Raw genomic sequence first — 144179 nt, forward strand, 5'->3', positions numbered from 1 at the left:
TTTACTTGTCAGGAGTACAAGGTTTTGACTATTTGTCCCACTAATCATACAAACACAAGTTTTACTTGTCAGGAGTACAAGGTTTTGACTATTTGTCCCACTAATCATACAAACACAAGTTTTACTTGTCAGGAGTACAAGGTTTTGACTATTTGTCCCACTAATCATACAAACACAAGTTTTACTTGTCAGGAGTACAAGGTTTTGACTATTTGTCCCACTAATCATACAAACACAAGTTTTACTTGTCAGGAGTACAAGGTTTTGACTATTTGTCCCACTAATCATACAAACACAAGTTTTACTTGTCAGGAGTACAAGGTTTTGACTATTTGTCCCACTAATCATACAAACACAAGTTTTACTTGTCAGGAGTACAAGGTTTTGACTATTTGTCCCACTAATCATACAAACACAAGTTTTACTTGTCAGGAGTACAAGGTTTTGACTATTTGTCCCACTAATCATACAAACACAAGTTTTACTTGTCAGGAGTACAAGGTTTTTGACTATTTGTCCCACTAATCATACAAACACAAGTTTTACTTGTCAGGAGTACAAGGTTTTTGACTATTTGTCCCACTAATCATACAAACACAAGTTTTACTTGTCAGGAGTACAAGGTTTTTGACTATTTGTCCCACTAATCATACAAACACAAGTTTTACTTGTCAGGAGTACAAGGTTTTGACTATTTGTCCCACTAATCATACAAACACAAGTTTTACTTGTCAGGAGTACAAGGTTTTGACTATTTGTCCCACTAATCATACAAACACAAGTTTTACTTGTCAGGAGTACAAGGTTTTGACTATTTGTCCCACTAATCATACAAACACAAGTTTTACTTGTCAGGAGTACAAGGTTTTGACTATTTGTCCCACTAATCATACAAACACAAGTTTTACTTGTCAGGAGTACAAGGTTTTTGACTATTTGTCCCACTAATCATACAAACACAAGTTTTACTTGTCAGGAGTACAAGGTTTTTGACTATTTGTCCCACTAATCATACAAACACAAGTTTTACTTGTCAGGAGTACAAGGTTTTTGACTATTTGTCCCACTAATCATACAAACACAAGTTTTACTTGTCAGGAGTACAAGGTTTTTGACTATTTGTCCCACTAATCATACAAACACAAGTTTTACTTGTCAGGAGTACAAGGTTTTGACTATTTGTCCCACTAATCATACAAACACAAGTTTTACTTGTCAGGAGTACAAGGTTTTTGACTATTTGTCCCACTAATCATACAAACACAAGTTTTACTTGTCAGGAGTACAAGGTTTTGACTATTTGTCCCACTAATCATACAAACACAAGTTTTACTTGTCAGGAGTACAAGGTTTTGACTATTTGTCCCACTAATCATACAAACACAAGTTTTACTTGTCAGGAGTACAAGGTTTTGACTATTTGTCCCACTAATCATACAAACACAAGTTTTACTTGTCAGGAGTACAAGGTTTTTGACTATTTGTCCCACTAATCATACAAACACAAGTTTTACTTGTCAGGAGTACAAGGTTTTTGACTATTTGTCCCACTAATCATACAAACACAAGTTTTACTTGTCAGGAGTACAAGGTTTTTGACTATTTGTCCCACTAATCATACAAACACAAGTTTTACTTGTCAGGAGTACAAGGTTTTGACTATTTGTCCCACTAATCATACAAACACAAGTTTTACTTGTCAGGAGTACAAGGTTTTGACTATTTGTCCCACTAATCATACAAACACAAGTTTTACTTGTCAGGAGTACAAGGTTTTTGACTATTTGTCCCACTAATCATACAAACACAAGTTTTACTTGTCAGGAGTACAAGGTTTTTGACTATTTGTCCCACTAATCATACAAACACAAGTTTTACTTGTCAGGAGTACAAGGTTTTGACTATTTGTCCCACTAATCATACAAACACAAGTTTTACTTGTCAGGAGTACAAGGTTTTGACTATTTGTCCCACTAATCATACAAACACAAGTTTTACTTGTCAGGAGTACAAGGTTTTGACTATTTGTCCCACTAATCATACAAACACAAGTTTTACTTGTCAGGAGTACAAGGTTTTTGACTATTTGTCCCACTAATCATACAAACACAAGTTTTACTTGTCAGGAGTACAAGGTTTTTGACTATTTGTCCCACTAATCATACAAACACAAGTTTTACTTGTCAGGAGTACAAGGTTTTTGACTATTTGTCCCACTAATCATACAAACACAAGTTTTACTTGTCAGGAGTACAAGGTTTTTGACTATTTGTCCCACTAATCATACAAACACAAGTTTTACTTGTCAGGAGTACAAGGTTTTGACTATTTGTCCCACTAATCATACAAACACAAGTTTTACTTGTCAGGAGTACAAGGTTTTGACTATTTGTCCCACTAATCATACAAACACAAGTTTTACTTGTCAGGAGTACAAGGTTTTGACTATTTGTCCCACTAATCATACAAACACAAGTTTTACTTGTCAGGAGTACAAGGTTTTGACTATTTGTCCCACTAATCATACAAACACAAGTTTTACTTGTCAGGAGTACAAGGTTTTTGACTATTTGTCCCACTAATCATACAAACACAAGTTTTACTTGTCAGGAGTACAAGGTTTTGACTATTTGTCCCACTAATCATACAAACACAAGTTTTACTTGTCAGGAGTACAAGGTTTTGACTATTTGTCCCACTAATCATACAAACACAAGTTTTACTTGTCAGGAGTACAAGGTTTTTGACTATTTGTCCCACTAATCATACAAACACAAGTTTTACTTGTCAGGAGTACAAGGTTTTGACTATTTGTCCCACTAATCATACAAACACAAGTTTTACTTGTCAGGAGTACAAGGTTTTGACTATTTGTCCCACTAATCATACAAACACAAGTTTTACTTGTCAGGAGTACAAGGTTTTTGACTATTTGTCCCACTAATCATACAAACACAAGTTTTACTTGTCAGGAGTACAAGGTTTTTGACTATTTGTCCCACTAATCATACAAACACAAGTTTTACTTGTCAGGAGTACAAGGTTTTGACTATTTGTCCCACTAATCATACAAACACAAGTTTTACTTGTCAGGAGTACAAGGTTTTGACTATTTGTCCCACTAATCATACAAACACAAGTTTTACTTGTCAGGAGTACAAGGTTTTTGACTATTTGTCCCACTAATCATACAAACACAAGTTTTACTTGTCAGGAGTACAAGGTTTTTGACTATTTGTCCCACTAATCATACAAACACAAGTTTTACTTGTCAGGAGTACAAGGTTTTGACTATTTGTCCCACTAATCATACAAACACAAGTTTTACTTGTCAGGAGTACAAGGTTTTTGACTATTTGTCCCACTAATCATACAAACACAAGTTTTACTTGTCAGGAGTACAAGGTTTTTGACTATTTGTCCCACTAATCATACAAACACAAGTTTTACTTGTCAGGAGTACAAGGTTTTTGACTATTTGTCCCACTAATCATACAAACACAAGTTTTACTTGTCAGGAGTACAAGGTTTTGACTATTTGTCCCACTAATCATACAAACACAAGTTTTACTTGTCAGGAGTACAAGGTTTTGACTATTTGTCCCACTAATCATACAAACACAAGTTTTACTTGTCAGGAGTACAAGGTTTTTGACTATTTGTCCCACTAATCATACAAACACAAGTTTTACTTGTCAGGAGTACAAGGTTTTTGACTATTTGTCCCACTAATCATACAAACACAAGTTTTACTTGTCAGGAGTACAAGGTTTTTGACTATTTGTCCCACTAATCATACAAACACAAGTTTTACTTGTCAGGAGTACAAGGTTTTGACTATTTGTCCCACTAATCATACAAACACAAGTTTTACTTGTCAGGAGTACAAGGTTTTTGACTATTTGTCCCACTAATCATACAAACACAAGTTTTACTTGTCAGGAGTACAAGGTTTTGACTATTTGTCCCACTAATCATACAAACACAAGTTTTACTTGTCAGGAGTACAAGGTTTTGACTATTTGTCCCACTAATCATACAAACACAAGTTTTACTTGTCAGGAGTACAAGGTTTTTGACTATTTGTCCCACTAATCATACAAACACAAGTTTTACTTGTCAGGAGTACAAGGTTTTTGACTATTTGTCCCACTAATCATACAAACACAAGTTTTACTTGTCAGGAGTACAAGGTTTTTGACTATTTGTCCCACTAATCATACAAACACAAGTTTTACTTGTCAGGAGTACAAGGTTTTTGACTATTTGTCCCACTAATCATACAAACACAAGTTTTACTTGTCAGGAGTACAAGGTTTTGACTATTTGTCCCACTAATCATACAAACACAAGTTTTACTTGTCAGGAGTACAAGGTTTTGACTATTTGTCCCACTAATCATACAAACACAAGTTTTACTTGTCAGGAGTACAAGGTTTTGACTATTTGTCCCACTAATCATACAAACACAAGTTTTACTTGTCAGGAGTACAAGGTTTTGACTATTTGTCCCACTAATCATACAAACACAAGTTTTACTTGTCAGGAGTACAAGGTTTTTGACTATTTGTCCCACTAATCATACAAACACAAGTTTTACTTGTCAGGAGTACAAGGTTTTTGACTATTTGTCCCACTAATCATACAAACACAAGTTTTACTTGTCAGGAGTACAAGGTTTTTGACTATTTGTCCCACTAATCATACAAACACAAGTTTTACTTGTCAGGAGTACAAGGTTTTGACTATTTGTCCCACTAATCATACAAACACAAGTTTTACTTGTCAGGAGTACAAGGTTTTGACTATTTGTCCCACTAATCATACAAACACAAGTTTTACTTGTCAGGAGTACAAGGTTTTTGACTATTTGTCCCACTAATCATACAAACACAAGTTTTACTTGTCAGGAGTACAAGGTTTTTGACTATTTGTCCCACTAATCATACAAACACAAGTTTTACTTGTCAGAGTACAAGGTTTTGACTATTTGTCCCACTAATCATACAAACACAAGTTTTACTTGTCAGGAGTACAAGGTTTTGACTATTTGTCCCACTAATCATACAAACACAAGTTTTACTTGTCAGGAGTACAAGGTTTTGACTATTTGTCCCACTAATCATACAAACACAAGTTTTACTTGTCAGGAGTACAAGGTTTTGACTATTTGTCCCACTAATCATACAAACACAAGTTTTACTTGTCAGGAGTACAAGGTTTTTGACTATTTGTCCCACTAATCATACAAACACAAGTTTTACTTGTCAGGAGTACAAGGTTTTGACTATTTGTCCCACTAATCATACAAACACAAGTTTTACTTGTCAGGAGTACAAGGTTTTGACTATTTGTCCCACTAATCATACAAACACAAGTTTTACTTGTCAGGAGTACAAGGTTTTGACTATTTGTCCCACTAATCATACAAACACAAGTTTTACTTGTCAGGAGTACAAGGTTTTGACTATTTGTCCCACTAATCATACAAACACAAGTTTTACTTGTCAGGAGTACAAGGTTTTGACTATTTGTCCCACTAATCATACAAACACAAGTTTTACTTGTCAGGAGTACAAGGTTTTGACTATTTGTCCCACTAATCATACAAACACAAGTTTTACTTGTCAGGAGTACAAGGTTTTTGACTATTTGTCCCACTAATCATACAAACACAAGTTTTACTTGTCAGGAGTACAAGGTTTTTGACTATTTGTCCCACTAATCATACAAACACAAGTTTTACTTGTCAGGAGTACAAGGTTTTGACTATTTGTCCCACTAATCATACAAACACAAGTTTTACTTGTCAGGAGTACAAGGTTTTTGACTATTTGTCCCACTAATCATACAAACACAAGTTTTACTTGTCAGGAGTACAAGGTTTTTGACTATTTGTCCCACTAATCATACAAACACAAGTTTTACTTGTCAGGAGTACAAGGTTTTGACTATTTGTCCCACTAATCATACAAACACAAGTTTTACTTGTCAGGAGTACAAGGTTTTGACTATTTGTCCCACTAATCATACAAACACAAGTTTTACTTGTCAGGAGTACAAGGTTTTTGACTATTTGTCCCACTAATCATACAAACACAAGTTTTACTTGTCAGGAGTACAAGGTTTTGACTATTTGTCCCACTAATCATACAAACACAAGTTTTACTTGTCAGGAGTACAAGGTTTTTGACTATTTGTCCCACTAATCATACAAACACAAGTTTTACTTGTCAGGAGTACAAGGTTTTTGACTATTTGTCCCACTAATCATACAAACACAAGTTTTACTTGTCAGGAGTACAAGGTTTTTGACTATTTGTCCCACTAATCATACAAACACAAGTTTTACTTGTCAGGAGTACAAGGTTTTTGACTATTTGTCCCACTAATCATACAAACACAAGTTTTACTTGTCAGGAGTACAAGGTTTTTGACTATTTGTCCCACTAATCATACAAACACAAGTTTTACTTGTCAGGAGTACAAGGTTTTGACTATTTGTCCCACTAATCATACAAACACAAGTTTTACTTGTCAGGAGTACAAGGTTTTGACTATTTGTCCCACTAATCATACAAACACAAGTTTTACTTGTCAGGAGTACAAGGTTTTGACTATTTGTCCCACTAATCATACAAACACAAGTTTTACTTGTCAGGAGTACAAGGTTTTTGACTATTTGTCCCACTAATCATACAAACACAAGTTTTACTTGTCAGGAGTACAAGGTTTTTGACTATTTGTCCCACTAATCATACAAACACAAGTTTTACTTGTCAGGAGTACAAGGTTTTGACTATTTGTCCCACTAATCATACAAACACAAGTTTTACTTGTCAGGAGTACAAGGTTTTGACTATTTGTCCCACTAATCATACAAACACAAGTTTTACTTGTCAGGAGTACAAGGTTTTGACTATTTGTCCCACTAATCATACAAACACAAGTTTTACTTGTCAGGAGTACAAGGTTTTGACTATTTGTCCCACTAATCATACAAACACAAGTTTTACTTGTCAGGAGTACAAGGTTTTGACTATTTGTCCCACTAATCATACAAACACAAGTTTTACTTGTCAGGAGTACAAGGTTTTGACTATTTGTCCCACTAATCATACAAACACAAGTTTTACTTGTCAGGAGTACAAGGTTTTTGACTATTTGTCCCACTAATCATACAAACACAAGTTTTACTTGTCAGGAGTACAAGGTTTTTGACTATTTGTCCCACTAATCATACAAACACAAGTTTTACTTGTCAGGAGTACAAGGTTTTGACTATTTGTCCCACTAATCATACAAACACAAGTTTTACTTGTCAGGAGTACAAGGTTTTTGACTATTTGTCCCACTAATCATACAAACACAAGTTTTACTTGTCAGGAGTACAAGGTTTTTGACTATTTGTCCCACTAATCATACAAACACAAGTTTTACTTGTCAGGAGTACAAGGTTTTGACTATTTGTCCCACTAATCATACAAACACAAGTTTTACTTGTCAGGAGTACAAGGTTTTGACTATTTGTCCCACTAATCATACAAACACAAGTTTTACTTGTCAGGAGTACAAGGTTTTGACTATTTGTCCCACTAATCATACAAACACAAGTTTTACTTGTCAGGAGTACAAGGTTTTTGACTATTTGTCCCACTAATCATACAAACACAAGTTTTACTTGTCAGGAGTACAAGGTTTTGACTATTTGTCCCACTAATCATACAAACACAAGTTTTACTTGTCAGGAGTACAAGGTTTTGACTATTTGTCCCACTAATCATACAAACACAAGTTTTACTTGTCAGGAGTACAAGGTTTTGACTATTTGTCCCACTAATCATACAAACACAAGTTTTACTTGTCAGGAGTACAAGGTTTTGACTATTTGTCCCACTAATCATACAAACACAAGTTTTACTTGTCAGGAGTACAAGGTTTTGACTATTTGTCCCACTAATCATACAAACACAAGTTTTACTTGTCAGGAGTACAAGGTTTTGACTATTTGTCCCACTAATCATACAAACACAAGTTTTACTTGTCAGGAGTACAAGGTTTTTGACTATTTGTCCCACTAATCATACAAACACAAGTTTTACTTGTCAGGAGTACAAGGTTTTTGACTATTTGTCCCACTAATCATACAAACACAAGTTTTACTTGTCAGGAGTACAAGGTTTTGACTATTTGTCCCACTAATCATACAAACACAAGTTTTACTTGTCAGGAGTACAAGGTTTTGACTATTTGTCCCACTAATCATACAAACACAAGTTTTACTTGTCAGGAGTACAAGGTTTTTGACTATTTGTCCCACTAATCATACAAACACAAGTTTTACTTGTCAGGAGTACAAGGTTTTTGACTATTTGTCCCACTAATCATACAAACACAAGTTTTACTTGTCAGGAGTACAAGGTTTTGACTATTTGTCCCACTAATCATACAAACACAAGTTTTACTTGTCAGGAGTACAAGGTTTTGACTATTTGTCCCACTAATCATACAAACACAAGTTTTACTTGTCAGGAGTACAAGGTTTTTGACTATTTGTCCCACTAATCATACAAACACAAGTTTTACTTGTCAGGAGTACAAGGTTTTTGACTATTTGTCCCACTAATCATACAAACACAAGTTTTACTTGTCAGGAGTACAAGGTTTTTGACTATTTGTCCCACTAATCATACAAACACAAGTTTTACTTGTCAGGAGTACAAGGTTTTTGACTATTTGTCCCACTAATCATACAAACACAAGTTTTACTTGTCAGGAGTACAAGGTTTTGACTATTTGTCCCACTAATCATACAAACACAAGTTTTACTTGTCAGGAGTACAAGGTTTTTGACTATTTGTCCCACTAATCATACAAACACAAGTTTTACTTGTCAGGAGTACAAGGTTTTTGACTATTTGTCCCACTAATCATACAAACACAAGTTTTACTTGTCAGGAGTACAAGGTTTTGACTATTTGTCCCACTAATCATACAAACACAAGTTTTACTTGTCAGGAGTACAAGGTTTTGACTATTTGTCCCACTAATCATACAAACACAAGTTTTACTTGTCAGGAGTACAAGGTTTTGACTATTTGTACAAGGTTTTACTTGACTTTTGATTTTGTCCCACTAATCATACAAACACAAGTTTTACTTGTCAGGAGTACAAGGTTTTTGACTATTTGTCCCACTAATCATACAAACACAAGTTTTACTTGTCAGGAGTACAAGGTTTTGACTATTTGTCCCACTATTTGTCCAAGGTTTTGACTATTTGTCCCACTAATCATACAAACACAAGTTTTACTTGTCAGGAGTACAAGGTTTTTGACTATTTGTCCCACTAATCATACAAACACAAGTTTTACTTGTCAGGAGTACAAGGTTTTGACTATTTGTCCCACTAATCATACAAACACAAGTTTTACTTGTCAGGAGTACAAGGTTTTTGACTATTTGTCCCACTAATCATACAAACACAAGTTTTACTTGTCAGGAGTACAAGGTTTTTGACTATTTGTCCCACTAATCATACAAACACAAGTTTTACTTGTCAGGAGTACAAGGTTTTTGACTATTTGTCCCACTAATCATACAAACACAAGTTTTACTTGTCAGGAGTACAAGGTTTTTGACTATTTGTCCCACTAATCATACAAACACAAGTTTTACTTGTCAGGAGTACAAGGTTTTGACTATTTGTCCCACTAATCATACAAACACAAGTTTTACTTGTCAGGAGTACAAGGTTTTTGACTATTTGTCCCACTAATCATACAAACACAAGTTTTACTTGTCAGGAGTACAAGGTTTTTGACTATTTGTCCCACTAATCATACAAACACAAGTTTTACTTGTCAGGAGTACAAGGTTTTTGACTATTTGTCCCACTAATCATACAAACACAAGTTTTACTTGTCAGGAGTACAAGGTTTTGACTATTTGTCCCACTAATCATACAAACACAAGTTTTACTTGTCAGGAGTACAAGGTTTTGACTATTTGTCCCACTAATCATACAAACACAAGTTTTACTTGTCAGGAGTACAAGGTTTTTGACTATTTGTCCCACTAATCATACAAACACAAGTTTTACTTGTCAGGAGTACAAGGTTTTTGACTATTTGTCCCACTAATCATACAAACACAAGTTTTACTTGTCAGGAGTACAAGGTTTTTGACTATTTGTCCCACTAATCATACAAACACAAGTTTTACTTGTCAGGAGTACAAGGTTTTGACTATTTGTCCCACTAATCATACAAACACAAGTTTTACTTGTCAGGAGTACAAGGTTTTTGACTATTTGTCCCACTAATCATACAAACACAAGTTTTACTTGTCAGGAGTACAAGGTTTTTGACTATTTGTCCCACTAATCATACAAACACAAGTTTTACTTGTCAGGAGTACAAGGTTTTGACTATTTGTCCCACTAATCATACAAACACAAGTTTTACTTGTCAGGAGTACAAGGTTTTGACTATTTGTCCCACTAATCATACAAACACAAGTTTTACTTGTCAGGAGTACAAGGTTTTTGACTATTTGTCCCACTAATCATACAAACACAAGTTTTACTTGTCAGGAGTACAAGGTTTTGACTATTTGTCCCACTAATCATACAAACACAAGTTTTACTTGTCAGGAGTACAAGGTTTTTGACTATTTGTCCCACTAATCATACAAACACAAGTTTTACTTGTCAGGAGTACAAGGTTTTTGACTATTTGTCCCACTAATCATACAAACACAAGTTTTACTTGTCAGGAGTACAAGGTTTTTGACTATTTGTCCCACTAATCATACAAACACAAGTTTTACTTGTCAGGAGTACAAGGTTTTGACTATTTGTCCCACTAATCATACAAACACAAGTTTTACTTGTCAGGAGTACAAGGTTTTTGACTATTTGTCCCACTAATCATACAAACACAAGTTTTACTTGTCAGGAGTACAAGGTTTTGACTATTTGTCCCACTAATCATACAAACACAAGTTTTACTTGTCAGGAGTACAAGGTTTTTGACTATTTGTCCCACTAATCATACAAACACAAGTTTTACTTGTCAGGAGTACAAGGTTTTGACTATTTGTCCCACTAATCATACAAACACAAGTTTTACTTGTCAGGAGTACAAGGTTTTTGACTATTTGTCCCACTAATCATACAAACACAAGTTTTACTTGTCAGGAGTACAAGGTTTTGACTATTTGTCCCACTAATCATACAAACACAAGTTTTACTTGTCAGGAGTACAAGGTTTTGACTATTTGTCCCACTAATCATACAAACACAAGTTTTACTTGTCAGGAGTACAAGGTTTTGACTATTTGTCCCACTAATCATACAAACACAAGTTTTACTTGTCAGGAGTACAAGGTTTTTTGACTATTTGTCCCACTAATCATACAAACACAAGTTTTACTTGTCAGGAGTACAAGGTTTTGACTATTTGTCCCACTAATCATACAAACACAAGTTTTACTTGTCAGGAGTACAAGGTTTTGACTATTTGTCCCACTAATCATACAAACACAAGTTTTACTTGTCAGGAGTACAAGGTTTTTGACTATTTGTCCCACTAATCATACAAACACAAGTTTTACTTGTCAGGAGTACAAGGTTTTTGACTATTTGTCCCACTAATCATACAAACACAAGTTTTACTTGTCAGGAGTACAAGGTTTTTGACTATTTGTCCCACTAATCATACAAACACAAGTTTTACTTGTCAGGAGTACAAGGTTTTGACTATTTGTCCCACTAATCATACAAACACAAGTTTTACTTGTCAGGAGTACAAGGTTTTTGACTATTTGTCCCACTAATCATACAAACACAAGTTTTACTTGTCAGGAGTACAAGGTTTTTGACTATTTGTCCCACTAATCATACAAACACAAGTTTTACTTGTCAGGAGTACAAGGTTTTTGACTATTTGTCCCACTAATCATACAAACACAAGTTTTACTTGTCAGGAGTACAAGGTTTTTGACTATTTGTCCCACTAATCATACAAACACAAGTTTTACTTGTCAGGAGTACAAGGTTTTTGACTATTTGTCCCACTAATCATACAAACACAAGTTTTACTTGTCAGGAGTACAAGGTTTTGACTATTTGTCCCACTAATCATACAAACACAAGTTTTACTTGTCAGGAGTACAAGGTTTTGACTATTTGTCCCACTAATCATACAAACACAAGTTTTACTTGTCAGGAGTACAAGGTTTTGACTATTTGTCCCACTAATCATACAAACACAAGTTTTACTTGTCAGGAGTACAAGGTTTTTGACTATTTGTCCCACTAATCATACAAACACAAGTTTTACTTGTCAGGAGTACAAGGTTTTTGACTATTTGTCCCACTAATCATACAAACACAAGTTTTACTTGTCAGGAGTACAAGGTTTTGACTATTTGTCCCACTAATCATACAAACACAAGTTTTACTTGTCAGGAGTACAAGGTTTTGACTATTTGTCCCACTAATCATACAAACACAAGTTTTACTTGTCAGGAGTACAAGGTTTTGACTATTTGTCCCACTAATCATACAAACACAAGTTTTACTTGTCAGGAGTACAAGGTTTTTGACTATTTGTCCCACTAATCATACAAACACAAGTTTTACTTGTCAGGAGTACAAGGTTTTTGACTATTTGTCCCACTAATCATACAAACACAAGTTTTACTTGTCAGGAGTACAAGGTTTTGACTATTTGTCCCACTAATCATACAAACACAAGTTTTACTTGTCAGGAGTACAAGGTTTTGACTATTTGTCCCACTAATCATACAAACACAAGTTTTACTTGTCAGGAGTACAAGGTTTTTGACTATTTGTCCCACTAATCATACAAACACAAGTTTTACTTGTCAGGAGTACAAGGTTTTTGACTATTTGTCCCACTAATCATACAAACACAAGTTTTACTTGTCAGGAGTACAAGGTTTTTGACTATTTGTCCCACTAATCATACAAACACAAGTTTTACTTGTCAGGAGTACAAGGTTTTGTCTATTTGTCCCACTAATCATACAAACACAAGTTTTACTTGTCAGGAGTACAAGGTTTTTGACTATTTGTCCCACTAATCATACAAACACAAGTTTTACTTGTCAGGAGTACAAGGTTTTTGACTATTTGTCCCACTAATCATACAAACACAAGTTTTACTTGTCAGGAGTACAAGGTTTTTGACTATTTGTCCCACTAATCATACAAACACAAGTTTTACTTGTCAGGAGTACAAGGTTTTTGACTATTTGTCCCATTATTCATACAAACACAAGTTTTACTTGCCAGGAGTACAAGGTTTTTGACTATTTGTCCCATTATTCATACAAACACAAGTTTTACTTGTCAGGAGTACAAGGTTTTTGACTATTTGTCCCACTAATCATACAAACACAAGTTTTACTTGTCAGGAGTACAAGGTTTTTGACTATTTGTCCCACTATTCATACAAACACAAGTTTTACTTGTCAGGAGTACAAGGTTTTGACTATTTGTCCCACTAATCATACAAACACAAGTTTTACTTGTCAGGAGTACAAGGTTTTGACTATTTGTCCCACTAATCATACAAACACAAGTTTTACTTGTCAGGAGTACAAGGTTTTTGACTATTTGTCCCACTAATCATACAAACACAAGTTTTACTTGTCAGGAGTACAAGGTTTTTGACTATTTGTCCCACTAATCATACAAACACAAGTTTTACTTGTCAGGAGTACAAGGTTTTTGACTATTTGTCCCACTAATCACACAAACACAAGTTTTACTTGTCAGGAGTACAAGGTTTTTGACTATTTGTCCCACTAATCATACAAACACAAGTTTTACTTGTCAGGAGTACAAGGTTTTTGACTATTTGTCCCACTAATCATACAAACACAAGTTTTACTTGTCAGGAGTACAAGGTTTTGACTATTTGTCCCACTAATCATACAAACACAAGTTTTACTTGTCAGGAGTACAAGGTTTTTTACTATTTGTCCCACTAATCATACAAACACAAGTTTTACTTGTCAGGAGTACAAGGTTTTTGACTATTTGTCCCACTAATCATACAAACACAAGTTTTACTTGTCAGGAGTACAAGGTTTTGACTATTTGTCCCACTAATCATACAAACACAAGTTTTACTTGTCAGGAGTACAAGGTTTTTGACTATTTGTCCCACTAATCATACAAACACAAGTTTTACTTGCCAGGAGTACAAGGTTTTTGACTATTTGTCCCACTATTCATACAAACACAAGTTTTACTTGTCAGGAGTACAAGGTTTTTGACTATTTGTCCCATTAATCATACAAACACAAGTTTTACTTGTCAGGAGTACAAGGTTTTTGACTATTTGTCCCACTAATCATACAAACACAAGTTTTACTTGTCAGGAGTACAAGGTTTTTGACTATTTGTCCCACTAATCATACAAACACAAGTTTTACTTGTCAGGAGTACAAGGTTTTTGACTATTTGTCCCACTAATCATACAAACACAAGTTTTACTTGTCAGGAGTACAAGGTTTTGACTATTTGTCCCACTAATCATACAAACACAAGTTTTACTTGTCAGGAGTACAAGGTTTTGACTATTTGTCCCACTAATCATACAAACACAAGTTTTACTTGTCAGGAGTACAAGGTTTTTGACTATTTGTCCCACTAATCATACAAACACAAGTTTTACTTGTCAGGAGTACAAGGTTTTTGACTATTTGTCCCACTAATCATACAAACACAAGTTTTACTTGTCAGGAGTACAAGGTTTTTGACTATTTGTCCCACTAATCATACAAACACAAGTTTTACTTGCCATGAGTACAAGGTTTTTATTTAATTATATAAAATTGTCTGCCAATGTCATTCAGTTTTTTTTACTGACCAAAATTATAAATGACTTATTTCCAGATGCTGCAGCTAATTTTATTCGTAAAGAACTTGGAGAAGTTGGAATGCGACTAATGAGTTCATATGGAGAATGTTTTCAAGAGTAAGTTGTTAGTTCTACATGATGAAAAGAGTTTGCATTTACAACATTCTGGTATCCCTACATTTATATCATTGTAATAATAAAGTGCCAATAATAAACTTGTTCATAGATCAGTAAAATGCATGTTCTTAAATTACTTTTGTTGTTGAAAAAATATTCAGCTTTATAGTTGGCCTTAAATCATTTATAACATGTATATTAAAAATAACTACTTCTTAATTCGACACAAAATAAATAAAGATGAAAAAATTAAAAAAAAAAGATCGGAAAATGACAGTGCATGGATGACTCTGCTGCACAGTTAACATTGCAGTTAGATTCTGTACCTCAATTTGTAATTATCCATTCCTTATACAAAATATCCTTAGGGTAGAGATTTCTCTCTTTTTATGCAAAGGGAATTAGAGGGGCTTACTGGCTACCCCAAATCAGTGAAGAAGTAATGCTTTGGAGACATCTTGGTGGAAACATCTTCACCACAATATACCAAACTCCTTTTGAAATTGAAGTCCATTGGGATATACCCATCGAGGTAACTCACCATGCAACATTGAAACCTTCCAGAGGAGTTACTTGTTTGTTTTGAGAGCTATCTGTGCTAGCTGTCCCTAATTTAGCAGTGTAAGACTAGAGGGAAGGCAACTAGTCATCACTACCCACTGCTAACTGTTGGGCTATTCTTTTATCAATGAATAGTGGGATTGACCTTCACATTATAATGCCCCCATGGCTGAAAGGGCTGGTGCGACTAGGATTCGAACCCTCGACCCTCAGATTACGAGTCAAATCCCTTAACCTATCTGGCCATACCAGGCTGTCCAGAGGAGTTATATATAAGAGGGATTTATAGAATTTTTCCTGAGTCAGAGATCCTTGTTGATTTCTCCATCCAAGGTGTTTCTGCAGTGTGCTGAATCTCCACTTCCAAAGATAGAATTACGATGCTGAGTAATGTTCTGATACTTATATTTTCATCACCATGTCCTGCCACAGTCAAAGCAGGTTATCTGAACTGTAAGGTGCAGCCAAACATTCTCAGTCCCTCTCAGATGTTTCCAGTGTCAGCAGTTTCATTGCTCAAAATCATCAGTTCATGGTTCTTTAACATGTACCTGTTGTGGTGGCAAAGACTGTGACATTGCCAAGTGAAAACTAGAGCCATGCAGTATTAACTGTAGTGGTCCACACCCATCTTACTCTATTTTTGTGCCCTAAATGGGTGAAGGAGAAAGAGGTATAATGCTTGAAGACTATAAATAATATCACTTACTCAGAGTTTCAGAAATTGTTTCCTTCTCCTCTCTGACATATGATGCTGCACTCCATTCTACTGTTACAGTAGGAGTGCAGATAGATATCTCCGTGCCTTCAGCAGAGTTGTTTACAAAACATCTGAAGAATCTTATTTTCTTCAATGATTTTTAAAAGAGTTGACAAATCTAAGTCTACCCCCATCTCAGTCCCTGTCACTTCCTCCAGTGACTGCCCAGTTCCACTTCCTTTCTCTTTGGGTTCGGGTCCATCCTTTTCTGCAGCCCTGAGAAATAAAATGACCATTTGTTAACGACCTCATTTGCTAGAATCTTTCTCCACAGACAAAGACCTGCCTACTCAACTCAGAGGAGGATCCATGGAGGTCAATAGACCTTTGTCCAATAAAGAGAAAAAAAGTGGTTGAAAACAGAAGGGTTACCAGCCATGTTTTTCTCCATGTAAATAAAAGTGGCCATTCTGATTCAGTGGAACTGTAGGGGTTTTCTTTCAAATATAAATTACATTAAGGATTTGATTGACTCTTACCATCCCTTGTATCTCTCCTTACAGGAAATATTTCTGAAACGTGCCGATACAATCACCCTTTGGCAATTTTCTTTGTACAGAAGTGACAGGTTGTGTGATGGACTAGTGCATGGTGGAGTGGCACTACTGGTTGATCAGTATATGCTTACCTTGTCTTTGCCACTTGATACACCCTTGGAGGCTGTAGTCATCCATACTTCCTTGGGTCATAATATCACTATTTGTTCATTTTACCTGGCTCCTGAAGGGACCTATGATCAGTCAGACCTTAATGCTCTTATTGAGCAGTTACCATCTCCCTTTTTAATCCTGGTGGGTTTTAATGGACATTATCCCCTCTGGGGTGGTGCTCTGGTATCACACCCTATTTCTCTTCAACACTGGTATTCCTTCTGGGGTGGTGCTCTGGTATCACACCCTATTTCTCTTCAACACTGGTATTCCTTCTGGGGTGGTGCTCTGGTATCACACCCTATTTCTCTTCAACACTGGTATTCCTTCTGGGGTGGTGCTATAGTATCACAACCTATTTCTCTTCAATACTGGTATTCCTTCTGGGGTGGTGCTATAGTATCATAACCTATTTCTCTTCAATACTGGTATTCCTTCTGGGGTGGTGCTCTAGTATCACAACCTATTTCTCTTCAATACTGATATTCCTTCTATTGTGGTGCTCTTGTATCACAATCTATTTCTCTTCAATACTTGTATTCCCTCTGGGGTGGTGCTCTTGTATCACAACCTTTCTCTCTTCAGTTGTGGTTTGTATACTTGTTTTCATGCACCTAGTCAGTCATTTACTGCTGTTGATCTTTCTGTCTGTTCCCCTTCACTTTTCTTGGAGGGTGACAGTAATCCACGAGGCAGTGATCATTTTACTGTCATGTTGAGAAAGACTGGTCATGGTCGATACCACCCGACCCACGTGCCTCGATGGATGCTGTTTCTTTTCAATATGTGACCTAATTTTGAGTGTAATGGTTTGTATAAAACTCCTGACAGACATTTAAACTGTTGTTTGTTGTGATTTAATCTTGATTTCTGACTAATTGGGCTGTAAGTATGTTGGGTTGTAAATGATTTATAAGGACAAAGAATTGACAAACCTTATTTTTGTGTTTGTAATAGACTATTAAAAGAAGCATCATTGGTTAAAGAATATTGTGAAACATAAATTTTAAATAATTTGTTAAGGAATTTGTAAGTCGAAGAAGAGGGTAATTTTGTTATTTGCTTGATGTTAATGCACCTGGTTACAGTAATGAGTGTAGCTCATGGTTGTATACAGAGATAATTAAAACAGTACTGGGTGCACTTTGTAACAAATTATAATGGAGATAATTGAAATAGGACCAAGTGGTTCTTACCTATTGTAGCTCTTATTGTATTAATGTGTTACAGATAACACTTTGGTCCACTCCTCCACAAAATAAGACTAAATGTAACATGTGAGAGTAATGATCTTTCTTTTCCTAGTTTTTTTTATCACATTTGTTCTTGTTGTTAACATGTGTTGCCTGTTTTAAATAAGACAACACAAGTAATTTGAGAGCAAAGTAAACTGTACTTGTAAACAAAACAATATCTTGTTTTTGAAGTCAAGTAAATATTACTGTTTGTAGAAGATGAACTAAGATTGAAGTAGTAAGTTCTGTATAAGGAAATGGACAATCCTGACACAAACATGACAGTTGAAACAACAAACCTTACGTTTTGTGTTTTAATGTATGTAAATCACCGATATGTGAACCTATGTTCATATGTTAACAGGAACATGTGGCAATATTAAAACAATAGGTAGTGGGTTACTTTTGTAAATTAAAAGTAAGTATATTGCTCTAATTTATGTTCTTAATTTAGATGCTTTTAGAGATTTTTTTATCTTGTTTGGCATGGGGGAGGTTTGATGCAGCACAGTGGATATGACTTATTGACTAGAACCATTTTCAAAGATGAGGAAACAGTTTGACTCCTATAAAAATGCCCCCAGTGCCACACCAGTTTGTCTGTGGTCTTACAATGCTAGAAACCAGGTTTTGATACCCCTGATGGGCAGAGCACAGATTGCCCATTGTATAGCTTTGTTCTTTATTACAAACAAACAAACTTACAAATGTAGTGAAACTCGATTTATTACTTGTTCCACCTGTAAATGAAATCAATAATCTGAGGTTTTGCTTTAAAACAATATTTTTACTCTTGTTATTAGATGTAGTAAAAGTTACTTTCTTCAATTTATTATAGTTCTGGAGTAAATAGTCGATCAGAACTTGAAGATCAAATGAGGATACATTACAGGTATTTTGAGTTGTTGTCAAAAAGAGTCGAATGTTGTAAGAATGGTTGTTAAATGTTTTGGGGTGTAGTTACCATTAAGGATTGTATAGTTTCATAGTTGTTTTTAAATGTTATGTTTAAACCTTTCTTGTTTAGTAGTAACAGTGAGTTTCCAAGATCAAAAGAATATAATTAAAATATTTAATTATATTTTTAGCAATAAAGTACAGAATACAAAGAAACCAAGTAAACTTTAAAGAGATGTTAAAATGTTAACTTACTGAAAGGATTTTCTGAGTTTGTTTCAGTATCCACACAGAGGAAATTTTCATCATTGTAAAGAATTATAACTACTGAATCATAGTTAGTAATGTAAACCTTTGTATGAGATAGGATCTCTTACAGTATATTTCAAAGTGTTGATATCAAGTTATAAATTGTATATTGTATGATTGTCATCACAGATCTAGTGTAGTGTATCTGTGGTAGTTCTAACTTGTATAGTGTATGACCTAGTGTAGTGTATTGGTGGTAGTTCTGACTTGTATGACCTAGTGTAGTGTATTGGTGGTAGTTCTGACTTGTATGACATAGTGTTGTGTATCTGTGGTAGTTCTGACTTGTATGACCTAGTGTAGTGTATTGGTGGTAGTTCTGACTTGTACGACCTAGTGTAGGGTATTGGTGGTAGTTCTGACTTGTACGACCTAGTGTAGTGTATCTGTGGTAGTTCTGACTTGTACGACCTAGTGTAGTGTATCTGTGGTAGTTCTGACATGTATAACATACTGTAGTGTGTCTGTGGTAGTTCTGACATGTATGACCTACTGTAGTGTATCTGTGGTAGTTCTGACTTGTATGACCTAGTGTAGTGTATCTGTGGTAGTTCTGACTTGTATGACCTAGTGTAGTGTATCTGTGGTAGTTCTGACTTGTACGACCTAGTGTAGTATATTGGTGGTACTTCTAACTTGCATAATTTAGTGTAGTGAATCTGTGGTACTTCTGACTTGTACCACCTAGTGTAGTGTATCTGTGGTAGTTCTGAGTTGCACGACATACTGTAGTGTATCTGTGGTAGTTCTGACTTGTATGACCTAGTGTAGTGTATCTGTGGTAGTTTTGACTTGTATGACCTACTGTAGTGTATCTGTGGTAGTTCTGACTTGTATGACCTACTGTAGTGTATCTGTGGTAGTTCTGACTTGTATGACCTACTGTAGTGTATCTTTGGTAGTTCTGACTTGTATGACCTACTGTAGTGTATCTTTGGTAGTTCTGACTTGTACGACCTAGTGTAGTGTATCTGTGGTAGTTCTGACTTGTACGACCTAGTGTAGTGTATCTGTGGTAGTTCTGACTTGTATGGACTACTGTAGTGTATCTGTGGTAGTTCTGACTTGTATGAACTACTGTAGTGTATCTGTGGTAGTTCTGACTTGTACAACCTAGTGTAGTGTATCTGTGGTATTTCTGACTTGTATGACCTACTGTAGTGTATCTTTGGTAGTTCTGACTTGTGTGACCTACTGTAGTGTATCTTTGGTAGTTCTGACTTGTATGAACTACTGTAGTGTATCTGTGGTAGTTCTGACTTGTATGAACTACTGTAGTGTATCTGTGGTAGTTCTGACTTGTATGAACTACTGTAGTGTATCTGTGGTAGTTCTGACTTGTATGACCTACTGTAGTGTATCTGTGGTAGTTCTGACTTGTACAACCTAGTGCAGTGTATCTGTGGTATTTCTGACTTGTACAACCTAGTGCAGTGTATCTGTGGTATTTCTGACTTGTACGACCTAGTGTAGTGTATCTGTGATATTTCTGACTTGTACGACCTAGTGTAGTGTATCTGTGGTATTTCTGACTTGTACCACCTAGTGTAGTGTATCTGTGGTATTTCTGACTTGTACGACCTAGTGTAGTGTATCTGTGGTATTTCTGACTTGTACGACCTAGTGTAGTGTATCTGTGGTATTTCTGACTTGTACGACCTAGTGTAGTGTATCTGTGGTATTTCTGACTTGTACGACCTAGTGTAGTGTATCTGTGGTAGTTCTGACTTGTACGACCTAGTGTAGTGTATCTGTGGTAGTTCTGACTTGTATGACCTAGTGTAGTGTATCTGTGGTAGTTCTGACTTGTACGACGGTGTTGTGTATCTGTGGTAGTTCGGACTTGTATGCGGCGGTGTTGTGTATCTGTGGTAGTTCTGACTTGTACGACGGTGTTGTGTATCTGTGGTAGTTCTAACTTGTATGACCTAGTGTAGTGTATCTGTGGTAGTTCTGACATGTATGACCTAGTGTAGTGTATCTGTGGTAGTTCTGACTTGTACGACCTTGTGTAGTGTATCTATGGTAGTTCTGACTTGTATGACCTTGTGTAGTGTATCTATGGTAGTTCTGACTTGTATGACCTACTGTAGTGTATCTGTGGTAGTTCTGACTTATATGACCTACTGTAGTGTATCTGTGGTAGTTCTGACTTGTATGATCTACTGTAGTGTATCTGTGGTACTTCTGACTTGTACAACCTAGTGCAGTGTATCTGTGGTATTTCTGACTTGTACAACCTAGTGCAGTGTATCTGTGGTATTTCTGACTTGTACGACCTAGTGTAGTGTATCTGTGATATTTCTGACTTGTACGACCTAGTGTAGTGTATCTGTGGTATTTCTGACTTGTACGACCTAGTGTAGTGTATCTGTGGTATTTCTGACTTGTACGACCTAGTGTAGTGTATCTGTGGTATTTCTGACTTGTACGACCTAGTGTAGTGTATCTGTGGTATTTCTGACTTGTACGACCTAGTGTAGTGTATCTGTGGTATTTCTGACTTGTACGACCTAGTGTAGTGTATCTGTGGTAGTTCTGACTTGTACGACCTAGTGTAGTGTATCTGTGGTAGTTCTGACTTGTATGACCTAGTGTAGTGTATCTGTGGTAGTTCGGACTTGTACGACGGTGTTGTGTATCTGTGGTAGTTCGGACTTGTACGACGGTGTTGTGTATCTGTGGTAGTTCTGACTTGTACGACGGTGTTGTGTATCTGTGGTAGTTCTAACTTGTATGACCTAGTGTAGTGTATCTGTGGTAGTTCTGACATGTATGACCTAGTGTAGTGTATCTGTGGTAGTTCTGACTTGTACGACCTTGTGTAGTGTATCTATGGTAGTTCTGACTTGTATGACCTTGTGTAGTGTATCTATGGTAGTTCTGACTTGTATGACCTACTGTAGTGTATCTGTGGTAGTTCTGACTTATATGACCTACTGTAGTGTATCTGTGGTAGTTCTGACTTGTATGATCTACTGTAGTGTATCTGTGGTACTTCTGACTTGTATGACCTACTGTAGTGTATCTGTGGTAGTTCTGATTTGTATGACCTACTGTAGTGTATCTGTGGTAGTTCTGACTTGTATGACATAGTGTTGTGTATCTGTTGTAGTTCTAACTTTTCTGATAATATGTTACAGGAATGAAGACATAAGAGATGCTTTTGAATCTCTAGAAGACCTGGAGGTGAGTGAAAACAAACTTGATGAATATTACTTTTAAGGAGACATGGAGGTGAGTGAAAACAAGAAACTTGATGAATATTACTTTTAAGGAGACATGGAGGTGAGTGAAAACAAGAAACTTGATGAATATTACTTTAAAGGAGACCTGGTGGTGAGTGAAAACAAACTTGATGAATATTACTTTAAAGGAGACATGGAGGTGTGTGAAAACAAGAAACTTGATGAATATTACTTTAAAGGAGACCTGGAGGTGAGTGAAAACAAGAAACTTGATGAATATTACTTTAAAGGAGACCTGGAGGTGAGTGAAAACAAACTTGATGAATATTACTTTAAAGGAGACATGGTGGTGAGTGAAAACAAGAAACTTGATGAATATTACTTTAAAGGAGACATGGAGGTGAGTGAAAACAAGAAACTTGATGAATATTACTTTAAAGGAGACCTGGAGGTGAGTGAAAACAAGAAACTTGATGAATATTACTTTAAAGGAGACCTGGAGGTGAGTGAAAACAAGAAACTTGATGAATATTACTTTAAAGGAGACCTGGTGGTGAGTGAAAAAAAGAAACTTGATGAATATTACTTTAAAGGAGACCTGGAGGTGAGTGAAAACAAGAAACTTGATGAATATTACTTTAAAGGAGACCTGGAGGTGAGTGAAAACAAGAAACTTGATGAATATTACTTTAAAGGAGACCTGGAGGTGAGTGAAAACAAGAAACTTGATGAATATTACTTTAAAGGAGACCTGGAGGTGAGTGAAAACAAGAAACTTGATGAATATTACTTTAAAGGAGACCTGGAGGTGAGTGAAAACAAACTTGATGAATATTACTTTAAAGATGACATGGAAGTGAGTGAAAACAAGAAACTTGATGAATATTACTTTAAAGGAGACCTGGAGGTGAGTGAAAACAAGAAACTTGATGAATATTACTTTAAAGGAGACCTGGAGGTGAGTGAAAACAAGAAACTTGATGAATATTACTTTAAAGATGACATGGAGGTGAGTGAAAACAAGAAACTTGATGAATCTTACTTTAAAGGACGATTTGCCTTTCATAATAATTCCAAGAACATTAAAGTAGTGTTGAATAATATTTAGTGATATCGGTTAGTGAGCCAATGATTGTTTAGTGTATGACTGCTTTAGGTGGTTATAATTGTATACCTCCATTTTTAGTTAATGTTTTCTATAATATGTGTAGAATTTTGTCTTTGTTTCAATAATACTAAAAATTTAATTAGCTTTTAATACTTCACTAGTCTATAAATTGAAGTTTCATTCCTTTTGTATGTACCTACAGAAAAATGTAGAGAGAGAAAACTGTATTTTTTGGCCTAAAGCCAGTTTAACTGCAACAAAATTAAACTGTGCACCTGAATACAGTGAAGATGAATTGTATCTGTTACTTCTGCATATAGTTATCAAACTTTTATTTGTAAAACACATATTAAAGAATATAGTATGTGATAGTCATAGATATTTCTGTAACTGGAAAACCAACTCAGGTGAGATTGTTAGTCATAGTGTTTGTAGTATGTTAAATAAAATTATATTCAACTTCTTCTGTAAAATGAAAACAAGATTGATATAGGTTGTAAAGTGTGTTGAACAACTCTATTTTCATGTTTTCAGGGAAAGTGGAACACTTGTTTGACCAAACTAGATTCTTTTACCAACCAACATCGTTTTGGAACTGTCAATGAAACGGTGTCATCATTATCCTTGTTTAATTTGGATGTTGTTAAAGCTGATACAGGAGAAGTGAGAAACCTACAACAGTACGTTGACCAAGGCTTCTCCTCTTTGTTGCTGATTCTCCTTCGGCACTTTGCTTGACTACCCTGACGTGATCATGTGACACTGTTGCAACAGCAGAAGGTAAGAGATCCACTTTAAGATTAATAAAATTATTTTTACTTCCACAATTCAATAAGGTGAAGACTCGATGCTTTGGTCAGTAACATATAGTTTTATGTTTCATTTCATGTTACAGTTGTAGAACAGTAACAAATAGTTTTATGTTTTATTCCATGTCACATTTACAGGACAGTAACAAATAATTTTCCTGTATGTGATCAGAGTACCTCCCATGAAAGGTTCTGTTTTCTTAGCTTACCTCCTCTGGGATCTAAACATCCCAGTGCTTTCTGCACTTCCCCAGTTCAGAACTTATACATAGTCTCATGAACCTTCTTTGCACCTCGCCGTTTGCAGCTGTTTTTACTATATGCTTCAAAACTTTGTTCCTTATCAAAGCATCCCACCTGAGGTTGTGTTTTCCTTCCTTGATGGACCAGCTTTTTCAGACCAGACGGTCTGCCATTGCTCCTTTTGGCCTTCGATTCCAGATGCAGTTAGATGAATTGGGTCTGTCCTTGGATAACATTACTGTATCCACTGGCCAGCCCATCCCACCATGGCTTCTTACAATCCCCAATTGTGACCTATCTTTAAGTCATCTGAGAAAAGTAGACACTCCTGATTGGAAATACTGTCTGCTATTTGCTGAACAACTTTTGAACCATCCTTCCATTCCTATTTATACAGATGATTCCAAATCAGATGACTCTGTTGGCTCTGCCATGGTTTGTTGTGGTTCTGTGGTTGCATGCAGAATCCTCTCTACAGCCTCTCTGTTCACTGCTGAACTGTATGCCATTTCTCTTGCCATGGATCACATAGAAGCTAAGCAGTACCCGAACTGCACAATTTATACTGACTCGCTTAGCTCTCTACTGGCCCTGTAACCGCTTCACGTTGGTTCACACCCTGTTCTTGCCAATATTCAAAACCGACTGTCCCATTTCTCTTTAACATCTACTTCTATCCAGTTTTTCTGGATACCGGGCCACATTGGTATTCACGGGAATGAGTATACCAATTTAGCTGACACTGCAGCTAAATCTATCTGCTCTGGTACTATCACTGCTGTGCCTGTTCCATGCATGGACTATAGTCCTGTATTCAAGGCTCAGCTCCATGCCAGCTGACAGTCGACTTGGAGTGAGCAACGTGAAAACAAGCTTTTCCAAATAAAACCCTATATTGGTCTTTGGCCGTCTTGTTTTCATAAGGATCGGAAAGAGGAAGTTGTTCTAACTAGACTGTATCTTGGTTATAGTTTTTTAACTCATTGTTTTCTTTTATCTGGAACTAATGCACCAGTGTGTACTTTGTGTAACACTTGGATCACAATAAGCCATATTTTACTTTTTTGTCATCTTTATGATTCACAATGACAGCCCTGTTTTAAGCATGTTCTGTCCCAAGGTTTGTCCATAACATTAGACAGTGTTATTGGTGATGGTGACACTGTCCACCTTAGAAATGTTTTTAGTTTTTTTAAAGGCCATTAATCTTTTAATGCAATTTAAGTATTTTAATATATACATTAAACCTTTTTAATGTGGTTCCCTTTAAAAATCACAGTTTATCTAGTTCAATTTGAAATTAGAAACTGACCGTAACATTAAGTAACTCAAAACCAGGACTGGAAAGGTCATCTTCAGGTGACTGATGGTGGTTTTGTACTTACCTGTTAGTCTTCCTGGCAAGTTATAATGGTCACGCTACAGAAAGTCCTTTACAACTTGAATTACAGTAGTTTTTTTAACTGTTTTGTTTTACCTTAATTTCCTTGTATGAATTTTACTGGATGTTTGGTGCAGGTAGCCAAGCTGCTTTGTGTCATAAAACACTAAATCAACCAACCAACTAGTTTAACCTTTTCACCTGTAAAAAGCTGTATAGCACAAATATTAACTAATGTTTTTTCCTGTCATCTCAGGAAGTTTTCAGGAAAGCAGGTTGTGATGTGTTGGTGATCACTTGTGGTACACTTCAGAATGCTCGGCTCTGGTTACAAGATGTTGAATGTACACTGGATATTTTAGTTGATTCTGAAAGAAAGGTATGGAAAATTTTTATTTGAAGATAAACTAAGTATCATTGGTAGTCATGTTACTTAAGATATTGAACACCACATCATGTAGTGCTTGGAACGTAAGATAATAAAGTACCTTGATAAACTAAGTATCATTGGTAGTCATGTTACTTAAGGTATTGAACACCACATCATGTAGTGCTTGGAACGTAAGATAATAAAGTACCTTGAATGACATTCCATAACTTAACATATCACTATCTGTATGCTGACAAGATAGCAGTCTGGAGCATGACTAGGAATCTGCTCCTAGCAATCACCTGCAAAAATCATTGAATTTATTTCTTAACTGTGGTACTAAATCCCACTGAAACATAAGCAATAGCCTTCAAAAATTAACAAACATACAAGAAGTTTCAAGGAGATCAAATATACATTAGGAAACACACAAATAAAAATGAGAACATCAGATTCCTTTATTACTTTTGATTCTCACAAAACAGGCTCTTTCAGTTTGATTGACCATGTGACCTCTTTGTACTCATTTAAAGTCTTTATAGATTTAACCATTCTAACTTTCAATATTGTGTATGTATATCTTCACAAAATTTGGTAGTCTTTCAGTTAACATTAAAGTTTTTCACATATAAAAAAAAATCATATTTTTTAGTGAATTATTTTTAATAAATTAAAAGTAAGATTTGTCCATTAACGTACTGAGTATTTGTTTTGAATAGTCCGTGTGTGAAGCAGTTTTCATGTTAAGATTAAAATATTTTTCTTCATTTCAAAAATTTAAATTTCAAATGTTTCTTTTAAGTGAAACTATTTTATGTTACTTTTGTCTACTGTATCTCAAGATGAGATCAGTCAGTCTTATTTACTTGTTAACCACCAAATAGAATGACTTCAGATTGTAACATGAAACTACATTAGTTTGTTCTTAGAAGGTTTCTGTAATTATGTTTTGTTGTTTAATTTTAGAAGCTTTCTGTAATTATGTTTTGTTGTTTAATTTTAGAAGCTTTCTGTAATTATGTTTTATTGTTTCATCTTTAGAAGCTTTCTGTAATTATGTTTTGTTGTTTAATTTTAGAAGCTTTCTGTAATTATGTTTTGTTGTTTCATCTTTAGAAGCTTTTTGTAATTATGTTTTATTGTTTTATTTTTAGAAGCTTTCTGTAATTATGTTTTATTGTTTCATCTTTAGAAGCTTTCTGTTATTATGTTTTATTGTTTTATTTTTAGAAGGTTTCTGTAATTATGTTTTGTTTTATTTTTAGAAGCTTTCTGTAATTATGTTTTATTGTTTTATTTTTAGAAGCTTTCTGTAATTATGTTTTATTGTTTTATTTTCAGAAGCTTTCTGTAATTATGTTTTATTGTTTTATTTTTAGAAGTTATCTGTAATTATGTTTTATTGTTTCATCTTTAGAAGCTTTCTGTAATTATGTTTTATTGTTTTATTTTTAGAAGCTTTCTGTAATTGTTTTATTGTTTTATTTTTAGAAGCTTTCTGTGATTATGTTTTATTGTTTCATCTTTAGAAGCTTTCTGTAATTATGTTTTATTGTTTCATCTTTAGAAGCTTTCTGTAATTATGTTTTATTGTTTTATTTTTAGAAGCTTTCTGTAATTATGTTTTGTTGTTTCATCTTTAGAAGCTTTCTGTAATCATGTTTTGTTGTTTCATTGCCCATTGAATCAGGTCTAGTTATTATCTGTGTCATTGTAACTTGTGAACCACTGAGAGTACCTGCATCTCATGTTGCACATTTTAATTACATTACTAATGAGCTGCTCACATGCACCTTACAATACATTTTTAGTATTATTTATTTCAACTAATCTAAAAAGATCCATATTTCTATATATTAGTCACTTTTTAATAATAATAAAGAATAAACATGAACAGTAAATAAATTACTTATCCAATCTTTTTTATTGCTGTTGATTGTCGTGGACACTTAAGCCTACTTTTATAATAATAATGGTAATGTAGTAAATTTTTATTTAAATAATGTACCAAAGAACATAAACTAATAATATGCAAAAAGTGGACAATTTCCCATATCTATCAAAGTGATTCTGTTTTTATTACTGTGCAACAAGAACCATTACAAATTAAGCAAGCTGTTAACTTTCCCAAGTGAATGAAATTTGTACTCTGAGTGAAATTGGTGCTTAACTGTTTAGAAAACAACTTTATACAATACATCATTTGATAGATGACAACCTGGACTTTCTACTGGTTATATATATATATATAATTGAACATAAGGGAGAACAGTTAATAGAAACTGTTAACTGAAATTGGATGTGATGTGAACAGAGGGATCTTATTTTTTATTTGATAGTTTTCTAACCATATAAAACTGCAAGCTATAAAAATTATGGTTTGCCTGAACTATGATGATTTTGTGTTTACTTTTGTACTTTTTGAAGGGGGTGGTAGATAAAATGTAGAAGACAAGATGCTGAGAGAAAATGTTGTGTCACACCAGGGAAATTCAAGAGTTTTTTAAATATAGTTTTATAGAATTAAGAACTTAAAATATACATACTATTAAAATAAGGAATATTAACTGAGATTTTATGCTATACCAACATAAACAAAAAGTAGGTTTGACAAGTTTGAATGCAAGACACTAAAACTGTCTCATGGTCATTAAAGGATATTCGCTGTGAGAGAGTTAACACCCATATAATATGGAACAAATACATTCTGGATATGCAAACTTCATTTAAGAAACATATGAACTACACAAAATTTGTTGCAGGCACACACACCTGCAACATCTGAAAGTATATGAAACATTTGTACGCCCACTTATGAAATACAGGTGTCAAATAACCTATAACATGTCAGAAAATAACCTTAAAAACTAAAAATACAACAAAGTAGAGAAATATGATTAATCCTAAGGCTTCCAGTATATATACCCCAGTAAATTACATACATAAAAATAGACTAAATACAGAAATAATAAACTGACAGCTCTGCTTATGTGAACTTATAAGCAGCCTTACTAAACGTGTTTCTTGATACAGTCTGTTGCAAAGAATAAAGCACCATCATGTTTTATAAGACAGGGACAAATAGATTATTAAGTGTCTAACCATTGAGATTTGGTTTTATCCAGGCACTCTTGTTACCCTCCCAACAAAATTGGACCAGATGGGTCTCCCTTCCTGAAGAAAAGGCTTTCAAATCAGTTTTTTTCTATAAAATCTACTCCAATAAAGTTTTATTTAAAAATAAAATTAGTTTCTAAATTTATAAGGTTAGAAACGGATATTAGAATTATTCCACTGTCTTACCTGTAGACAGCTCAGTTCAAATTTAATATTTTGAATTCGTGTTTGGATATCTCATCTGTTGATTCTTCACCTCAATAAATCATTGACAACCTCTCTTTATAACTCTCAGAAACTTTCCATGAGTGTTACCAAACACAATCATAATAATTGTAGTTTTCTTATTCTCACACATGGGGCCTACTGTTTCTGGTCATGTCACACATGGGGCCTACTGTTTCTGATCATCTTGCACATGGGGCCTACTGTTTCTGGTCATGTCACACATGGGGTCTACTGTTTCTGGTCATCTCACACGTGAGGCCTACTGTTTCTGGTCATCTCACACGTGAGGCCTACTGTTTCTGATCATCTCACACGTGAGGCCTACTGTTTCTGATCATCTCACACGTGAGGCCTACTGTTTCTGATCATCGCACACGTGAGGCCTACTGTTTCTGATCATCACACACGTGAGGCCTACTGTTTCTGATCATCACACACGTGAGGCCTACTGTTTCTGATCATCACACACGTGAGGCCTACTGTTTCTGATCATCTCACACATGGGGCCTACTGTTTCTGATCACAACTGTCACATTGTTTTCTCTTCCTTCAAACTAAATTCCCACCATCATTAGTTTTGTTTGTTTATTTTTTCGTACAGATTTATCACTGGTTTGGACTAGGTCGGTCAGTGTCCCGAGTTTGGAACAGCCAAACAATACAGTATTATGCTGAAGTTTTTCTCTCTGGAAGGATGCCTGTGGCACCATACAAAATGATGATGTACTTCAGGTAATATTCGTCAATATGTAAGTCTAACTAACAACACCTGTATTGTTTATTATGGTGAAACAACACGCAGTGTTTGGGGGATACTTATTAATCTGTAAAAGGGGTTATCTCTTACAATAGTGGCAAGTATGTGGAATTTATCATCCATTTCTTGTTTTGTAAATTGGTAAGGATTTAAAATAGTTTATTAATAAACTTTTCTGTTCATTTAAAAGTGTGTGAGCAAGAATTAAATTATCATATTTCTGATGAAAACAACAAAGTTTTCCTGTTTAATTTGGTAGCAGCATGTGTTCTTGTTGAGAAAAGAAGGTTAGTGATGTACCTTGGTTTAATTAGTGTAATAAAATAATTAATCTTATGTGTGTTTATGGCAACAATTGTTACAGATGAGAGAGTTGTAAGCCTAAACTTGATATTTTTAAAGAACATCTCACTTGTAAGATTTGATGCTGTTTAAATATGTAATTGATATTTATTGAAAGGTAATTATTTGATACAGTTCAATAGTTTCAATGATTACTAAAGCTATTTGATATACTAAAACAAGTGTATATAAAAGTTAGCTGTTGTGTGTCAAACATTACCAACACACAGTTCACATCATTTGTGCTGTTAGACTTTGAGTTAAAATCACTTGATGTTAAAATAGTTCACTTTTAATTCACGTCATCTGATGGTATCAGAATGTTCATAAACTGTTCGTTCATTATCAGTTAGCTGGAGACTTCATTGTGGACAACAAGGGTCATGTTATCCTTTCTCATCCTAGCCAGACACCTACAGATAGACCTTCTGTTGACTCTCTACTTACAGTTGCAAAGACTGTTTCTTCAAAACTCTAGAAAACAACTTTTGGTAAGTAATGTAATACTGTTTTTAATATGAGTCAAAAGTAAAATTTTTTATATTTATGAGAAAATTGCACATTGATTTTCAGAATATACAACAGACGTTTTTTTAAAAATATAAAACATGCTGTCGAACCTTCAGAAGTAATGTGTATTAAAATTCATCAAAAATGGTGGGACAAAGTTCTGTAGAAAAAAACGAGAATCCTTTATTTAGCAAGCTTTGTTTACTGTAGAAAACTATAAACATACATTGAGAAAATAAAAATTTCAAGTTACCTTTTAAAAAAATTACAAATGAGTTAATTTAAAAATTGCTTATAAGCCTGGACTTTACAGAAAATAACTGGCTTTTATATCGATTTTAACCAGAGGAAGCAAGAGTGGTATTATATTAAAGTTCCAATTCTTTATAGCACACATAAGAAGTCTGTCACAAAGTTTTAAAATTTGATATTAATTACAGTACTTCATGCTTGAACAGTCACCTGTTTAAATTGGCATATTTTTAGAATATAAATACAACAGAATTTGTTTGTCAACGTTTGTTTGTTTGTGTGTATCTTTCCAGTTGTACAACTACCTAAGTGACAAGACAGAAGACAGATCATCAGCTGAGGAAGATTAGATATTCAAAATTGTATTATTTCAGTTAGTGGACAGAAAGCAGTGCATGCGTTATCTAGTTATGATGGAAGTGATGGAAAAAGGAAGATATCCTTCATCTCTTTCTGATGAAGATTAGGATATGCAGAATCTGCTGGCTACTGACTGTACAATCATAATTAACTAGTGATCACTGTAAGATAGTACTGTTTAATTGGATAATGTTGTACTTGTGATTTCCATTTCTTGACATGCATATTTTCTATGGAAATAAAAAAAATATATTAAATTTATATCTTTATAACTTGTAGGATATTGTCTAACATTTTAATAGTTTTGATTGTGTATTTTGAAACCTGTGTTTGTTTACAGAATTAGAGCTATATTTGTTATAGAAATGAATATTAACGAAGTTTTAAATCAGATCACTACATCTGAAAGTTTCACAAGTCTAACCTACCAACATCAGAAACACAAAAATATCCCTGAACACAGTAAAAATACTTATTTTGCTACTGTTTGTCATCGATAGTTGACCCTCAACCCATTTGTGGCTTCCAGAGTAATTGTTTAAAGAGGATATGGGTTTCTATGGCAACAACAGAATTGGAGGTTGAAGTACAGAGAAGGGGATGGCACTAGCTGATTGAAGGACATGTTTATCATAAGTCAAGAATTTGATATTATCTAGCAAATGTCCAGATTGAAGATGTGAGTTCAGATAAATTCCAGTTGATCAGAAGATCACCAAAGTTGTAAATGTACAATTTGAACCACGCCATCTTCTAAAAAGTGTCTTTAGTGACAGAGTAATTACTTAGTTCATTATCTTGTACAGTTTGAACTGTATCTTCATCTAAAAGGTGTCTTTAGTGACAGAGTAATTAATTAGTTCATTATCTTTTACAGTTTGAACTGTATTTTCTTTTAAAAAGTGTCTTTAGTGACAGAGTAATTAATTGGTTCATTATCTTGTACAGTTTGAACTGTGCCTTCGTCTAAAAATTGTCTTTAGAGACGGAGTAATTAATTAGTTCATTATCTTCTACAGTTTGAACTGTATCTTCGTCTAAAAAGTGTCTTTAGTGACAGAGTAATTAATTAGTTCATTATCTTCTACAGTTTGAACTGTATCTTCGTCTAAAAAGTGTCTTTAGTGACAGAGTAATTAATTAGTTCATTATCTTGTACAGTTTGAACTGTATCTTCATTTAAAAAGTGTCTTTAGTGACAGAGTAATTAATTAGTTCATTATCTTGTACAGTTTGAACTGTATCTTTGTCTAAAAAGTGTCTTTAGTGACAGAGTAATTTAGTTCATTATCTTGTACAGTTTGAACTGTATCTTCATTTAAAAAGTGTCTTTAGTGACAGAGTAATTAATTAGTTCATTATCTTGTACAGTTTGAACTGTATCTTCATTTAAAAAGTGTCTTTAGTGACAGAGTAATTAATTAGTTCATTATCTTGTACAGTTTGAACTGTATCTTCGTCTAAAATGTGTTTTTAGAGACAGAATAATTAATTAGTTCATTATCTTGTACAGTTTGAACTGTATCTCGTCTATAAATTGTTTTAGTGACAGAGTAATTAATTAGTTCATTATCTTGTACAGTTTGAACTGTATCTTCGTCTAAAAAGTGTCTTTAGTGACAGAGTAATTAATTAGTTCATTATCTTCTACAGTTTGAACTGTATCTTCGTCTAAAAAGTGTCTTTAGTGACAGAGTAATTAATTAGTTCATTATCTTCTACAGTTTGAACTGTATCTTCGTCTAAAGTGTGTCTTTAGAGACAGAGTAATTAATTAATCACGTTGTACAGTTTGAATTGTGCCTTATTCTATAAAACTGTCTTTAAAAGACAGAGTAATTAATTAATTACCTTGTATAGTTTGAACTGTGCCTTGCTCTATAAAACTGTCTTTAGAGACAAAGTAATTAATTAATTACCTCGTACAGATGGAAACGTGCCTTCTAAAAATCTGCGTTTAGAAGTTTATATGCTCTTGTCCGGTGTTCTTGTACGAAGGTGGATCTACGTTTTTACATAACAAATAGGACACCAGCACATCATGTTTCTCCAGACTTTATCACCAATAACTATTGCTCTGCTGCTCTTGTCATCATTTCTGTGATAATGATCAAAAAGTAGTTACACCGAAATGATACCAGCCTATGCTTCTAACTTTTATAAACTGGTAATTAAAAATACGTGGTGATTTGGGTTGTCAGACACAACCTGTATTTCAATTAGAAAATAGTTACTACTGTAATGGATTTACCATTGTATGTTTATTTTAATACTTAAGTTTGATTGAGTTTAATGCAAGTGAAGTATATCGTTAGATGTGTGTTGTGCAAGTCCTGCCTGTTCTCTAACTTGATAGAATATTCTTGAAAGTAAGGATCAACAATGTGTTTTACAAAAAACCACCAGCATGTTTTGAGACATTGTTGAACGTTAAAGAATCTTGTCTTAAACTACATAAACCAACATGCCAAGGGACAGAATATTGTTTGTCAGCTGCAGTCAGTATACCATAAGCCTCAGAAGCTATAATTGTAATTAATGCCAATTAGATGGAAAAGTACAGAATTTGACCAGAATCTCGTCTATTTTGAACATTCTAAACCATTTGACTTCAGACATTAATATTTCTACAAAGACGTTAAACATTTTTATCGGAAAATTTCATCCAAGAAAAGACAGTGCTAGCTTAAACGGGGTATAACAGCATCAACCCAGAACTAGTTTGCTCATAGTGGTCCTGGTTCATTGATAAAATATTCAGTTCTAGACCAAATAGAAGACTCAGTATAGTTTGTAAATTTATAAAACTCTTGTATATAAAACCAATATAAAGTAAAGTAAAATATAATTTTGTTAAGAAAGTCGTGTGTATCAACATTGTTGGCAAATATAAATTTGATACATATTAGCATATAGTTAACTTCTTAATTAAAATTCACAAGTGTTTGAAATCTTATGTTACATACGTAACACTATAAATTGGAGATAAATTATAATACGTAATATAGTACTATACACGTGGGTTAATAAACACCAGACTGTTCTGTCTGCTAGAAACTAAAACTGATTCATAAATTGATTCTTATCTAATATATCCAGTCATACTGTCTGTTCAAGATAGTGGAAAGGTTATAGTATTAGTTATCACACTCACATGTATAAAATAAATACAGAATTTGGATTACCTTCTTTCTAATAATCAGTACTGAAACCAACCATGCACTGGCTGAAGCTATATGATTCTGTTCTTTAATGCGCATGGTACCTCAGCACTTGCTAACTCACTAGTGCTCCAGGAAAACGTGTAATGGTGGTTTAATCAGCCACGTTATCCCCTGTAACCATGTGATGTTGTATGAATATGTGTTATTAATGCGTTATTCACTTCCGGATGTGAAACTTGGGTAGAAACCCAGAATTATTGCTAGTTTCAGTTACGTTTTACTCATTGTGCTACTGACTATTTTAGTGTGAAGCTGGATAATCAGTCATTCATGGATGTGGAACTGCATCCTTTCTCGGATAAATAACTGAATAATCTAATGCTACTTGCTTTCTGGCAGAATACAGATGTTTTACAACAAAGTTATATGAGACTGATCCACAGTTACCTTAGTAATATACTTTGCTCTCGTAATGGTTCTCCATTGCCATATAAGGTGGATTTCTGTATTTGATGAGGGGACCACCCAATGAAGGTTTTGTTTTCATTTTACCTCATCTGGGATTTGAACATCACCTATGTGTTAGCCGTGGTGACTCGTATGGTTGAGGAGAGAATCTTGGTGGTTCAGTGGTGTCTGGGGCACTGCAACACACCACTTTGGTCTTGAATTCCTGCAGACGGAAACCCCTCACGGTGATCTCCAGGGTCAATCATCTGATCCTGTTTGGATAGATTCAACTGAGTACCAAAGTTTTCTGTTCTCAACGGGTGTTGTCATCTGCTAGTGGCACGAAGCCTTGACAATACTGTAGTATCCTTTTACATTGTAGTGCATCTTCTTATTTGACATCATGATAGGTGTGGTCAATGGATGCTGAATCCTTTTATTATGGATTCCTGAATTCTCAAAGAAATAAAATCGTCTTAAAAACAGCTACTAAGTAAATAACCACATACAGATGACTGTTACACAGTCACTACCTAATGTTAGCTGTTGTAACTCGATTTCTAATTCTTCTTTTTGTCTCACAAATCCTTAAGGTAAATGTCCCCCTTTTCCAATCACAAGGATTAAAAGGGCTTACTAGCTTTCCCAAGTCAGTGAGAAAGTTGGATTCTGGAGACATCTTGGTAGAAGCCTCTACACCTACACATAACAAAGCCATTTGTAATATGCTGATTGAAGTTATTCCTCGTGTACTTTGAACTTTTCCCAAGGAATTGATCACTGAGAGGGGTTTGAAGAACGTCACCAAGTCGGGGATTCTCGTTGGTTTCTCCATTCAAGGAGTTTCTGCTGTGCACCATATGCATTTGTTATGCTGTCAACCACTGTTCTAATTTTGATGCTTAAATTGCCACGTTCACCTGCATCTGTCAAAACAGGTTATCTCAACTGTAAAGTATGGCTATATATTCTTCATGTTCTCAGATGTTTCCAGTGTCAATGGGATGGACACTCAAAGGCATCTTGTCTTCGTTCTTTGATGTGTTCTCATTGTAGTGGCAAAGATCACGATGCTTATGGGTGTCAACTGAACCCTCACTATGTCAGTTGAGATGGTTCCTATCCTTATTTTCGATCTTGCTCTGAGTGGGTATAGAAGAAAGTGATATAACCTTTACATGCTGTAAACAACAATTTTTATCCAGAAGCTTGGAAGTTGTCTTCCACTTCATCTCGAATGTGTGTTGCTGCAGTACATTGCTACAATGGGAATGTAGGCTGAACTTTCCATGCCTCCAACAGAGTCTTTCGCATCTCACGTGAAGAGTCTTTGGCTCTTTATGGATAAAGGTGTAGACAAGTTAATATCTAGTTCTGTTGTTGTACTCAGTGTCTGTTTAAGCTCATCTTCTTTGGCTTCAATTTCTAGTGGCTGCTTGGGTCCATCTTCTTTGGCACTGAGATGCAGAACAATTATTCTTTCTCACCCTGTGTCACTGAAATCTGCTTCTACTGACAGAGATTTGCCTAATCGACCCAGAGTAGGTTCCATGGAGGTCAAAAGACCTCTTTCTACAGAAGAAAAAGAGGCTTGGTCGTAAACAGAATGGTCCTGTGCCCAGTGTTCCTCCATTGAAAAAATAACCATTTTGATATAGTGGAACTGTCGAGGTTAGGGTCTTAATTGATTCCTATCAAACTGTGAGTCTCTACTTACAGGAAACATTCTGAAACCAGCTGATGCTATCGCCTTTCAATAGTTTTCTTTATACCAAAATGATGGGTTGTGTGATGGACGAGTTCATGGAAGGGTGGCATTGCTGGTTGACCAGCATGAACCCACCTTGTCTGTACCACTTAGAACATCATTGCATGCTGTAACCATCCATATCTCCCTGGGTTGTATCACCTCTGTTATATTTACTTGTCTCGTGGAGAGATTTATAATTAGTCAGACCTTGATGTTTTTAGAGATCAGTTGCTGCTTTCCTTTTTCTTCTTTGGATATTTTATTCGATACAATATCCTTTAAGGTGCTGCTGATATTGATGAGTGTGTAATTCCATGGAGTGTATGCTCTTAGATCACAACCTGTCTCTCTTCAATAGTGTTTCGCTTACCTATTTTCGTGCAGTCAGTCTTTTACTGCAGTTGATCTATTTATCTTTTCACCTTCACATTTCTCACATCTGTTTTAGAGGGTTGACAGTGACCTACAAGGTAGTGATAATTCTTCTATCATTTTGAGGGAGATTGTTGCCGTGATCGATGCCACCTGATTTGAGTGCCGCAGCTCTATCTCTCAGAACTTGATCTTGTTGTCATTAGTCTCTCTTCTATAAAAAATTGTGTGGAGGCATTAACTGATTATATCATTCAATCAGCTGTTTGCTATATGCTCAAAATATCGATGTTTCCCACATATCCTAATCCATAGTGTTCTCCCATCTGTCAGCATGCACAGAAACGAGCCTGGAATACCTTTCATAGGTAACTCACTCTTTTTAACTGCATTGCTTTCCAGTGGTCCCATGTTCGGGGGTCGGATGTCAAAACCTAAAATAATCTTGGATTACGTTTGCAACCAACATGTCTTTTACCACTAGTTCTAGTTTTATATGGGACAAGATTCGGAAATTCAATGGTTTGGTATACTTCCCATCCCATTTTTATCTTACTCTCAATGCTAGAAAGTTGATATATCCGTGAATGCTCTGCCTATCTTTCTGTTTCTTCACTGCCTTCTTGGTCATCAAGTCTCAGGCAGGGTGATCGCTTTTTCCTTTTGGACTGATCATCTCTATAATTATAATTAGCTTCTATACACTGGTTCAACTTAGTCACTTTTCATCAGCTGAACTCGATAATTCTCACTATGAGATGCTTTATCTCTCTCTTGCTCTTCTTCTGGGTGTTCTTAACTGGATACAGCAAGTTAACGTTTCTTCTGGTGCTTTGCACAAGATCATTATTTTATCTTTTTCTAATTTTGGAAAAGATCCCAAGATTTTCTCTAATTATCGTCTAACTCTTTTGAGTATCTGTCTCTTTAAGGTCTTGGAGAGGATGGTTAATTTTTGTCTTGTTTGGTTTCTTGAATCCACCAACCTTCTCTTGACCATCCAGTGGAGGTTCTGTTGACAGTGCTCTACTATGGACAACCTCATTCAACTAGAAACGTCAATCAGGGAAGCCTTTCTCAAGCGACAAGATCTTGTTTCTGTCTTCGTCTATCTTGAGAAGTAATAAGGCTCTACTTCAGGGTATGGCATTTTGTGGAACATTTATTCATGTTGGTTGTATAACCACTTGAGAATTTCTATGTTTTTACATGTCAGTATCTTGCATCCCACACTTTTCTGTCTAAAAATCATTGCTATTACTCGACAATTTCCTCCTACTGTTGCAAATGACCTGTCTCGACAATTTCCATAGCTCATGTCAGTTATTAAACTGTTATTGAGTGGCAGGTCAAACTGCCCTTAACTGCTTGTTGAAGTGGACCACAGCAAACAGTTTTATTTTTCTTTCTCCAAAACCGTTTACATGCACTTTTGCTATGAATGGGTTTATACCCCAATCCCTAGCTCTGTGTCAGTGATGTTCTTCCAATGGTCTCTGAAGTAAAGTTCTTGGGTCTTATCTATGACTACAAGCCTTTTTCCATTTCTCACATGAATAAGCAATAAGTCAAATGTACAAGATCACTGAACATCTTCCATCTCCTCTCTTCCTCCTGTTGGGAAGTGGATCAATGTTCTATGCTCAGGATCTATTGCACCCTCATATAGTCTAAACTGGACTATGGGTCTTTGTTCTATGTTCTCTCATGGCCTCTTGCTTGAAGATGTTGGACTTCACCCACCATGTGGGGCTTCAACTCATTATTGGGCTTTCTGCACTTCTTCAGTCCAGGAATGAACACCTAGTGCCACGAACCTCCTCTTCACCTTTTCTATTTGCAAATTTCTTTGCAATATTACCAAGCCTTAGTCCTTACCACAGCATCCATCAGGGGTTGTATCTTTCTTCCTTGATGAGCTCTGCTCTTTCAGAATAGATAGTCAACAATTTCTCCTTTTGACCTTCGTTTCCAGCTGTAGTTGGCTGAATTGGATGAAACTGATGTCTCTAATAATCAGCCTGTCTCACTTTAGTTAGTTACTATTCCCAATTGTATGTCCAGGTACTCCCAATTGAAAATATTTTTTGTTTGCTGAACATCTTTTAAACCATTCTTCAATCATCTTTTTTATATAGATAGTGTGAAATCAGGTGATTCTTCTGCTCTGCCATTATTTGTTATTATTTGGTGGTTACTTACAGGATCCTCTCCATAGTTTCTCTGTTCACTGCCAAGTTATTTGCCATTTCTTACATGTAAGGTATGCAGTGCATTGACTGTACAATTTACACTGACTCTCTTAGCTCTTTCCTGACCCTGGAATCACTTAATGTTACTTATAACCCTGATTTCTTTCATATTCAACAGCAACTGACCCTTTTTTCCATATCTTCCGTTATTATACAATTTGTGTGGATATCTGGGCGTATCGATATTCGCAGGAACGAGCTTGTTGACACTGGAACTATGTCCATCTACTCTGGTATTCTTAAAGCCGTGCCTATCCCACATATAAGCCATGGTTTTGTATTCCAGGCTTGGCTTCTCGCCAGTTGGCAGTCAACTTGTAATAAACAATGTCATTATAAGCTTCTCCAGATCAAACCTTCTGTTGCTCTTTAGCCATCTTGTTTCCATAAGGACCAGAAACAAGTTGTTATGGCTAGGCTACGCTTTCTCACTGTTTTAACTCATTTTTTCTTTTATCTTAGACTGATCCTCCAATGTGTGGCCTTTGTGACACTCAAGTCGCAATAGCCTACGTTTTACTATTTTGCCGTCGTTACGACCATGAACGGAAGCACGATTTTAGACATGTATTTATTATAGGTTTACTTTTGATATTGGACAATGTCACTGACGATGGTGACACTGTCCAATTCGATTGCGTTTTTAAATTTTCATTAGGTATTGTTCTTTTAAATTGTCTTCGATCTTTCAATTTTGGGTAGTTTAATTCTTTAACTCGATATATTTTTACATTTTAAGGTTTTTAACTGGTTATTTGGCACAAATAACCTAGGTGCATTGTGCCAAACAACCACCCAATCTCTTTCATTATTTGTTGTACACCACCTGACCTGCTAGTGAGGTAACTCCTCTGTCTAGACAATTTTCTAAAGATACCTCCAGTCTCTTCTTGGTATCCTTGGATATCTTTTTACCAGAGCTGAGGTTGGATTGTTCTGGCAGGTAAAGATCTGGAAGTCCTATAAAAGTCATTGCACTTACATTAGATTCGCCAGTTGCCACCATAAAATTTTCTCATTTGCCTAAGCTTTCCTAATACTGAGATTGATTTTCAAAAGCAGAGCTCAGGTAACTGTTCTGACTACACCGGAAAATAGCAGTTCTTCTCCATGAATTGACAGTTGCAACAAAATTGAAGTCAAGGACTTTCAGAGCAGAACACCAAATATCTAGGAAAAGACCTTATGACCTTTTCATCTGACTATCATTGAAAACTAATTCTTCCTCTTTGTCTTAGGACCTTCGAGTTGTAATAAATGTATTTTCATAATAATAAAACAAAATAGAAGGAGTAATGGGCATTATACATGAAACAGAAAGTTTCGCAATAAAACAAACTGAAAATAATAATAAATATTCCTCATAACAACACAATGTGTGAACTTGCTTAACTGACAGATTGGTTACTTTTTAATGGATCTGATATCTCGTGATCAGTGATATCCGATATCTGCCCATCTTCCTTAAGAGTATATCCCAGGCTAAGTCTAACCTAACACTCTTAACTTAACAAATAATGACTGATTCATCCAGACTGACTAGTACTACCTACCTGATGACTGATTCATCCACACTGACTAGTACTACCTACCTGATGACTGATTCATCCAGACTGACCAGCACTACCTACCTGACTGAACTTTTTCAGTCAAACGTAAAATAAGTTTTTTGCTTTAATTGACCTGCCATTGGAGAATACAACTCATGCAGCAATACAGTCATGATCTACGTTAACAGAACGAGTGTTACCTCGAGATAATACAGGGTGTTAGGAAAGTCACTGTGCAGTTTTGTAATCATATTTTATTCAGTCTATTTCAAGCCAGCAACTGATAGCGGTGTTTAGAAACAAAATAAGAAGGATCCAGGCCTGTATTGATGCCAACGGGGGTCACTTTCAACATTGTTTATAATTGTCATTCATATTTACCTCGTTTATTCTATATTGAAACATGTCTGTTAATAAATGTACAAGTGCACAGTGATTTTCCGAACACCCTGTATATATGGAGAAAGGCAAGTAGAATGAAATCTGTATAATGGCCTTCTTGATTTTGCGCAAACTCTCTCTGTTAACCTGAAGATGATCTAAGAAGGTAAAACGTTGTTCTCTGCTTTATTAGTATTAATGTTAATACCTATACCAGCCGTCCTAAGATATATAAATTTTATTGGGTTATAAGATCTTATGAAACCTAAATTTATCATTCAATGCATGAGACTATTCAACTATACAAAATCATTTCGTGAATTATTATTTTTACGTTGTAAGGATGTTGGCAGAATATATAATCCTTTATGTTTTGTAACATTTTGCGAGATTGTAGTGGTTTGTCAATATGAAACAAAAGAGATCATTTTTAAGCACAAATAAAAACTTGATTTGTAGGAAAATATCATATGCATGGAGAACTACTGTGTTGATAGTTGTTAAAATAACAAGTAGGGTATATCTAAACATAGTAAGCTATACCTGTAACTGTTTAAAAAGGTAAACACACAGTCTTCAAAACACTGGTTAGAATTCCCTTCATATTCGACATGCTTGTCCTTTCAACCATTATAATGCTAAGTTCAATCCTTCCCTTCCATTGTAAAAAGTAGGCCAAGATTTAGGGGTGGGTGGAATTGACCAACTGTCTTCCTTCTTGTCTGTCACTGCTAACTTCGGCATAACGAGTACTGACTCTCTCTAAAGTTTATTTTTACGTTAATTGTTGTACAATTATAATGATATTCCTGTTTGAGTGTTATTTGGCCTACAAGTGTTTTTGTTTGTTAGTTTATATTAAGAGCAGAGCTACACAATGGAGAGTCTATGCCATGACCTGGTATCAACGTTCTAAATCCACGAACTTACCATTAAACCCAAGAGGGCATTCTAAAGTTGCAACAGTTTACAAACTTATAGAAACAGTACAGAATAAATAAACTAGTGTACTATAATTAAGTGGACTGAACATAACCTTATTTTCGCTAAATGATTTAAAATAACCAACCTAACGATTGGTTGTTTGGCGTTTATTGGCGCAAAGCAACTTGACTATCTGCGCCAAACAACCGGTAAAAAAAGTAAAAATAGAAATAAACTTATTAACATACGCAAAAGGAAATCATGTTAAAACAAGACGAAGTCAAATATTTGAATTAAAACTAAAATAAAGACAAAAGGCCAAAGGTCCTTATAAATTTTAAAACAAAACTGAGGTGGACAGTGTCACCATCGCCAATAACACTGTCCAACGTCAAGAATTAATCCATGGTAAAAATATGTCTAAAATGTGCCGTCGCTCACAGTGGAACGACAGCACGACATAAAATGTTGGCTATTGTGACTTAAGAGTCACACATTGGTGTATTAGTCTCGGATAAAATAAAACAGTGATAATAAAAAACTGTGACCAATGCACAGCCTAGCTGGAAAAACTTCCTCCTTCCAAACCTTATGGAAACAAAAAGGGCAAAAAACAAAGATAGTTTGATCTGGGAAAGTTTGTTATCATGTTGCTCACTCCAAGTCGACTGCCAACTAGCGCAGACCCGAGCCTTGAATACAGGACCATAGTCCATATACAAGACAGGCACAGCGGTGATGGCATCAGAGCATACATACTTAGCTGTCATTTCAGTATGCTCGTTCCCTGCTATCCAGTTGTTCAACGAGAACATGAAGCAATTCCAGAGCCAGTAGAGAGCTAAGCGAGTCGGTATAAATTGTATAGTACATGTACTGCATTGCTTCTATGTGATCCAGGGCAAGAGAAATGGCGTAAAGTTCAGCAGTGAACACAGAAACTGTAGAAGGAATTCTGTGTGCAACCACCAAACCATAACATATCATGGCAGAGTCTACAAAGTTACCTGATTTTGAACCATCCATATAAATTTGAATGGAAGGATGGTTTGAAAGGTGTTCAGGAAACAAAAATCAGTACTTCCAATCGGAAGTATCCGCCTTCTTCGTATGATTAAAAAAAATGTCACAGTTGGGGATGGTAATAATTCATGGTTGAATGGGCTGACCAGAGGATACAGCAATGCTGTCCAAAGACAGGGCCAATTCATCCAACTGCACTTGGATACAAAGACTAAAACAAACAATGGCAAACTGCGTAATTTGATAAAGCATGGTTCATTGAGGAAGAAAACACAACCCTATGTGGGATGACATGGTGAGGATCGAAGTTTTGAAATATGCAAATGGCAGAGGTGTAGAGGATGCTCATGAGACTCAGTGTACAAACTCTGGACTGGAAAGGTGCATAAGACCTCTGTACAGAGCCAAAGCCCCTGATGGTGAACAAGGTTAAACATCTCAAAGGTCGAGGTCCTTGCAGAGCCATAGATTAGAAGCCCATAGTCCAGTTTCAATCAAAGGAGAGCATGATAGATTTTTAGCATAGTACATCATTCTGCTTCCCAAGAGGTGGGAGAGAGCACATGAAGAATGTTCAGTGCCCTTGTATATTGGCACGTAGATGCTTGATGTGTGGAATAAAAGTCAACTTACGATCAATGATAAGCCCCAAGAACTTTGCGTCAGGAACCATGGAAAGCACAACTTCTTCAAGACAAAGCTCGGGATTGGGGTGAATATCCCATTGGAGGCAGAAATGCATGCAAACGGTTTTAGAGCAAGAAAAGTAAAACCGTTTGCTGTGATCAACTTTAGTATACGATTAAGGTAGTATTAATATTTTTAATAAAATTTTGACACTCATGACACAGCCCTGAGGGAATCCAAGCTCCTGTTGGAAAGAATTGGAAAGTGTCAAACTCACACAATCTGATAACTGCCCAATGATGGCATCAATAAGCTTCTTCAAAAGCTAGGTAGAGAGAACATATAGTGATTGTATGACCCAAGGAAACACAGATGCTTACATCTTCCAAGGATGTATCGAGTAGCAAAGACATGACGGGCACGAGTTGGTCAACCAGCAGTGTCATCTCTCCATGCACTTGTCCATCACACAATTTGTCATTTCTGTACAAAGAAAATTGTCGAAGGGTGACTGTATTAGTAGGTTTCAGAAACGTTTCCTGTAAGAAGAGACACACAGGATGGCAAGTATCAATCAAATCCTTAATGTCATCAAAATTTAAACAAAACCCCCAAAAGTTCCACTGATTTATATGGAGAAGAATGGGGCAGGGAGCCCTTCTGTTTTAACCACGTTTTTTTCTTCATTGGATGGAGATCTATCAACCTCCGTGGATCCTTCTCTGGGTCAAGTAGGCAGGTCTCTGTCCATGGACAAAGATTCCAGTGACTGAGATTGTGAATGAATAATTGTTTTGAAGCTTAAGAAAATGGACCCGAGCAGTCACTGGAAGGAGTGGAAGGGACAGAGGTAGATGTAGATTCACCAACTCTTTTATCCATGGAGGGTGAAAGACTCTTCAGATGTTTTGCAAACAACTCTCCTGGAGGCAAAGAGAGAGATAGGGCTGCACTCCCACTGTGCAGCAGCATGTGTCTGAAATTAAGAAGGGGACAATAATTTACGAGCCTCTGGGAAGGCGATATTTTATAGTCTTCAAGCATTACACCTCTTTCTCCTCCACTCACTTAGGGCAAGAAATAGAGTAAGAGGGGCGTGAACCACTACAATTAACACAGCGTGGTTCCAAGTTGCACTCGTAGGCGTCGTGGGCTCTGCCACCACAATGAGCACATGTTAAAGAATCATGAAATGATGTATTCGAGTGACGAAGCTGCTGACAATGGAAACATCTGAGAGAGTTGAAAATGTTTGACCATACCTTATTGTTCAGATAACATGCTTAGAGTGTGGAAGGAAAACGTGGTGATGTAAACATCAGTATTCCATCTTTGGAAGTGGAGATTCAGTGTACTGCAGAAACGCCTTAGCTGGAGAAAATAACAAGGAACTCTAACTCAGAAAAGTTCTTTAAATCCCTCTCAAATATAACTCCTCTGGAAGGATTCAAAGTTGCATGGTGAGTAACCTCGATGCGTATATCCCCAATGGCCTTTGATTTGGAAAAGAGTTTGGTAAGTTCTAGTGAAGATGTTTCCACCAAAATACCTCCAGAACATAACTTCTTTACTGACTTGGGGGAGCCAACTAGCCCCTCTAATCTCCTTTGAATGAAAAAGAGAAACATGTGCCCTGAGGATTTCTGGAATGAGGAATAGAAAATTATAAATCAAGGTACAGAATCAGACTGCGACGGTGACTGTGCAGCAGAGTCGTCCATGTCTGGTTGTTTTCTGATCATCTGTTGTTGTTTTTTTTCAATTTTTTAATTTGTATTTATTTGTTCATGAATGAGTCATCCATAATAAAGGAAATACATTTAAGTGCTCACTGATCCCGCCAACCATGGCGCCCTATGAGGGGATGCACTATAATGCCAAACAAGGATATTGCAGCAAATCCAGGGTTTCGTAATTACTACACCCGAATATCAGCATCAGACACAATGAGAACGCTCAACAATAGTACTCGGTTGATCCTAACCCAACTGGACCAGCCTATTGGCTCGGAGGGGGCACCCCAAGGCTGCCCGCCTACAGGAAATGAAGGCCAAAGTGGAGTGTTACGGTTGGAGTTGAACTTCTCAACCGCCAGGATCGTCTCCTCCCATTCAAGGATCATCACTCACGGCAAACACATGGGTAAATGTTTATATCCCAGAGGGGGTAAACTGAAAGCACATAACCTTCTCTTAGATGTCCCCTTACCATGTACAGGAATCCACCTCGAGGAGCCAGCCTAACAAAAGAACAACATTATAACACTGTGAATGAGAGGTATACTATGTAGTACTCTGCCTCTACCAATAGAAGTCTGCTTCCTATATTGGCCATTTCTTCTAAGATGCTAGAAACAGACCAGAAAATCATACAAAATTGTATAGCTTCTACAACAAAGATCTGCAAATACAGCAAATGTACGACATCTCTTATAATTCGTTACTCTTGCTGTCGTAATAATGAAAATATGGGGCATGTATAAATTGGAATGAATAATATTAATATTAATAATCATACACTGACAATAATTAGGCTTACTTGATAACCTTCGTGGATTTCAGGGAGGGGAAAATATATTGTATATTTGTGTCGAATGATGTATTTTCTGTATTTTTACAGTTTACAGAAGGTTTGTTTTATGTTGCTCTTTCTCTTTTATATTTTTGTTTAAAGATTAAAGTACAGAGTTTATGACCTTGGAGTGTAAGGACTGTAATATTTATTAGATAGTATGCAAATAATTATGATAAAAGTAAAGTTTGTTGGATTGAAGTTAGTTGTAAATCCATTAAAAATATTATGCTTTGTGTTTAATGTGATTTCTTGTTTAATGGATTTGTGATGTTCTTGTCGCTTGTATATGTTTTTAGGAATACATAATACTTTAAACTTGTCCTTGAACACGGCATGAATATAATGTTGATTCATTTTAAATTTAATTTTAATTGCCAGTATGGAACAAGCCTGAAAGAAAAACAAAAGAAAGTGTGATATGTAGGTAAATCATTTGTTTTCTATTTGCTTTAATGATACAGAAAGTTGTTGATTATTTAGCTTCCATGTTCTAATGTAATGGTAGCAGCACGTGGTACAAAAAGTCGTTGAGTTTGTATTGTTCTAATTGTTTTGTTTCTTTGTTGTCTATAATGTATTATAATATCTGTTTTGATTTTGAGTATATTGCAGTAACATAAATAATCCAAATTGAAAAGATTAGCCTGTAATGTTCTTGCTGGTTGAGTTGACTTTGTCTAAATACAGCCGACGCTGTAGCAGAACAAAAGTCCCAAGTTGATGCTGTCGACTGGACAAAGAGATCGAGTTTACCCGTTGAATTGAGGCTTGCTTTGATTAGCCAGCTTTTCCACTAAGTATCGTCAAAACCATTGTGTTTTCGTTTCACAGCGATTAATTCCGAGGGAGAAGAAACTTTAGGGTTAAACATAGCCTGGAAGAAGCAACTTTCGTTCCACATGCGTAGGTGCACACTCTGCGTTTTCTGTTTGTTTGTAATAATACAGATTTTGTTCATTTACGTATACATTTCATCCAGACTCATCATTTTACACTTGTCGAAACTCAGTTAAATTATGTATTACAGAACACTCGCCTGATTATTTAACTGAGCCCTCTGTTATTTGCGGGTTTGTCCATCATACTTCCATTCTTCCTCCTTGGCACAGTTGTATGTCTGCGGATTCGTACTGCTAAAAACCGGGTTTTGACACTCTTGGTGGGAATAAATAGCACAGACAGCCCATTGTGTTGCTTTGTGCTTAACTATAAACACATCCATCATACTTTTGCTTTTAGGAAAATTGGTTTTATCTGAAAATATTGTAGTCTGTCTTTGCCAGGTTTTATAATTTATTGTACTCTACTATTCTAATTTCATCAGAATTCAATATACTTTATCTTATCTATTTCATGGATATCTTTTTAAACCTCCATAGGAATATATCTTACCAATTTTAACATGTTAATGTTGCAAAGATAATTTTAAGAGGGTTTATAAAGAATTCGTATGGTACTGTGTTGTCATATTGTGATGACAAGAAACCCTGGGCCTGGCATGGCCTAGCGCGTTAAGGCGTGCGCTTCGTAATCTGAGGGTCGCTGGTTCGCGCCCGAGTCGCGCCAAAACATGCTCGCCCTCCCAGCCGTGGGGGCGTTAAAATGTGACGGTCAATCCCACTATTCGTTGGTAAAAGAGTAGCCCAAGAGTTGTCAGTGGGTGGTGATGACTAGCTGCCTTCCCTCTAGTCTTACACTGCTAAATTAGGGACGGCTAGCACAGATAGCCCTCGAGTTGCTTTGTGCGAAATTCCAAATTCCAAAACAGACAAGAAACCCACTTGAATTAAAAATGTATTCTCAAGACGGCTCGTATACGTATTAAAATTTTAATTAAAATAAATTACATAACGTTTCGACCTTCTTAAGTCATCTTCATTCAAATACGTTGTCAAATCGATTGTGAGAGTGAAAATTGTATTGTTAAAACATTTATTTAAGCGAAACTAGGATAAAATTTTTAACTGATAAGTATATTAAGGTTCAGTCTAAACAAAATACACTAATGTGTTCTCAACTTTATTCAAAATGCTGCAATTGTACTGGGAATTAAAGTTCTGATTTTTTTTTACTTACTATAAAGTTATTTTTTTACGTTTGATTAATACTGATTAAATGGACTAACTTCTCGTGTACGAGTGTTCGTTACTCACTTCCATTACAATTGTATTACACGCGGTTGATCGTACGTAAACTTAGTGGTGATGAAAATGCTCATTATTTGAATACTAAATTCTAAGGTTATTTTAATTGTCAGCTTTCACCGTACACTTATATTACTTAGTACCGTAGTTATTGTAAGATTCTTCTTCATAAGGTGAATACTTCATCATAAGTTCATTTTACTAGTGTTAGTACTAGTGATATTTAGTACCAGTAGTGATGTTTTTATAATAATATTAGTATTAAAAAAATAGCAAAATAAAAGTGAAATATGTGATACAATTTTTGATGGACTGAAATGACAAGTTTAAAGCTATGGAGTATTAGAAATGTTTGGTTGTAAGAGTAGTTAAATGATTGGATATTTTATAATTTTTAACTTCCATTTTGCTAAACCTACAAATTCCATTTAAAGTTATAGAGAGCTCAAAATTAGTTTTTTTTACTATTTGCCATAGTTATATGGTTACCAGTTCATCACTGACGTATGTTAAATGTGTAGAGAACTTGTTTAGATATGTAAAATTTTACAGAAGTTTTTTTCCAGTTATACTTTCAGTCTACTGCTTAGCTTTCTTAGACTTGTTACTGCTTAGCCTCACCACTAAACCATAATAGTACTTTTAGACTAAACCATAATAGTACCTTTTAGACTTGTTAACTGATTAGCCTGGTCACTAAACCCTAAGTCTACCTTTTAATACCAAAAAGATTTGTTACATCAAAAGAACAGATTTAAAGTGAGCAATTCTGACTCAGGTTTGTAGGAAGATTTTATGCTCAGAATCTGCTTGCAAATAATAAGTTTAATTATTTGTTGGAAGAAGTAGCAAGCACATGTTTTGGTTAATGGAAACAGCTTTGCACACATTATTCTGTGCCAAGTGCAAATGAATGATCTTTTGAAACAGGAAATTTAAGGATTTTTCTGAATCAGTTTTGTCTTAACATTATTGTAGTTAACTTATGATAATAATAAAACTTAACTAGGTTGATACAGTGTTATTTAGTAGTAGCTTCATTGTTTACTGCAAGCCAACTATTAAATATTATTTACAAACACCCTTATCCTATTTCATGTAAAATGCCTTCTCAAGACAGAGGAACTTTTTGTTTTTTACTGTTATTTCATAGTTGTTGAATTATGTGCAACTCTTGCATAATAATTTGGTGTACCATGAAATTAGAAACTATTAAACCATTCAAAATGAAAAAAAATACTTCTAAGATTTTACTTTTGTTTTGTTACTGTGTAAGATCTGTTATGAACAAAAAATTACATTCACTTTGATTTGGTTTAGATGCAGTCATGGCTGAAGGCTCGAAAAGTAACCAGCTCACCAGATCCATTTTTTGTTTGAGGTACTTATACATTCGTTCAGCTTAGCCATGTTGTTACATCACATGTTTAAATGTTAAAAATGTACACTGAAATATTTTTATATTTGTGACACTAACTTTACAAAAGTTAAATTTTCAGTAAGGATGTTAGAATGTAACTACTTTGGAGGGTGTTGATACATCTTCATCAAAATTGGCATAAAGGTTTTTAGGTCCATGGGAAGATGCATACAAATTTGTAGTTTCACCGCTTGCATTTTATGGGCATATTTTACCACTACTTCACCCACTGTTTATGGGTCTTCATCAAATTTAGGTTGAATGTTTGCTGGGTGCATGCAGATATATGTGCAAAGCTGCAGTTTCATGTCTTTAACATGTTTTATAGATGTTTTGTTTACATATAAAAAAAGGCAGCTTTTCATGTTCTAAGATAATCTATCATTAAACACATAGAATTTCCATCCAGCATTTACATAAACAAATTAAAAATGTCAAAGGTAATTGTTAGGTAAACTGAAGTGTAGGCTGTGTTATGCAGAGCTTAATTATATGGGAACAACTTTAACTATTTATAAATAAAGCATCTTGATGAATTTAGTGCAGAGTAGAAGGCCCAGACAAACAGTTATGCAAATGTATGCTAATAGCCCTAGTACACAAATTTCTGTAATAATGTGATTAGTGATTGCTTTCTAATTAAAACTGGCTGTTATCACATCTCATGTTTATTTTATTTTTTGTGTAACTATTTACAGAAATGTGCTGTGTTTTACTTGCACATGTATGCACATGCATAACATTTTTACAAGAAGGTAGTTGCACTATTTTTTTAACAACTGATATAACTTTTTCTTAAAATTAGAAATTGTTAATACATTAAAGACAATCTTGTAATCTTAGTTTTCAAGTGTAAAGTGCAAATTTTAAATGAAATTTTACTCCAGTCTGATCTAAGTACATTTCTGTCAGAATGTTTTTGTAGTAGATGTATCATGAAATATGAAAGTGATTTCTGAGCATAGTGTTTGAACACGTTTTGTGAACGATTGCTTAGTTTAAACAATGTTTGATCATAAATGTATTTAATTATTTATGTCAAATATTTGTTTTATCATAATCCTCACAATTTACAGCAGAAAATAATGAGTTATAATTATGGACATAAGATAAAGGAGGAAGTTAACTTGTTAATAACCATGAAACTTTGTTAGATGGAAAATGTTAACTTGTGTTGTTAGTAACCATGAAACTTTGTTAGATGGAAAATGTTAACTTGTGTTGTTAGTAACCATGAAACTTTGTTGAATTAAACATGTTAAGTTGCATTGTTAATAAGCATGAAACTTTATTAGATGGAAAATGTTAACTTGTGTTGTTAGTAACCATGAAACTTTGTTGAATTAAACATGTTAAGTTGCATTGTTAATAAGCATGAAACTTTGTTAGATGGAAAATGTTAACTTGTGTTGTTAGTAACCATGAAACTTTGTTGAATTAAACATGTTAAGTTGCATTGTTAATAAGCATGAAACTTTGTTAGATGGAAAATGTTAACTTGTGTTGTTAGTAACCATGAAACTTTGTTGAATTAAACATGTTAAGTTGCATTGTTAGTAACCATGAAACTGTGTTGAAGTTAAACATGTTAGATGGAAAATTGCATTGTTAGTAACCATGAAACTTTGTTGAATTAAACATGTTAAGTTGCATTGTTAATAAGCATGAAACTTTGTTAGATGGAGATGGAAAATGTTAACTTGTGTTGTTAATAACCATGAAACTTTGTTAGATGGAAGGTGTTTATCTGTGTTAGTAACCATTAATAACAATGCAACTTTGTTAGATGGAAGGTGTTTATCTGTGTGCTTAATAACCATGAAACTTTGTTAGATGGAAGGTGTTTATCTGTGTGCTTAATAACCATGAAACTTTGTTAGATGGAAGGTGTTTATCTGTGTGCTTAATAACCATGAAACTTTGTTAGATGGAAGGTGTTTATCTGTGTGGTTAATAACCATGAAACTTTGTTAGATGAAGGTGTTTATCTGTGTTCTTAATAAACATGAAATTTTATTAGATGGAAGGTGTTTATCTGTGTTCTTAATAAACATGAAATTTTATTAGATGGAAGGTGTTTATCTGTGTTCTTAATAAACATGAAATTTTATTAGATGGAAGGTGTTAATTTGTGTTCTTAATAACCATGAAACTTTGTTAGATGGAAGGTATTTATCTGTGTGCTTAATAACCATGAAACATTGTTTGAAGGAAGATGTTAATTTATGTTATTGAAATATAAACATGCTCTTCAAGCAGGTGAGTGGTTTGATACAATTAGTATCTTGTATATACTAACTTTAAGTTCCATAGTTTATCTTAGACAGTTAATTTGTTTTTAAGTGAATGAGTGACTTTAACACAGCTTATGTTCTAATTTTAGAGAGATGATGATCATAAGAAAATGTCTGGTAGAAACTGGACTTCCAGTCCCTGGCCAGTACCTCGTTCAGTGAGCTTGGTTATTGCTGTGTTAATCATTGGCATCCTACTTACAGCATTAAACGTGTACGAACTTCATCGCCTTCAGAAAGACCAAGAACGTCATAACAGTTTTCACATGAAAGAAAAGGTTAATCCACCAGAGAAGTTTCATAGCCGTGTTGTATGGGTTCATGGGAAGAAGGTTAGGAGAGAAATAAATGTTGTTAGATTTTTGTATTTTAATGTTCTGAGTTCTGTGTCTCTTCTTATAGTAAAGCATTGTTTGTGTAAATGAAGCTAACAATGAATGAATGGATGTGCAAAGAAAGGTGGAAAATAATGTCACAAAGTGTGTAAATTGTAAATTAAAACTGTCATTATTTTACACACTAAGTTTTGTAAGTGTTGGTTACACACACTGCCTCGTGGGTTTGTTTCAAACCTGTTCTGGGAACTAAGGTCTAACACCAAGGGGTTTGAATATATTTTAGTAATTTCCAGTAGAGTTATTTAAAAACTTATAGAAAGGTTTTAAACAAATAACTTTAAAACTTTCTGCTATGTTTGTGAAGGTAAGCATGTTTATTTCACTCACAATTATAATGAAACAGTTTGCATAGCAACACTAAACATTCAGAATGGAAGAGCTTACTAAATTAAAAATATTAAATTTGGTAGCTATATTTGTACTGAATAAACACTAACACGTAAATAATATCTGAATTTCAAAGTTCATTATAATTCATACCAAAGTTCATAATAAAGTAAAACTTCCATGAAAATGTTTCAAGTAATTAGTGGAAAATTTAAGTAAATCATAAAACAAAGGAAAAGCAAAACCATGCAGCCGGTGAATGGACTGAAGGTAAAGTGATTAAATGGATGTGTTTAGCTTGGAAAGGATTTAGTACTTGTCCTGTGTAAAATATTACAATGTGCATATTTTGTTAACCAGAGTGAGAAATGTCAAGTCAGCATTAAAAGGTACCTTAAAGATGTGTTTTTAGCAAATCATTAAAATCGGGCAATAACTAACATTTTAAGTACGTAAATACAAATCCTTTCAAGTTTGTCACTGATTATATGATGTTATTTCTCTTATTTTAATCTTGTTTAACCCTTAGGTGCATACCTTCTGGTCGCATCATTCAGAAAACCATCATGAGGTAATTCAGTCTCGAGCCAGTTTGCACAAGCTCAGTTGGAGCAGTATGAAGCCACGCTTGTGTGCATTTTTACTTAAAAACTTGACAGTTTTCTTTTGCAAATATTATTGATGTTTTGAAATATGCCATATTGATAATGAGAAACCATTTTCCTCAAACATCCTTCCCGTGGTTGTCTGCTTGACTTCACCAAAATCTCACTTTGTCTCACGCTTGCTTTATTAAGTTATTTTCTTCTGGAAAAGAGAGGTTCACCTTTTGAAACTTCTTGAGTTGAAGGATGTCATGTTTTGTGTTTAACTGATTTCCTAAATTTACCTGTTTTCCTAACGTCATAGAGATTCTTACATGTTGAATAAGTTGTTATATACTATTAGTATAATTATTGTTCTCATTCTAAAATTTGTTGTAATGTAATTTTTATTAAGTATAGTATTAATATAGAAATTGACCACTTCTTTTGTATGTAATTCACCAACAACAAGTAAACAAGGACTGTAGTCTGCTGCCTTGCATTATTGTTGGAGTAACTAACAACAGGTAAACAAGGACTGTAGTCTGCTGCCTTGTATTATTGTTAGAGTAACTAACAACAGGTAAACAAGGACTGTAGTCTGCTGCCTTGCATTATTGTTAGAGTAACTAACAACAAGTAAACAAGGACTGTAGTCTGCTGCCTTGCATTATTGTTAGAGTAACTAGCAACAAGTAAACAAGGACTATAGTCTGCTGCCTTGCATTATTGTTAGAGTAACTAACAACAAGTAAACAAGGACTGTAGTCTGCTGCCTTGCATTATTGTTGGAGTAACTAACAACAGGTAAACAAGGACTGTAGTCTGCTGCCTTGTATTATTGTTAGAGTAACTAACAACAGGTAAACAAGGACTGTAGTCTGCTGCCTTGCATTATTGTTAGAGTAACTAACAACAAGTAAACAAGGACTGTAGTCTGCTGCCTTGTATTATTGTTAGAGTAACTAACAACAAGTAAACAAGGACTGTAGTCTGCTGCCTTGTATTATTGTTAGAGTAATTAACAACAGGTAAACAAGGACTGTAGTCTGCTGCCTTTTATTATTGTTAGAGGAACTAACAACAGGTAAACAAGGACTGTAGTATGCTGATTAGTAATATTAGTAGGTTAATTAACAAGAAATAAACAAGGACTGTAGTGTCCTGCCAAGTTTTATTGTTAGAGTAACAAAAAAAACAAGCACCATAGTCTGCTGCCTAGTGTTATTGTTAGAGTAACTAACAACCAATGAACAATGACTAGAATGATGGCTAGTAATATTAGTAGGTTAACTGACAACAAATAAACAAGGACTGTAGTCCACTACTTTTACTGATATTTATATTACTATCTGCGAAACAGGCTCTGAAACCTCTCTTAATTGGAGATTCTTTATAAATATATATAATCCTTTTTTTACTGTATATGTATGGAGAGGTGGTAATGTGTTTATAGTAGAATAGATACATATACACAGGTGGGGTGGTAGTGAGTTTTTATAACAGAATAGATACATATACTCAGGTGGGGTGGTAGTGAGTTTTTGTAACAGAATAGATACATATACTCAGGTAGGGTGGTAGTAAGTTTTTATAACAGAATAGATACATATACTCAGGTAGTTTTATAACAGAATAGATGGTAGTAAGTTTTATAACAGAATAGATACATATACTCAGGTAGGGTGGTAGTAAGTTTTTATAACAGAATAGATACATATACTCAGGTAGGGTGGTAGTAAGTTTTTATAACAGAATAGATACATATACACAGGTCGTAACAAGTTTTTAATAGTAATAGTATAAATGTTCATTCTGTAAGATACAAATATGAACACAAGGTGAGAAAGGCAGTTATATAATACAAACACTAAGATGGTGGGTCTGTTGAAGTCCTGCACTTAACCCTTTCCATAATGCCTCAGTGGATTATACCAATTTTGTGACCCTAAGTAACCATCAGTTTCCTTACTATAATGTTTAAATTGTTTTGTGTATAGAAAAGAGATACTTTTCTTTATCTGAAAATTATTAAATATTATATGTATAATCTCTATAACCTCATATGTGAATAAACAGTTTTTATTTTACCTGCTATTTTCTCTATCCTATCTTTCAATGTTCCTGGTCTATTTGACCAAATTCGTAACCACTGTAAAAAATGTAAGAAGAATTCAGTAGTACTGTGCTGTCCTTTTTTAGTATTGATCACAAAGTACTTCTGACAGTTTTTTCAGTTGTTCATATAGTCATTTTACTGTTAATGACTGGAGTAGAAACTTGCTACAGATAAAACAATGATTTTTGATTTTGAGAATACATTAGGATAAAATTTATTGGCTTTTTGTAATACAGTGGTTGCAAGGAAAATTGCCTAAAATATTAAAACATGGGCAGAAATGTTTGTGATGTATCTCTGTACAAGCTGGTACTTAGGTTCTGTTATTTTTCCAGGGTTATAATTTAGTGCTATAGGTCTACAAAGTGTATTCAGAGCAATGACTTTGTCAACACATTTCAACATTTCTAGAACAACTCTGAATTTTCCCTTTTAATCTAATTACAAATGACTGTCAGGTGTATTTAATTTGGAATTTTCTTTTTCTGTTGATTTTAAACATGTACTTAAATAGGATTGAGTACACAAGAGGTTTCAAATTAATGGAGTAGCAGGAGGGGCTACTCTGTTGGGTTTGTTAAATGTATTGATATTTTAGCAATTCAAAAAGGTGGGAGGTTCTTGTTTTTTTTATTAAAGTTTGTCAGTGTTTTTAATTTGTTAGTCATTATCAACATTGTATAGTAAGCAATATAAAATATAAAATGACCATTAAGATGAGGATGTGCAATGTGAGACACACGAAAGGGCCCAGAATGACGAGGTGGTTAAGGCACTTGACTTGCAATCTGTGGGTCGTGGGTTTGAAATCCCATCACACCAAACATGCCCTTTCAGTTGTGGGGATATTATAATGTGACAGTCCCACCTTTTATTGGTTAAAGAGTAGCCCAAGAATTGGCAGTGGGTGATGATAACTAGCTGCCTTCCCTCCAGCCTTGTACTGCTAAATTAGGGACAGCTAGCACAGATTGCACTCATGTAGCTTTGTGCAAATTTCAAAGCAAACATGTAGAATAGATATTTACCATTTTGTTTTTAATATTTTCTACTGGATTAAGACATGAAATATTAAAACTTGAATTATAAGCTATCTTTTGATGCACAATTTATTGACATGCATTGTTTTAATAGATTGTGAAAACTAAAGTTTTGTGACATGCACTCTTTGATCCATTCTTAGTGAGGTGTAATTATCTTTGTTGAGTAGCTTTTCTCTAAAGTATAAGTACTGACACAACATTAGCATGATAGCTATATGATGTGAACAGTAACATACTAAATCTGTTATAGTGCTTCATGTAATTATATCTACTGGGTCGCTATTTGGTAAAGTACTGGTATGTCACATAAAGACAGTTATCATAGCTCTAAGGTACAACATCTGTTGTAGTACCTCACTAAATTATGTCTACTGAGTAGCTGTCCTCTAGAGTACTGGTGCTGTCACATGAAGACAGTTATCATAGCTCTAAGGTACAACATCTGTTGTAGTACCTCACTTAATTATGTCTACTGAGTAGCTGTCCTCTAGAGTACTGGTGCTGTCACATGAAGACAGTTATCATAGCTCTAAGGTACAACATCTGTTGTAGTACCTCACTTAATTATGTCTACTGAGTAGCTGTCCTCTAAAGTATGTGTTGTGTATTGGAATGAAGTAGGAGAACTGGGTCATCCTATGGTTTATTGTAACTGATTCTGAAGTTGTGATAAACTCTAAGTTATTTTATTTACTATAATGTTCAAACTCTGTGCAACATTGTTTCGTGCTTATGAACAACTGTATCATTCCAACAGTGACTTCTTCAGCTGTTTCATAGCAAGGGTGTTTGTTAGTATCAGTTGTTTGTAATCTGTCTGATAGTTGTACATCCTTTCAAAAACAGTTATTTTTGTTGATTAGTAAGTAAACAATAGTTGTAAATGAAGTGTATATTTTGTACTATAGCTAGAAACTGGGTACTTGAAACACGTGTTTGCTGTCTTTGAGAGACTAGGGTTTCAGCAAGGTGACAGTCAGTCCAAATGGGATGTTCTGTGGACCCATGACTACCCTTTCACCCAACTGTCTTCACATTTACAGAACCTAAAGCCTCATCAGAAAGTGAGTTTTTCATTGAAAAATTTAAAACCAAATATCTATATGAACAAGTTCTTTCTTTTTGTTTTTTTTAAGCTGCTCCAGAGTAACTGGTCAGTTTTAAAGTCAGGTTAAATTATTAAATGTGTTTGTTTACTGTGCTTTGTTTGTACTCATCAGTTTTAAAGTCAGGTTAAATCTTTAAATGTGTTTGTTTACAGTGCTTTGTTTGTACTCATCAGTTTTAAAGTCAGGTTAAATCTTTAAATGTGATTGTTTACTTGCTTTGTTTGTACTCATCAGTTTTAAAGTCAGGTTGAAAATCTGAAAATGTGATTGTTTACTGTCCTTTGTTTGTACTCATCAGTTTTAAAGTCAAATTGAAAATCTGAAAATGTGATTTTTTACTGTCCTTTGTTTGTACTCATTAGTTTTAAAGTGAGGTTGAAAATCTGAAAATGTGATTGTTTACTGTGCTTTGTTTGTACTCATCACTTTTAAAGTCAGGTTGAAAATCTGAAAATGTGATTGTTTACTGAGCTTCGTTTGTAGTCGTCAGTTTTAAAGTCAGGTTAAATCTTTAAATGTGATTGTTTACTTGCTTTGTTTGTACTCATCAGTTTTAAACTCAGGTTGAAAATCTGAAAATGTGATTGTTTACTGTGCTTTGTTTGTACTCATCACTTTTAAAGTCAGGTTGAAAATCTGAAAATGTGATTGTTTACTGAGCTTTGTTTGTAGTCGTCAGTTTTAAAGTCAGGTTAAATCTTTAAATGTGGTTGTTTACTGTGCTTTGTTTGTACTCATCAGTTTTAAAGTCAGGTTGAAAATCTGAAAATGTGATTGTTTACTGTACTTTGTTTGTACTCATCAGTTTTAAAGTGAGGTTGAAAATCTGAAAATGTGATTGTTTACTGTGCTTTGTTTGTACTCATCAGTTTTAAAGTCAGGTTGAAAATCTGAAAATGTGATTGTTTACTGAGCTTTGTTTGTAGTCGTCAGTTTTAAAGTCAGGTTAAATCTTTAAATGTGATTGTTTACTGTGCTTTGTTTGTACTCATCAGTTTTAAAGTCAGGTTGAAAATCTGAAAATGTGATTGTTTACTGTGCTTTGTTTGTAGTCATCAGTTTTAAAGTCAGGTTGAAAATCTGAAAATGTGATTGTTTACTGTCCTTTGTTTGTACTCATCAGTTTTAAAGTCAGGTTAAATCTTTAAATGTGATTGTTTACTTGCTTTGTTTGTACTCATCAGTTTTAAAGTCAGGTTGAAAATCTGAAAATGTGATTGTTTACTGAGCTTTGTTTGTAGTCGCTCAGTTTTAAAGTCAGGTTAAATCTTTAAATGTGATTGTTTACTTGCTTTGTTTGTACTCATCAGTTTTAAAGTCAGGTTGAAAATCTGAAAATGTTGTTTACTGTGCTGTTTGTACTCATCACTTTTAAAGTCAGTTTGAAAATCTGAAAATGTGATTGTTTACTGAGCTTTGTTTGTATCAGTTTTAAAGTCAGGTTAAATCTTTAAATGTGATTGTTTACTTGCTTTGTTTGTACTCATCAGTTTTAAAGTCAGGTTGAAAATCTGAAAATGTGATTGTTTACTGTACTTTGTTTGTACTCATCAGTTTTAAAGTCAGGTTAAATCTGAAAATGTGATTGTTTACTTGCTTTGTTTGTACTCATCAGTTTTAAAGTCAGGTTGAAAATCTTGAAAATCTGAAAATGTGATTGTTTACTGTGCTTTGTTTGTACTCATCAGTTTTAAAGTCAGGTTGAAAATCTGAAAATGTGATTGTTTACTGTACTTTGTTTGTACTCATCAGTTTTAAAGTCAGGTTGAAAATCTGAAAATGTTTACTGATTGTTTACTGTGCTTTGTTTGTACTCATCAGTTTTAAAGTCAGGTTGAAAATCACTTTTAAAGTCAGGTTGAAAATCTGAAAATGTGATTGTTTACTGTGCTTTGTTTGTACTCAGGTCAGTTTTAAAGTCAGGTTGAAAATCTGAAAATGTGATTGTTTACTGTGCTTTGTTTGTACTCATCACTTTTAAAGTCAGGTTGAAAATCTGAAAATGTGATTGTTTACTGAGCTTTGTTTGTAGTCGTCAGTTTTAAAGTCAGGTTAAATCTTTAAATGTGATTGTTTACTGTGCTTTGTTTGTACTCATCAGTTTTAAAGTCAGGTTGAAAATCTGAAAATGTGATTGTTTACTGTCCTTTGTTTGTACTCATCAGTTTTAAAGTCAGGTTGAAAATCTGAAAATGTGATTGTTTACTGTGCTTTGTTTGTACTCATCAGTTTTAAAGTCAGGTTGAAAATCTGAAAATGTGATTGTTTACTGAGCTTTGTTTGTAGTCGTCAGTTTTAAAGTCAGGTTAAATCTTTAAATGTGATTGTTTACTTGCTTTGTTTGTACTCATCAGTTTTAAAGTCAGGTTGAAAATCTGAAAATGTGATTGTTTACTGTCCTTTGTTTGTACTCATCAGTTTTAAAGTCAGGTTGAAAATCTGAAAATGTGATTGTTTACTGTACTTTGTTTGTACTCATCAGTTTTAAAGTGAGGTTGAAAATCTGAAAATGTGATTGTTTACTGTCCTTTGTTTGTACTCATCAGTTTTAAAGTCAGGTTGAAAATCTGAAAATGTGATTGTTTACTGTGCTTTGTTTGTACTCATCAGTTTTAAAGTCAGGTTGAAAATCTTAAAATGTGATTGTTTACTGTGCTTTGTTTGTACTCATCAGTTTTAAAGTCAGGTTGAAAATCTTAAAATGTGATTGTTTACTGTGCTTTGTTTGTACTCATCAGTTTTAAAGTCAGGTTAAATCTTTAAATGTGATTGTTTACTGTGCTTTGTTTGGACTCATCAGTTTTAAAGTCAGGTTGAAAATCTGAAAATGTGATTGTTTACTGTGCTTTGTTTGTACTCATCACTTTTAAAGTCAGGTTAAATCTTTAAATGTGATTGTTTACTTGCTTTGTTTGTACTCATCAGTTTTAAAGTCAGGTTGAAAATCTGAAAATGTGATTGTTTACTGAGCTTTGTTTGTACTCATCAGTTTTAAAGTCAGGTTAAATCTTTAAATGTGATTGTTTACTTGCTTTGTTTGTACTCATCAGTTTTAAAGTCAGGTTGAAAATCTGAAAATGTGATTGTTTACTGTCCTTTGTTTGTACTCATCAGTTTTAAAGTCAGGTTGAAAATCTGAAAATGTGATTGTTTACTGTCCTTTGTTTGTACTCATCAGTTTTAAAGTCAGGTTGAAAATCTTTAAATGTGATTGTTTACTTGCTTTGTTTGTACTCATCAGTTTTAAAGTCAGGTTGAAAATCTGAAAATGTGATTGTTTACTGTCCTTTGTTTGTACTCATCACTTTTAAAGTCAGGTTGAAAATCTGAAAATGTGATTGTTTACTGTCCTTTGTTTGTACTCATCAGTTTTAAAGTCAGGTTGAAAATCTGAAAATGTGATTGTTTACTTGCTTTGTTTGTACTCATCAGTTTTAAAGTCAGGTTGAAAATCTGAAAATGTGATTGTTTACTTGCTTTGTTTGTACTCATCAGTTTTAAAGTCAGGTTGAAAATCTGAAAATGTGATTGTTTACTGTGCTTTGTTTGTACTCATCAGTTTTAAAGTCAGGTTGAAAATCTGAAAATGTGATTGTTTACTTGCTTTGTTTGTACTCATCAGTTTTAAAGTCAGGTTGAAAATCTGAAAATGTGATTGTTTACTGTGCTTTGTTTGTTCTCATCAGTTTTAAAGTCAGGTTGAAAATCTGAAAATGTGATTGTTTACTGTGCTTTGTTTGTACTCATCAGTTTTAAAGTCAGGTTGAAAATCTGAAAATGTGATTGTTTACTGTGCTTTGTTTGTACTCATCAGTTTTAAAGTCAGGTTGAAAATCTGAAAATGTGATTGTTTACTGTGCTTTGTTTGTACTCATCACTTTTAAAGTCAGGTTGAAAATCTGAAAATGTGATTGTTTACTTGCTTTGTTTGTACTCATCAGTTTTAAAGTCAGGTTGAAAATCTGAAAATGTGATTGTTTACTGTGCTTTGTTTGTTCTCATCAGTTTTAAAGTCAGGTTGAAAATCTGAAAATGTGATTGTTTACTGTGCTTTGTTTGTTCTCATCAGTTTTAAAGTCAGGTTGAAAATCTGAAAATATGATTGTTTACTGTAGTTTGTTTGTACTCAGCAGTTTTAAAGTCAGGTTGAAAATTTGAAAATGTGATTGTTTTCGGTGCTTTCTTTGTACTCAGCAGTTTTAAAGTCAGGTTGAAAATTTGAAAATGTGATTGTTTTCGGTGCTTTCTTTGTACTCAGTTTTAAAGTCAGGTTAAATCTTTAAATGTGATTGTTTACTGTGCTTTGTTTGGACTCATCAGTTTTAAAGTCAGGTTGAAAATCTGAAAATGTGATTGTTTACTATCCTTTGTTTGTACTCATCAGTTTTAAAGTCAGGTTGAAAATCTGAAAATGTGATTTTTTATTGTCCTTTGTTTGTACTCATCAGTTTTAAAGTCAGGTTGAAAATCTAAAAATATGATTGTTTACTGTAGTTTGTTTGTTCTCATCAGTTTTAAAGTCAGATTGAAAATCTGAAAATATGATTGTTTACTGTAGTTTGTTTGTACTCAGCAGTTTTAAAGTCAGGTTGAAAATCTTTAAATGTGATTGTTTACTGTGCCTTTTTTGTACTCATCAGTTTTAAAGTCAGGTTGAAAATCTTAAAATGTGATTGTTTACTGTACTTTTTTTGTACTTATCAGTTTTAAAGTCGGGTTGAAAATCTTTAAGTGTGATTGTTTACTGTGCTTTGTTTGTAAGTTTTTGTAAGTATGTAAGTTTTTCATGTTACTGATCTGAGCTAAAGTTGTTTTAATTTCAGGTAAACCACTTTCCTGGTTCAGGATACATCACCAACAAAGTGAACTTAGCTACATCCATGCTCAAACACATTCCTCCAGCTTTCCAGATCCCTGCTGACAAGGAGAAACTGTTGCAGTATGTGAGTGGATTACGTACGAGTAACTCACACTTCATGCAGTAACTTAGAAATATAAACAAATTTATGTATATAGATTGATTACCTTCACCTCAAATATTCTCATGTGAGGTTTGGATAGGTGGAAGAATCTAAAACAGTAATATTAGTTGATTGTTGTCATGAGTCATAACATTTTTGGTTAATACGAACAACTTTAACTTATTCTAAAATAACAATGAAAACTCATAATGGCAATATTTCCATTACTGGAATAGTTGGAAAATGTTATCTGGAAACACTAGTTTTAATTAGTTCATGTGATAATAATCAATTTGATTAATTTCCAAGCTCTACTTGTGTATCATGATAAATTATGTTCAAGTATAGTAAATTGGTATATGCCAAGCCTTACTTATGTATCATGATAAATTATGTTCAAGTATAGTAAATTGGTATATGCCAAGCCTTACTTATGTATCATGATAAATTATGTTCAAGTATAGTAAATTGGTATATGCCAAGCCTTACTTATGTATCATGATAAATTATGTTCAAGTATAGTAAATTGGTATATGCCAAGCCTTACTTATGTATCATGATAAATTATGTTCAAGTATAGTAAATTGGTATATGCCAAGCCTTACTTATGTATCATGATAAATTATGTTCAAGTATAGTAAATTGTTATATGTATCATGATAAATTATGTTCAAGTATAGTAAATTGTTATATGCCAAGCCTTACTTATGTGTCATGATAGATTATGATCAAGTATGATTAATTGTAATGTGAATTTTTAAACAGTAACTTGCAACTGCAGTTCTGTTTCACTTGTGTAGTAAATTATGTACACAATTTAATACTAAGTAAACAGACATTCACTCCAGATTGAATACCACATTATTTTATAAACAAACATAGAACAAGAGTACAAGATTAGAAGCAGTCATTAGTTTATCTGTCCTTTTGCAATGTTAAGATAAAATAGTTTTTCTGATATATACTTGATCTGAGATCATGGTAAGTGGGAATGTACTTTCATTCTTGGCAAATTACATGGAAGAGAGTGTCCCTATAAGTTGATTGGAAGAGGAAGAGGGAACACCATGGCTAGGACAATCATTGAAAGATTGGTAATGTCTCGATTTTCAAATCTTCATGTTTAGTCTCGGGCTGAATGGGCAGGAATTTCATCTTACATAAAAACACCACCTTGTGTGGAAAGTTGGTCTGGTGATATGTATTTATAGGTAGAAGGCTTTGTGATGTATGAATAAAGCCATGGGCATTCCTTTGCATACCAACATTAATAGTCCAAGCTGCCCAAATTACATCTTTGCCATAACAGTGTATTGAGTTGCAGACAGCATTTCTTTGCCTAAGTTCAACTGTGATGATCCAGTAAACTTAGTTATGTGCAGGTGTAAATTGTGAACACTTGGTATGTGCAGGTGTGAATTGTGAACACTTGGCATGTGCAGGTGTGAATTGTGAACACTTGGCATGTGCAGGTGTGAATTTTGATAAAATATCTTTATCTTGCAGAAAGATTTCTCAGTTAGTATGACCCTCTATTGGCACAAAAATTTGCTCACCACTTGTATCTCCACTTCTTTCTGCACTTTTACATGCTAATGATCATGCACCAACTTTACACCAGTGACAGTGTGACACACCCCTCTCATAACTTGTGCTATCTCTACAGGTCACTTGCTCATTACTTCTTGATGGTCAGTCTTACTCTACAAATGTGAATGTTGCAATTTGAATTTCATTGTGCTATCTCTACAGGTCACTTGCTCATTACTTCTTGATGATCAGTCTCACTCTACAAATGTGAATGTTGTAATTTGAATTTCATTGTGCTATCTCTACAGGTCACTTGCTCATTACTTCTTGATAATCAGTCTTACTCAACAAATGTGAATGTTGCAATTTGAATTTCATTGTGCTATCTCTACAGGTCATTTGCTCATTACTTCTTGATGGTCAGTCTTACTCGACAAATGTGAAAGTTGCAATTTGAATTTCATTGTGCTATCTCTACAGGTCACTTGCTCATTACTTCTTGATGGTCAGTCTTACTCTACAAATGTGAATGTTGCAATTTGAATTTCATTGTGCTATCAATACAGGTTATTTGCTCATTACTTCTTGATGATCAGTCTTACTCTACAAATGTGAATGTTGCAATTTGAATTTCATTGTGCTATCTCTACAGGTCACTTGCTCATTACTTCTTGATGGTCAGTCTTACTCTACAAATGTGAATGTTGCAATTTGAATTTCATTGTTCTATCTCTACAGGTCACTTGCTCATTACTTCTTGATGGTCAGTCTTACTCTACAAATGTGAATGTTGCAATTTGAATTTCATTGTGCTATCTCTACAGGTCACTTGCTCATTACTTCTTGATGGTCAGTCTTACTCTACAAATGTGAATGTTGCAATTTGAATTTCATTGTGCTATCTCTACAGGTCACTTGCTCATTACTTCTTGATGGTCAGTCTTACTCGACAAATGTGAATGTTGCAATTTAAATTTCATTACTTACTTTTCCTTTTCTAATTTTTTCTTTTCAACTTTGTGATTTATGTATTCACAATGGTCACTATTTATCACTGTTGTTGCTACATTTTCAAATTTCCCTTTTATACCAGCCTCTAGATGTATCAGAAGATGTAAATGTGACTTATGGCAGTTTGTTGTTACCTTCCTGAATATGCTTTTCTGTCACGTTTTAGGAGGTCTTAATGGGTCTTCTTCACCCTTTATATCCATTATTTCCTCATGTATTATTTTTTCATTCGTCTATTACTTCCTCAGATTTCACTCGTATCTTCTTAATCTTTGTTTTTTATTGTTAATCAGATTCTGGGCTTTATACTCGTTATTTACTTCCTCAGATTTCACTCGTATCTTCTTAATCTTTGTTTTTTATTGTTAATCAGATTCTGGGCTGTATACTCGTTATTTACTTCCTCAGATTTCACTCGTATCTTCTTAATCTTTGTTTTTTATTGTTAATCAGATTCTGGGCTTTATACTCGTTATTTACTTCCTCAGATTTCACTCGTATCTTCTTAATCTTTGTTTTTTATTGTTAATCAGATTCTGGGCTTTATACTCGTTATTTTATGGCAAACGTGCTTTCAAGAGTCGATATCTTTTATCCCCCATGTATGTTGACCAAGAATGTTTTTGCTTTTCTTATTCCACTTACCTATAATTCACCTCGTACCTTTTGGATTTTTTTATTCTTCAAGTGTAGGGTTTGGACCTTCATTCATCTGTTACTTTTCCGTACCTCTGGACTTTCCTGTTCATTTATTACGTTATCCATTATTGCTTGTATGTTATTCTCCCTTTGGTTGGAGTGATTCTGTAGTTTCATCACTTATTACGTTATCCATTATTGCTTGTATGTTATTCTCCCTTTGGTTGGAGTGATTCTGTAGTTTCATCACTTATTACGTTATCCATTATTGCTTGTTATTCTCCCTTTGGTTGGAGTCATTCTGTAGTTTCATCATTTATCACATTATCCATTATTGCTTGTATGTTATTCTCCCTTTGGTTGGAGTGATTATGTAGTTTTATCATTTATCACATTATCCATTATTGCTTGTATGTTATTCTCCCTTTGGTTGGAGTGATTCTGCAGTTTTATCATTTATCACATTGTCCATTATTGCTTGTATATTATTCTCCCTTTGGTTGGAGTGATTCTGTAGTTTCATCATTTATCACATTATCCATTATTGCTTGTATGTTATTCTCCCTTTGGTTGGAGTGATTCTGTAGTTTCATCATTTATTACATTATCCATTATTGCTTGTATGTTATTCTCCCTTTGGTTGGAGTGATTCTGTAGTTTTATCATTTATTACATTATCCATTATTGCTTGTATGTTATTCTCCCTTTGGTTGGAGTGATTCTGTAGTTTCATCATTTATCACATTATCCATTATTGCTTGTTATTCTCCCTTTGTTTGGAATGATTCTGTAGTTTTATCATTTATTACATTATCCATTATTACTTGTTATTCTCCCTTTGGTTGGAGTGATTCTGTAGTTTCATCATTTATCACATTATCCATTATTGCTTGTTATTCTCCCTTTGGTTGGAGTCATTCTGTAGTTTCATCATTTATCACATTATCCATTATTGCTTGTATGTTATTCTCCCTTTGGTTGGAGTGATTATGTAGTTTCATCATTTATCACATTGTCCATTATTGCTTGTATATTATTCTCCCTTTGGTTGGAGTGATTCTGTAGTTTTATCATTTATCACATTATCCATTATTGCTTGTATGTTATTCTCCCTTTGGTTGGAGTGATTCTGTAGTTTTATCATTTATTACATTATCCATTATTGCTTGTATGTTATTCTCCCTTTGGTTGGAGTGATTCTGTAGTTTCATCATTTATCACATTATCCATTATTGCTTGTTATTCTCCCTTTGTTTGGAATGATTCTGTAGTTTTATCATTTATTACATTATCCATTATTACTTGTTATTCTCCCTTTGGTTGGAGTGATTCTGTAGTTTCATCATTTATCACATTATCCATTATTGCTTGTTATTCTCCCTTTGGTTGGAGTGAATCTGTGGTTTCATCATTTATTACATTATCTATTATTGCTTGTATGTTATTGTCCCTTTGGTTGGAGTGATTCTGTAGTTTCAACATTTATTACATTATCCATTATTGCTTGTATGTTATTCTCCCTTTGGTTGGAGTGATTCTGTAGTTTCATCATTTATTACATTATCCATTATTGCTTGTATGTTATTCTCCCTTTGGTTGGAGTGATTCTGTAGTTTTATCATTTATCACATTATCCATTATTGCTTGTATGTTATTCTCCCTTTGGTTGGAGTGATTTTGTAGTTTTATCATTTATCACATTATCCATTATTGCTTGTATGTTATTCTCTGTTTGGTTGGAGTGATTCTGTAGTTTCATCATTTATCACATCCATTATTGCTTGTTATTCTCCCTTTGTTTGGAATGATTCTGTAGTTTTATCATTTATTTATCCATTATTGTTATCCATTATTGCTTGTATCATTTATCACATTATCTCCTCCCTTTGGTTGGAGTGATTCTGTAGTTTCATTTATCATTTATCTTGTTATTCTCTCAATATTGCTTGTTATTCTCCCTTTGGTTTGTATGTTATTCTCCCTTTGGTTGGAGTTCTGTAGTTTTATCATTTATTACATTATCCATTATTGCTTGTTATTCTCCCTTTGGTTGGAGTGATTCTGTAGTTTTATCATTTATCACATTATCCATTATTGCTTGTTATTCTCCCTTTGGTTGGAGTGATTCTGTAGTTTCATCATTTATCATGTTACCCAGTATTGCTTGTTATTCTTCCTTTGGTTGGAGTGATTCTGAAGTTTCATCATTTATCACATTATCCATTATTGCTTGTTATTCTCCCTTTGGTTGGAGTGATTCTGTAGTTTCATCATTTATCACATTATCCATTATTGCTTGTTATTGTCCCTTTGGTTGGAGTGAATCTGTAGTTTCATCATTTATTACCTTATCCATTATTGCTTGTATGTTATTCTCCCTTTGGTTGGAGTGATTCTGTAGCTTCATCATTTATCATATTACCCAGTATTGCTGGTTATTCTCCCTTTGGTTGGAATGATTCTGTAGTTTTATGATTTATTATGTTATCCATTATTGCTTGTATGTTATTCTCCCTTTGGTTGGAGTGATTCTGTAGTTTTATCATTTATCATGTTACCCAATATTGCTTGTTATTCTCCCTTTGGTTGGAATGATTCTGTAGTTTTATCATTTATTACATTATTGATTATTGCTTGTTATTATTCTCCCTTTGGTTGGAGTGATTCTGTAGTTTCATCATTTATCACATTATCCATTATTGCTTGTTATTCTCCCTTTGGTTGGAGTGATTCTGTAGTTTTATCATTTATCACATTATCCATTATTGCTTGTTATTCTTCCTTTGGTTGGAGTGATTCTGTAGTTTCATCATTTATCACATTATCCATTATTACTTGTTATTCTCCCTTTGGTTGGAGTGATTCTGTGGTTTTATCATTTATCACATTATCCATTATTGCTTGTTATTCTCCCTTTGGTTGGAGTGATTCTGTAGTTTCATCATTTATCACATTATCCATTATTGCTTGTATGTTATACTCCCTTTGGTTGGAGTGATTCTGTAGTTTCATCATTTATTACGTTATCCATTATTGCATGTTATTCTCCCTTTGGTTGGAGTGATTCTGTAGTTTCATCATTTCTTTTTTGTTGTCTTTCTTCTTGTTTGTCTTCTTTTTTGTGAAAAAAATGCACATTTTACAAGCACAGCTTCAATGAAGTTTGGTCCTCTTAAGTTGGGATCTTGTTTTCATGGGGTTCTTTTAGGTTTGTCTTGTTTTCATTGGGTTCTTTTACCCTTCTCTCATTACATACACTGTTTATGGTATCTTTTTATCTATCATGGGGTGTTGGAAGTTTTTCTGCCTATTTGAAAACCAAGGTTGTTTAGCAAGTCTTCATAACTCCCTTTCTTCTTATCTCTCCTGTCTGTTGTATTATTTTCTTTATTTCATCATCAGTGGAATCCTGTTTCTAAAGAGGAGAATCTGGTCTTACTTCTCCAGGGTCCCTTGTGTGAGGAGATATGGAAATTAAACATGTTTACAGTTGCTCTCTTTCCCCAAGTTTAGGTCCATTCTACTCCTATCTGCTTCCTTTATCTGGCCACATCCCTTGGATTTCTAACATGCACTGTGTTCTTCAGTAATTCCCAGGTCAGTTTGTTTCTTCATTGGAATCTTATCCCTTCCTGTGATCCACCCAGTTGGATTTGCCAGTCACTTTACCTGGGATTGTCTTCCTTTTCTCCAATTTTTATGATTTTTTTTCCCACCAAATCTGTCACCTTATCATATCCCTGGATGCCCTTTTTTATCTTCCTTGAGAAAATATCATTGGACTAGGTATCCAGGTTAATCCATTTGTTTTTTTATTTCTTTTACAACATATGTTTTAGATCCTGCTCCATGGAAGGTGCAGCCTGAAGAGGTATATTTAGTATCAATCTGCGCAATACATTCTATAACTGTGCTAGGTGACTATTATGTTGAGGTGTTTTCTATTGTGAACCTGATGTAGAAGTCCGCGTGTCGGTTGTTTTGCTCCATCTGATTGGAACTTGAAATCTTTGAGGTGAAGAAAAGTATTTTCAATCTCAACATGAAAATCACTTTCACATAAACTAGTAAAAATAAATACTGTGTATATTCATGGACAAATTTCTTTTGGTTTATTAAGTATACATCACTAAAAAATACGATATTTTGTATATGAAAGACTTGTTACTGAAAGTCTACCAAGTTTTGTGAAGATATACATATTAAAAGTTAGTAGTGTCAGAACTGTAATGGCTAAATAAGTACAAAGAGATCAAGTGGTTGGTCAGATTAACTGAGACCATGTTGAGATGGATGTGGTGTACAATTCCAGTTGCTGCTAGGTTTTGATTGATGCTGAACTTTCATTTTTGGTCGGTTGTGCCCCAGCCACTCAACACCTATGTGCAACATTAATGATTTTGAGGTCCATCCATGTATCTTCTCTTTCATTTTAGTGACACCTTTCTTGAGGGTGAAGGATACACCTAGCTCAGAATTAGTGTAATCTCCAACTGGTGGGATGTTTCTAACTTCTTTTCCACAGCACGTGGTCTTTTTTTGATACTTTTTTATCTTCTCACTGACCCTCCACCAGTTCAGTGTGTGATTCTAGCTTTTAGTGAGAAGTTAACAATTTGTAAAACTGCAAATGTATATTTGAATAGATGGCTACACATTTAATGTATTGGTTCACCTGATCATTGCCAATCTTGAAGTGATTAAAAAATGCATTATTAGAGAGGATGCTAGTTACAGTAGGGTTGCTCCTGTTGGTGAAGGGTTGCTGTATGATCATGTAGATGTGCAGAAAATAGTAGGAGTTGCAAGGTTAGTGGCAAGCAAAACACTTGCCTCATAGAGGGCAGCACTAACTGGGAAAGCATTTTGAGAGAGAGGGAAATATTCTATTTGGAAATGCATTTTCAGTTTACAAAAATCTCAACTTACGAACACTTGGTATGTGCTGGTACAAATTGTGTACAACTAATGGTATGTGTAAGATTATTTTGAGTGTCATGCTGTCACAAAATAATCTGTGAATGAATATTTATTTGTTGAATTGTGATGAGCTTTTCATTTTAACACTGTTTGCAACAACAATAAAGATGTTAAAATGTATTATATTAAGTAAGTTGAGCCTGCATCCTGAATTATTTGATGAAGAGACATGCAGTTTTAATATTATTTTTACTGTTCTACTTTCAGGCTAGACAGAACCCTCAGAAGATGTGGGTCCAGAAGAGCAACAGTCATAGGGGAATAAGTGTGCAAAAAATAGGAGATTTAGATCTGGAATCTGAAGGCACCTTTGTGCAAGAATATATTCATAACCCATTGCTAATTGATGGCAGGTTTGCCTGATTAATGGTTGTTTTTTTGTTGTTTTTTTTTGTTCATGTGCTACATTGCTATAGAGAAGGCATTTCTGTAAAAGAATTATTTATAATCATTTTATTATCAATAGCAGGTTGCTTTATTTTTTATGAAGGAGTTCTATATTCTTGTTCTAAATTGAATTTAGTACATATGAAGTCTGGAGACATATCTCTTGAATATTATATCAAAAACACAAAGTAAATGATAAGTACATTGTTGTTTTGAACTGTCTTTTTAAAACTAATATTTTCTTCTCAGAATCACATGTCAGGTTATTGTATCTGATTTTAAGGCTCTTTCTTTTCAATAACGTATACAGAATATTGTGTATATCTTCTACTTTTTTCAGAAATTTAAATTCTAATGAAAACTTTATGTGAAGTTACATTTTCTGCTGAATTTATTGAGATTCTTAAAGTAATAAAGGAATTTGATTTTGGTTTTATCATTTACTTTTATTTTCTGTTTAGTATTTTTTATTTTTTTCAGGAAATTTGATATTGGAGTTTATACTATTTTAACATCGGTAGACCCATTACGGGTGTATATATTTGAGGGAGATGTACTACTGCGGTAGGTATTATTTCAAGTATAACTTAGAAAAGCAATTGTATAATACATAGATATTTGTAACTAAAACAAGTAAAATGCTAAAATAAGCACACAATAAATAATTTAATAAAATGGGAACCAGCTATAAAATCACTGTATATTGTCAGGTTTTATTGGAGAAGGGGCTGGGATTCTTTACAGTAGGTGTCTCTGACTTGTTGGTGACAAATTCAAAGAACAGACAGCACACACTTCACTTGTTCTAAAGAAATTTTATTAAAACAAGTCAAACATATGAAGAAAAATTCTTTATATAATTTTATAGTTGTATATAAAATCAAATAATTATCTTTTTTCTTCTGTTATGACAATATACTTAGTGATATGTGCACTTGCGTTACTGTGTGGGATATCACAGTTGTATATGCATATATAGCTTTAAATAATTCTGTTTTACTTTAAAAGTACACACGTGCTGGTTTACCTACTTCATAACCCAATTGACAACACATTATTTCTTTTCTATTATTTTATCACAACAGAATCAGTGATAAATGTACTTGCATTATACCCTAGGGGTGGGTGACCACAGTTGTATCCATAGCTTTGAATAATTGTTTCCTTTTCATTCATAGTCCTAACAGGTGGGTTTAGTTACCTTAGAAATCCTTTAAGGAGACAAATTATTTTTCTGTATTTGCATTATTACAATACCACTGTGAAATTCACTTTAAATATTGGCCATTACTGCTAACTAACAATCACACAGTCCAGCTTCACTTTCATTAATTTAAATACAAGATGCTATGATGTAACAATACTCAAAGCAATCGGAAGAATACAGAAAGTTCAAGTTGTTTTATGTCAGTTTACACGAGTTAATCTCTACATACAACATACCAGGTTACATAACAAAACTTATGGTAACTATCACTTTTAACAATTTACACAAGTTAATCTCTACATACAACATACCAGGTTACATAACAAAACTTATCGTAACTATCACTTTTAACAATTTACACAAGTTAATCTCTACATACAACATACCAGGTTACATAACAAAACTTATGGTAACTATCACTTTTAACAATTTACACAAGTTAATCTCTACATACAACATACCAGGTTACATAACAAAACTTATCGGTTACATATCACTTTTAACAATTTACACAAGTTAATCTCTACATACAACATACCAGGTTACACAACAAAACTTATCGTAACTATCACTCTTAACAATTCACACAAGTTAATCTCTATATGCAACATACCAGGTTACACAACAAAACTTATCGTAACTATCACTTTTAACAATTCACACAAGTTAATCTCTACATGCAACATACCAGGTTACATAACAAAACTTATCATAACTATCACTTTTAACAATTTACACAAGTTGATCTCTACATGCAACATACCAGGTTACACAACAAAATTTATCGTAACTATCACTTTGCAACATACCAGGTTATAAACACTTGTTATCAAAAACTAGATAATCATAAAGTAATATATCACTAAATAAACACCAAGTATAATCAATAAACATTGTCTTATTTTCAGATACTTGAACAGCTCTTTGTTAAGTTTATTTCCAGTTTATCTTTGGACTTGATTTCTCTAACATTATTTTACATCAGCAGTGGCTATTGTCTTTTTTTTCATCTTCCAGTAACACTTTTCTTCATTATTTTCTGGTAAATTAAATTACTTTAGATAATAAAGCCATTGTTATAATCATTTCAACTGGTGTGGAATTTTTGAGAAAAATGTTCTTTGACTACATTGAAATGAAAAGTTTAGGAAGAAAGCAATCTGCTTCTTAATTTTACATTTAAACTCCATGAATGTGTCTAGTGAAGAAAAAGAGCAAATTTATGTAATGATGATGATGTTAAATTTATCATCAACATAACTTTGCTGGCATATGGAACTGTTGGACTACTTTCTAGCTACCATTCTTGAAGAAGGTAATAAACATATTGTTAACATAACTTTGCTGGTATGTGGAGCTGTTGGACTACTTTCTAGCTACCATTCTTGAAGAAGGTAATAAACATATTGTTAATATAACTTTGCTGGCATATGGAGTTGTTGGACTACTTTCTAGCTACCATTCTTGAAGAAGGTAATAAACATATTGTTAACATAACTTTGCTGGCATATGGGTTGTTGGACTACTTTCTAGCTACCATTCTTGAAGAAGGTAACAAACATATTGTTAATATAACTTTGCTGGTATGTGGAGCTGTTGGACTACTTTCTAGCTACCATTCTTGAAGAAGGTAATAAACATATTGTTAACATAACTTTGCTGGCATATGGAGCTGTTGGACTACTTTCTAGCTACCATTCTTGAAGAAGGTAACAATCATATTGTTAATATAACTTTGCTGGTATGTGGAGCTGTTGGACTACTTTCTAGCTACCATTCTTGAAGAAGGTAATAACCATATTGTTAACATAACTTTGCTGGCATATGGAGTTGTTGGACTACTTTCTAGCTACCATTCTTGAAGAAGGTAACAAACATATTGTTAATATAACTTTGCTGGTATGTGGAGCTGTTGGACTACTTTCCAGCTACCATTCTTGAAGAAGGTAACAAACATATTGTAAACATAACTTTGCTGGTATGTGGACTTGTTGGACTGCTGTCTAGTTATCATTCTTGAAGAAGGTAAATGTATCTTCAACACAATTAAAACACCTTATAACTTTGAAATTCAGTGGAGAGTTCATGGGCCATTAGTTTTGTCTAATGATATGTTTATTTTGCCCAGTACAGTTCCATAAGTTTGACAGTACATATTGGAATTAAATAGAGGCAAATGCTAATATCCTTAGAAAAACACACCTTGGAAATCCTGTAACATCTTTGTACCATAGAAAGTCAACTATTGTAAATTGTCTTCTAAACTTGTCCTTAATGTACAAACATTCTACATCAAAATCTTTCTTGTACTTATACACAAAAGTAAATTTCTTATTTTATTGTGAGAATGTTTCTTAAAATCATATCCTAGACATTGACTGATTCATAATTATGTTTATAGAAACTATTAGTATTAACCAGACATCTTTCTTTTTGTAACTAAGGAACTCCATATAAAACATACTTGTAGTGTTCTTGTGTTTTGAGATTGTATGTTGTTTTTTTCTAATAATTTTGTGATATTCTATTGTCTTGTAGGATCATTTTTATAATATAAATGAAATTTTGTGATGTTATTTGAAATATTGCTTTTATCAACATAATCTGTTTCAAGAATATTCTTATATTAGCTCATTTTATGTGTGAAGATTCCTTAGTGCTAACAGTATTTTTTTTTAGTAAGATTATTGTAATTGTTAGATTATGTAAGTTTTCCTAGTGTTAGATGTTTTATTACTATAATCTATATATCCTGTTTTTTAACCTTGTTATTCAAAACCCAACAAGTAATCCTCAAACTAAGGCTTTGCTGTAACAACCAGTGTCTTCAAACTGTTTGCTAACAACCCTTGATTGTAGAAAATCAATTGTACTATGTGGTTATCTTGTATCACAGATTACTTATGTTTTAAAGATATATTTCCAGTACAAATGAGAACATTATTAATGTAACCCTACTTTTGTATTAGTAGCTATAAGGTATTTCAATTTAAACATGTCTATTTATTATTTGACATATAAATTAAAATGGAATAAATATCGTTTTTTTTAGATTTTGTGTCAAAGAGTATTATCCATTTGATCCAGTAGATATAGAAACTTATGTTGTAGGAGATGATTACTTACCTATATGGAAGGTAAGTAGATGTGTACATTTTTTAATTTAGTAGTATATTAGGTATATCTGAGAAACACAGGTAGATGTGCAAGTTTTTATTTTAGTAGTACATTATGTATATCTGAGAAACACAGGTAGATGTGCAAGTTTTATTTTACATGCGTGCCATTTTTTTTTGAAACTTCGGTTTCAGCGGTTTTCAAACGACCACCGATCACCCACGAGATTCGTGTAAATTCGAGGAGAAAATATGAGCGATTTGGGGGCCGGGTAGGTGGTTTTTGAGGAGAAATTGTATTTTTTCAATGTTTATTGCGGACAAAAAAAAATCTGACCGCCATCTTGGAGGCAGTCTCGTGGTCTGGTATCGTGTGTATACCAGACGATAAAATATTCTCTACGCTCCAAAGAAACAAAAGCTATTGAAATGTTTAAAAGGAAAGATGTTCATTTTGATCCTGTAGAGAAGAGAATGTGTAAGTACATTAGATCAGCAGCTTCAAAGTATACCTCAAAGCTGAGGGAGAATCAGAAGAAAAGGGCAGAAAGGCTTGAGGCCTATGGTTCTGTGAAATCTGGCCCAGCCACCTTGGCTAAAGAAAAAGTCCAGAAAACTGCAGAGGCACAGAGAGCTGCCCATTCAGAGAAGGAGAGAAAAAAAGCTCGGAAGAGAGCACTGAAAACCCTTGTCTCGAAAAAGAGGAAAGTAGCCAAGATTGATTAAAGGAAATTAAGTGATTTGAAATTTGACTGTAATTTATGCAGCAGAGCAGAAGTTGATATCAGTGACTGAAAACATTTTATTATTATCTGCAGCATACAGTGCCAGTGGTTTATTTTAAAGCATATCATTAATTTTATTTTGAAGCAATGTCAAAGCTTTCCTTGATTTGCTGTTTCAGTTTGTATTGTGAAAGAATGAAAAATATACTGATATTGAGGTACCAGTAATTTACTGACAAGATTGTATAGATGAACAAGTTTTACTGTAGGTAGTCATGTAGAGTAATTTTAAGTAATTTGAAATTTTAATGGAATACATGCAGCAGAGCAGTAGTTGTTGATGTCAGTGACTGTACAAAATTTAATTTCTGAGGCATATCACTGATATCAGTAGTTTAATATTGAACCATATCAGTAGTTGAATTTTAAGCAATGTCATAGCTTTCCTTCATATGCTGTTTTAGTTTGTATTGTCAATTTGTGAAAGAATGGAAAATTCACTGACATTAAGGTACCAGTAGTATAATGACACAATTGCATAGATGAACAATTTGAACTGTAGGTAGTCATGATTAGTCAAAAGAGTAATTTTATGTGATTTGAAAATTGTATGGAATATATGCAGCAGAGAAGTAGTTATTGGCAATGACTGTAAAACATTTAATTGGCAGCATACCAGTAGTTGATGATGATGATGTTATTGATGACAAAAGGATAATAATGAAATGATTTGTATTTGAAATATTTACTGAGTTATTTTGGCTCCATTAACTCATATTACTAATATATTTTGAATTAGAAAAAATTAAACTGAATAAATAGCAAATAAACAATCTTAAATTGCATTTATTTACTTTTTATTTTATTTGTTAATTTTAGATATTTTGATATATCTTCTAAAAATGAATGCAAATTAAAAGAATAAATCAATCTGCTAAAACAAATGTAAATCAAAGTTATAGTTTTTTCTATTAGTTTGATTTAGTCTTTAATTTCCTTTGTTATTTTATATGATATATATTGTGTACTTTTCCAACATTGCAATGTCGAAAAACATAAGAAATTATGTCCCATATTGCACCAAATCACACCAAATAGCATCCATTTTTTAAAATTTCCCTCTATATACCTTTTCCTCTTTTTTCATAAATGTCATTGGCATGCCTGATTTTAGTACTACATTATGTATATCTGAGAAACAGGTAGATGTGCAAGTTTTATTTTACTAGTATGTATACCTTTGCAAGTTTTATTTTACTAGTATAATATGTAGATCTGAGAAACACAGGTAGATGTGCAAGTTTTATTTTACATATTTTAAGTATATTTTGTAGATCTGAGAAACACAGGTAGATGTGCAAGTTTTTATTTTACTAGTATTTTAGTAGATGTGCAAGTTTTATTTTACAGTATATTTTGTATATCTGAGAAACACAGGTAGATGTGCAAGTTTTTATTTTACTAGTACATTATGTATATCTGAGAAACACAGGTAGATGTGCAAGTTTTATTTTACTAGTATATGTATATGTAGATCTGAGAAACACAAGTTTTTTATTTACTAGGTAGATGTGCAAGTTTTTTTATTTTATTTTAGTAGTATATTATGTAGATCTGAGAAACACGGGTAGATGTGCAAGTTTTTATTTTAGTAGTATATTATGTATATCTGAGAAACACAGGTAGATGTGCAAGTTTTTATTTTACTAGTACATTATGTATATCTGAGAAACACAGGTAGATGTGCAAGTTTTTATTTTACTAGTATATTTTGTAGATCTGAGAAACACAGGTAGATGTGCAAGTTTTTATTTTACTAGTATAATATGTAGATCTGAGAAACACGGGTAGATGTGCAAGTTTTATTTTAGTAGTATATTATGTATATCTGAGAAACACAGGTAGATGTGCAAGTTTTATTTTTACTAGTACATTATGTATATCTGAGAAACACAGGTAGATGTGCAAGTTTTTTTTATTTTACTAGTATATTTTGTAGATCTGAGAAACACAGGTAGATGTGCAAGTTTTTATTTTACTAGTATAATATGTAGATCTGAGAAACACAGGTAGATCCTGAAGTTTTAGAAGTTTATGATATCTGTATATGGACCACAGGTAGATTTTGAGTTAACTGTCAAATGAAGAGACACTGGCTGTCAGTAAAATGCTTGTAGAAATGTGTTGATTACTGTACATGGAGATCACACTTAGAGGACAAGATTTCAAAACTCGTTTTCTCATGGTGATCAGAAAGTGTAATATTAAACTGTATTTGTAGAACACAGGTACATTTACATATAACTGTAATATTAAACTGTAGCTGTAAAACATATATCTACATATAACTGTAATATTAAACTGCATTTGTAGAACACAGGTACATTTACATATAACTGTAATATTAAACTGCATTTGTAGAACACAGGTACATTTACATATAACTGTAATATTAAACTGTATTTGTAGAACACAGGTACATTTACATATAACTGTAATATTAAACTGTATTTGTAGAACACAGGTACATTTACATATAACTGTAATATTAAACTGTAGCTGTAAAACATAGATCTACATGAAACTATAATATTAAACTGTATTTGTAGAACACAGGTACATTTACATATAACTGTAATATTAAACTGTATTTGTAGAACACAGGTACATTTACATATAACTGTAATATTAAACTATAGCTGTAAAACATAAACAGACTTCCATGAAAATGTATAGTTAAAGTGTAGCTGTGAAACATAGATAGATCTACATGGACCTATGTTACTAAACTGTAAACTAACTTGTATAACTTTACACTTGATATGGGAGAAAAGTTTGAACATTTTAGAAAAATAGGTTTTTGAATATTTATATGAGAGATATAGCAACTTGTACAATATTTATATGAGAGATATAGCAACTTGTACAATATTTATATGAGAGATATAGCAACTTGTACAATATTTATATGAGAGATATAGCAACTTGTACAATATTTATATGAGAGATATAGCAACTTGTACAATATTTATATGAGAGATATTGCAACTTGTACAATATTTATGAGAGATACAGCAACTTGTACAATATTTATATGAGAGATATAGCAACTTGTACAATATTTATATGAGAGATACAGCAACTTGTACAATATTTATATGAGAGATACAGCAACTTGTACAATATTTATATGAGAGATATAGCAACTTGTACAATATTTATGAGAGATATAGCAACTTGTACAATATTTATATGAGAGATACAGCAACTTGTACAATATTTATATGAGAGATACAGCAACTTGTACAATATTTATATGAGAGATACAGCAACTTGTACAATATTTATATGAGAGATATAGCAACTTGTACAATATTTATATGAGAGATACAGCAACTTGTACAATATTTATATGAGAGATACAGCAACTTGTACAATATTTATATTTATAAACTGTTCATTCTTAGATATTTTTGTCAGATTAATATGAAATACGTAGTACTGTAGTACTGGAAAATAACTTATTTGAACTTATATTGGATAAATGTATGATACATACAGGTTATGTACATAATACCTCTGGAATGGCAGTCAAACATGAACTTGCAGAATAAAGTATATTAAATAACACTATTCTTAGCCTAGTGTATGATAATATATGTTGTGGTACTTTAATTATTAAACCATAAACTGTGTTGCTTGTAGACTAAAAAAATGTTTCAACTGAACTTGGTTCCTGATAGGTTTCTTCACTCCAGAAGTATTATACTCAACTGGGGTACACAATGAAAGAATCACTGAATGCATATATTCAGTCTTTAGGTAAGTGCTGTTATCACACAGTATTGTACCTGTACAGAAGTGTTATACAAAATTGTTACACACTTTTATGTTTTTCATGTCTTCAGTTTTGAAATTACAACAAACAAATTACAAATAAAGACAACAATGTGTTCAGTTAGTTTGATTTTTACCTTAAATTTTCGGGCTGTAGATCTTTACAAATCATGATTTACCAGAAGCATTACATTGACATCTGCCATTAGAAGTGTAATGCCATCCAGTGGTTGTAGTCATGATAAACATGGGGGATTATTATTCTTCCTATTAAATTTGTGTCTTTACATTTTATTATAAGTTGAAAGAACTTTATATGAATAATTCTGTTATCCATCCATTTATTGTTCTACATATGCCCTTAATGACTAATCATGATGTGAAGTTTACATGTGATTAGTGTGTTCCTGCTAGTAACTTGTCTAATCATGATGTGAAGTTTACATGTGATTAGTGTGTTCCTGCTAGTAACTTGTCTAATCATGATGTGAAATTTACATGTGATTAGTGTGTTCCTGCTAGTAACTTGTCTAATCATGATGTGAAGTTTACATGTGATTAGTGTGTTCCTGCTAGTAACTTGTCTAATCATGATGTGAAGTTTACATGTGATTAGTGTGTTCCTGCTAGTAACTTGTCTAATCATGATGTGAAGTTTACATGTGATTAGTGTGTTCCTGCTAGTAACTTGTCTAATCGTGGTGTGAAGTTTACATGTGATTAGTGTGTTCCTGCTAGTAACTTGTCTAATCATGATGTGAAATTTACATGTGATTAGTGTGTTCCTGCTAGTAACTTGTCTAATCGTGGTGTGAAGTTTACATGTGATTAGTGTGTTCCTGCTAGTAACTTGTCTAATCATGATGTGAAGTTTACATGTGATTAGTGTGTTCCTGCTAGTAACTTGTCTAATCATGATGTGAAGTTTACATGTGATTAGCGTGTTCCTGCTAGTAACTTGTCTAATCATGATGTGAAATTTACATGTGATTAGTGTGTTCCTGCTAGTAACTTGTCTAATCATGATGTGAAGTTTACATGTGATTAGTGTGTTCCTGCTAGTAACTTGTCTAATCATGATGTGAAGTTTACATGTGATTAGTGTGTTCCTGCTAGTAACTTGTCTAATCATGATGTGAAGTTTACATGTGATTAGTGTGTTCCTGCTAGTAACTTGTCTAATCGTGGTGTGAAGTCTACATGTGGTCAGTCTGTTCCTGCTTGTAACCTGTTTAATCACAGTATAAAGTCTACATGTGCATCAGCCTGTTCCTGCTTGTAACCTGTCTAATCATAGTGTAAAGTCTACATGTGCATCAGCCTGTTCCTGCTTGTAACCTGTCTAATCATAGTTTAAAGTCTACATGTGCATCAGCCTGTTCCTGCTTGTAACCTGTCTAATCATAGTTTAAAGTCTACACGTAGTCAGCCTGTTCCTGCTTGTAACCTGTCTAATCACAGTGTAAAGTCTACATGTGGTCAGTCTGTTCCTGCTTGTAACCTGTCTAATCATGGAGTAAAGTCTACCTGTGATCACCCCCTCGATGTGGATTCCTGTATGTGGCGAGGGGACCTCCCAGAGAAGGTTCTGTACTCTCAGTTTACCCCCTCTGGGATCTAAACATCCACCTGCATGATTGCAGTGCCTGATGACCCATGAAGGGAAGGAGAAGATCCTGGTGGTTGAGGAGTCCAACTCTAAGACACCACTTTGGCCTTGAATTCTGGCAAACGGGTGGTCTTGGAGTGGCTCCCCTGAGATCATTTGGCTAGTCCATTTGGGCTAGGGTCAACTGAGTGCCAACATAGGACGTCTTCATAATGTCCAGACATTACGTCTGATACTGGTGTTCAAGTATAGTGCTCATGAAACCCTGGCATCACTGCACTGACCTTATGTGGCACTGTAGTGTTTTCCCTCGTAGGGCTTCATGGTGGGTGGGGTCAGTGAGCACCGAAATATTGTTTTTTATTGTGGATACCCCTCAAATAAAAATAAACAAGCATGACAGTATAGAGAAAAATCTGACAACTGGCAAATTATCACACATTAATGACTCTGTATGATCAAACTCACAACTTGAATCTGTCCCATGATTTTTAATTATACATTCTTCAAATGAAAACCCTTCAGGCAAATGTCTCCATTGTTTATTCAGAAGGATTTAGAAGGGCTTGCCAGCTCACCTAAATCAGTAAAAATATTACAGTCTGGGGACATTTTAGTGGAAACAGCTTCATCACAACATTCCAAACTCCTCTTGAAGTTGAAGGCCATTGGGAATATACCCATTGAGGTTACTCCTTATTCTACTTTGAATTCTTCCAGAGTAGTTATAGTTCAGAGGGATTTAAAGACCATTCCAGAGTCAGAGATCTTTGCAGGTTTCAACAGCCAAGGTGTTACAGCCTCACACCGAATTTTTACTTGTAGAGACAGGATTATGGAGCCAACAAATGTTCAAATATTAACATTTACAACATCACGACCTCCTATTACAATCAAGACTGGATATCTGAATTGTAAGGTACGTACTTATATTCCTAGCCCTGTTAGATGTTTTCATTGTTAATTATTTGGTCACTTGAAAACATCTTGACACATGCGTGTTGTGCTGGTAAAAACCATGATGCTTTTGAATACCAACTAGAACTGCATTGTGTTAACTGTAATGGTCCACATCCTTCCTATTTTACTTCTTGTCCTAAATGGGTGGAAGAGAAAGTAGTACAACGTCTCAAGACATTTCATAATATTACTTAACCAGAGGCTCGGAAATTACTATTCCCAATTCCATCTTGAACTTATGCTGCTGTAATCCATTCCAATACTACAGTAGGAGTTCCAACACTTGGACATATACTGCTGTAATCCATTCCAATACTACAGTAGGAGTTCCAACACTTGGACTTATGCTGCTGTAATCCATTCCAATACTACAGTAGGAGTTCCAACACTTGGACTTATGCTGCTGTAATTCATTCCAATACTACAGTAGGAGTTCCAACACTTGGACTTATGCTACTGTAATCCATTCCATTACCACAGTAGGAGTTCCAACACTTGGGCTTATGCTGCTGTAATCCATTCCAATACTACAGTAGGAGTTCCAACACTTGGGCTTATGCTGCTGTAATCCATTCCATTACCACAGTAGGAGTTCCAACAGACCTTTCTGTGCCTCTTACAGAATCACATCTTAATCTAGTACCTTCCAAAATCAACAGTTAACAAATCAGTATCTACTTCTATATCTGTCCCTACCACATCTTCCAGTCATTGCCTAACTTCAACTTGGTCAAGCCCAGGTGTTTCCATGGGGTCTTCCTCTCTTGACACCCCATAAATTAAACAACTTATTTTATTTATGAAAAAACGGCTCGTTTGGGTTGAGAAAATTTTACACAAGAGGAACGAACAACGTTTCGACCTTCTTTGGTTCACAAAGAAAGAAAAAGGTAACTGATAGGAAGCTGACCACATGTTTGAAAGGGGTTGTGTAACTGAGTGTTGGAATGTAGAGGGCGTGCTTAGATGTTTGAATATATAATTTTATATTATTTATTTTATTATTATTATTTGTTATGTCGTTTTTTAATATGGGTATAAAAGTGTTCCTTTGTATTGGTTTATTTTGGGCTTTAGGTGTTGTATAAGTAAGGCTTCTTTAATTTTGCATTTGTTCATGATTGTTTCTTTATTTAGTATGAGTGTTTTGTATGGTTATGTTGTGTTTATTTGACTTGCAGTTGCAGTTCTTGTAATTTTTAGGTTAAGAAATGATATTTGATTGCTTTCTTCCTGTTCACATGTGAAGTTAATGTTGGGATGTATAGAGTTAATGTGATTGAAAAAATTAAGTGTGTGTTCTGTAGATGTGAATCCTGCAATCGTTTCGTCTACATATCTGTACCAGTAAAGTGGTGGAGAAAATTCTGTGTTAATTGCTTGTGTTTCAACTTGTGTCACAAAAATATTGGCTAGAACTGGTGACACTGGGTTACCCATGCTTAGGCTATTTGTTTGTATACAGTTGTGGTTGTTGAACATGACATTTGTCTTCATTGTGGTGAACCGATACACAATTTAAAACAGAAATCCACCGAAAAATCGCCCATATGAGACTATACATTCCTTGGGACTCAGCACATGAAACAAAACAAAAATTCAACATACTAAGAAACCAAATAAACACAGCCATAAAACTATGCTCACCAGATAAAATTAACGATGAATTAGATAAAATAAAACAATACTTTATCCACATCAAAAAGTTTCCTCCACAAACTGTAGAAAACATTATACGCATACACGTAAACAGAAAGCAAAATCAACCAACTAAAGTAAATATACCTCAAATCAAAAAATCATGAAACCATATACTGCTGTATACCATATATTCCTGACATCAGCAAACAAATAACCAACATTTGGCAAAAACTAGTAACGAAATATGACATTCCAGTTAATACCAAATTTATTCAAAAACCAGGCACAAAACTAAGGTCTGTACTATGTAAAAACTACACTGACAAACACCACACCTTCACATCTCGACATCACTGATTAAACAACTTATTCGTTTGTGTCCTCATTCACTGGAACATATGTCTACAAACTCCAACCTGCCTTCTCGATCCATAGCAGGATCACTAGAGTGACCAACCCACATCCAGTAAAGAAAAAAAGCGTGGTTGCAAGCAGAAGGTCTCTATGCTGTATTCTCCTCCAAAATAAAGAAAAAATGGTCGCACTAATATAATGGAACTGTCAAGGTTTTCAGTCAGATGATTTTTATCATCCCAAATGTCTTTCTTTACAGGAAACATTTTTAAAACCTACTAATACAGTTACAGTTCAACAATACTCCTTATTCCAAAATGACAGGTTATGTGTCACACAAGGATATGGGGAGTAGCATTGCTGGTTGATCAACATGTGCCCACCTGGTCCTTGTCATTGAATATGCCCTTGGAGGTTGTAGCCATCCATATATATCTCTTTGGGTCGTACCATCACTGTTTGCTCTTTGTACCTTACCCCTGGAAAACATTATCATCCTTCAGACATTGATACCCTCACTGAGCAACTGCCAACCTCCTTTTTAATTTTGGGGATCTTAATGGGCATAATCCTCTCTGGGATGGTTCTGGCATTGATATGAGGGGTTGTGCTAGAGAGCATATGATCCTGAATCACAACCTGGCTCTTACATTTATTTTCATGTACCTAGTCAGTCATTTACTGCTGTAGATCTTTCTATCTGCTCCTCTTCACTTTTCACATGCTTTTCTTGGGAGGTTGACATCAATTCACAGGGTAGTGATCATTTTCATATCATATTAAGAGAGATTGGCCATGGTCAGTGCCACCTGACCCATGTGCCACAGTGGATGTTGGACCAGGCCAACTGGCCCTCTTTCACTACTCTCTTGGAACTTGATCCTGTCAATGTAAATCATCGATAGATGATTGTGTAGCAGCAGTAACTAACTGTATTGTCCAAGCAGCTGCTCAGTGCATCCCCAAAACCTTGACATCTTTCCCACGGCATCCCAGCCCTTGGTGGAGTTCTGCTTGTTCTATAATACAAAAAGCTCAGAAACATACTTGGGATAAATTTCGTATATATCCCATGCTTACAAACCACATTGCATTTCAGCAAGACTGTGCACAGGCTCGGTGAGTTAGACATCAAAACTAGAAGGAATTTTGGATTAAAGTTACCTCCAGCATTTCTTCAACTACCAGTTCAAAAGTCACATGGAATACGATCCGGAAGGTGAGTGGACAGTATATTTCTGCCCCCCTCTCTATCTTAATATTCAATGGCCATGATGTTGCTGATGCACAGAGCATTGTCAGTACTTTTGGTGAATGTTTCTCTCACGTATCTTGCTCTTCAAACACATCCCCTTCCTTCTTAGCTATTAAAATACGAGTTGAACATCTGCCTCTTTCCTTTTCAACTGATCATCCCTATAACTACAGTTGCCCTCTTACACTGGTGGACCTCAAACTTGCACTTCATCAGTCTGGCAATGCATCAGTTGGACGTTACGAGATGCTACGCCACCTTTCTTCTGCCACTCTTACTATTCTCCTGGCTGTTTTTAACCGAATATTACAGGAGAATGTCTTTCCTGATGCTTGGTGCCAAGCTATTGTACTCCCTATTCTTAAACCTGGGAAGGATCCAAAGATTCCTACAAATTACCGTCCCATTGCTTTGACGAGTTGTCTCAGTAAGAGTTTAGAGAGGATGATTAATGCTTATCTTGTTCCTTGAATCAAACAACCTTCTCTCACCCACTCAGTGTGGGTTCTGAAGATAATGCTTCACGATATACCACTTAATTTGTCTTGAAACATCAATTAGAGAAGCCTTTTTGAAGCGACAACATTTTGTTTCTATTTTTTTTTATTTAGAGAAAGCTTATGATACAACATGGATATATGGCATCTTGTGAGACCTTCACTCATACGGATTGCATGGCAATTTGCCACTTTTTACCAAGTATTTTTTAATGAACTGCCACTTCCAGATCCATGTAGGCTTTCCCGTTTTTTCCCACAGGGCTGTGTTCTGAGTGTCACACTTTTCATTATAAAGATAAATGCCATCAGTGAACAGCTACCCCTACACTTGCAAATAGTCTTTTCTTTGATGAATTTCACATCTCATGTCAGTCATCAAAAATAAGGTTTACTGAGCAGCAGATACAAACTGCAATCAATCATATACTTAATTGGACTACAGAAAATGGTTTTCAACTTTCTCTTTTCAAAACTGTATGTGTACACTTCTGCCACCAACAGGGTATTCATCCGGATCCAGATCTTCGTATTGGTGATGCTGTACTTCCTGTTGTCCCTGAGGCAAAGTTCTTAGGTCTTATATTTGACTGTAAATTAAATTTTATTTTGTATATCAAGCAACTTTGTGTCAAAAGAAAGAGAGCACTGAACATCCTCCATGTCCTCTCTTCCACCTCTTGGGGAGCAGATCAACACTCCATGCTTAAAATTTATTGTGCCCTTATCCGATCCAAACTTGACTATGGGTCTGTGGTTTATCGTTCTGACAGAACCTCAGCACTGAAGATGTGGGATCCTATCCACCGTCAGGGGATTCGGCTTTGCTCTGAGGCCTTTCATACTTCTCCAGTCCAAAGTTTGTATGTGGAGTCCAATGAACCCCCTCTGTATATTCGTCATTTGCAACTGTCTCTTATGTATGCTTCTAAACTTCACTCTGTACCACAGCATCCTACTTGGGGATGTGTTTTCCATTCTCAGTGGGCCACACTTTTCTATAATAGAAAATCTGCCATTTTTGTTTTTAGCCTTTATATTCAGGCACAATCAGAAAAATTGAATATGTCTTTGAAGAGCATAGCAGTATCAACAGTTTGGCCACTTCCACCATGGCTAATTAGTATCCTCAACTGTGACCTATCTTTGAGTCATCTGAGGAAGGCCGGTACTTCCGATTGGAAATATAGTTCTTTATTTGCTTAACATCTTTCAAATGGTCCATCCATTCCCATATATATATAGACAGTTCAAAATCAGGTGACTCTGTAGTTTCTGCCATGGTTTGTTACAGTTCAGTTGTAGCACACAGAATTCCCTCTACAGTTTGGTTGTAGCACACAGAATTCCCTCTACAGTTTCTGTGTTAACTGCCAAATTGTATGCTATTTATCTTGTCCTGAATCATGTTTAAACTATGCAATATATGAATTGTATGATCTATACTGATTCACTCAGCTGTCTATTGGCTCTGATATCATTCCATGTTAGTTACCATCCTATTCTTATCAATATCCAAAATAAACTGGCCAATCTCTCTCTATTATCTATCTCTGTTCAGTTTCTTTGGATACCAGATCATGTTGGTATTCATGGGAATGAGATAGCTGACAGAGTGGCAAAGTCCATCTGCTCTGGCTCTATCACCACCGTCCTTGTTCCATACATAGACTATGGTCCAGTTATCAAAACCCAACTTTTTACCAGTTGCCCTGGAGTGAAATAATAAGCTTTTTCAAATCAAGCCTTCTTTAGCTCTTTGGCCATCTTGTTTCTGTAAAGATTGAATGGAGGAAGTTGTTTTGGCTACACATTGGTCTCAGTTTTTTAACTCACCACTTCCTTTTATCTGGTACTGATGTACCAATGTGTGGTCTGTGTGGCACTCAGGTCACAATCATACATATTTTATTATCATGTTGTCGTTACAACAAAGAACGATGATGACATTTTAAACATGTTTCTAAGGTAGGTTTGCCCTTGACATTCACCAATGTCATAGGTGATACTGGCTGTCTCGCTTATGTTTTTACATTTTTAAGAGCCATTGGTCTTTTTAACTTAATTTAAGGTTTTTATTGAACTATGTACTGTTTTAGCATGATTTTTACAAATTTTGACCTGAACCCAGGACTGGAAAGGCCAACTTCAGGTGACTGACGGCAAGTTTGAACTTAATGCTTCAGTCTTCTATACCATTATAGTATACTACATCTTGTTTGGCACAGATAGCCTAGTAGCTTTGTGCCAATAAACATGAAATACCTACCTACCTACATATGATCAGCCTCTTCCTCCTTTTAAATTGTCCTAATCATGGTGTGAAGACTACATGTAATCAGTTTGTTCTTGCTTGTAACTTGTCTGGTCATGGTGTGAAGCCTACATGTAATCAGTTTGTTCTTGCTTGTAACTTGTCTAGTCATGACGTGAAGCCTACAGGTGATCAGTTTGTTCTTGCTTGTAACTTGTCTAGTCATGATGTGAAGCCTACAGGTGATCAGTTTGTTCTTGCTTGTAACTTGTCTAGTCATGGTGTGAAGCCTACATGTAATCAGTTTGTTCTTGCTTGTAACTTGTCTAGTCATGGTGTGAAGCCTACATGTAATCAGTTTGTTCTTGCTTGTAACTTGTCTAGTCATGGTGTGAAGCCTACATGTAATCAGTTTGTTCTTGCTTGTAACTTGTCTAGTCATGGTGTGAAGCCTACATGTAATCAGTTTGTTCTTGCTTGTAACTTGTCTAGTCATGATGTGAAGCCTACAGGTGATCAGTTTGTTCTTGCTTGTAACTTGTCTAGTCATGGTGTGAAGCCTACAGGTGATCAGTTTGTCCTTGCTTGTAACTTGTCTAGTCATGGTGTGAAGCCTACAGGTGATCAGTTTGTTCTTGCTTGTAACTTGTCTAGTCATGGTGTGAAGCCTACATGTAATCAGTTTGTTCTTGCTTGTAACTTGTCTAGTCATGGTGTGAAGCCTACAGGTGATCAGTCTGTTCCTGTTTGTATTTTGTCTAAATATGTATAAAGTTTAGAAGTGATCAGTCTGTTGCTGCCAGTGACTTGTCTAATTGTAGTGTGAAGTCTACACGTGATTAGCCTATTCTTAATTGTAAGTTGTGTAAATGTGTGTAAAGTCTAGATGTGATCAGTCTATTGCTGCCAGTGACTTGTCTAATTGTAGTGTGAAGTCTACACGTGATTAGCCTATTCTTAATTGTAAGTTGTGTAAATGTGTGTAAAGTCTAGATGTGATCAGTCTGTTGCTGCCCGTGACTTGTCTAATTGTAGTGTGAAGTCTACATGTGATTAGCCTATTCTTAATTGTAAGTTGTGTAAATGTGTGTAAAGTCTAGATGTGATCAGTCTGTTGCTGCCAGTGACTTGTCTAATTGTAGTGTGAAGTCTACATGTGATTAGCCTATTCTTAATTGTAAGTTGTGTAAATGTGTGTAAAGTCTAGATGTGATCAGTCTGTTGCTGCCCGTGACTTGTCTAATTGTAGTGTGAAGTCTACACGTGATTAGCCTATTCTTAATTGTAAGTTGTGTAAATGTGTGTAAAGTCTAGATGTGATCAGTCTGTTGCTGCCCGTGACTTGTCTAATTGTAGTGTGAAGTCTACACGTGATTAGCCTATTCTTAATTGTAAGTTGTGTAAATGTGTGTAAAGTCTAGATGTGATCAGTCTGTTGCTGCTAGTGACTTGTCTAATTGTAGTGTGAAGTCTACATGTGATTAGCCTATTCTTAATTGTAAGTTGTGTAAATGTGTGTAAAGTCTAGATGTGATCAGTCTGTTGCTGCCAGTGACTTGTCTAATTGTAGTGTGAAGCCTACATGTGTTCAGTGTATTCCCACTAGTAATAATTTGATCAGTTCTAGGATACTGCTATCTTCCACAGTCATTACTATAAGTACCAGTCACCAGTATTGTTACCTGTATATTTCCTGGTCTACAGTATAATTATATTTAACTGACCCTGGACTAGTCTATGGAAAGTACCTACATTGTTGTATTTACATACACAACTCGGTACTGCCTTTAGAAATTATATGGGGGCTTTATCAAATATTTGTCGTTTCAATAATTAATGAATATTTAGTGCCAAAATTTAAATTAAATACAAATGCTGTATAACAATATTTTTTATACCTTTAACAAAATATGTACTGCAGATATGGAAATGTTGCTGATTTTGCTTATTAGCAATCCACATTGGTTTACATTGTTGGTCAGCTTAGAAGCCCTTCGGTTTATAGGTACATCCTGTACATGACTATAATATATCCTGAAAACATAACTGGGATACACAGTAAATAGCTTCAGGCTGTACATAAGTATGTCCTGACATCATAACTGGAATACACAGTAAATAACTTCAGGCTGTACATAAGTATGTCCTGAAAACATAACTGGAGTACACAGTAAATAACTTCAGGCTGGACATAAGTATGTCCTGACATCATAACTGGAATACACAGTAAATAACTTCAGGCTGGACATAAGTATGTCCTGACATCATAACTGGAATACACAGTAAATAACTTCAGGCTGGACATAAGTATGTCCTGACATCATAACTGGAATACACAGTAAATAACTTCAGGCTGGACATAAGTATGTCCTGACATCATAATGTTCAGTACATTTTCTGTGATTCTCCTTTTATTTACACAAAAGTGCTTGAAATTAACATGTGACATGAAATGACCTTTCTTTTCTGTTTCTTTTATTTGTTAGACATGTTTCAGTGCTGAATACAAGGCATTATCTAGTGGTGTAAAAGTTTGTTTTAAATAGTTTATAAGTAAATTACTTGAGATATAATATTGTTTCTTTCAGGAAAACAGTCGTCCAAGATATGGTCTCAGATCAAAGAAGCAGTGCAGAGTGTATATTTTGAGAAAGAGAAAACTATGATTAGATCTGCAAAAAAGTTTAGAAACACAAGGTGCGACTTCATCAAGAAATAAGTATTTACCTAACATTATAATTACTTTTCTAGTTGCATTAAACTGAATTATTAATTGTAAATGTATGATGAAGCACAAAACAGCATACAAATTACAACAAATTTGAGCTTGCCAGTGAGTATCATGAAACATGCAAACCTCTTTCAGAAGTAAAAGTCACAAAGAATAAGAGTTTCTACTTTCAGTATAAAGAACAAGAAAACACACACAAATCCAGTAATTCTTCACAAAGAATATTAAAAAAATTGAATTCTAACTTGTGTAGTATAGTTTTCTGAACTAACGTTTTCCTAATATTTAAAGGTCCTGTAAGAGGGATTATTATGTATGTGTACTTGTAGCATGAATAACGTAACGAATGAATGAAACAGGTGTGTTCAAATGGTTTCTCAAAATAACACAAGGGGGACACCAGATGTGTTTTGTTCACTTTTACCACCATCATTATTCTCTCCTGCATGTGGTAGACTTTCTTGTGTTATTTCACAACTGTGTAGTATTGTTGATTAAATTACATGTAGAATTGTTGTTAGTTATACATAGAATTGAGTTAGTTACATGTAGTATTGTTGATTAAATTACATGTAGAATTGTTGTTAGTTATACATAGAATTGTTGAGTTAGTTACATGTAGTATTGGTAAGTAAATTACATGTAGAATTGTTGTTAGTGATACATAGAATTGTTGAGTTAGTTACATGTAGTATTGGTAAGTAAATTACATTTAGAATTGTTGAGTTAGTTACATGTAGTATTGTTGAGTAAATTACATGTAGAATTGTTGTTAGTTATACATAGAATTGAGTTAGTTACATGTAGTATTGTTGATAGTTATAGATAAAATTGTTGAGTTAGTTACATGTAGAATTGTTGTTAGTTATACATAGAATTGTTGAGTAAATTACATGTAGAATTGTTGTTAGTTATATATAGAATTGTTGAGTTAGTTACATGTAGAATTGTTGCTAGTTATACATAGAATTGTTGAGTAAATTACATGTAGAATTGTTGTTAGTTATATATAGAATTGTTGAGTAAATTACATGTAGAATTGTTGTTAGTTATATATAGAATTGTTGAGTAAATTACATTTAGAATTGTTGTTAGTTATATATAGAATTGTTGAGTAAATTACATGTAGAATTGTTGTTAGTTATATATAGAATTGTTGAGTAAATTACATGTAGAATTGTTGTTAGTTATATATAGAATTGTTGAGTAAATTACATGTAGAATTGTTGTTAGTTATATATAGAATTGTTGAATAAATTACATGTAGAATTGTTGTTAGTTATACATAGAATTGTTGAGTTAGTTACATGTAGAATTGTTGTTAGTTATACATAGAATTGTTGTAAGTTATACATAGAATTGTTGTAAGTTATACATAGAATTGTTGATGTAGTTACATGTAGAATTGTTGAGTAAATTACATGTAGAATTGTTGAGTAAATTACATGTAGAATTGTTGAGTAAATTACATGTAGAATTGTTGAGTAAATTACATGTAGAATTGTTGAGTAAATTACATGTAGAATTGTTGAGTAAATTACATGTAGAATTGTTGAGTAAATTACATGTAGAATTGTTGAGTTAGTTACATGTAGTATTGTTGTTTGTTATATATAAAATTGTTGAGTTAGTTACATGTAGTATTGTTGTTTGTTATATATAAAATTGTTGAGTTAGTTACCTTTAGAATTGTTGAGTTAGTTACATGTAGTATTGTTGAGTAAATTACATGTAGAATTGTTGTTAGTTATACATAGAATTGAGTTAGTTACATGTAGTATTGTTCATTAAATTACATGTAGAATTGTTGTTAGTTATACATAGAATTGTTGTTTGTTATATATAAAATTGTTGAGTTAGTTACCTTTAGAATTGTTGTTAGTTATACATAGAATTGTTGAGTAAATTACATGTAGAATTGTTGTTAGTTATATATAGAATTGTTGAGTTAGTTACATGTAGAATTGTTGTTAGTTATACATAGAATTGTTGAGTAAATTACATGTAGAATTGTTGTTAGTTATATATAGAATTGTTGAGTTAGTTACCTTTAGAATTGTTGTTAGTTATACATAGAATTGTTGAGTAAATTACATGTAGAATTGTTGTTAGTTATATATAGAATTGTTGAGTTAGTTACATGTAGAATTGTTAGTTATACATAGAATTGTTGTCAGTTATACATAGAATTGTTGTAAGTTATACATAGAATTGTTGTAAGTTATACATAGAATTGTTGTAAGTTATACATAGAATTGTTGATGTAGTTACATGTAGAATTGTTGAGTAAATTACATGTAGAATTGTTGATGTAGTTACATGTAGAATTGTTGAGTTAGTTACATGTAGTATTGTTGTTTGTTATATATAAAATTGTTGAGTTAGTTACATGTAGAATTGTTGAGTTAGTTACATGTAGTATTGTTGAGTAAATTACATGTAGAATTGTTGTTAGTTATACATAGAATTGAGTTAGTTACATGTAGTATTGTTGATTAAATTACATGTAGAATTGTTGTTAGTTATAGATAAAATTGTTGAGTTAGTTACATGTAGAATTGTTGTTAGTTATACATAGAATTGTTGAGTAAATTACATGTAGAATTGTTGTTAGTTATATATAGAATTGTTGAGTAAATTACATGTAGAATTGTTGTTAGTTATATATAGAATTGTTGAGTAAATTACATGTAGAATTATTGTTAGTTATATATAGAATTGTTGAGTAAATTACATGTAGAATTGTTGTTAGTTATATATAGAATTGTTGAGTAAATTACATGTAGAATTGTTAGTTATATATAGAATTGTTGAGTAAATTACATGTAGAATTGTTGTTAGTTATACATAGAATTGTTGAGTTAGTTACATGTAGAATTGTTGTTAGTTATACATAGAATTGTTGTCAGTTATACATAAATTGTTAGTTATACATAGAATTGTTGTTAGTTATACATAGAATTGTTGTAAGTTATACATAGAATTGTTGATGTAGTTACATGTAGAATTGTTGAGTAAATTACATGTAGAATTGTTGAGTTAGTTACATGTAGTATTGTTGTTTGTTATATATAAAATTGTTGAGTTAGTTACCTTTAGAATTGTTGAGTTAGTTACATGTAGAATTGTTGAGTTAGTTACATGTAGAATTGTTGAGTTAGTTACATGTAGAATTGTTGAGTTAGTTACATGTAGAATTGTTGAGTTAGTTACATGTAGAATTGTTGAGTTAGTTACATGTAGAATTGTTGTTAGTTACATGTAGTATTGTTGAGTAAATTACATGTAGAATTGTTGTTAGTGATACATAGAATTGTTGAGTTAGTTACATGTAGTATTGTTGAGTTAGTTACATGTAGAATTGTTGTTAGTGATACATAGAATTGTTGAGTTAGTTACATGTAGTATTGTTGAGTAAATTACATGTAGAATTGTTGTTAGTTATACATAGAATTGTTGAGTAAATTACATGTAGAATTGTTGTTAATTATACATAGAATTGTTGATTTAGTTACATGTAGAATTATTGTTAGTTACATGTAGTATTGTTGTTAGTTATACAAAGAATTGTTGAGTTAGTTACATGTAGTATTGTTGAGTAAATTACATGTAGAATTATTGGTAGTTAGTCACATGTAGAATTGTTGAGTAAATTACATGTAGAATTGTTGTTAGTTATACATAGAATTGTTGAGTAAATTACATGTAGAATTGTTGTTAGTTATACATAGAATTGTTGACCTAGTTACATGTAGTATTGTTGAGTAAATTACATGTAGAATTGTTGAGTAAATTACATGTAGAATTGTTGTTAGTTATACATAGAATTGTTGACTTAGTTACATGTAGTATTGTTGAGTAAATTACATATAGAATTGTTGTAAGTTATACATAGAATTATTGAGTTAGTTACATGTAGAATTGTTGTTAGTTATACATAGAATTGTTGTAAGTTACATGTAGAATTGTTGAGTAAATTATATGTAGAATTGTTGTTAGTTACATGTAGTATTGTTGATTAAATTACATGTAGAATTGTTGTTAGTTATACATAGAATTGTTGTCAGTTATACGTAGAATTGTTGTCAGTTGTACATAGAATTGTTGTCAGTTGTACATAGAATTGTTGTCAGTTGTACATAGAATTGTTGTCAGTTGTACATAGAATTGTTGTTAGTTGTACATAGAATTGTTGTCAGTTGTACATAGAATTGTTGTTAGTGATACATAGAATTGTTGTTAGTTGTACATAGAATTGTTGTTAGTTGTACATAGAATTGTTGTTAGTGATACATAGAATTGTTGAGTTAGTTATACATAGAATTGTTGAGTAAATTACATGTAGAATTGTTGTTAGTTATACATAGAATTGTTGAGTTAGTTACATGTAGAATTGTTGAGTTAGTTACACGTAGAATTGTTGTTAGTTACACATAGAATTGTTGAGTAAATTACATGTAGAATTGTTGTCAGTTATACATAGAATTGTTGTCAGTTATACATAGAATTGTTGTCAGTTATACATAGAATTGTTGTCAGTTATACATAGAATTGTTGTCAGTTATACATAGAATTGTTGTCAGTTGTACATAGAATTGTTGTCAGTTATACATAGAATTGTTGTCAGTTATACATAGAATTGTTGTTAGTTGTACATAGAATTGTTGTTAGTTGTACATAGAATTGTTGTTAGTTGTACATAGAATTGTTGTTAGTTGTACATAGAATTGTTGTTAGTTGTACATAGAATTGTTGAGCTAGTTACATGTAGTATTGTTGGTAGTTATACATAGAATTGTTGAGTTAGTTACATGTAGTATTGTTGTGTTAGTTATACGTAGAATTGTTGTTAGTTATACATAGAATTGTTGAGTTAGTTACACGTAGAATTGTTGTTAGTTATACATAGAATTGTTGAGTAAATTACATGTAGAATTGTTGTTAGTTATACATAGAATTGTTGAGTTAGTTACATGTAGAATTGTTGTTAGTTACATGTAGTATTGTTGAGTTAGTTACATGTAGAATTGTTGTTAGTTATACATAGAATTGTTGACTTAGTTACATGTAGTATTGTTGAGTAAATTACATGTAGAATTGTTGGTAGTTATACATAGAATTGTTGACTTAGTTACATGTAGAATTGTTGTTAGTGATACATAGAATTGTTGAGTTAGTTACATGTAGTATTGTTGAGTAAATTAAATGTAGAATTGTTGTTAGTTATATATAGAATTGTTGACTTAGTTACATGTAGTATTGTTGAGTAAGTTACATGTAGAATTGTGGTCAGTTATACATAGAATTGTTGAGTTAGTTACATGTGGTATTGTTGAGTTATATGTAGTATTGTTGAGTTAGTTACCTGTAGGATTGTTTTACTGAACAAGTAATTGTAAATTTGGAGAAACATTTGTTAGATAAATATTAGGAGTAAAAGTAAAAACTTGGATATTATTTTTTTCTTTTGATCTGTGATATTTATTAGTTGAAAGTTTTGGAGTGTTTTTTGTGTAGACCTGAATGTTTCTTTTTTCACAGAAATTTTTTTGAAATGGTGAGATTTGACTTTGTTGTTGATGGAGATCTTAATGTGTTCATTATGGAAGTAAGTAGTTGTTAAAATATTTTGTGAATTTGTCGTTTTTCAATGATAAAACATGAATTGATGCTATTTATTTATTAAAATTAATTAACTAATGTTGTTAGTACCATTTGTAGTTTCAGGATAACACAATCCTACTTTTGAAACACTTAAGGATGGCACCTTTATAAATGTATCTGGTACAAACATTTGGGTGAGAATAATTTCTTGTTTATTCTGGACTTGTGGCACAATGGTGTCTGGTCACTTCTTGTGACTTATGACAACATTTTTAATATATATTGAAGTGTTATTATCTGTCAGTAGCTATTTAAAACATCTTTTAAAGATAAATATTAATTATCTGCTGAAATTTCCATGTTTCTCCCTCTTGCCAGTTTATGGGTAGAACTATTTATATATCTCTGGTGCATAAAAGTTGAAACGTATATGTTTCTGTCTTGTCTTTTGTTTTAATAGTAGAACAGTTACAGTAGTTACATACTGAAATGATTATTGTGGTGTTGATACATCTGTGTATTAAATAACACGATGTGTAATATTTAAAACTTCATGTAGCTTTGTGAGATATTGTTGATGAATCATTTCAGGCAAACATGTCTCCCAACCTCTCTTCGGCTCACTTTCCTGAAAACAAACTTCTATATGAACAGGTTATATTTAATGTTCTGAGTTTAGTTGGCGTTGGATACCTTTTTCAAACTGATTCTCTGAAAACAAAGTAAGTGCTCATTTTTTACATGTGTAACAAGAAAATGTGGAGAAATTAGTGATAAAAGGAGTGAACCAGTAATGTAGATCAGAAGCAAAATGTAAGTTAAAAGTTACTTTATGGCATAAAAGTGAAGGTCAGTACTCGTTAAATCTTGTACATCAAATGATTATAATGGATTAAAACAAGAGTTAGATACCTTGCTGTTTTTAGTGTTGTGGTTTAGGATATTTAAGTTCCTATTAAAACTAAATACTAAAAATATAAAATAATCTTTGAAAGTATAAATTTATTGATATGATTGAAGCATATTGTAAACCTTCCAAGTAGGGCATACTGGACACCACATAAAAACATATCCAAATGTATTTCTATCCTTATAATTAGAGCATGCTGGACACCAGATTAAAACTTATCCAAATCTATTTCACATCTTATAACCATAAAATGCTTAAACCTAGATAAAAGTAGTTTCCAAATATGTTCAAGTTTAATGGTCATGGTGTGCTGAATCTATTATGGCCCTGGCTGTTTGCTTGTGGTTAAACTTCTGTTATAACCCTGACTATTTACTTGTGGTTAAACTTCTATTATGGCCCTGACTATTTACTTGTGGTTAAACCTCTCTTATGGCCCTATTTACTTGTTGTTAAACTTCTGTTATAGCCCTGACTATTTACTTGTGGTTAAACTTCTATTATGGCCTTGACTATTTACTTGTGGTTAAACTTCTATTATGGCCTTGACTATTTACTTGTGGTTAAACTTCTATTATGGCCCTGACTATTTACTTGTGGTTAAACTTCTATTATGGCCCTGACTATTTACTTGTGGTTAAACTTCTATTATGGCCCTATTTACTTGTGGTTAAACTTCTGTTATGGCCCTGACTATTTACTAGTAGTTGAACTTCTATTATGGCCCTGACTATTTACTTGTGGTTAAACTTCTATTATGGCCCTATTTACTTGTGGTTAAACTTCTGTTATGGCCCTGACTATTTACTAGTGGTTAAACTTCTGTTATGGCCCTGACTATTTACTAGTGGTTAAACTTCTATTATGGCCCTGACTATTTACTTGTGGTTAAACTTCTATTATGGCCCTATTTACTTGTGGTTAAACTTCTGTTATGGCCCTGACTATTTACTTGTGGTTAAACTTCTATTATGGCCCTGACTATTTACTTGTGGTTAAACTTCTGTTATGGCCCTGACTATTTACTTGTGGTTAAACTTCTGTTATGGCCCTGACTCTTTACTAGTGGTTAAACTTCTATTATGGCCCTGACTATTTACTTGTGGTTAAACTTCTATTATGGCCCTGACTATTTACTAGTGGTTAAACTTCTATTATGGCCCTGACTATTTACTAGTGGTTAAACTTCTACTATGGCCCTGACTATTTACTTGTGGTTAAACTTCTGTTATGGCCCTGACTATTTACTTGTGGTTAAACTTCTATTATGGCCCTATTTACTTGTGGTTAAACTTCTGTTATGGCCCTGACTATTTACTAGTGGTTGAACTTCTATCACAGCCCTGCTATTTAGTGGTGGTTTAACTCCTATTACAACTCTGACTATTTATTATACATGTCATATACCTGGGGTATTAATTACTTTTAAAAATAAACTTGATGTGTAACTAAGCTAGTTTTATGTTCTTCAAGATCATCAGACGAAACAAACATGGTGGTTTCCGATAGAGATATTCAAGTATTTGCCCACGATTGTGTTCTGGACAGTTGTAAATACTCTTGTCAAGGGGTAAGAAGTTTCTCTGTATTAGAATAATACAAAATGTTTATTGTGTTCTGGACAGTTGTAAATACTCTTGTCAAGGGGAAAGAAGTTTCTCTGTATTAGAATAATACAAAATGTTTATTGTGTTCTAGACAGTTGTAAATACTCTTGTCAAGGGGTAAGAAGTTTCTCTGCTATAGAATAATACAAAATGTTTATTGTGTTCTGGACAGTTGTAAATACTCTTGTCTAGGGGTAAGAAGTTTCTCTGCTATAGAATAATACAAAAATGTTTTTGTTCATTATGGCATTGTTACAATAATTACATCACTTTTATTGTACATTATTGTTAAGTTTTCTGATATTAGCTGATAGAACTACTTGTATCTGATATTGTTTAACCTAACTCGTATCATGACATGATATAGAGAACTACTTGTATCTGATGTTGTTTAACCTAACTCGTATCATGACATGATATAGAGAACTACTTGTATCTGATGTTGTTTAACCTAACTTGTATCATGACATCATATAGAGAACTACTTGTATCTGATATTGTTTAATTTAACTCGTATCATGACATCATATAGAGAACTACTTGTATCTGATATTGTTTAACCTAACTCATATCATGGCGTGATGTAAAGGACTTTTATTTGATATTGTTTAATTTAACTCGTATCATTGGGTGATGTAAAGAAGGACTTTTATTTGATATTGTTTAATTTAACTCGTATCATGACGTGATGTAAAGAAGGACTTTTATTTGATATTGTTTAATTTAACTCGTATCATGACGTGATGTAAAGAAGGACTTTTATTTGATATTGTTTAATTTAACTCATCATGACGTGATGTAGAGAAGGACTTTTATTTGATATTGTTTAATTTAACTCGTATCATGGCGTGATGTAAAGGACTTTTATTTGATATTGTTTAATTTAACTTGTATCATGACATCATATAGAGAACTACTTGTATCTGATGTTGTTTAACCTAACTCGTATCATGACATCATATAGAGAACTACTTGTATCTGATATTGTTTAACCTAACTCATATCATGGCGTGATGTAAAGGACTTTTATTTGATATTGTTTAATTTAACTCGTATCATTGGGTGATGTAAAGAAGGACTTTTATTTGATATTGTTTAATTTCACTCGTATCATGACGTGATGTAAAGAAGGACTTTTATTTGATATTGTTTAATTTAACTCGTATCATGACGTGATGTAAAGAAGGACTTTTATTTGATATTGTTTAATTTAACTCATCATGACGTGATGTAGAGAAGGACTTTTATTTGATATTGTTTAATTTAACTCGTATCATGACGTGATGTAAAGAAGGACTTTTATTTGATATTGTTTAATTTAACTCATCATGACGTGATGTAGAGAAGGACTTTTATTTGATATTGTTTAATTTAACTTGTATCATGACATCATATAGAGAACTACTTGTATCTGATATTGTTTAACCTAACTCATATCATGGCGTGATGTAAAGGACTTTTATTTGATATTGTTTAATTTAACTCGTATCATTGGGTGATGTAAAGAAGGACTTTATTTGATATTGTTTAATTTAACTTCGTATCATGACGTGATGTAAAGAAGGACTTTTATTTGATATTGTTTAATTTAACTTCATTATCATGACGTGATGTAAAGAAGGACTTTATTTGATATTGTTTAATTTAACTCATTATCATGACGTGATGTAAAGAAGGACTTTTATTTGATATTGTTTAATTTAACTTCATTATCATGACGTGATGTAAAGAAGGACTTTTATTTGATATTGTTTAATTTAACTCATCATGGCGTGATGTAGAGAAGGACTTTTATTTGATATTGTTTAATTTAACTCGTATCATGACGTGATGTAAAGAAGGACTTTTATTTGATATTGTTTAATTTAACTCATCATGACGTGATGTAGAGAAGGACTTTTATTTGATATTGTTTAATTTAACTTGTATCATGACATCATATAGAGAACTACTTGTATCTGATATTGTTTAACCTAACTCATATCATGGCGTGATGTAAAGGACTTTTATTTGATATTGTTTAATTTAACTCGTATCATTGGGTGATGTAAAGAAGGACTTTTATTTGATATTGTTTAATTTAACTCGTATCATGACGTGATGTAAAGAAGGACTTTTATTTGATATTGTTTAATTTAACTCGTATCATGACGTGATGTAAAGAAGGACTTTTATTTGATATTGTTTAATTTAACTCGTATCATGACGTGATGTAAAGAAGGACTTTTATTTGATATTGTTTAATTTAACTCGTATCATGACGTGATGTAAAGAAGGACTTTTATTTGATATTGTTTAATTTAACTCATATCATTGGGTGATGTAAAGAAGGACTTATTTGATATTGTTTAATTTAACTCGTATCATGACGTGATGTAAAGAAGGACTTTTGATATTGTTTAATTTAACTCGTATCATGACGTGATGTAGAGAAGGACTTTTATTTGATATTGTTTAATTTAACTCTTATCATGACGTGATGTAGAGAAGGACTTTTATTTGATATTGTTTAATTTAACTCGTATCATGATGTGATGTAAAGAAGGACTTTTATTTGATATTGTTTAATTTAACTCATCATGACGTGATGTAGAGAAGGACTTTTATTTGATATTGTTTAATTTAACTCGTATCATGACGTGATGTAAAGGACTTTTATTTGATATTGTTTAATTTAACTCGTATCATTGGGTGATGTAAAGAAGGACTTATTTGATATTGTTTAATTTAACTCGTATCATGACGTGATGTAAAGAAGGACTTTTGATATTGTTTAATTTAACTCGTATCATGACGTGATGTAGAGAAGGACTTTTATTTGATATTGTTTAATTTAACTCTTATCATGACGTGATGTAGAGAAGGACTTTTATTTGATATTGTTTAATTTAACTCGTATCATTGGGTGATGTAAAGAAGGACTTTTATTTGATATTGTATAGAACTGCCAACTGTGTACCCAATGCCTCACTGATGAAGAAAAGTATATTCTAAAGGATACTTATCAAGAACATTTAAGAAGAGGAAACTGCAGACGTGTCATTCCTGCTGCTACAGTAAGTTGTGTTTAAAGCTTAAGTATACCCTACAACCATATCAAATATTATATAAACAAACCAGTTCTAGTAAAGTACATTGATAGTAAACTTTAATATAAGAATGAACCAGTTTTAATAAAATATCTTGATAGTACACTGTAATACAATAAGAAACCAGTTGTAATGAATAAAGGTTTTGTAATGTAGAATTGTAGTAGCCTCTGAGATATATAAATTTTGTGGTTTAAGTAGATTGATAGTAAACTGTTACATAAAAAAGATAGATAGTTCAGGATTGGTGGTTGTTACAAATGTCACGGACAGATTCCAGCATTACTTAGTATTGTAGGTTATATTGCAGAAGTATCATAAAATATGTTGTAATTTTGAATTGATGCAAAGGCTTTGATAACACACATTACATATGCAAGACATAAAAATATTACTACCAACTGTTATGTTTCATTGTTCAAATACTTATAAATTGCAGCCTACACAGGGTTTGCAATAATACTAGTAGTACCATGTTGCTGATTGATACCACTGGCACTGATGCTTAAGTATCTCAAATCATGTGACTATAGCAATTAGAAATTCAACTATTCTTTCCAGTGTGTTCTCTTTGGAAAATTTTCTTCATATAAAACTGTATTGTCAATTATTTAAGTCTGCATGGTATGATGACTGTGGCAATGAATCTGTTGCAACCTAGGCTTTCTGTTGATTATCTGTTGCCCTCAGAAAAATCTATTAGCAAATTGTAAATTATAGCATGTCAGAGGTAGGCATGTAAAGGGGGTTTCTGAAGTTTTATTGTTTTCTCTTTAACCCCATAAAACTGAAGGATGTAAAAAATATAGCTTCAGAATGTTGATAACAAAACTATAAGAGTGCAGTTCATATTACATTTAAGTTTTCTGTGGAATGGACAAAAAAAAAGCCAGAAGAGGAAACATCCAAATATTCAGATTTTCACATTATGGGAATTTGATGATGTTTTTAAATATTTCCTTGTACAATTAACAACTTGAAACTTGAATAATACGAAAGTTTGATTTATTATGTCATATCAAGTGTTCACTTATACCGTGATAATTAAGTAGTTTAATTAAATTTTTAATGTAACTCACTTAAATATTGTGACATGCACAGTTTGACCTATCTGCACACTAAAGGTTAATCATACATGCACCCACCTAATGTGCAATTACTCATGTAGGCACATTTATGTTCTCTTCCAAAACATAGGAGTCGCCAGTTTCCCATATTCAGACTATTGCTAGCTTTTGCGGTGAGATTCGCTTATTGACAGAAGTATGAACTTAAAAAACACCACATGAGACATTTAAAAGTGAAACTTGAATACCAGAGGAGATATTCAGTCAAAACTCTGAAGATGGGATATGTTATAACAAATATTATTAATATTATTCTCAACATATAAACTAATACCTCTACCAACTGCAAGCCTTGAGCATACACCAGTTTGCTTTAGAATTAAGGGAAAACAGTACTGTAGGATAGGCAGAGGTTTGTGCATAAACATACATAATATTTCATAACTGCCTTTAAAAAACTTAATTTGTAAATGATTAGTGTATAATTTATTCTAGTGGAAGCGAATTTGTTCAACCTTCATGTATCGTAAATGACCAGTTTCTATAATCTGAATCATTAGAACACCTTAAACCAACACAGTGTCTAACACATAATGGTAAATAATAATAATATTTAGCACGTGTCTTGAAACAATCCACCAACCACCATAAAGCAATGGTTATAGTAACAAATATTGATCAACTATAGAAAAGCATAAGCAGACTTGACAACCCTACCTAAAATAATATGGAGAGCAGCTAAAAGGTCTCTGTTTTCCACCTTGGGCTTGCTGGCTCTTTCAAGTCAGTCAAAACAATGTTCTGGGAACATTTAGGCAGAAGCATTCACTCCAAAACAGAATGAACACCACTTGCATTCAAAAACCATTGGGAATATACCCATTGAGGTTACTCCATATGCTACTCTGAATTCGTCATGAGGAGTTATTGATGAGAGGGATTTGAAGAATGTTCCGAATCAGAGATCCTCACTGGTTTCTCCACCCAAAGAGTTTCTGCAGTGAAGCATATCTCCACTCGCAAAGATGGAATTATGATGCCGACTGATGTCTTGGACATTTACATTACCACATCCACCTACCATCATCAAGGTGGGTTATCCAGATTGAAAGATGTAACCATATATTACAAACCCTCTGAGATGTTTTCAATGTCAGCGGTTCATTTACGGAAGACATTATGTCGTGTTTGCTTGTTGCTATGGCAGGGACCATGATGCCTACTTGTGCAAGATGGACACTCATTGTGCTAAGTGGAAGCTGGACAAGGCCAACTGGTCCTTTATCACTTCTATCTCTGAACTTGATCCTGTCATCATCTGTAAATGATTGATATGCAACTGTGTGGCAGCAGTAACTGACTATACTGTTCAAGCAGCTGCTTAGTCTATTCCTAAAACTTGACCCATTTTCCATGGTATCCTCATCCATGATGGAATCCTGCCTGCCACATGGCACAGAAGGCTCAAAAATGGGCCTAGGATATGTTTCCTATGTATCCCACAATCTCTTTCCATCAGAACCATGCCTATGCTCAGCAGATAAGATGTCAAAGCCAGAAGGAATCTTAGATTAAGTTTACAACAAGCATCTGTACTATCACCAGTTCAAAAGTCATATGGGACAAGACCTGGAAGGTCTTGCTCTCTGATGGCCAGGAAGCTGCTGATGACCAGAGAATCGCTGATACTCTCAGCAAAAGCTTTTCTCATGCATCTGGCACTTCTGCCTCATCCCCTATCTTCTTAGTCATCTAGACTCGGATAGAGCAATCACCTCTTTCCTTCTGGGCTAAAGAATGTTTATCTTGATGCTTGGCACCATGCTGTTATCCTCCTTTTTTCTAAGCTTAAGAAGAATCCTAAATTCCTTCCAACAACTGTGCAATTGCTCTCCCTGTAAGATCTTAGAGAGGATGATTAATGCTTGTTTTATTTGTTTCCTTGAATCATACAACCTCCTCTTGCCCACCCAGTGTGGGTTCTGAAGACAGTGCCCCACTGTGGACCACCTGATTCAATTTGAAACATCAATTGGGGAAGCCTTTATTTTTTTACCTTAAGAAAGGTTATGACACTAGGTGGAAGTCTCATAGGATGCCATACATGTCAGCCCATCCCACTATGGCTTATTACTATCCCAAAGTGTTACTTTTGAGTCATCTGAAGAAGGCAGATACTCCCGATTGGAAGTACTGTCTTCTGTTTGCTGAACATCTTTCAAACCATCCTTCTATTCCCATTTATATGGACTGTTTGAAATCATGTGACTCTGTGGGTTCTGCAGTAGTTTATTGTGATTCAGTGGTTGCACACAAGATCCTCTCTACAGTTTCTGTGTTTACTGAGAAAAACTAATCAAATAGCATTTCTCAACCATACGATCACAAGAAACAGTACACAGTTAAAAACAGAAATCCACAGAAGAATCATCATCCATACTGGACTATACATTTCCTGGGACTCAGCACATGAAACAAAACAAAAATTCAACATACTAAGAAACCAAATAAACATAGCCACAAAACCAAGCTTGCCCAATAAAATTAACAATGAAATCAACAAAATAAAATAACACTTCATCAACATCAACAAATTTCCTCCAAAAACCATTATAAAAATTATATGCACACAACTAAACCAACAATAAATCCCAAGATACATCAAACTACAAAACCTTACACTACTGCACCATATATTACGGACATCAGCTAAAAAAATAACCAAAATTTGGAAAACAACTTATAACAAAAAAATAACATTCCAGTAAACACCGAATTTATTCAAAAACCAGGTATGAAACTAAAATCCAAACTATTAAAAACCACATTGACAAACACAACACGGACATTATTTATGAAATACAATGCAACAATTGCCATGACTTACATTGGAAAAACAATCAGAAAAATGGAAACCAGATTCAAAGAACAAAAAAAAATACCACACGTTTTTGGAACACTGCAAGTCAAATAAACACAACATAACCATAGAAAACATCCAGATACTAAGTAGGGAAACAGATATAAACAGATGCAAAATCAAAAGACCTACTTATACAGCAACTGATACTAATATTAAATTATTATTATGGAATACCTTTATACCAATTCATAACCTAACATATATCCTGCAATGCCCCCTACTGTTCCATACCTGTTCACACACTCATCCATAAGATGTGTCCAGCAACAGTCAGTTGCAAACTCTTTGTTAATTTGAATATAACTGAAGAAGGTTGAAACATTAATCTATACTTTATTTTAATTAAAATGCAAATATCCATACCAGCTGTCTTGAGAATACTATGATTATAATTTAATTCTGAGAAGTTGGCTTGTAACTGAAATTCTTCGGAGCACAAAGACAGAGGATGTTCGACCTCTAGCCTTGCTTGTATGCCATTAATGACAATGTTCAATTTTGAGAATTCTAGTTCCTTTCATTTTTCCCACTGAGTTCTTAGTAATGACCATAGCACAAGGTATGTCACATAATCGTCCACATATGTCACAACATTTCTCCCATATTTAAACGTCCTCTCAACTTTGATTTGCTGGCATCTGTTTGTAGTAACAAAAGAACTACTTAATTTCTACATAAAATTCTCATTTTGAAATGTTGTCTCTAAATAAACTCATATTGGGGACAACTGAAATTGTTTATTGTCTTATAAGGTCTAAATTAAATTCTATTGTAGTTAAATTGTTTATTGTCTTATTGTCTAAATTAAATTCTATTGTAGTTTTATTTGTTTTCAAGTCTGAAGAAGAAGCTTCCCAAACAAAACTGGACGATCTTCACCACCAGGGTTCCAGTAATGCTTTGTTGAAACGATGGTTCCAAGGAAAGTGTTTGCAAGATCCTACCTGGTGTACTTAAAGCGGCCGATCTTCACCACCAGGGTTCCAGTAATGCTTTGTTGAAACGATGGTTCCAAGGAAAGTGTTTGCAAGATCCTACCTGGTGTACTTAAAGCGGCCGATCTTCACCACCAGGGTTCCAGTAATGCTTTGTTGAAACGATGGTTCCAAGGAAAGTGTTTGCAAGATCCCACCTGGTGTACTTAAAGCGCCGATCTTCACCACCAGGGTTCCAGTAATGCTTTGTTGAAACGATGGTTCCAAGGAAAGTGTTTGCAAGATCCCACCTGGTGTACTTAAAGCGGCCGATCTTCACCACCAGGGTTCCAGTAATGCTTTGTTGAAACGATGGTTCCAAGGAAAGTGTTTGCAAGATCCTACCTGGTGTACTTAAAGCGCCGATCTTCACCACCAGGGTTCCAGTAATGCTTTGTTGAAACGATGGTTCCAAGGAAAGTGTTTGCAAGATCCTACCTGGTGTACTTAAAGCGCCGATCTTCACCACCAGGGTTCCAGTAATGCTTTGTTGAAACGATGGTTCCAAGGAAAGTGTTTGCAAGATCCTACCTGGTGTACTTAAAGCGGCCGATCTTCACCACCAGGGTTCCAGTAATGCTTTGTTGAAACGATGGTTCCAAGGAAAGTGTTTGCAAGATCCTACCTGGTGTACTTAAAGCGGCCGATCTTCACCACCAGGGTTCCAGTAATGCTTTGTTGAAACGATGGTTCCAAGGAAAGTGTTTGCAAGATCCTACCTGGTGTACTTAAAGCGCCGATCTTCACCACCAGGGTTCCAGTAATGCTTTGTTGAAACGATGGTTCCAAGGAAAGTGTTTGCAAGATCCTACCTGGTGTACTTAAAGCGGCCGATCTTCACCACCAGGGTTCCAGTAATGCTTTGTTGAAACGATGGTTCCAAGGAAAGTGTTTGCAAGATCCTACCTGGTGTACTTAAAGCGGCCGATCTTCACCACCAGGGTTCCAGTAATGCTTTGTTGAAACGATGGTTCCAAGGAAAGTGTTTGCAAGATCCTACCTGGTGTACTTAAAGCCGAAGACAGAGATTTTGTGAATCCTGCATCGTTGCACGAGAGATGTCCATAGGATTGTGTGAAGCTATAAAAAAAGAAAGAGATCACAACATTCTTGTTTGTTTTGTAAACATCAGAATTTAGGAACTCTTGTGATTCAATACAGGGTTGTGCTTGTTGATTTTAATGTCAGAAGGAAAATGTGCATGTTTGTTCTGTAGAAGTCACAGGATGTATAAATTTTTATTTTTCTGAAATGGCTTTTGTATCACAATGTTTGAACTGTGTTTTTAAACAGGATACATATTTATTAGTGTGTTTGAACTGTATTTTTGAGCAGGATACATATTTATAGTGTTTCAACTACTTTTAAGCAGCATACATATTTATTATGTATAGTGCTAGGATAATAAATGAGCAGATGTTGTTAGTCTTTGTTATTTAAATAGTATTTTTAATTGAATATAGTGCTCTGTATACAACTTGAAACATATATACTCTTCAAAAAAATAAACGCAAAAGGCAAAATACGAGACAAATTGTTAACAAGTTTATTCCGGGTAGTTCTGTATGACATGTGTGAAACTTTGCACATTCACTGCTGAACATCCAAAGTCTGCAAAGGCAAAGTCCACGCTCACTAGGTGAAGTTTAACGTCACTCGACGTCAATAACAAGTATGCCCCCAGTGAGCATCAATAACTGCTTGGCATCTCCTGCCCATGGAAGCGATGAGATGATGAATCACATCCTGTGGAATGGCTGTCCACTCAGCCTGCAAAGCTGCTGCAAGCTGAGGTGGAATCTGCGGTTGAGGTTGTCGCCGTCGCAGACGTCAGTCAAACTCGTCCCAAAGATGTTCGATGGGGTTTAAATCTGGTGATCTGGAGGGCCAGGGAATAACGTTGATATTGTGGTGTCTCAAGAAAAGACAGTGGTGAGTCGGGCTGTGTGAGACGGGCGTTGTCATGTTGAAAAACGTCGTTGACGTTCACCATGATGGGTTGCACAAGGGGCCTAAGAATCTCATCGACGGTTGTGTACAGTCTGATCGGAACTCCTACGCAGCCCTGGTAAGGTTGAGGCAGTAGACGTCGCAGTGGTGGTCCTATCCCGAAGGTGACGAACCGGATGTAGCGATCTTGTGCGGTGTGGTCACACGAGGTCTGCCAGATCGTGGACGGTCACGAAGTTGATCCATGCTGTTGGTGACGATTCCATAGCCTTGTGATGGTCCTTGGGTATACATTCACAGCTCTGGCAACATCTGTTCGATATTCGCCTGCTTCCAAGCGACCAATGGCGTTGTTGCGTTGTGCTTCAGTCAGTCTTGGCGTAACTGTATTGCGTGTTGGTGGCTTAACACTGAGCTATGGAAACCAAGAACTGGCCACTTTTATACAGATTTTGCACATGTTGCATTTGCAGAACATGCAGATCTCTCAAACAAATTTATTGGACACGATGCGCTTTTGGCTAAAAATCCGATGTTTTCCTCCGCTTTCAAAGTGCACAACTTTTATTGTCATTTTGTTCTGACAATCAGTGCCTTAACACGTGTAACATCACATGCTCTGAGCTTGTAACGTTATTACATATATTTCTCTTTAAAATAACAAAATATCCCTTTGCATTTCTTGTTTTCAAGAGTATATTAACTAACTTAATAAATGTTCTTTATATCTATTTATATGGTATGTATAAAGTACAATGATAATATCTTGTATTTATTGTTTACTTTAATTATTAGTCACTAAAATAAACATTATACAGTATCAAGGTAGGATTGACCTCTTGTTGAGATTGGTTGTGATTTAAACAAAATCCAGTTCTGGCAATTATGTCAAGTTCTTGGTAAGGATTCTGCTATCCATATAATTGTCATAAAAGTTGGTGAATAACATGTTTACTTGGATGCCACTTTTCATTCTTTGATTTGTCAATTTTACTTATCCTATAAATGTATTAACATTTTTAGAAGTTAAATACTTATGTATATTTTTAAGTATTTTCTCTCTTTTTATTGTGGAATTATTGTAAATGGCTGTTCATATGCAACTTGTAAAGCTATTTTTGCAAGGAATTTTTTTTTACTATGAAACTATTTTTGTACATCATTTCTAAAACAATAAAAGTAATTTTAACATATTGGCAGATGAACATCTAATAACATAATTAGTCATCTGACTTGACCTTAAAGAAGGTTATGTCTGAAGCACTCCTTAGTAAAATGGTATTAATTAGCAAGTGGCTTGCTAGCCTTCTCTCCATCTGCAAGAAGACTGAAGACAAATACAAAGATAGTTTTTGTATTCTCACCATAAGAAGGTTAAACTTACTCTAGTAAAGACAGATTACTTTCACTGGATGGATAACCTTTGTTACCAGATTAACTTTATAGAAAACCTGTAAGTATTACCTTGATATAACACTACGACCTTTCTCACAACTTAAGAAATATTACTTCATTTTTACTTGCTAATATATTTTGTCATTCTATACACTGTTTAATAACTGGATTTCATTCTGACTAAATTGTGTTAGTTCCATCACCTCCTTGAAATCACATCAAAGGAGTCATCTATTATACTTTTAGTATCAGTTGACAACACTTTTTGTTGTCTCTCATATTGTGGTCATCTTTCTAGTGTTTGTGTTAGATAGTTCCCATGGTATGTTAGGTTCCTAACCTGAAGTTGTCAACACTGTGGTCATCTTTCTGGTGGTGTTGTTAAGACAGTTCCTGTGATATGTTTGGTTCCTAACCTGAAGTTGTCAACACTATGGTCATCTTTCTGGTGGTGGTGTTAAGACAGTTTCCGTGGTATGTTTGGTTCCTAACCTGAAGTTGTCAACACTGTGGTCATCTTTCTGGTGGTGTTGTTAAGACAGTTCCTGTGATATGTCAGGTTCCCAATCTAAAGTTACTGAGATTGTAATATGCATTTCCATGCATTAAAATTGGCTTTGTGTTGAAAAATATTAAAACAGTATTAATAACACTATATTGTAGGTAAATGACACAGAACAATAAGTAGTTAAAGGAATAAATTGACTGTCTTGACCAATGTGTTGTATGGAAATTGTTTTTAACTACAAAATTTCTATATATGAAGAAGTAGAGAACACATGGGATACTTGTATACTACGTGACGTTAGAGAACACATGGAATACTTGTATACTACTTATGTGAAGAAGTAGAGAACACATGGGATACTTGTATACTACTTATGTGAAGAAGTAGAGAACACATGGGATACTTGTATACTACTTATGTGAAGAAGTAGAGAACACATGGGATACTTGTATACTACGTGAAAGAAGTAGAGAACACATGGAATACTTGTATACTACTTATGTGAAGAAGCAGAGAACACATGGGATACTTGAATACTATTTATGTAAACAAGTGGAGAACACATGGGATACTTGTATAAACATGTTCAAAAAGTTTTATAAGTCTGTCTTGCTCCTATAAAAAAAAACAATACAACCTTTCAACAAAGAAACTTAGTAGTCATATTGAATTACTCTTTAACAATGAATGATTACAAATTAAACATTTTAAGTACTTCTACATTATAGTAAATATAGTTAAGACATATTAAACCATAGTGTTGATTATCTATCTGATAATACCATCCAATGTAGGAGTTTAGACATGCAGGATACTTTGAGAAAAATACAGTTTAGTGTTGTACTTCATCATGATTAAATGAACAATACTTTGATACACATAATAAAACTCTTTAATTAAAAAACAACTTATATTTACAATGTGGGAATGTCTTTTACCAAAGTTAAGTCAAAAGCACAAAACTATCCATTGCTGAAAACTAAACAAAACTCCTTAGTTGCAATACAACCACTACAGTCCACTGTAAAATCAGTAATACAGAAACAAATCCCTTTCTAAATGTGTGCCTAAAAGAAGTGTTACATGAAAAGTTAACACTAGTTTACAGTTATTCTAACCTTCTGCTATAAAATATTAAAATAATGTTCAGAAAATTGGGTTATAATGGATATGTGTTTTCTACCTTTTTTTTTTTTAAAGCATTTGTTATTTCTATGTAACATAGAGGTCAAGAAGGCCTATTGTTTTGTGTCACTAACCAAGAGCCTTTTGTTTTTCCAAGAAAGTGATTGATTCAAGATCACCAGAAGTTAGGCAGTTAAAGAAAATCTGCTTTTTTCCACAAAGACAGAGAAATACCAACCAACAATCATATGAGAACACTTTATTGGCTACAACATTAACTGTAGAAAATATTATTGAAGAGTAATTCTAGAATCTCTTACAAATATTCAAGTGCCATTAAATAAATAAAACATTGTAAAATATGTGGTGTTTACGCCATATCTATCCTGTGACAAAAGTTACGTGGATGTTGACAGACGTTCTTAAAATAAAAAAACGTTAAATATGAAAAAACTGCCATTTTTCTTCAAATGAAAGTTTTTGGCCATAAAATGGATTAAAAAAATAGATAACTACATAAAAAGAAATATTATCAAAAGTTTCTTAATCGAAAGCCACATTTAACCACCTCCCAAACTCACTTTAAACAAAAAGTTTAGATCCTGTGTACCTAAAGTAATTCAAAATTCTGTTTTCTCATAGGTATTGTTCACTATTTTTTCTACCAGAATGCAACACGACACCGAAAAGAACACATGAACGTGTTGAAACTAGTTTCTTAAATACCAATGTGGCAAGAACACTCAACTCGCGATCTGAGGGTCATGGGTTGGAATCCCCACCACACCATACATGCTCATCCTTTAAGCTGAGGGGCTATTATAATGTGGTGATCAATTCATCTATTCATTGGTAAAAGAATAGCCCAACAATTGGCAGTAGGTGTTAGTGATTTGCTGTCCTACATTTACTTATTCACTGCTAAATTAGGGATGGTCAACAATTGGCAGTAGGTGTTAGTGATTTGCTGTCCTACATTTACTTATTCACTGCTAAATTAGGGATGGTCAACAATTGGCAGTAGGTGTTAGTGATTTGCTGTCCTACATTTACTTATTCACTGCTAAATTAGGGATGGTCAACAATTGGCAGTAGGTGTTAGTGATTTGCTGTCCTACATTTACTTATTCACTGCTAAATTAGGGATGGTCAACAATTGGCAGTAGGTGTTAGCGATTTGCTGTCCTACATTTACTTATTCACTGCTAAATTAGGGATGGTTAGGGCACATACCCCTCATTCAAAACAATAGGAAGATTTGTAACAGTTTGCTTTCTGTTCTCTAACTACTACGCATGATGTTGTGTTATTTTCTGATTAGACAGTTATCTTTTCTACTAGCAGTCAAGTGATATATTGACATAGTAAAATCTCTTATGTTTCATTATAAATTGGAGGTGGTGTTAGTGAGGGTGATGTTCATAACATAACTGTTAGATTTATATAGTCTGCAACAGGAGATCAAATAAATTGTCTTCCCTACAATCTGAACAGCATCTTCATATTTCACTCTCAACTGGAGGTGACTGTCCATTGTAGCAAATAAAATACATATTTTCTGGTTTGTTTGTTTTTTAATATTGTTAATTATGATACTACATCTGTGTTCAGTGTATTTCTTCCAATCTCAGTCAAAGAATGTAGAATTATATCCTGGTAGATATCATGACTTAGTCACTCCCAGAGGAAATCAGTGTTGTCTGAGAATGTAACAAAGTGAGTAGGAAGGAGAAAGTTTTGGCACTGTGACCATATGATGTTGAAGTATTCTTACACGAGCTGCATCACTTTCATGTGAAATGGCAGGCACCATATGGTAAAGATGATGAACCATAGGGCATTTGTGGGCCAGCAGGCATCCTTCTAGGATGACTATGATCACAGGAAAGCCTACCCTTGTGTAGAGATGTTGAACAAGATACCAGCAATGATGGACTGCTCTGTTGCTGTGGGCCAAAGCCATTTATTTACCTGAGAATTTGAGTCATTTGTGTGCCTACAGTAATGTACACCTGACATTTAATGCACTTCAATCTTAGCTGAGACTCTGTATGATTAAGGGATTGAGTTGATCAGGTTTTTGGGTAAGGAGCCAAAGCTGAAGATACTTGTCTGGATGTTATAACAACCCAGATGAGGAAGGGCCAGATTTAGAGTTGAGAAATGACTCCAACAGTTTGTTAAGCCACAACTGTCAGTCTTCTAATTGATATGGCTAGAATTAAACCAGATTATATGGAGCTATGTCAATCACTGAATGATATGGATGAAATTAAACGACATTATAAGGAGTTATGACAGTCATTGAATGATATGGATGGGATTACACCTGATTACATGGAGCTAGGGCAGTCACTGAATGATATAGATGGGATTAAACCTGATTACATGGATCTATGACAGTCACTGAATGATATGGGTGGGATTACACCTGATTACTTGGAGCTAGGGCAGTCACTGAATGATATGGATGGGATTAAACCTGATTATATGGATCTATGACAGTTACTGAATGACATAAATGGGATTAAACCTGATTATATGGACCTATGGCAGTTACTAAATGATGTAAATGGGAATAAACCTGATTATATGGATCAATGGCAGTACTAAATGATGTAAATGGGATTAAACCTGATTATATGGATTTATGACAGTTACTAAATGATGTAAATGGGATTAAACCTGATTATATGGATCTATGAGAGTTACTAAATGATGTAAATGGATTAAACCTGATTATATGGATCTATGACAGTTACTAAATGATGTAAATGGGATTAAACCTGATTATATTGATCTATGACAGTTACTAAATGATATAAATGGGATTAAACCTGATTATATGAATCTGTGACAGTTACTAAATGACATAAATGGGATTAAACCTGATTATATGGATCTATGACAGTTACTAAATGATGTAAATGGGATTAAACCTGATTATATGGATCTATGACAGTTACTAAATGATGTAATGGGATTAAACCTGATTATATGGATCTATGACAGTTACTAAATGATGTAATGGGATTAAACCTGATTATATGGATCTATGACAGTTACTAAATGATGTAAATGGGATTAAACCTGATTATATGGATCTATGAGTCACTGATTTCACATTTCAAAGTATTATATTCAAAACAAGTCAAATTCTTTTTTACACCATGGAATATCACAGTTGTATCTATAACTAAATGATTCTCTTTTTCTTGTCAAAAGTCCACTAAGACTGAATCAATTACTTTAGAATCCAATTCACAAGACAGCTTATTTTCTCTACTCTTGTCACAATAGTATCAGTGAATAATTCACTTATACCACCCCATGGGTCACTACAATTGTATTCTGAACCATAAATAATTTTCTCCTTTTTGTCAAAGTCCACACAGATGGGTTTGATTATTTTAGAACAATTTCAGACAATATATTCTCCTTATCTCTATTAAACTTTGAAACTCACTAAAATTTTACCCATTGCATCTAAGCACTCGCACGCTGGCTAACTTCACATTTTCTAACTGAACTTCTTAACTTGTGCTCATGAGCCACCTACATGTATATATATTATTCACTGGGGTAATGCTCATGAGTCACTTATATGTATATATATTATTCACTGGGGTAATGCTCATGAACCACCTATATGTATATATATTATTCACTGGGGTAATGCTCATGAGTCACTTATATGTATATATATTATTCACTGCGGTAATGCTCATGAGCCACCTATATGTATATATATTATTCACTGGGGTAATGCTCATGAGCCACCTATAAGTATATACATTATTCACTGGGGTAATGCTCATGAGCCACCTATATGTATATATATTATTCACATCTTCACAGTTTGAATACCTCATTCAGATTTAACAATGTTTATGACTTTATTTGTCTATGGTCCTAATGTTTACTTCTTTATTCTCCAGATTTATGAGAATATACCTGTCATAAATCCATTAGAACACGCAGGAGTTTGAAATGGTTCTATTATGACCTAGTTAGCAGATGTAAATTTATTTGTAATAAGTCATGAGAATTTCTTTTCTTAATAATACAATGAGCGCCCTCCTTGTTGTCACTAATTGTTAAACCTCTGGTAAAGTAATTGTCATGTAGTGTACAGGATGTTTCTGATCATAAATTGTGAAGCTATTTGAAACTAGCCTAATTTGCAACCATATATCTATACGAAATCATTTCTCGATATTTACACTTCCTTGATGCCAATTACCCACACATAATTAGGTATAAAAAAGTTTTCCACATAACAGTAATTCCAACCTTCATCTTTTTTTTTAATGTTATGCCCACTTGTTATTTACTTCAACCTGTCATTTTCCTTATTTTCTGTAGGCAGATTTCTACTTTTTATTATAAAATCGGGTCAAAAATATTATAATTGTAGAACCAGTATTGATCAAAATACTTTTAAATAATAAACTCGTTAAATTGTGGCTGCTTTATTTAATTAACGGACTTCTTATCTCATTTAGACTAGACGGAGTATTCATCTACTTCTTGTTTTATAATGTCTGATTAGTTTTTTGTTGATTATTTGATTGGTTGGGTTCTGAAACTTATTTTTAGAATAATGCGTCCTTCGCTTATTAACTATTTCCTAAACTCTCACCTGTGATGGTCATGTTTCCCATTTTACTGACATTCTTTTACCAGACTCACCGAATTTCACGTCAACTTCTACAACTTTCAAGTTTACGCTGAACTGAGTTTAATGTATATATAAATATCAAGAGAATGGTAAGAATCTGTATCAATGTTTTCATCTAACTTTATGACTGGGTTATCATCTTGAAATTCACTCAAATTTATATATTTTTTTCATCAAAATTATCAAACATCCGTCACCAACGCTGTAACATATTCTATCCTTGAGTAGGTTTTATTTTCATTATAATAAATTAATTAATTTCTTTGAAAAGTACATGAAATGTGTTAGAGCCTTTTATACTTGTAGGCTGAGCCTCAAATAATGCTTAACAAAATGTCCGAAGATTAACTTCTTTCTTGCAATTTTACTTGAAGAATTTCAACCACAGACACACTAACTAAATGATTAACTGAATTATAGATGTAATGATTCCATTTAGCTGGTACTAGTTTCGTTTGTTTTGAATTTCCTCGCGAAGCTTCGTTTGTTTTGAATTTCGCGCGACGAGAGGACTATCTGGGCTAGCCGTCTCTAATTTAGCAGTGTAAGACTAGAGGGAAAGCAGCTTGTCATCACCACCCACCACCAACTCTTGAGCTATTCTTTTAATAACGAGTAGTAGGATTGAAGGTAACATTATAACGTTGCCACGGCTTTTTAGTGTGTCATCATTCCTAAATGATGAACTCCCTTGGGTAAGAAAATTTTAAAATTATAACGTTGAAAATAAAACTTACATCTAAAGGAAAAATATAAAAGTATTTTACAAAATGAATAAGTAAAACATATCCCCTCTATTTATGTAACAATAACGCTTAATTTGTTTTTTAGAGCATATGTATCTCTTGATAAATAATTTGTTTTATTGCTCTGTTATATGATTTAGACTAATTTTGGTTTTACTTCTCACTTTGGCTCGGCATGGCGAGGTTTTTAAGGCGCTCGACTTGTAATGTGCAGATCGCGGATTTGAAATCCTGTCACACCACACATGCTTGCCCTTTCAGCCGTGGCGACGTTATAACGTTACCTTCAGTCCCACTTACTAAAGTAGTTCATTCACTTATCACCAAAAGACGTAAACTGAGACGCCAATTCATAATTTCCGCGACCCCACTATTAAAACCCAAATCAATCGAGTCAATAATCTTATCAGGCGCCGAATTAACGAACAAAAAGAACAAAATTGGTACGAGTTATGTGCGTCATCAGACAATTCATACAAAAATCCGGCTACATTTTGGAAAAAGTTCAAGAACATATGCAACGATAATTCAACCAACAACATTCCCAACTTAAAACTCGACAACAGCTAAGCAACCAGAGACCTCGAAAAAGCCAACTTATTAGCCGATTACTACAAACAGGTTTTCACCACTCCGAACTCGCCACTCTTTGATAACAATCATTTTTAGATAATCCAGAAGTTCATCAAAGATAATGCAACACTATTCAATACAAACTTCCCATGCTACTTATCCCACGACAGCAGTGTCCACCTTACCGACCTTCAACAACTCACTAGACCCATTACACAGGTCGAAATCAAACTAGCAATCAAAACATTTAAAAATACTGCCCCAGGCGAGGATGGCATACGTAACATCATTCTTAAAAAAGTCTCTACCTCATTCATAAACCATCTAGCAGCCTTATTTAACCTTTCTATTTACTTAGGATACTACCCGCCTCAATGTAAGTCCGCTATAATTAAAATCATACCTAAAACAACCCCTGCATCTAATAATCCAAAAGACTACAGACCAATTAGCCTAATCAACAGCATCGGTAAATTATTGGAAAAAATTCTAGCTGCTCGCATTATATTGTATTTGGAAAGTAACATGTTACATTCTGAAATACAAAACGCCTCCCGTAGAAAAAGACAGACTGCAGATCATTTAGTAAGATTAATTGAATCCATCATTCAAGGATTTAATAAAAATCACACCACAATGGGCTTATTTTTAGATGTTAAACTCCTTCAGTTTAACATCACGTCCACCTTAACAAGATGGATATCTAGCTTTCCAGACAATAGAACAGCTAAAGTAAGAATTAACATCTCACATTGTTCACCTCTCGGCAGGCGTTCCCCAAAGTTCAGTACACAGCCCTCTTTTATATGTATTATATGTTAACGACATCTCTTTTCCTAAACTTAATGGGCCTGGCATGGCCTAGCGCGTAAGGCGTGCGACTCGTAATCCGAGGGTCGCGGGTTCGCGCCAAACATGCTCGCCCTCCCAGCCGTGGGGGCGTCATAATGTTACGATCAATCCCACTATTCGTTGGTAAAAGAGTAGCCCAAGAGTTGGCGGTGGGTGGTGATGACTAGCTGCCTTCCCTCTAGTCTTACACTGCTAAATTAGGGACGGGTAGCACAGATAGCCCTCGAGTAGCTTTGTGCGAAATTCCAAAACAAACAAACCTAAACTTAAGTACATCTATGCGTCGCAATATGCTGACGACATAGCAGTATGGAGCATGTCACGCGAACCTCTACTGGCCGCCTCTAAAGTTCAATCCACACTTAACAGTATAACCACCTGGTGTAACACCTGGCGGGTCGCGCTTATTGCGACTAAAACTCAGTCTATAATCTTTAAACGCAAAATCTCGAGAAAAAGCAAATCCGTCCCTAAAGTCAAACTGAAAATGATGAACACTGAGCTTAAATTCTCTTCCACTATAAAATTCCTTGGTATCACGTTCAACAAGAAACTAACTTGGACTGATCACTTCAGAACCATACTTTCAAAAGTCTACGAATATTTTACCTCAGAAGAATCAGTAGAATTGTCAAGGGCTGTAGAACTAAAACGATTCTTACCATTTACAAGATTTACATTCGGCCTATCATTGAATACGGCAACATGATTACTGCGAACGCGCCCCTCAACCACCTTAAAAAATATTGCAACAAGCCCAGAATCTTGCCATTCGACTGGCATATCGACTTCCCAGTTACACGCCAACAGCTTACCTGGATAAAACAAGCACCATCTCGGCTCTCAAGAACAGACTTGCATCTAAATACAATAGAAAAGCAAGCAACCGCACACAATTAAGAAGACAATTTCCACAACTAGCAGCCACCCCACAAACTTGGCAGCGATACCTCTCTCCCTACAACTACATACATGCCCTGAATGTAAATTCTAATGTCTAACCATATATACCTTCACACATTCAGTGTTTGGCACTGGTGGGGCTGTTTATTCGGCGCCCCACTAGTGAAAGTGGGTTTTCTCGGGGTACTTCCGTTCCCCCCCCCACATCAAAATTTTCATTTCTCTAGGCTTTATAGATCCCAGCCCTGAAAAGAGACCAGTTAGAACGCATCATAATCATAACTAAAAAGTATCATATTCACCCATTAAAATTTAAGTATCAAAATTCTGGTTAACTAATATCATGAGTTTTAACCATGTCGATGTACTGTGTTTGCATCTCTCTGCTTGTTTTTCTCCGACCACATTTACGTCAAGGAATTCTTCATGTTTTTGTTAATGGGGTGCTGAACTTCTCGCCGCATTCTTCGATCTCTCTTCGGCTCGCAGGCCTCTTTTGCTTCTGGTTCCGACGTTCCTCAAACAGACACACTAATCCGTTAATTTCAAGATCATATGTGACCACCATTCCAGACCAACAATGAACCAGCCACTCTAGTTCAGTTCACAAGTTTCGTAATCAGGTAACTAATTTACTTTCGCCGCGTGTAGGGCGAAGAAAAACAACAGTTTCTGACTGTCTCGGGTTATTTTTCGTTTTCTTAAGGGAACGAAATAATAAGTAAACCCAAATACCTACCCAGTATCACACACTATTCGTTGGTAAAAGAGTAGCCCAACAGTTGACACTGAGTGTTGATGAGTAGCTACCTTCCCTCTTTTCTTACACTGCAAAATTAGGGACCGTCAATGCAGATAGTCCTCGTGTAGCTTTGCACGAAATTCAAAAAACAAGCAAACAAATTTCTCACTTTTAAATATTCGAAATATTTTTGAAACCTTAAATAATTTCACAGCTAACTAACAGTTACAATGTGATACGAAGGAAAAGATAAACGAAATCTTGCATAATAAATATTTTCTTTTGTTATTTGCTTTCACCACTCACATATTTTCAAAACTAAATTGCACCAACTTACTGTTGTATTATATAAATCTTAGTCAATACGAAATATTATGTTGGTTATCCGTGATGACGAGAAAACCCACTTGTAGAGAAAAATATATATTTAAAAACGACTGGTATGGGTTGAGAAAATTATATTGGTTAGATGTCGCATTTGTCAAAATGGCTGACAGTGTTGTTCGTAACAGGAAGGCACGTGTGAATAAAAATAAGAAGAAATCTTGGCGAAAACATGTTGATATAAAAGAAGTAGAGGACTATTTGGAAGAAAAACGAGTGGACGAAAAGACAGGGTAGAGTTTCTGTTCTGTACTTACGATGATGTGAGCAAATAACAAATGACCTGGCAATATATATAGGCCTACATTGTATTATTAAGACGACTAGTATGTGTATTAAAACTTCAATTAAATTAAAGTACAGAACAATGTTTCTGTATCATTAATGTTTTAATACCCATATCAGCCGTCTTAATAATACATTTTCACTTCAAGTGGGTTTTTCGCCATCTGAAAGTACACCTACTTTGTAACTTGTACCATCTAATTTAAATTTTGGCTTTTAAATGATAGAGTTACTTCTTTCTAAGTATACGGTGAATTTAATAGTTATTTTCTTAATTTTATATGCTGCTATGATTTTTGAGAAGCTTACACCTTCGTAGAAATATTTTTAACAATTTTATGGAGGGGGATTAACTTTAAGTTGTCTGTTAAAGTTCTGTGATTGTGGGATGCTACAAATAGCAAGTATAAATTTGAGATAGCATGTTACACAAAACCTTATATATGAGCTATAATATATAAAAAAAGATGGCTACATAACACAAGGCATTATTTGATATGGTATTGATTACATTTTATAAGTGTTCGAGTTTGTGGCCTGTGAATTTTACAGACAGTGGCAGAATAACTTAACAAGAGGCCTGAGTGTGAGAAATGACCAGGATCTTTGGTGGATCTGAATGTTTTTCACTTGCTTATTGATTTATTATTACTGGTTTAAAATTTTCTGTTTTAGTAGGGAGAAAAACTTACAAAATTACAAGTAGGTAGGGGCTATGCAGAATATTGGTATATAAGTAGGTATACAAGTACATGTGGATATACATATTGAGTAGCAGGCAGCTCAGGTAGTTTTATTTTCCAATTGGATATGTTTTTTTTGTCAATACTTCACATTCTAGTCCCTTTTGGGTGGGTATTTTTAAAGTTTTCAATCTGGACCATTTCTTATCCTCCTTGAATGGAGTTTTCTATTATCCATTCTATTTGTTTGACTATTCTCTTCATATTTATCTTTCACTGTTTGTCTGTACTTTTTAGTAGATGGTCATATCCCCTGTGACATTGGATATACTGTTTTCTCCCCCATTCTGAAATGTTTCTCTCTACTGATACTCATCTCCAGAGGTTGGAGACATAATTCATGAGTAGGAGACTTCAGGACAATGGTCTTCAGGTCAAATGTATTATCACCTTTATATCCTGGCAATTCTACCAGTCCAGTGTGCATTTGTTCACTTTCTTTCCTTTAGTTGGATTTAAATACTTGCCTCATTTTGACTGTCTGATGGTAATGGCTTCTTTCACTCACCAAAGGAACACTCATTCTTGTTCCTTGTGTGGGAGTCTCTGGATTTCATTTTCTGAACCAACACATTTGACATACATTACCTAGAGGGTCCTGTTCTCTGTTTTTGTTGTTGATTGACTTTTTCTTTCTTTTTCTCAATGAGTGACCTCTTCATCTTCCAAGTTTCTGATGATTGTTCCTTCTGTGTGTCACTTCTACATGCAAAGTTCTTGAATTTTTTATGAATCTCCCAGGTAATTATTTGTTTTATGTTTGTTTGGTCTCTAGTCCTTTATCTACTTGCCCTGGGTATTGATATGTTCAGATAGAATTATGTACAGTTTATAACATTAGTTTTTACTACTTCCATCTGTTTTTTTTCCAAAATATTTGCTCATTTGTGTAACTCCAGTTAGGTCTTTCTAACTGATATTTCCTGGCAGAGAAAGATTGAGGTTTATCAGCTCAGTTTGGTTTCTTTTTGCTTGATCATTTTTATTATCTACATTTTCATGGCTCATGCAGTATATTCCTGTCAACATTTTTATTTCTTACCATCTTCCACATTTTTTTCTTATTCAGTTCCATATGACTTTGCCTGTTTAGTGCATGCTGTGGGTTGTATCATTGTTTTTAACACTCCTACGAAAAGACGTTTCTAGTCCTGATTTCTCCAAGCCCGTTCCCCTGGCTGTGGTTTCGCTAGATAGTAGATATTGACAGTGGGAATCTCGTTAATCCATTCATTAATGGATTTAAATGGCAATTTCATTATTATTAGCCTAATATTAATAACCTTTCAAGTTGCTCTGGGGCCTATTAGGCCCCACTTTTCGTAGGAGTGTTAAGGCTTTTTTTACACCACTACTTTGATTGTTTTTTTCCTCTTCCTCTCTGACCCATTTGGTTTGGATTGTCTTTCAGTTGGCCTTTTAATCCATGTTTCTCTCGTCAATTCCTAGTGTCTTCATTCAGGCATCTTCTCTTTTCCCTGCATATTAACCCTATAATCCATTGGGAGCTACTGTTGAGTACCACACCTCCCACTCTTTACTTTGGGTAGCTGTTTCTTCATTGTCAAGGTACTGTCATCCACCTGTTGCCACCCTTCACTCTTTTGTGAGATTTATTTTTCTCCCTGGATCCTACTCTACTGTGATCGGTGCCTATCCAAGTGTACTTAAACTAGTCAAAGCCACATTTAAAGGCCATGATGACTTAACAGTTATAATTCCACAGTCACTAAATGTACATTGCTGAGATTACTTATATCCTCAGGATATGTTTACTTCATCAGTTTGCCCATCCTGTGGGTAAAGCAGGAGATAGCTGCCCACCCCTGCCATGCCTTATGTCAGTATGGTTTGCTATTAAAAATATCACTTGTTGCATGTCTTAGTTGTTGTTTCTTTGGATTCTACACTATGCTGGTAAGGACTCTCAAACTGAGTTCCAAACCTCTGGTTTGGTGGATCATGTAGGCATCCTACTGAATGAGATAATGAAAACAGTATAAAACTAAAGTTGAGAGAAGGGTGATAGCATTCTGCTGGTGCAAATGATGAGTTGTCTTCCATTTTATATACTTGAATGGATCATTAAAATTGTAGTTGATCCATTTGATTGGGATCCTTCATCCTACCCACACATGGATGCTGATTCTCAGTTGTTGAATTTTGGATTAAGAGTTGAACCAATCAGTATAAGTCCTCATACATGTATTGCAGATTATTATATTCTCTTCCTCAATTGTGCTTTTATCACTCTATGTTATAAGTTACAGTGAATGTACTTGCAGATTAAAAGAGTTCTTCTCGTGAATGTTTTATTCCAAGGATGTCATTGCACTTGGGGATGTTTCTGTCATTTTGATTTTTGATATTGAATTCTCACATGGAGTGATCAGTCTCTCACATTGCTATCATGTGTTGCATTCATAGATTAGGGAGTAGAAGATTCCCTCCTTCTTGTGAACTTGAGGTGATGATGACATGATTCCCTTTACATGAATGTTGGTTTCTGGATGTACTTGTTACGTATGGTCTAACTTCTCCTTTTACTCTCACTCACATTTATATAAAATAAGATTGGGATTCATGTATTGTGTGATGGTTCTCATTTCTGTCCAACCATAGTTCTGTCTCTATGGAATTCATGTGTTGTGTGATGGTTCTCATTCCTGTCCAACCATAGTTCTGTCTCTATGGAATTCATGTGTTGTGTGATGGTTCTCATTCCTGTCCAACCATAGTTCTGTCTCTATGGATTTCATGTATTGTGTGATGGTTCTCATTCCTGTCCAACCATAGTTCTGTCTCTATGAGATTCGTGTATTGTGTGATGGTTCTCATTCCTATCCAGCCATAGTTCTGTCCCTATGGGATTTGTATATTGTGTGATGGTTCTCATTCCTGAACAGCCATAGTTCTGTCTCTATGGGATTCTTGTATTGTGTGATGGTTCTCATTCCTATCCAGCCATAGATCTGTCCCTATGGGATTCGTGTATTGTGTGATGGTTCTTATTTCTATCCAGCCACAGTTCTGTCCCAATGGCATTTGTGTATTGTGTGATGGTTCTCATTCCTATCCAGCCATAGTTCTGTCCCTATGGGATTTGTGTATTGTGTGATGGTTCTCATTCCTATCCAGCCATAGTTCTGTCCCTGTGGGATTTGTGTATTGTGTGATGGTTCTCATTCCTATCCAGCCATAGTTCTGTCCCTGTGGGATTTGTGTATTGTGTGATGGTTCTCATTTCTATCCAGCCACAGTTCTGTCCCTGTGGGATTTGTGTATTGTGTGATGGTTCTCATTCCTATCCAGCCACAGTTCTGTCCCTGTGGGATTTGTGTATTGTGTGATGGTTCTCATTCCTATCCAGCCACAGTTCTGTTTCTATAGGATTCGTGTATTGTGTGATGGTTTTCATTCCTATCCAGCCATGGTTCTGTTCCTATGAGGTTCGTGTATTGTGTGATGGTTCTAATTCCTATCCAACCATAGTTCTGTCCCTATGAGGTGTGCTACTTTGTTTATGATAACGTTTTCCACACTGGACAAAGAGTATATGTAGTACAGAAATGGTGCTGTCTTTCACGTATTATCTTTGAATCTAAAGATCTAATCTTTGGGAATGCTTTCAAGGGATGCCTTTATCTTCCTTTTTCTTATACTGGTCCCTCCACCTATTAGATGTGGGATTCTAGCTGTTTATGTAAGAGGAGGTAATTGGAAGTGATAATATTCCTACATTTCTGATGGGTACTTACCTTTCCTCCCCACTGAAAACTAGTGCTTTAGTTTTCTGCCAAAACTTGAAGTAACAGTTTGATAGAAGTTGAGTGAAGAGTTTATGTTGCGCTGTGATTGGTGAAGGATTGTTGCATGATAATTTGCCTGCAAAACACATTGAATCAGTTAATTCCAGAGGGGTGGAAACTTCAAGACTTGTGGCACATGCAAAAAAAAATTGCACATAGTTACTAGAACTGAACGTGGATAGTTATTTATGTGTAACAAGGTTCTTGTCTATCACAGTTATATTTATAATACAGGGTACTTACTATTCATTGATTGCTGTTGTAGGATTTAATGCTAATGCTTGTAGTAGTAGAATTTTAACATTCAAATTTAGGTTTTAGGAGATAACAGATTTTTAAAACACAATCATTCATTAAATTAGGTAACTTTTCTTTCTAACATTAAATGGTATGTTAAGTTTGTTGCACTGGTTCTAAGAAACTACTGACTTTTCACTGTAAAAAGTTTTATCTTAATCATGAAATGTAAGCTAAAACACCCATTAATCCTGCATCTTGATATAGCTAGTGTTTCTTGAAGCACATGAGAAGTTGGTGATTGCAGATAAAAAATGTTGCATTTTTTAAGTTGAATTTGTATTCATTTTTCATTATATTTTGGAGAAGCTACAGAATATTTTGTTCTTTCTCATTATTTACTTGTCTTAATTGTGTTCTTTCAGTGGTCCAGTGTCTGAGAAACCAGACGAAGCTTTGTTTTATCTTGACATAAAGAATAATCCACAAGAACGTAAGTTTAACTTGTTAGTAAATGTGAATAATATAAATAATTTATTCTTCAAGGTGTAACTTTGAGAATCCTGATAACAGGCTTGTGGGAGGAGCTTGTAAGAAATTACCTTTGTTTGGTTATTTCTAGGAAATTTGCTTTTCAGTTAAATATGCCACATCTATTTATGTCTAACATTTTAATATGTCTTGTACAACAAAATAACTTTAATGTTATGAACATAGATTAAGAATTTACTAATATAAGAATTTATTCACCAAGAATGAACTTCTGACATATTTGAAGTGACTTCCTTTAGTAGATGTTAATAGTCTAAAATCACTACAAATGAACATGTGACTTTCTTTAGTAGATATTTTAATAGTCTAAAATCACTACAAATGAACATATGATGTTCTTTAGTAGATATTATTAATAGTCTAAAATCACTACAAATGAACATGTGACTTTCTTTAGTGGATATTTTTAATAGTCTAAAATCACTACAAATGAACACGTGACTTTCTTTAGTAGATGTTATTAATAGTCTAAAATCACTACAAATGAACATGTGACTTTCTTTAGTAGATATTTTTAATAGTCTAAAATCACTACAAATGAACATATGATGTTCTTTAGTAGATAATATTAATAGTTTAAAATCACTACAAATGAACATGACTTTCTTTAGTAGATATTTTTAATAGTCTAAAATCACTACAAATGAACATGTGACTTTCTTTAGTAGATATTTTTAAGTCTAAAATCACTACAAATGAACATCTGACGTTCTTTAGTAGATAATATTAATAGTCTAAAATCACTACAAATGAACATATGACTTTCTTTAGTAGATATTATTAGTAGTCTAAAATCACTACAAATGAACATGTGACTTTCTTTAGTAGATATTATTAATAGTTTAAAATCACTACAAATGAACATGACTTTCTTTAGTAGATATTATTAATAGTTTAAAATCACTACAAATGAACATATGACTTTCTTTAGTAGATATTTTTAATAGTCTAAAATCTCTACAAATGAACATGTGACTTTCTTTAGTAGATATTTTTAATAGTCTAAAATCACTACAAATGAATACGTGACATTCTTTAGTAGATATTTTTAATAGTCTAAAATCACTACAAATGAACATGTGACTTTCTTTAGTGGATATTTTTAATAGTCTAAAATCACTACAAATGAACATGTGACTTTCTTTAGTGGATAATATTAATAGTCTAAAATCACTAGAAATGAACATGTGACTTTCTTTAGTAGATATTAATAGTCTAAAATCACTACAAATGAACATGTGACTTTCTTTAGTAGATATTTTTAAGTCTAAAATCACTACAAATGAACATGTGACTTTCTTTAGTAGATTTTTTTAACAGTCTAAAATCACTACAAATGAACACGTGACTTTCTTTAGTAGATGTTATTAATAGTCTAAAATCACTACAAATGAACATGTGACTTTCTTTAGTAGATATTTTAATAGTCTAAAATCACTACAAATGAACATATGATGTTCTTTAGTAGATAATATTAATAGTCTAAAATCACTACAAATGAACATATGACTTTCTTTAGTAGATATTATTAGTAGTCTAAAATCACTACAAATGAACATGTGACTTACTTTAGTAGATATTATTAATAGTTTAAAATCACTACAAATGAACATGACTTTCTTTAGTAGATATTTTTAATAGTCTAAAATCACTACAAATGAACACGTGACTTTCTTTAGTAGATGTTATTAATAGTCTAAAATCACTACAAATGAACATGTGACTTTCTTTAGTAGATATTTTTAATAGTCTAAAATCACTACAAATGAACATATGATGTTCTTTAGTAGATAATATTAATAGTTTAAAATCACTACAAATGAACATGACTTTCTTTAGTAGATATTTTTAATAGTCTAAAATCACTACAAATGAACATGTGACTTTCTTTAGTAGATATTTTTAAGTCTAAAATCACTACAAATGAACATCTGACGTTCTTTAGTAGATAATATTAATAGTCTAAAATCACTACAAATGAACATATGACTTTCTTTAGTAGATATTATTAGTAGTCTAAAATCACTACAAATGAACATGTGACTTTCTTTAGTAGATATTATTAATAGTTTAAAATCACTACAAATGAACATGACTTTCTTTAGTAGATATTATTAATAGTTTAAAATCACTACAAATGAACATATGACTTTCTTTAGTAGATATTTTTAATAGTCTAAAATCTCTACAAATGAACATGTGACTTTCTTTAGTAGATATTTTTAATAGTCTAAAATCACTACAAATGAATACGTGACATTCTTTAGTAGATATTTTAATAGTCTAAAATCACTACAAATGAACATGTGACTTTCTTTAGTGGATATTTTTAATAGTCTAAAATCACTACAAATGAACATGTGACTTTCTTTAGTGGATAATATTAATAGTCTAAAATCACTAGAAATGAACATGTGACTTTCTTTAGTAGATATTAATAGTCTAAAATCACTACAAATGAACATGTGACTTTCTTTAGTAGATATTTTTAAGTCTAAAATCACTACAAATGAACATGTGACTTTCTTTAGTAGATTTTTTTAACAGTCTAAAATCACTACAAATGAACACGTGACTTTCTTTAGTAGATGTTATTAATAGTCTAAAATCACTACAAATGAACATGTGACTTTCTTTAGTAGATATTTTTAATAGTCTAAAATCACTACAAATGAACATATGATGTTCTTTAGTAGATAATATTAATAGTCTAAAATCACTACAAATGAACATATGACTTTCTTTAGTAGATATTATTAGTAGTCTAAAATCACTACAAATGAACATGTGACTTACTTTAGTAGATATTATTAATAGTTTAAAATCACTACAAATGAACATGACTTTCTTTAGTAGATATTTTTAATAGTCTAAAATCACTACAAATGAACACGTGACTTTCTTTAGTAGATGTTATTAATAGTCTAAAATCACTACAAATGAACATATGACTTTCTTTAGTAGATATTTTTAATAGTCTAAAATCTCTACAAATGAACATGTGACTTTCTTTAGTAGATATTTTTAATAGTCTAAAATCACTACAAATGAATACGTGACATTCTTTAGTAGATATTTTTAATAGTCTAAAATCACTACAAATGAACATGTGACTTTCTTTAGTGGATATTTTTAATAGTCTAAAATCACTACAAATGAACATGTGACTTTCTTTAGTGGATAATATTAATAGTCTAAAATCACTAGAAATGAACATGTGACTTTCTTTAGTAGATATTAATAGTCTAAAATCACTACAAATGAACATGTGACTTTCTTTAGTAGATATTTTTAAGTCTAAAATCACTACAAATGAACATGTGACTTTCTTTAGTAGATTTTTTTAACAGTCTAAAATCACTACAAATGAACACGTGACTTTCTTTAGTAGATGTTATTAATAGTCTAAAATCACTACAAATGAACATGTGACTTTCTTTAGTAGATATTTTTAATAGTCTAAAATCACTACAAATGAACATATGATGTTCTTTAGTAGATAATATTAATAGTCTAAAATCACTACAAATGAACATATGACTTTCTTTAGTAGATATTATTAGTAGTCTAAAATCACTACAAATGAACATGTGACTTACTTTAGTAGATATTATTAATAGTTTAAAATCACTACAAATGAACATGACTTTCTTTAGTAGATATTATTAATAGTCTAAAATCACTACAAATGAACATGTGACTTTCTTTAGTAGATATTTTTAATAGTCTAAAATCACTACAAATGAACATGTGACTTTCTTTAGTAGATATTTTTAAGTCTAAAATCACTACAAATGAACATATGACTTTCTTTAGTAGATATTATTAGTAGTCTAAAATCACTACAAATGAACATGTGACTTTCTTTAGTAGATATTATTAATAGTTTAAAATCACTACAAATGAACATGACTTTCTTTAGTAGATATTATTAATAGTTTAAAATCACTACAAATGAACATATGACTTTCTTTAGTAGATATTTTTAATAGTCTAAAATCTCTACAAATGAACATGTGACTTTCTTTAGTAGATATTTTTAATAGTCTAAAATCACTACAAATGAACATATGATGTTCTTTAGTAGATAATATTAATAGTCTAAAATCACTACAAATGAACATATGACTTTCTTTAGTAGATATTATTAGTAGTCTAAAATCACTACAAATGAACATGTGACTTTCTTTAGTAGATATTATTAATAGTTTAAAATCACTACAAATGAACATGACTTTCTTTAGTAGATATTATTAATAGTCTAAAATCACTAGAAATGAACATGTGACTTTCTTTAGTAGATATTTTTAATAGTCTAAAATCACTAGAAATGAACATGTGACTTTCTTTAGTAGATATTTTTAATAGTCTAAAATCACTACAAATGAACACGTGACATTCTTTAGTAGATATTTTTAATAATCTAAAATCACTACAAATGAACACGTGACATTCTTTAGTAGATATTTTTAATAATCTAAAATCACTACAAATGAACATGTGAGTTTCTTTAGCAGGTATTATTAATAGTCTAAAATCACTACAAATGAACAAGTGACTTTCTTTAGCGGATATTATTCATAGTCTAAAATCACTACAAATGAAAATGTGACTTTCTTTAGTAGATGTTATTAATAGTCTAAAATCACTAGAAATGAGCATGTGACTTTCTTTAGTGGATATTATTAATAGTCTAAAATAACTACAAATGCACATGTGACTTTCTCTAGCAGATATTATTAATGGTCTAAAATCACTACAAATGCACATGTGACTTTCTCTAGCGGATATTATTAATGGTCTAAAATCACTGCAAATGCACATGTGACTTTCTGTAGCAGATATTATTAATGGTCTAAAATCACTACAAATGAGCATGTGACTTTCTATAAGTGGTTGTTATTACTATTCTTGAGTCACAAAGAATGAAGAAATAATGTTTAAGTTATCATTCTGGTCTAATGAATTGTAATTATACTTTCAATATTTGTGAAAATTTCAGGTATGTGCATGTTGTAAGTTCTAATCACTGCTTTTCCTGAACTGATATATTCTTGTGTGTTTTTTTGTGGCCCTCACAGAATTATCTTGTTGAATATTTGGTATTCAACAATACAGGTGCTTTGGTTTAAGATCGTATTTCCTGGTTGTTACATGTGCCTTGGTTTAACATTGTCTTGCCTGGTTGTTACAGGTGCCTTGGTTTAAAATAGTCTTGCCTGGTTGTTACATGTGCCTTGGTTTAACATCATCTTGCCTGGTTGTTACAGGTGCCTTGGCTTAACATTAGGCTGTAGTCCTTTCTTTGGTCTCCCATTTCCTTTTTGTTCAAGTTTACACTGTGCCTTTGCAAAACATTTGGTGATTGCATTAATATTCCTGTCCTTCATAGCGGACTACGGATCAGTCCTCTGTTGCATCTTTTCCGGCAGGAACCCACATACTGAACTACTAGATGTGTGTTCAGTGTACTTATTTGTGGGATATGTCCCAAATTTCCTGTTCATCCTACCTCTGCTCCATTTTCTACCCTTGGCCTTCCTTTTCCTGTCTCAGGTTTTGTAGGAATAAAGCTTCCCCTCCACTGTCAACTATGTATTGTCTCCTGCTATGGCTTTACATGTGTGGTTCACTTCTCTTTAGGACCTTCTTGGGCCATGACACTATTTTCTCACAAACCTGCTGCTGGTTCCATATATGTGGGTCATTTTTATGATATTTTGAGTGTGATATGATTACTGTGTCCTTGTTGTCATGGCTGGCTTCTGTGCAACATGGCTTTGCATTTCCTTGCAAAAAACCTTTTGTTCTCCATCAGAGCCAAGTGCAGCCCATGATTCCATTTGTTTGTCACAATTTCCTAGGAACAGGTGTCCACCATATTTCTTCTTCCTCCTTGGGATCCCTGGTCACACCATGTTCTGTCTGAGGTAGTCCTTGACCACCTACCCCAACAAGCAGTCATACCTCTTCTATGCAAGTTTTACTCCCACCAACTGGCTCTGGGTTCTCCATTTCCACATATACATGGACAACTGGCTTCTTGCCATTTCCAAATGGGAGTAAGCCATTCCTATACTTGTGGATGGAATGATTGATTGCAGTGGAAGTGTCCTTCCTTCCTTCATCCTTCCTAATATTTTGTTCATCTGGGTGTTTTTTTACAGCACCCATCTAGGTCAGGCCCTACCTTCTCTCTTAGGCTCCATTCTACCGAGCTGGCCATTTGGATTGTCATGTTTGCTCCTTACTTTCTACTGGCAATGTTCTGTAGCTTTTGGAGCGGTGGCCACTTCTGACACTTGCCATACCTCTTGGCAGGACTCATATGTATTTGCTTCAATGGCCCCTTTAATGATAAGTGGATCCTTTGGGTATTTCTATTCATCTTTTCTTCCTTAATTGTAAATTTTCATTGATGTTGGACAAGACAATTATCTTTTTTTGGTACGACCTGTGAACTTGGTTGCTGCTGGAATTAGGTTGCTAAGCCTTTTAAAATTTTGCGTTTGGAGGATATCAAACAAAATTCTTTTTTAAGTTTTATGTATCCAATTGAATAACCATAAAATCATAAATAATTGTATTATTACCATATAACTCCACTGTAATTCATTAAGCTCCTTAACTAAGCTGCATTTAGATCTAGAAAAAAGTACAAAACTTCAAGTAGACTAAAGACACAGCCTACCTTCTTGAACTCTTGGTTCGAAAGAAAGTGATAGCCTTTTCTCATATTAAAATGGCTGAGAAAACCACAATGGGGACATTCTGAGTTGTCAATTGGCTATTCACGTGTCATATATTGAAGTGTATAAAAAAGACAGTTTTCCGATAGGGAAAGAGATGTCTGGGGCCAATGTTTTTAATTCAATACATAATGCATATTTCAGCAAAATGAAAACACAAGGTTCTTATTTTATATTCTAGCTTCTCAGTATTAATAATTTAAGTTCAAATTTGTACAAAACTATAGACTTAATATTTTGACACCAAAACATCTAATTTTAAACAGTGCTGCATTCAACATACCACATAACTCACTAAAATCTATATTTAGGTGTGTTATTTTAATATTTGCTATTACATTAAGAAACTAACTCGTATACTATATTAAAATTTGAATGATATTATACAATTTGTTTCCAAACTTATTGACATAAATTCATAAAATAGTAGTTCAATGAACCTTTGAATGCAAGTCAAAGGTGATGATATGGACTTTGACCTGTGATCTGTCACAAAAAGGTTAATGTTAGAACACTTCCAGGAGATAGCCTGTGCTTCTCGTGCACCAGTCTCTCTTCCAATTCAGTGTGGGATTTAAGTTAATCTTGTAAAGCAGTGGGAGAGTGCTGTATTATCATATTTTTAAATGAAATTTAAATAAGTACTTTCTCCACTTCTACTTCCCACTATCTTCCAGTGTTCACATTTTCTACCAGACTTTGAACTGATAATTCAATGGTGACATAGAGGGAATCACATTTGTCACTAAATAGTAGTGTTCTCCCATTGATGGAGAAGTGATGCATAGTGTTTTACATGAGAGACATGTTGGTACATTGGATTACAACAGAGGGAGAGTTTAAGGCTGGCTTGTGGGATGCATGCAAAAAATGTGTTCAAATAAAGAGCAGCAAAAAGTGAGAAAAGTTAATCTTATAAGTGGAGGAAAGTACCAGTCAGAAATATAGCAAGAAATGAGAAATGTTAGTATTGTAAACAGAGGAAGGTACCAATCAAAAATATAGCAACAAATGAGAAATGTTAGTATTGTAAACAGAGGAAGGTACCAGTCAGAAATATAGCAAGAAATGAGAAATGTTAGTATTGTAAACAGAGGAAGGTACCAATCAAAAATATAGCAACAAATGAGAAATGTTAGTATTGTAAACAGAGGAAGGTACCAGTCAGAAATATAGCAAGAAATGAGAAATGTTAGTATTGTAAACAGAGGAAGGTACCAATCAAAATATAGCAACAAATGAGAAATGTTAGTATTGTAAACAGAGGAAGGTACCAGTCAGAAATATAGCAACAAATAAGAAATGTTAGTATTGTAAACAGAGGAAGGTACCAGTCAGAAATATAGCAAGAAATGAGAAATGTTAGTATTGTAAACAGAGGAAGGTACCAATCAAAAATATAGCAACAAATGAGAAATGTTAGTATTGTAAACAGAGGAAGGTACCAGTCAGAAATATAGCAACAAATAAGAAATGTTAGTATTGTAAACAGAGGAAGGTACCAGTCAGAAATATAGCAACAAATGAGAAATGTTAGTATTGTAAACAGAGGAAGGTACCAATCAGAAATATAGCAACAAATGAGAAATGTTAGTATTGTAAACAGAGGAAGGTACCAGTCAGAAATATAGCAAAAAATGATAAATGTTAGTATTGTAAACAGAGGAAGGTACCAGTCAGAAATATAGCAAAAAATGATAAATGTTAGTATTGTAAACAGAGGAAGGTACCAATCAGAAATATAGCAACAAATGAGAAATGTTAGTATTGTAAACAGTGGAAGGTACCAGTCAGAAATATAGCAACAAATGAGAAATGTTAGTATTGTAAACAGTGGAAGGTACCAGTCAGAAATATAGCAACAAATGAGAAATGTTAGTATTGTAAACAGAGGAAGGTACCAATCAGAAATATAGCAACAAATGAGAAATGTTAGTATTGTAAACAGAGGAAGGTACCAATCAGAAATATAGCAACAAATGAGAAATGTTAGTATTGTAAACAGAGGAAGGTACCAATCAGAAATATAGCAACAAATGAGAAATGTTAGTATTGTAAACAGAGGAAGGTACCAGTCATAAATATAGCAACAAATGAGAAATGCTAGTATTGTAAACAGAGGAAGGTACCAATCAGAAATATAGCAACAAATGAGAAATGTTAGTATTGTAAACAAAGGAAGGTACCAATCAGAAATATAGCAACAAATGAGAAATGTTAGTATTGTAAACAGAGGAAGGTACCATTCAGAAATATAGCAAAAAATGATAAATGTTAGTATTGTAAACAGAGGAAGGTACCAATCAGAAATGTAGCAAAAAATGAGAAATGTTAGTATTGTAAACAGTGGAAGGTACCAGTCAGAAATATAGCAACAAATGAGAAATGTTAGTATTGTAAACAGAGGAAGGTACCAGTCAGAAATATAGCAACAAATGATAAATGTTAGTATTGTAAACAGAGGAAGGTACCAATCAGAAATGTAGCAAAAAATGAAAAATGTTAGTATTGTAAACAGTGGAAGGTACCAGTCAGAAATATAGCAACAAATGAGAAATGTTAGTATTGTAAACAGTGGAAGGTACCAGTCAGAAATATAACAACAAATGAGAAATGTTAGTATTGTAAACAGTGGAAGGTACCAGTCAGAAATATAGCAAAAAATGAGAAATGTTAGTATTGTAAACAGAGGAAGGTACCAATCAAAAATATAGCAACAAATGAGAAATGTTAGTATTGTAAACTGAGGAAGGTACCAATCAAAAATATAGCAACAAATGAGAAATGTTAGTATTGTAAACTGAGGAAGGTACCAATCAAAAATATAGCAACAAATGAGAAATGTTAGTATTGTAAACTGAGGAAGGTACCAATCAAAAATATAGCAACAAATGAGAAATGTTAGTATTGTAAACTGAGGAAGGTACCAGTCAGAAATATAGCAACAAATGAGAAATGTTAGTATTGTAAACAGAGGAAGGTACCAGTCAGAAATATAGCAAAAAATGATGAATGTTAGTATTGTAAACAGTGGAAGGTACCAGTCAGAAATATAGCAAAAAATGATGAATGTTAGTATTGTAAACAGTGGAAAGTACCAGTCAGAAATATAGCAAAAAATGAGAAATGTTAGTATTGTAAACAGAGGAAGGTACCAATCAGAAATATAGCAAAAAATGAGAAAAGTTAATCTTGTAAACAGAGGAAGGTATCAATGAGAAATATATATATTTTGATTAATTATCAGTGATGTCGAGAAACTTACTTGTTGAGAAATTCATATGCAAAAACGGTTTATTTGGGTTAAGAAAATATTTTACACAGAAGAGCGAACAACGTTTTGACCTTCTTCGGTCATCGTCAGGTTCACAAAGAAAGAGGTAACTGACCGGAAGCTGACCACATGTTTGAAAGGGGTTGTATAACTGAGTGTCGGAATGTAGAGGGCGGTATTAGATGTTTGAATATATAATTTTATTTATTTTATTATATTAATATAGGTATAAAGGCGTTCCTTTATATTGGTTTATTTTGGGTTTAAGTTGTTGTATAAGTAAGGCTTCTTTAATTTTGCGTTTGTTTACGTTTGTTTCTTTATTTAGTATTTGAGCGTTTTCTATGGTTATGTTGTGTTTATTTGATTTGCAGTGTTCGAAAACGTGTGAAGGTGACTTTTATGTTCTTTGAATCTGGTTTCCATTTTTCTACTTGTTTTTCCAATATAGAAGTTGTGGCAGTTATCACATTGTATTTTATAAATAATGTTGGTGTTGTGTTTGTCAGTGTAGTTTTTACATAGTATAGACCTCAGTTTTGTGCCTGGTTTTTGAATAAATTTGGTATTAACTGGAATGTCATATTTTGTTACCAGTTTTTGCCAAATGTTGGTTATTTGTATGCTGATGTCAGGAATATATGGTATACAGCAGAATATGGTTTCGTGATTTTTGGATTCGTGAGATATATTTACTTTAGTTGGTTGATTTTGCTTTCTGTCTAGGTGTGTGTGTATAATGTTTTCTACGGTTTGTGGAGGAAACTTATTGATGTTGATGAAGTATTGTTTTATTTTGTCTAATTCATCGTTAATCTTATCTGGTGAGCATAGTTTTATGGCTGTGTTTATTTGGTTTCTTAGTATGTTGAGTTTTTGTTTTGTTTCATGTGCTGAGTCCCAAGGAATATATAGTCCAGTATGGGTGATTTTTCGGCAGATTTCTCTTTCGAATTGTGTGTCGGTTCTTGTAATTTTGAGGTTAAGAAATGATATTTGATTGCTTTCTTCCTGTTCACATGTGAAGTTAATGTTGGGATGTATAGAGTTAATGTGATTGAAAAAATTAAGTATGTGTTCTGTAGATTTGAATCCTGCAACCGTGTCATCTACATATCTGTACCAGTATAGTATAGTGGTGGATGTAATGCTGTGTTAATTGCTTGTGTTTCAACTTGTGTCATAAAAATATTGGCTAGAACTGGTGATACTGGGTTGCCCATGCTTAGGCTATTTGTTTGTGTATAGTTTTGGTTGTTGAACATGAAGTTTGTCTTTATCGTGGTGAATTCTATGAGGGTTGCTAATTGGTTACTGGGAATGTCTATAGTTGGGTTAGGGTCTCGGATATAGAGTTCTAAGGCTATCTTGCAGGCTTCAGTGGTTGGAACTTCTGTAAAGAGGGATATAACAGAAGTTATACTACAACATACTAAGAAACCAAATAAACACAGCCATAAAACTATGCTCACCAGATACAATTAACGATGAATTAGACAAAATAAAACACTACTTCATCAACATCAATAAGTTTCCTCCACAAACCGTAGAAAACATTATACGCACACACCTAGACAGAAAGCAAAATCAACCAACTAAAGTAAATATATCTCACGAATCCAAAAATCACAAAACCATATTCTGCTGTATACCATATATTCCTGACATCAGCATACAAATAACCAACATTTGGCAAAAACTGGTAACAAAATATGACATTCCAGTTAATACCAAATTTATTCAAAAACCAGGCACAAAACTGAGGTCTATACTATGTAAAAACTACACTGACAAATACCACACCAACATTATTTACAAAATACAATGTGATAACTGCCACGACTTCTATATTGGAGAAACAAGTAGAAAAATGGAAACCAGATTCAAAGAACATAAAAAGTCACCTTCACACGTTTTCGAACACTGCAAGTCAAATAAACGCAACATAGCCATAGAAAACACTCAAATACTAAATAAAGAAACAAACGTAAACAAACGCAAAATTAAAGAAGCCTTACTTATACAACAACTTAAATCCAATATAAAGGAATGCCTTTATTCCTATATTAATATAATTAATAAAATAAATAAAATTATATATTCAAACATCTAATACCGCCCTCTACATTCCGACACTCAGTTACACAACACCTTTCAAACATGTGGTCAGCTTCTGGTCAGTTACCTCTTTCTTTGTGAACCTGACGATGACCAAAGAAGGTCGAAACGTTGTTCGCTCTTCTATGTAAAATATTTTCTCAACCCAAACGAGCCATTTTTGCATATAAATTTTGATTAATTGTTCATATTTGTAACTTTAATCAGTTTAATTGTAATTTTATTACTGAATAGTTGGAATAGTTTAGAAAAAGTAATAATAATAAATAGTTATTGACTTTAATAATATTAATCAGTTCAGTTGTAATTTTATTTAATTTCTTAGTTTATTGATTATTCTATGACCCTCATCATTGGTTAGAGATAATCAATTATGTTGATTTATTAGTAAGTTAATACCCTGGTGTTACTTAGTTCAAACACAGTTTCCATAGTTCCTTTAACTTTGAGCAGGTATCTATTAGTAAGTAATTGGTGGAGGTGAATATTTAATACAGTATTGTTATTCAATGCTTGTTGTTTAATTGTTATAAGTTGGTAGGGATGATAATTTAATAGAAATGTAAATTCATTTTTCTGTGACTAGTGGGACGAGATTGCAATGTGTTATTTTTGTCAGTAACTTAGCAGACTGTAATTAATTGGTGAATGTATTAAAATGTCCTTACAGTTGGAGTGTGTGATAGTAAAACATAATAAAGTTAGGTTTATCTATAATACCAACCTTTTTATATTTTGATGTTTAGTATTATATAGATAAACCTTTGTTAACCATATCGGTACTAAGTAAACAGGTTTATTGTGATGTAAGTGAACAAACTAAACATTAAAAATGTTTCATAAACTCTTACATGAATTATAATTCATCTTTCATCTTCTACAGACAATAAAAATGTTTAGTACAGAGAATACACTTTTTGGATATTCTTTTGTTTGATAATAAGATAATATATAATTCCAGATACTGTAAAAGAAAAAAGCTGGAAAAAGCCACTTCGTTGTCATGATATCTTGTTGTCTAATTCAGCTGTTGTCCCACCCATCAAACCGTGAGTTTAAAACCTTATGAAATGTTTAAAATATTCAATAACAACTATAAACATATCCTGTTTTACCTGTAATAAGAGCTTCTGATGTATACTACTTAGAAACAAGAATTTAATGTTTTTATAAAAAGAGATAGTAAGTGTATACACACTTACTTATTAAAAGTTAGTGACACTACTACAGGGACTGTATAAAGTTATGGAGGTGTCCAAGCAAGAATTTAGTTACAGGTGTGTAGGATAATATGAAGTTATACAGGTATCTAAATAAGAATTTAGTGACAGTTGTGTAGGATAATATCAAGGTATACAGGTATCTAAATAAGAATTTAGTGACAGTTGCGTAGGATGATATAAAGTTATACAGGTATCTAAATAAGAATTTAGTGACAGTTGTGTAGGATGATATAAAGTTATACAGGTATCTAAATAAGAATTTAGTGACAGTTGTGTAGGATGATATAAAGTTATACAGGTATCTAAATAAGAATTTAGTGACAGTTGTGTAGGATAATATAAAGTTACACAGGTATCTAAATAAGAATTTAGTGACAGTTGTGTAGGATAATATAAAGTTATACAGGTATCTAAAGAATTTAGTGACAGTTGTCTAGGATAATATCAAGTTATACAGGTATCTAAAGAATTTAGTGACAGTTGTGTAGGATGATATAAAGTTATACAGGTATCTAAATAAGAATTTAGTGACAGTTGTGTAGGATAATATCAAGGTATACAGGTATCTAAATAAGAATTTAGTGACAGTTGTGTAGGATAATATCAAGGTATACAGGTATCTAAATAAGAATTTAGTGACAGTTGTGTAGGATAATATCAAGGTATACAGGTATCTAAATAAGAATTTAGTGACAGTTGTGTAGGATGATATAAAGTTATACAGGTATCTAAATAAGAATTTAGTGACAGTTGTGTAGGATAATATCAAAGTATACAGGTATCTAAATAAGAATTTAGTGACAGTTGTGTAGGATAATATCAAGGTATACAGGTATCTAAATAAGAATTTAGTGACAGTTGTGTAGGATAATATCAAGGTATACAGGTATCTAAATAAGAATTTAGTGACAGTTGTGTACGATGATATAAAGTTATACAGGTATCTAAATAAGAATTTAGTGACAGTTGTGTAGGATGATATAAAGTTATACAGGTATCTGAATAAGAATTTAGTGACAGTTGTGTAGGATGATATAAAGTTATACAGGTATCTGAATAAGAATTTAGTGACAGTTGTGTAGGATGATATAAAGTTATACAGGTATCTAAATAAGAATTTAGTGACAGTTGTGTAGGATAATATCAAGGTATACAGGTATCTAAAGAATTTAGTGACAGTTGTGTAAGATAATATCAAGGTATACAGGTATCTAAATAAGAATTTAGTGACAGTTGTGTAGGATAATATAAAGGTATACAGGTATCTAAATAAGAATTTAGTGACAGTTGTGTAGGATAATATAAAGTTATACAGGTATCTAAATAAGAATTTAGTGACAGTTGTGTAGGATGATATAAAGTTATACAGGTATCTGAATAAGAATTTAGTGACAGTTGTGTAGGATGATATAAAGTTATACAGGTATCTGAATAAGAATTTAGTGACAGTTGTGTAGGATAATATAAAGTTATACAGGTATCTGATTAGAATTTAGTGACAGTTGTGTAGGATAATATAAAGTTATACAGGTATCTAAATAAGAATTTAGTGACAGTTGTGTAGGATAATATAAAGTTATACAGGTATCTAAATAAGAATTTAGTGACAGTTGTGTAGGATAATATAAAGTTATACAGGTATCTAAATAAGAATTTAGTGACAGTTGTGTAGGATAATATAAAGTTATACAGGTATCTAAATAAGAATTTAGTGACAGTTGTGTAGGATAATATAAAGTTATACAGGTATCTAAATAAGAATTTAGTGACAGGTATGTAGGATGATATAAAGTTATAGAGGTATCTAAATAAGAATTTAGTGACAGTTGTGTAGGATAATATCGAGGTATACAGGTATATAAAGAATTTAGTGACAGTTGTGTAGGATAATATCAAGGTATACAGGTATCTAAATAAGAATTTAGTGACAGTTGTGTAGGATATTATAAAGTTATACAGGTATCTAAATAAGAATTTAGTGACAGTTGTGTAGGATGATATAAAGTTATACAGGTATCTGAATAAGAATTTAGTGACAGTTGTGTAGGATGATATAAAGTTATACAGGTATCTGAATAAGAATTTAGTGACAGTTGTGTAGGATAATATAAAGTTATACAGGTATCTGATTAGAATTTAGTGACAGTTGTGTAGGATAATATAAAGTTATACAGGTATCTAAATAAGAATTTAGTGACAGTTGTGTAGGATAATATAAAGTTATACAGGTATCTAAATAAGAATTTAGTGACAGTTGTGTAGGATAATATAAAGTTATACAGGTATCTAAATAAGAATTTAGTGACAGTTGTGTAGGATAATATAAAGTTATACAGGTATCTAAATAAGAATTTAGTGACAGTTGTGTAGGATGATATAAAGTTATACAGGTATCTAAATAAGAATTTAGTGACAGTTGTGTAGGATAATATCAAGGTATACAGGTATCTAAATAAGAATTTAGTGACAGTTGTGTAGGATAATATCAAGGTATACAGGTATCTAAATAAGAATTTAGTGACAGTTGTGTAGGATAATATCAAGGTATACAGGTATCTAAATAAGAATTTAGTGACAGTTGTGTAGGATGATATAAAGTTATACAGGTATCTAAATAAGAATTTAGTGACAGTTGTGTACGATGATATAAAGTTATACAGATATCTAAATAAGAATTTAGTGACAGTTGTGTAGGATGATATAAAGTTATACAGGTATCTGAATAAGAATTTAGTGACAGTTGTGTGGGATAATATAAAGTTATACAGGTATCTAAATAAGAATTTAGTGACAGGTATGTAGGATAATATAAAGTTATACAGGTATCTAAAGAATTTAGTGACAGTTGTGCAGGATAATATAAAGT

At 33.6% G+C, this 144179-nt stretch overlaps 3 protein-coding genes across 5 annotated transcripts; all 3 read left to right on the plus strand.

The window, feature by feature from the left end:
• Positions 1–14934: 14934 nt before the first annotated feature.
• LOC143226908 (uncharacterized) lies at positions 14935–32352 on the plus strand. Its single transcript, XM_076458448.1, has 8 exons — positions 14935–15014; positions 19059–19112; positions 22570–22615; positions 24257–24502; positions 26412–26534; positions 30472–30602; positions 31319–31460; positions 32025–32352. Exons 1-4 carry the CDS (start codon positions 14977–14979, stop codon positions 24458–24460), a joined length of 342 nt encoding a protein of 113 aa, XP_076314563.1. The 5' UTR covers positions 14935–14976; the 3' UTR covers positions 24461–24502; positions 26412–26534; positions 30472–30602; positions 31319–31460; positions 32025–32352.
• Positions 32353–49268: 16916 nt separating this feature from the next.
• LOC143226909 (putative tubulin polyglutamylase ttll-15) lies at positions 49269–108633 on the plus strand. Of its 3 annotated transcripts, none has more exons than XM_076458451.1 (14): positions 49269–49475; positions 53106–53348; positions 58396–58551; positions 63420–63539; positions 71925–72070; positions 72585–72668; positions 76364–76448; positions 80896–80974; positions 92148–92256; positions 97832–97898; positions 98486–98616; positions 100278–100374; positions 103354–103467; positions 108311–108449. In XM_076458451.1, exons 2-14 carry the CDS (start codon positions 53127–53129, stop codon positions 108395–108397), a joined length of 1497 nt encoding a protein of 498 aa, XP_076314566.1. In that variant the 5' UTR covers positions 49269–49475; positions 53106–53126; the 3' UTR covers positions 108398–108449. The 3 variants fall into 3 exon arrangements, with proteins under 3 accessions (XP_076314566.1, XP_076314565.1, XP_076314567.1); XM_076458450.1 differs by having other exon boundaries at positions 49274–49475; positions 108328–108633; XM_076458452.1 differs by lacking the exon at positions 72585–72668 and having other exon boundaries at positions 49275–49475; positions 108328–108633.
• Positions 108634–122396: 13763 nt separating this feature from the next.
• LOC143227581 (uncharacterized) lies at positions 122397–141143 on the plus strand. The gene is made up of 3 exons (XM_076459011.1): positions 122397–122556; positions 127823–127890; positions 141052–141143. The coding sequence occupies exons 1-3, from the start codon at positions 122426–122428 to the stop codon at positions 141141–141143; spliced, it is 291 nt and encodes a 96-aa protein (XP_076315126.1). The 5' UTR covers positions 122397–122425.
• The last annotated feature ends 3036 nt before the right edge of the window (positions 141144–144179 follow it).

Source organism: Tachypleus tridentatus, chromosome 9 (assembly GCF_004210375.1).
Source record: "Tachypleus tridentatus isolate NWPU-2018 chromosome 9, ASM421037v1, whole genome shotgun sequence".
In the NCBI taxonomy this organism is placed as follows: domain Eukaryota; kingdom Metazoa; phylum Arthropoda; class Merostomata; order Xiphosura; family Limulidae; genus Tachypleus; species Tachypleus tridentatus.

Excerpts from the sequence above, each read along its gene's own strand:
- LOC143226908 (XM_076458448.1), top strand. The coding sequence starts at position 14,977 with ATGCGACTAATGAGTTCATATGGAGAATGTTTTCAAGA. Across the intron at positions 19,113-22,569 it reads CAAATGAGGATACATTACAG|GAATGAAGACATAAGAGATG; the intron begins GTATTTTGAGTT and ends AATATGTTACAG. Across the intron at positions 22,616-24,256 it reads AATCTCTAGAAGACCTGGAG|GGAAAGTGGAACACTTGTTT; the intron begins GTGAGTGAAAAC and ends TCATGTTTTCAG.
- LOC143227581 (XM_076459011.1), top strand. The coding sequence starts at position 122,426 with ATGGCTGACAGTGTTGTTCGTAACAGGAAGGCACGTGTGAATAAAAAT. Across the intron at positions 122,557-127,822 it reads CGAGTGGACGAAAAGACAGG|TGGTCCAGTGTCTGAGAAAC; the intron begins GTAGAGTTTCTG and ends GTGTTCTTTCAG. Across the intron at positions 127,891-141,051 it reads AAAGAATAATCCACAAGAAC|ATACTGTAAAAGAAAAAAGC; the intron begins GTAAGTTTAACT and ends ATATAATTCCAG.
- LOC143226909 (XM_076458450.1), top strand. The coding sequence starts at position 53,127 with ATGTCTGGTAGAAACTGGACTTCCAGTCCCTGGCCAGTACCTCGTTCA. Across the intron at positions 72,071-72,584 it reads CCATTGCTAATTGATGGCAG|GAAATTTGATATTGGAGTTT; the intron begins GTTTGCCTGATT and ends TATTTTTTTCAG. Across the intron at positions 92,257-97,831 it reads AAAAAGTTTAGAAACACAAG|AAATTTTTTTGAAATGGTGA; the intron begins GTGCGACTTCAT and ends CTTTTTTCACAG.